This window comes from Capricornis sumatraensis, chromosome 3, assembly GCF_032405125.1.
Source record: "Capricornis sumatraensis isolate serow.1 chromosome 3, serow.2, whole genome shotgun sequence".
NCBI classification, from domain to species: Eukaryota; Metazoa; Chordata; class Mammalia; order Artiodactyla; family Bovidae; genus Capricornis; species Capricornis sumatraensis.
Genome location: NC_091071.1, coordinates 140,134,602 through 140,278,780, shown reverse-complemented (window position 1 = coordinate 140,278,780; position 144,179 = coordinate 140,134,602). Strand labels below are relative to the sequence as shown.

At 41.4% G+C, this 144,179-nt stretch overlaps 1 non-coding gene across 1 annotated transcript; it reads right to left on the bottom strand.

Annotated features, from left to right (window-relative positions):
* Positions 1–16,919: 16,919 nt before the first annotated feature.
* Positions 16,920–16,991, bottom strand: TRNAC-ACA (transfer RNA cysteine (anticodon ACA)). Its single transcript has one exon. It is a non-coding gene; the product is annotated as a tRNA-Cys (tRNA).
* Between the last annotated feature and the right edge of the window lie 127,188 nt (positions 16,992–144,179).

Below are 144,179 nucleotides of genomic sequence, written 5' to 3'. Positions count from 1 at the left end.
AGAGTCCCTTGGACTGCAGAGAGATCAATCCAGTCAATCCTTAAGGAAATCAGTACTGAATATTCATTGGAAGGACTGATGCTGAAACTGAAGCTTCAATACTTTGACCACCTGATGTGAAGAGCTGATTCATTGGAAAAGACCTGATGCTGGGAAAGACTGAAGGCAAAGGGAGAAAGAGGGTGGCAGAGGATGATATGGTTTGATAGCATCACCGACTCAATGGACATATGTTTGTGTAAACTTTACTCTGGGATATAGTGAAGGACAAGGAAGCCTGGCATGCTGCAATCCATGGGACTGCAAAGAGCTGGACATGGCTTAGCAACTGAACAACAACAGTCTGGAGAAACATTTGGCTATATGTTATCGTCTAAAAACCCTCTAGGTAATTCTTTTCCTTATTTTAGAGAAGGAGATAAACATAGTAACACAAAAACAAAACAGGCCAAAGAAATTTCAACAAGTTAAGCATTTGCTACCAAATAGGTGGAATCATGCTGGATGATTACAATGTAATACAATTATAAGTTAACAATAACAACAATAAAAGAGAGGTACCTGGGAATTCCTTGGCAGTCCAGTGGTTAGGACATGGCACTTTCACTGCAGTGGCCCAGGTTCAATCCCTAGTTAGGGAACTAAGATCCTATAAGCAGTAAGGAGAGAAAATCTATACATTTGGAAATTAGCAAGACATTTTCCTAAATAGTTAATTTTCTGGATGAAGAGATAGAATAAAATTGTATAGTATTCAGAATGAAACCACAATGAAAGTAGTACTATAAGAATTATGAAAAGTAGGCAAAGTGTCATTTGGAGGGAAATTTATAACAAGTTTTTATTAGAAAATAAATCAGATTGAACATAAAATACCCAGCTCAAGAAAATACAAAAAGAACAAAAAGAAATCCCAAAGAGTAGAAAGATTTATGTTGGGTTAAAGATCAAATAAATAAATAAATAAATGAAGCAAAATAACCTCAGTGGAATTGACTAATAAAAATGAAAAGTTTGTTTCTTGATAAAGATAAATAAAAAACCAAACTTTAGTTGTGATACATGTATGGTTTTATTATTAGTTGTAGTGTTAGTATTAATAGTAGTGGCAGTAGCAGTATTAAGAAAGCATGAATACAGTGCCCTATATCAGAGACATTCATTATCTACCAAGTATGCACATACTTGCTACTTTTCCAAGCCCTCTTAGTCATGAGCCTGTAAGCAGAATGGCCACTGAATTGTAAGTAGAATGACACGTAGGATTTCTCAACCAAAGCATTTCAGACCTGCATATGATCCTTCGGGCTTCCCTGGTGGCTCAGACGGTAAAGTGTCTGCAGCTTCCCTCTCCCTCTCTCCCACTGTGATCTTGAAGGCCATGTCCTGAGATAGCAAAGCCATTCAGTGGAAGCAGCTTAGATTACTGAGTCCCCAGATAAAGGATAGATGCCCTGGGGAGTTGCCTAATTGACAGAGCACCCTGTGTGAGCAAGAGATTAAACTTTCCTGAGTCACTGGCTCATGTTTTAATCTAGCATAGTCTGTTATCCTGACTAATGCATGTTTTATAACATGTGTTTTTCTAGTGTACTTCTCAGTTGTTAGATAAATACCTATAACTTAACCAATGTACTATGAAAGTTAAAGTGTAGGAAGAGAGTGGAAGAGGAGAGGAGGAGAGATTAGCTGAACTCTTCAAAGTTCATTGTTTGTTGCCAGAAAATATACCTATTAGTTTTCAGGACCTAATAGCCCTGGTATGCATCTACAAATATGCATATACCTGAAAGCCTGTAGAAGAAAACAGTTTCCAGTCACATCCTTTAATGTTCAGAATATTTTTCTTAATTTGTTAATTCACTGTTGCTTTAGAAAGATAGTAAGACTAAGCATCAATTCTTTTGTTTCTAACTCCAATAAACTATTAATGTGATTTATTACAGTTAACTCATTACAGCATATTTCCATCAAAATGAGAAAACAAAAATAACACACAATCAACAGGTCTCTGCATTAAATGACCTATAACTGAATTTGACCTGATTTTCATGCTAATTCTCACATTCAGAATGCAGAGCCAGCCTTTTACTAACATTTATTGTAAAAGTAGTTCTGTATTATTTGTAGAGGAGTGTTTTCATTTGTTAGTCATATTTCTGAAATGCATAGAACATTGAAGCACGCTCTAGTTTAATATATGGAGTTAGCTTGTTTGCATTTCTATTTCAATTTCACCCCCTTACTAGCTAGGTGTGTGCTGTGCTTACTCGCTCAGTCATGTCTGACTCTTTCTGACCCCATGGACTGTAGCCTGTCAGGCTCCTATGCCCATGTGGATTCTTCAGGCAAAAATACTGGAGTGGATTGCCATGCTCTCCTCCAGGGAACTTTCCCAACCCAGGGATTGAACCTAGGTCTACTGCATTGTAGGTGGATTCTTTACCATCTGAGCCATCAGGGAAACCTAAGAATACTGGAGTGGGTAGACTGTCCCTTCTCCAGGGGATCTTCCTGACCCAGAAATTGAACCAGGGTCTCCTGCATTGCAGGCAGATTCTTTACCAGCTGAGTTACCAGGGAAGCCCACTAGCTAGGTAGCCTTGGGTATTATTTAACCTCTTTGAGCCGCAGTTTCTCCTCCTGTAAACTGGGAGTAACGGTAATTGCAGTGGGGATGCAAACTGGTACTCTGTGTAAATTGCTCAGAAGTGTTGCTGTTGGCAGTGATGACGATGCCTACGATGGAGCAGTTTTGAGAGCGGTGCTAGTTGCATGGAACGGGCACTGACGAGCAGCTCTGCCTCTTCCTGTGTATCTTTGAGCAACTTGTTCTTCAGCCGCTCAGTTGTGTCTGACTCTGTGACCCCATGGACTGCAGCACGCTAGGCTTCCCTGTCCTTCACCATCTCCTGGAACTTTCTCAAACTCATGTCCACTGAGGCAGTGATGCTGTCCAACCATCTCATCCTCTGTCGTCTCTTTCTCCCACCTTCAATCTTTCCCAGCATCAGGGTATTTTCCAGTGAATCAGCTCTTCACGTCAGGTGCCCCAAGTATTGGAGTTTCTGCTTCAGCATCAGTCTTTCCAGTGAATATTCAGGATTGATTTCCTTTGGGACTGACTGGTTTGAACTCTTTATGGCCCAAGGGATCTCAAGAGTCTTCTCCAACACCACAGTTCAAAAGCATCAATTATTTGGTGCTCAGCCTTCTTTATGGTCCAGCTCTCACATCCATACATGACTACTGAAAAAAACCTGTAGTTTTGACTAGATGGACCTTTGTCAGCAAAGTAATGTCTCTGCTTTTTAATACACTATCTAGGTTTGTCATTGCTTTTCTTCCAAGGAGCAAGTGTCTTTTAATTTCAGCTGCTGTCATCATCTACAGTGATTTTGGAGCCCAAGAAAATAAAGTCTGTCACTGTTTTCATTGTTTCCCCATCTATTTGCCATGAAGTGATAAGACCGGATACTATGATCTTAGTTTTTTGAATGTTGAGTTTTAAGTCAGCTTTTTCATTCCTCTTTTGCACTTCTCAAGAGACTCTTTATTTCCTCTTTGCTTTCTGCCATAAGGGTGGTGTTATCTGCATATTTGAGACCATCGATATTTCTCCTGGCAATCTTGATTCCAGCTTGTGCTTCATCCAGCCCAGCATTTTACATGATTTACTCTGCATATACCCCTGGAGAAAGAAATAGCAAACCATTCTAGTATTGCTGCCTGGGAAATCCCATGGACAGAGGAGCCTGGTGGGCTACAGTTCATGGAGTTGTAAGAGTTAGACACGACTTAGCGACTAAACCACCAACACTCTGCATATAAGTTAAATGAGCAGGATGACAATATACAGCCTTGACATACTCCTTTCTCAATTTTGAACCAGTCTGTTGTTCCATGTCCAGTTCTAACTGTTGCTTCTTGACCTGCATACAGATTTCTTAGGAGGCAGGTAAGGTGGTCTGGTATTCCCATCTCTTGAAGAATTTTCCACAGCTTTTTGTGATCTACAGAGTTAAAGGCTTTGGCATAATCAATAAAGCAGAAATAGATGTTTTCATGGAATTCTCTTGCTTTTTCTATGATCCAACAGATGTTGACAATTTGCTCTCTGGTTCCTCTGCCTTTTCTAAATCCAGCTTGAACATCTGGAAGTTCTTGGTTCACATACTGTTGAAACCTGGCTTGGAGAATTTTGAGTATTACTTCGCTAGCGTGTGAGATGAGTGCAATTGTGTGGTAGTCTGAACATTCTTTGGCATTGCCTTTCTTTGGGTTTTAAATGAAAACAGACCTTTCTAGTCCTGTAGCCACTGCTGAGGTTTCCAAATTTGCTGGTATATTGAGTGCAGCACTTTCACAGCATCATCTTTCAGGATTTGAAATTGCTCAGCTGGCATTCCATCACCTCCACTAGCTTTATTCATAATGATGCTTTCAAAAGGCCCACTTCACTTTGCACTCCAAGACATCTGGCTCTAGGTGAGTGATCACACCATCGTGGTTATATGGGTCATTAAGATCTTTTTTATATGGTTCTTCTGTGTATTCTTGCCACTTCTTAATAACTTCTGCTTCTGTTAGGTCCATACCATTTCTGTTCTTTATTGAGCCCATCTTTGCATGAAATGTTCCCTTGGTATCTCTAATTTTCTTGAAGAGATCTCTAGTCTTTCCTGCTCTTTTGTTTTCCTCTATTTATTTGCATTGTTCACTTAAATAGGCTTTCTTATCTCTCCTTGCTATTCTCTGGAACTCTGCATTCAGATGAATATGTCTTTCCTTTTCTCCTTTTCCTTTCACTTCTCTTGTTTTCTCAGCTATTTGTAAGGCCTCTTCAGACAATCATTTTGCCTTTTTGTATTTCTTTTTCTTGGGGATGATTTTGATCACTGCCTCCTATACAAAATTATGAACCTCTGTCCATAGTTCCTCAGGCACTCTGTCTATCAGATCTAATGCCTTGAATCTATTTGTCACTCCCACTGAATAATCATGATTTGATTTAGGTCATACCTGAATGACCTAGAGGTTTCCCCCTACTTTCTTCAGTTTAAGTATGAATTTGGCAATAAGGAGTTCAAGATCTGAGACACAGTCAGCACCCAGTCTTGTTTTTGCTGACTGTATAGAGTTTCTCCATCTTCAGCTGCAAAGAACATAATCAATCTGATTTTGGTATTGACCATCTGGTGATGTCCATGTGTAGAGTATTCTCTTGTGTTGTTGGAAGAAGGTGTTTGCTATGATGAGTGCGTTCTCTTGGCAAAACTCTATTAGTCTTTTTTGCCTTGCTTCATTTTGTGCTCCAAGGCCAAATTTGCCTGTTACTCCAGGTATCTCTTGACTTCCTACTTTTGCATTCTAGTCCCCTATGATGAAAAAGACAAAAGGACATCTGTTTTTGGCATTGGTTCTAGAAGGTCTTGTAGGTCTTCACAGAACCATTCAACTTCAGCTTCTTTGGTATTAGTGGCTGGGGCATAGACTTGGATTACTGTGATATTGAATGGTTTACTTTGGAAACAAACCAAGCTCAGTCTGTCATTTTTTGAGACTGTACCAAGTACTGCAGTTCGGACTCTTTTGTCTCAAACGCAGCACCGTTTTTGCTCCTTTTTGAGCAAATTACCCTCTCTCATTTTCAGTTTTCTCATGTACAAATGAGGGTAATTATAGTTATCTGGTAGACCTGTTAGGAATATCAAATGAAATAGAGTATTACAAATAGTGTTTAGCACAGAGTTGGGTACACAAGGCACTCAGTAAATAATAGCTCTTATTATGAAAACCCCAAATTGGAAAACTTCTACATGGTTTACTTATATAGTACAAATATCAAAAATAATATTCTGTTACCATGTTCTTCTACTCCTTCCTGTGGCCCTAAACACTGCTATTTTCTGAACTACAGGCCAAGTTCTGATACCAAGAATTTCAATATAAAAATAACATTTTTTTTTTTTTTGCCATGTGGCTTGTGGCATTTCAGTTCCCTGACCAGGGATTGAACCTGGGCCATGGCAGTGAAAGCCTGGAGTCCTAACCACCAGGCCACCAGGGAATTCCCTGCTTTGCATTTTTTAACATGCAGATTTCATGAGGCTTTACATCTGGAAACTTGAAAATCTTTCTGTGGCTATATGCTGATTTTATTTGCCCACGTTGGATTTAACTCAGAATCCGCATTTTTGTTTTAATCTTTTTTCTCCTTTCTTCACCTCCTCTTATTCTACTCTTCTGATTTGCCTTCTTCCCTTCCTTCTTTATAACTAAGTATACCTCCAAACTGCCTTCCATGCAGCTCTACAGCATGAAGGATTAGATCTGTTTAATGGAAGAGCGGCTCTGAGAACGTGACACAGAAGCCAGCACTAACATTTCTTGGCTCCTGTGTGTCCTTCTAAATGATCACCTCTTCTGCCACACAGAAGCTGCTGCTGCTGCTGTTGCTGCTAAGTCGCTTCAGTCGTGTCCGACTCTGTGCGACCCCATAGACAGCCTCCCACCAGGTTCCCCCGTCCCTGGGATTCTCCAGGCAAGAACACTGGAGTGGGTTGCCAGTTCCTTCTCCAATGCATGAAAGTGAAAAGTGAAAGTGAAGCCATGTCTGACTCTTCGTGACCCCATGGACTGCAGCCCACCAGGCTCCTCCGTCCATGGGATTTTCCAGGCAAGAGTACTGGAGTGGGGTTACTGAGCTAGCATTGCTCAAATTATTGCTTTCACTCTCATTTCTGCTTAAACTTTACATTCTCTCAGTGCACTGAATATTAATTTCAGGTTGCAAACATTTGATCATTTTTAACCCATGCTTTTTTCTTCAAGGCTACTGTAAACATAATTAGCTTACAGTAAAACATTACATAAAACATTCTTTATTGCTTACAAATTTAAAATATTAATACAATTGATATTTTATTTCTAGAGAAGGAAAAATACCAATGATGTTGATGCTTGAGATTAATAGCTCTTCTGTGGGCTTATTATCTCTTCTCTAAGAGGGAAGGGTCATTGTAAATCCCTCCTTCAGGCATGTTTGGTGAACTTGAAAAACATTTAGCACAGTGCCAGGTACAGCATATAGGCAGTAAATGTTTGTATTGTTATGGCTGTTTTATTATTATTATTAATTTCTATAATTTAATGATTTAGTTTAGTTCTAGAAGGAAACTTTCACTCCTCCAATCAGTCATGTCGTCCTTGACTTCAACCCTTGGCTTTAAAATGAGGTGTTATTAGAATTTTTTTTTTTTTTTTATGTTTGTTAGACTAGAAGGAGGATAAATCATCTTCTTCCTTTTCTCCTCACTTTTTTTCTAGTCCATTTAAATCTAATAAAACTCTGCCTGGTGCAGATTTCACTCTAAGCCATGTAGACATCGAAAGAAGGTGGATGCTTGCTCCTCCCATTTGGAATATGGATCCGGAGGCAACGGAGCCCTGCTGGATGAGACAGAGTGTTAGAACTCTCAGGGGCTTGACTGCTTGGGTTTGAAGGACTGAGCAGTCTCAGTCTCACTAAGAGTGGTTTCGTTTTTGGAGCCTGGGGAGTTCGATGGGGCTGTTTTAGCTCTGGTGTGGGGAGACTCCCCAGACATCTGTGTGACCTTCCTGGAGGCATCTTCCTCGTTAATCACGTTGGGATGTCAGAGGACTGTCGTCTCAGTCCCTCCCTGGCCCTCGTTGGGCGCATAGGAGCTGGGACAAGAGAATGTCAGCCTCTGGCTGAAACTGAGAGGTGGTAAGGAAAGGGAAGCCTGACAGCAGACTTGGGCAAGATCACTGCTGAAGCTGCAGGCCTGAAATCAGAATGCGTGCACCAGAATCTTTTTGGCTTAAATCATCTGTGATTACTTCATCACTTCAATCTATTTTTGTGAATATATTTTTTACTTCCAGAGTGCTTTCACTTTAAGTAGAAAAGCCCAGTCTTTCTCTCCTTATGTTTTTCCTTTACTCTCACGAGACTATCCAGAGAAGGCAATGGCACCCCACTCCAGTACTTTTGCCTGGAAAATCCCATGGACGGAGGAGCCTGGTAGGCTGCAGTCCATGGGGTCACTAAGAGTCAGACACGACTGAGTGGCTTCACTTTCACTTTTCACTTTCATGCATTGGAGAGGGAACTGGCAACCCACTCCAGTGTTCTTGCTTGGAGAATCCCAGGGACGGCAGAGCCTGGTGGGCTGCCATCGATGGGGTTCCACAGAGTCGGACACGACTGAAGCGACTTGGCAGCAGCGGGGCGAGACTATCACAGTCACAACACTTCTGACACTTCTGGTCACCAAATGTGCGGATTTTTCCCCTGTACCGAGCAGTGCTCAGATACTACCTGAGTGTTCTACAGTTTAACTCGTTCTGATAGTGACTACCTGGAGATAGTGTCAGATCCCACAGGTTAAGAGCTCAGTCCCAGAAGATTGCCCCACCCTTAGATGCCGATCACAAGTAGTGTGTCCCTAGGTCACCCACAGCTTCTGTCTGGGACATTTGGCTGTAACCAGAGTTTCCCACAACCCCTTCTTTTGGTTCCTCTGATTTGCTAGAGCTGCCCACAGAAGTCAAGGAATCACTTATAATTACTAGGTTATTAAAAGATACGATAAAGCCTGCAGATGGACAGCCAGATGAAGAGATATGTAGAATGAGATTCTAGTGGGTCCCAAGCACAGGGACTTCTGGCTCGTGGAGCTGGGGTATGTCACCAGCTTGGAAGCTCTCTGAACGCCATACAATTTTGGTTTTGGTGGAGGCTTCATTACACAGGCATGATCAATTATTAACTGCATTTCCTCCCCTTCATTCTTCTCAAGAGAATGAGGGGCGGGGCTGAAAATTCCAAGCTTCTAATCATGGCTTGTTCATTCCAGTGGCCAGCGCTCATCCAGAGGACCAGCCAGAGTCACCTCATAAGAACAAAAGATACTCCTATCACCCAGGAAATTACGAGGGTTTCAGGAACTCTGTCCCAGTAACTGGTGGTAGAGACATATATATTTCCTATGAGCTCACACACATATGCCAACTGGCATAATCCTTGCAATAGTCTCTTGAGGCAGGCAGGGTAGGTCTCACCACTGTTTGACAGAAAAGAAAAGTAAAGCTTTCTCCAATAAATCTTTCTAATAAGTGACAATGCAGTTTTTGGCTCCTGGTCCCATTGTTTAGAGTGTTTTTGGCTGGGCTGATTGCAATCTGAGGTAAGCACTATGGTATGCCTTGAGGCCCACTGGGACAATCTCCAGGCACCAAATGGCTCCTACTTTTCTGCATCATTTTCTGTAATTCTATCATTTTGAATCAATCATATACTTGATTTAGCTAGTACCTTTCTAAGCCCTCTTTTAAGAAATGCTAAGGGGTAGGGAAGTAATAAATGGTAAATCAGTTTGCCAGGTTACTTTCTCTCTTGACAGTCAGGTGAGATCAGAGCCATTAGGGGTAGAAATGTTGATGGCAGAGGGAGTTTGAAAGGCTCTCTGAGAAGGGCAGGCCTAGAAGGGTATGTTGGTTTTCTGTTGCTGTATAAGAAATGACCACAATTGTAGTAGCTTAAAACAGCTCATCTCACAGTTTCTGTAGGTCAGGAACCTGGGCTTGGCTTAGCTGGGTCCTCGAGTCAAGGTCACAAATCTGCGATAAAAATGCTGTTGGGGCTGCATTCCTTTCCAGAACTTGGTATCTTCTTCTAAGCTCCCATGTTTTCTGGCAGAATTCAGTTCCTTGTGGTTGTAGGACTGAAGCCCTCTGCACCCCGAGGCTGTCTTAGCTCTCTGACATGTAGCCCTCTTCACAGGCAGTTCATTTCATAGCACCTTGCTTCTTCAAGGGCAGCCATAGATTTGCTCTCTGAGATCTCTAAGTGAAAGTGTTAGTTGCTCAGTCATGTCCAACTCTTCATGATCCCATGGACTGTAGCCCATCAGGCTCCCCTGTCTTTGGAATTCTCCAAGCAAGAATACTAGAGTGGGTTGCTATTCCCTTTTTGAGGGGATCTTCCCACCATGGAGTGTTACAGAGTGTAGTATGATTATGTGGTTGACAGTGTGAGATTTCTCCTTAAAAAAATCTAGATCTTTCAGTGAATCAGGGCCCACATTCTGACTGGCAAATAGCTGGTGGGAGCTGAGTAGTACCAGTGTGAATAGCTTGGACATGAAAGAACTCAAGTTTTCTTTAGGGTACCCTCCTTCCATGCATGCTGCACTGTCACGGCCTGCTTCAGTCATTCCCTGTACCCTTCTGTCTATTGGGAGTGTTGATTTCTGTGACATGAGATTACAGTTTTTGAAGAAACTGAGAAAGGGTATGACTCCAGGAAATGGAGTAAGGAGGCTGTGATTGAAGAAAGGGGATGGGGCTGAAGCAATACTCTCTCACATGTCTCACTGTAACACAAAAAAAGGTGAGACTGAATAGATCTGGGTTTGCTGTGGCTCCACCCTTGCATGTGTAGATTTGAGCCTATACTTTCACCTCTCTGAGCCTCAGTTTCCTCATCTAGAAAACCTCTCTTCCCCCAGAGTTTCTGATTCAAACAGATTGGGGTCAGGGACTAGGAATCTATAGTTTTGACAAATGCTCAAGGTGACTCTTCATGGTCAGGCAAGATGACAAGTCCATTCACAACTGGGCATTGGCCAGCAGCTCTGGCTCAGGAAGTAAGAGCTACTTCTTGGTATTGACGACTGTGGCTCATCTAAGCAGGCTAGAATTCGCGGAAATATTTTAGCTCCAGAAGGGATAGGAAACTGAGTCAGAAACCAAACGATACAGCCTGAGCCATCATGGTGGAGTGGGAGAAGCAAAGATGTAGTACATGGGGCCCCCCAACCACTACCTCCTCCTTCTCACTCCCCAGCAGCTGGTTTCCTTCCATAAATGCAGCTGCCTGTTGGGTCAGTGCAGGGGCTGAACATTTGTGTCTTACATTTCAAAATAGTTTGGAAACTGCTGATGGGGCAAAGCTCTGTAGTCCAGTAAAAATTAGGGGCTTAGTAAATGTTGGTTGAATATGGGAATCAATAAAAATAAATGTTTTCTGGGGTCTGGTGCTTGGTACCACGTTGATGCACTCTTTCACTCTGAATCTCTCTGAGAACATGGAGAGAAGTTCTTCTCTGTCTCTCCATTCACTGTTTCTACTGAACTGAATGCAATCTGTAGCAAGATTGTAGATAATGAGAGACTTAATTTAGAAAAACTCTTTTTTTTTCTAGCTCAAAGCAAGTGCCCACAGTATCCTGGTTTAAAAAATGCAAAGTTATCATTTTCACTGAAAAAGAAATTCTTCTAGTTTGTAGTACACATTTTTCCCAAGCAAGGAAAATTTCTATTAACTTACAGGTGTGGAAAGCCCTGTAGGCAAACTTGATTTTATCATTACACTGTCATGTTTGAAAATAAAAGAAAATTTTAAGTAACCTAACACAAGAGCTGACTCCTATAAAGCTTCGTGGTTAAAAAGACATGAGATTTATCAATGTTGTACAGTCTTTTCTTTCGAATCACATGTCAGACAGAAGACACGAAGCATGGAAGGACACGTGCTTTATGAACTCCTGCTTAGGATAAGACTTTGCTTGCCCTAAAATATATTTTGGTCAATTTGTTCATATATTTTTGGTCTTATCTCTTTTTAACATACAACATTGGTTTGGTTTAACAACCCATGGGAGCCTTTAAATATTTCATAGCTGATAGTCCTGATGAAAACTTAACTTGCACCAAAGTTATTTTTTATTTATGGGCTTCTGGGGGCATCCATAGTGCTCCACAAAGCATGGGAAGGACAAGTTTATGCTTTGGGCCTTCTGTGAGTGCTTAGCATTTAGATAGCAGTGACAGGCAGGAGCCTGAGTGGCTGTGTGAGTTATTTGGAATGATAGCCTTCTGGTTGGAGTGACATGCTGTCCTGCTTGGGGGAAAATGATTATACAGGATATGGTTGCTGGTCACTGCATTTGGAGTAATTTTTCTGGAAGTGGTGATGAGCATTTAAGGGACAGAGGATTGGGAGGATAGATGGGAAAAAGAAAGGCATTTGAAATGAGGGAAACAGCATGACCAAGGCACAGAGGTGCTGTATCTGGTGTATTTGGTGAATATATTTGGGGGAATAGCATTAGATAAGGCTTAGTGGTGTGGTGGGCCTGGATTATGAAGGATCTGGAGAGGCAGGCTTCAGTATTCCAGCAAATGAAAGTAGAATACTTTCTATGGAAGGCTTCTTTTTTTTAAGTTAAAATACAGTTGATTTACAATGTTATTTTAGTTTCAGGTGCATAGCATAGTGATTCAATATTTTTATAGATTATACTTCATTAAAAGTTATTACAAAATAGAGGCCATCATTCCCTGTGCTGTTCAACATATTTTTGCTGCTTGTCTACTTTACACATAGTAGTTTATATCTCCTAATCCCATATCCCTATTTTGCCTCCTCTACTATGAAAGGTTTCTGAGTAGGGGAATGTCATAATGGTAATTCATTTTTTATTGAAGGATTACCATACACAGGTGGGCTTCCCTTGTGGATCAGCTGGTAAAGACTCTGTCTGCAATGTAGGAGACCCAGTTTCCATTCCTGGGTCAGGAAGATCCCCTGGAGAAGGAAATGGCAACCCACTCCAGTGTTCTTGCCTAGGAAATCCCATGGACAGAGGAGCCTGGCAGGCTACAGTCCTTGAGAACACAAGAGTCCGACATGACTTATTGACAACAGATCAGACCAGACACAAGTAATGATACAAGTTCTTTCATATATATTGACTCACCTCAACCCTGGGAAATAAACACCATTTCTAGGATCTCATTTTTCAGATGAGGAAACTGGACATAGTGAGGTTGAGGTAGAATGTGAACCCAAGCTGTTTGGCTGTGCTGCCAATGCACTTAAGAAGTAGACTCTGCTGCTGCTGCTGCTGCTAAGTCGCTTCAGTTGTGTCCGACTCTGTGCAGCCTACCAGGCTCCCCCGTTCCTGGGATTCTCCAGGCAAGAACACTGGAGTGGGTTGCCATTTCCTTCTTCAATGCACGAAAGTGAAAAGTGAAAGTGAAGTCGCTCAGTCGTGTCCGACCCTCAGCGACCCCATGGACTGCAGCCCACCAGGCTCCTCCGTCCATGGGATTTTCCAGGCAAGAGTACTGGAGTGGGGTGCCATTGCCTTCTCCGAAGCAGTAGACTCTAGAACTTCTCAATGGGATAAGTGGTATCTGCATGTGTGCTAAGTCACTTCAGTTGTGTCCAGCTCTTTGTGACCCTACAGACTGCGGCCCACCAAGCTCCTCTGTCCATGGTATTCTCCAGGCAAGAATACTGGAGTGGGTAGCTATTTCCTCCTCCAAGGGATCTTCCCCGATCAAACCTGTCTCCTGCAACTCCTGCATTTCAGCCAGATTATTTACCACTGAGCCACCAGGGAAGCCCAAGTGGTATCTAAGGAAGGTTAATCTCAGGGTTGATTGGAAGGGGGAGAAAAAGCCTGATGATGAGAAACCCTGTTAGGTGGCTACAGTAGTAATTCTAGGCATATGAGAAATAGTTCCCATCTTTGCCTCCTGCCTCTTCATCACTGATTTCTTCCATCCCTACTAGTCTGATGCTAAGTTCCAGGCCCCACTGTTTTCTGCCTCCTGTCTTGTTCCCCAGGAATCCATTCTCTACTCTGCAGCCAGAGGATCTTTGTAAAAGCAAATCTAAGCGTGTCGCTCCCTTTATTAAACTGGCCATGTTAAATCCAACTCTTCACGAGCTGGGTCTCCTTTCTCTCCACAGTCCCATTTCTAGGCACCTGTATAATTCAAACCAATAAATATCAGCTGTTATTATCAACCCAGTAAACCCACTTATCACACTATTGTATGTTTGCTGAATGAAGAAAACCAGTGAGTGGGAACAGAGCATGAGAGAGAGATGGACACAGTTAATAGGCAGATGTCTGACTTTAATAATTTCTCTCCACCTGTGAGCCTGAGGCAAAGAAACACAGAGGAAAAGAGATTTACCTTTCTATTTTAGGGCCTGCAATCTCTCCTAGTATCTATGTAGCAAATATTTTCCCGCTTAGTGCAGCCCTTTTGGAAGTTCTGTTTCCAGGTCTCCATCCTGCGTATCTGCTGCCTGGAAGCCTCGGGCTTGGCCATGTTTTACTGCTTCTCCACCTTCAGGAAGCTGGCCTCAGAGTCTCTTACCGCTCTGCTGCTTTGGGAAGGGGATTTGGACCATTTCAAAGGAAACAGAGGATGATTCAAAGATGAGTCGATAGTTTCAAGATGGCTGACTCAGAGAATGACTAAGAAGAAAGTGGGAGGGAGTAAGGAGAGAAGACAGAGTTGTGAAGGTTAAGGGCAAGGAGGCCTGTGGAAGCAGCAAGCCTGGACTCCAGTCCCATTCCTGACCTCAGGGATATCCCCCACCAGGCCCAAGTCTCAGCTTCCTCCCCCTCAAGTGGGGCCAATCTGCTTTACAAGAGTATCTTGAAGGTTAAAGGGCAAGGGACCCTCAGGCCCTCAGCATGATGGTCCATCACAGGAAGTACCCTCTAAAAGTCAACCGTCATCACTTTAAGTGGGAAGTGACAGTTAAACTGTATGGCCTAAAACAGCGACTTTCAAACCTTTTGGTATATGAGGGCCCCCTAAGCTTGTAAATATTATTGAGGACCTCAAAGAGCTATTGTTTACCTTTTATCTAGTAATACTTACCACATTCAAAATTAAAAGTAAAATATTTAAAAGCATTTATTAATTATATGAGAGCTAGAATAAACCCGTTATCTGTTAACACATTGTAAAAAAGTGGGAGATAGTAAGTTTTTCCAAGACAAATAGAAGAGCAGCATTGCTTTACATTTGTGTAAATCTCCTTAATGTTGTTTGGGCTTAATAGAAGACAGCTGGATGATCATATGGTTTGGGGCAGCACCACATCCAGATAGCTCTGGATAACTCCACTATACTCCTGCGAAAGAATGAGCCTCAAAAAGGCAAATAGCATTTGATGCTGTTATGAAATAGTTGTGACCTCAGTGTCTGCCTGAAGGAGTTTCAGGCTTCTTCCAGGGGTCCCCAGACCAAACTCTGAGAACCACTGACCTATAAGATCATTCTGAAAAAATATTTTTCAATCTGTGAATAAAGATAATGCCAGAAATGAGGTCATATATCACCTCCATCATGTGGACAAAAATTAAAGAGTCTGCCAATGTCAAGTGTTTCTGAGGATGTGAAATAGAAGAAGCTCTCAACCTGGGTAGCATGGGTATGTATTGGCTTGATTGCTTTATTAAGCGTTACCAAACTTCTCTTTAATGGTAAAAATGCTCATACTCTACTATCCAGCTATTCTACTCTTCAATAGAATTAAGAAACAAATGATGGTGTCTTTACAGAACAGAATACTAAAATGAAATACTATAATGAACACTAATGGTAATAGAATAATAATAGTAATATGATATATTCACATAATATAATGCTGCAATTAGAAGTGAATTCCTCAGATCCATGTTAATGTGAGTAAATCTCAAAAGCAATATTGAGCAAAAACCAAGTGAAAGAAATGCCAGTCCAGAGTAGCATATATGTAAAGACTGAAAGTATGCCAAACAAAAGTACATGTTGCTGATGGACACGTACATACCCAGTGAAAATATACCATTATGCATGCAATGAGAAACACCAAATTCAAGACAATGGTTGCCCCTGAAGAGTGACATGCAATGAAATCAGAGAGGAGTTTGGGGAGGCTTTAAAGATATCTGTAACATTTTATTTATCTATTTAAAAAATCTGAATTTAAAAAGTTTTAAGTGTTGATTTAGCTGGGAAAGAGAATATGACAAGGAAACAAAGCCACGAGAATAAAAAGTGAAATCTCTCTGTAAAGAGCCTGTGGGCAATGACCTCCCCTGCAACTCCTTCAGTCACGTTGACTGTGTGGTTGGGGTCACACACGAGCAGCGGGGTTTCAAAGATTCTTTTGTAATTGATTCTTTGGTGTTTGCCACAGATTTTCCCATAGATACAGTCAAGGCAGTTGCCTAGACTAGGTTCATCTGCCCAACCCACAGAAACCTATTAACTTTACTGACTGCCTGACCAAAGAAAGGCATCAGCAGGGTTGAGAGAGTTTCCTGGTCAAGTTTGTTCTGACTGTGAGAGCCAGGAACAGATCCTCTCCTGGGCATTCTCACTTGATCTACCCTCTACCTCCCTTCCCAGCCAGGTTTTGGGAGAGGGGATTCTCATATTTCTGAGTCAGTCAAGCTTGGTAGCGGCAGGACAGTCTGGGGTTTGTGGTTCTGTGGGTGGATGGTCTGGGAATCTGGGGCCAAGAGATGGAGGGGGGCCAACTTGTCAGCCCCGATCTCTGAGTTGGAATAACTCTCGATCTTTGGTCAGCTTTAGAGTTATTTCTCCCTGATTTTCCGCTAGGACCTCTTTTACTTTCTCTTTTGCTGACAATCTGGTTGTTTACTTACTGATCCTGTCCAGTCCTGGGCAAGGATCCTACCTAGACCTCACCCTGTTTCTCCAGTGTTACTGAGATGTAATTGATACATAGCTTTCTATAAGCTTGCTATGTGCAGCATAATGGTTTGATATATGTGCATACTGAGAAATGATTACCACAGTAAGTCTAGTTAACTATCACTACACAGTTACAATTTTTTGTGTGTGATGAGAATTTTTAAGACCTACTCTCTTAACAGCTTTCAAATACACAATGCTGTGTATATATATGTGTGTATGTGTGCGTATGTATATACATGTGTATATACAGTCGCTCAGTCATGTCCAACTCTTTGCGACCCCATGGACTATAGCCTACCAGGCTCTTCTGTACATGGGATTTTCCAGGCAAGAATACTGGAGTGGGTTGCCATTTCCTTTTCCAGGAGATCTTCCCGACCCAGGGATTGAACCTGGGTCTCCTGCATTGTAGGCAGATGCTTTACCATCTGAGCCACCAGGGAAGTCTGTATATATGTATAAAATATATATATGTAGATACATCTATCTATATATAGATATGTATATATACATCTAGTCTATACATACACACATCCACAACTAGTCCAAGTTGTACATTACATCTCTAGGACTTCAGTTCAGTTCAGTTCAGTCACTCAGTCGTGTCTGACTCTTTGAGACTCCATGAACCGCAGCACGCCAGGCCTCCCTGTCCATCACCAACTCCCGGAGTCCATGCAAACCCATGTCCATCGAGTCAGTGATGCCATCCAACCATCTCAGCCTCTGTCGTCCCCTTCTCATCCTGCCCTCAATCTTTCCGAGCATCAGGGTCTTTTTCAATGAGTCAGCTCTTCGCATCAGGTGGCCAAAGTATTGGAGTTACAGCTTCAACATCAGTTCTTCCAATGAACACCCAGGACTGATCTCCTTGAGGATGCACTGGTTGGATCTCCTTGCAGTCCAAGGGACTCTCAAGAGTCTTCTCCAATACCACAGTTCAAAAGCATCAGTTCTTCAGCACTCAGCTTTCTTTACAGTACAACTCTCACATCCATACATGACCACTGGAAAAACCAAAGCCTTGACTAAATGGACCTTTGTTGACAAAGTAATGTCTCTGCTTTTTAATATGCTGTCTAGGTTGGTTCCAAATAGGAAAACAACAGACTGGTTCCAAATAGGAAAAGGAGTACGTCAAGGCTGTATATTGTCACCCTGCTTATTTAACTTATTTAACTTATATGCAGAGTACATCATGAGAAACGCTGGACTGGACGAAACACAAGCTGGAATCAAGTTTGCTGGGAGAAATATCAATAACCTCAGATATGTAGATGACACCACCCTTATGGCAGAAAGTGAAGAGGAGCTAAAAAGCCTCTTGATGAAAGTGAAAGAGGAGAGTGAAAAAGTTGGCTTAAAGCTCAACATTCAGAAAACGAAGATCATGGCATCCGGTCCCATCACTTCATGGGAAATAGATGGGGAAACAGTAGAAACAGTGTTAGACTTTATTTTTGGGGGATCCAAAATCACTGCAGATGATGATTGCAGCCATGAAATTAAAAGACGCTTACTCCTAGAAAGAAAAGTTATGACCAACTTAGTATATTCAAAAGCAGAGACATTACTTTGCCGACTAAGGTCTGTCTAGTCAAGGTTATGGTTTTTCCTGTGGTCGTGTATGGATGTGAGAGTTGGACTGTGAAAGAAGGCTGAGCGCTGAAGAATTGATGCTTTTGAACTGTGGTGTTGGAGAAGACTCTTGAGAGTCCCTTAGACTGCAAGGAGATCCAACCAGTCCATTCTGAAGGAGATCAACCCTGGGATTTCTTTGGAAGGAATAATGCTAAAGCTGAAGCTCCAGTACTTTGGCCACCTCACGCGAAGAGTTGACTCATTGGAAAAGACTCTGATGCTGGGAGGGATTGAGGGCAGGAGGAGAAGGGGATATACAGAGGATGAGATGGCTGGATGGCATCACGGACTCGATGGAAGTGAGTCTGAGTGAACTCTGGGAGTTGGTGATGGACAGGGAGGCCTGGCGTGCTGCAATTCCTGGGATCGCAAAGAGTCGGACATGACTGAGTGACTGAACTGAACTGAACTAGGTTGGTCATAACTTTCCTTCCAAGGAGTAAGCATCTTTTAACTTCATGGCTGCAATCACCATCTGCAATGATTTTGGAGCCCAGAAAAAGAAAGTCAGCCACTGTTTTGATGGGACTGAATGCCATGATCTTAGTTTTCTGAATGTTGAGCTTTAGGCCAACTTTTTCACTCTCCTCTTTCACTTTCATCAAGAGGCTTTTTAGTTCCTCTTCACTTTCTGCCATAAGGGTGGTGTCATCTGCATGTCTGATGTTATTGATATTTCTCCCGGCAATCTTGATTCCAGCTTGTGCTTCATCCAGTCCAGCATTTCTCATGATGTACTCTGAATATAAGTTAAATAAGCAGGGTGACAATATACAGCCTTGATGTACTCCTTTTCCTATTTGGAACCAGTCTGTTGTTCCATGTCCAGTTCTAACTGTTGCTTCCTGACCTGCATAAAGGTTTCTCAAGAGGCAGGTCAGGTGGTCTGGTATTCCCATCTCTTTCAGAATTTTCCATGGTTTATTGTGATCCATACAGTCAAAGGCTTTGGCATAGTCAAGAAAGCAGAAATAGATGTTTTTCTGGAACTCTCTTGCTTTTTCCATGATCCAGCGGATGTTGGCTATTTGATCTCTGGTTCCTCTGCCTTTTCTAAAACCAGCTTGAACATCTGGAAGTTTGTGGTTCATGTATTGCTGAAGCCTGGCTTGGAGAATTTTAAGCATCACTTTACAAGCGTGTGAGATGAGTGCAATTGTGCAGTAGTTTGAGCATTCTTTGGCATTGCCTTTCTTTGGGATTGGAATGAAAACTGACCTTTTCCAGTCCTGTGGCCACTGCTGAGTTTTCCAAATTTGCTGGCATATTGAGTGTAGCCCTTTCACAGCATCATCTTTCAGGATTTGAAATAGCTCCACTGGCATTCCATCACCTCCACTAGTTTTGTTTGTAGTGATGCTTCCTAAGGCCCATTTGACTTCACATTCCAGGATGTCTGACTCTAGGTGAGTGGAAGTTGGTATCTTTTGACTCCTTTCACCCTTTTTGCCCACCACCCCAATTCTTGCCTATTCTCCGTTTCGATGAGTTTGGATTTTTCAGATTCCACATATATATATATATATATATATATATATATATATATATATACACTTAAAGGCCTGGTAATATCCTGTTGAATGGATATTAATGGATTAGAGAAACTTTCTGCATCCTAACTCAGGGAGAACAAGACCTCCTGGGGCTGATTCAAGAATGAAAGATTACAGTAGATGTAGTATATTTACAATAGTATCTAGACAGAATAAAGGGTGAGTAAATGTTGGCCATTATAACGTATAACCATATCTTCACCTTTGTTCTTTTATAAAGCCCCACCCATTTAATGAAAGTGTGGGCCTCTTCAGTGACAACCTTCCACTCTATTTATTTTTTCCATTTACAGACAAAGCTACATGTAGTTGATACTGCTGGATCTCAGGGTAGCAAAGAGACCTAAGTAGCATTGTTTCCACTTCAGGAGAGCAGCTCAGTTAATTTAAAATATTTTTAAATTTTATATTGGAGCATAGTTGATAAGCTCAGTTAAGTTTATCTTCCTTCTTAATCAAGGAAGAGTAACTTCTGGTGGGAGAAGGTAGAGCAGGGTCTCTGGGATGAAGCATTTGGAAAAGTTCTGGGGCCACTCATACATACTCCAACAAATATTTTTTGAGCACCATTGATGTTTTGAACCAGTCACTGAAGAAGGCTGCTAAGCCCTGAAAATACAAATGAAAGACATTTTCTGCTCCCAAGTTGCTCACTGTGTAGAGAAGAGGATGTTAAATGGGAAAGGGTACACAGGAAGAATGAACATCCTGAGAGTTCAGGAAGGAGCCTAACCCACAGCAGTCTGATACTGAAACTGAGCTGGGTAGTGTTCCTCCTGGGAATGAGTCTACTGAAGTCATTACATTACATTAAAATAAAAAGGAAAATGCCAGATCATAAAGGATCTTTTGTGTGGTCACAGAAGGGTTCCACAAACCCCTTGCTCCCAGAAGGCAATGTAAGATGTCCCAGGGTGCAGAAGGGACAGAAGGAATGGGAGATGAAGTCGCACTCTTTCTTCCACCCTCAGATTTTCCTTTGCTTCCTCCGCTGTCACTCCAGATTTGTGCTGCAATATCAAAGGGTTATAGTTGGGAAGGAGGTGGGGTGGGGGGTGGGTGGAGAGGAGAGACAGAGGGAGAAAGAAATCCCAAATAATGGCAGCGTAGAGGAAAGGAAGTGTTGGAGCCACCTGGCTGGTGCAGTCATTTGTATTGAAGAGATGTACCTAATTCAGGCATCTGAAACCTAGAGACTGTCCCAGAAAATAAATTTCCCAGGCTATGCAGCGATTCATCAGCCCCAAACTTCATCTCCTTGTTATTTATGAGTTTTTAGAACTTGAATAAATGCCAGGCAAAGTTTTCTAAGTTGGGTTCTTCATTCAGTATGTTTATTTTGAAATAATTTTTTCCTGTGACCAAGTTAAAAGTTAGGTTCACACACTAAAAGGTGAAGAATAGTGATATTGAGGATAAATAAAGCATGCATCCTGATGGCTCTTAATCCCAAATCAACTTTTCTCTCAATATTGAGGGAATGAAAGAAAACGAAATCGTGTTTTTACTTGAGATGTATGAATAACTGTAGGTTTAGCAGAATATGTATTGACATATCAACTTTTCCTAAGTTTTTTTTTTTTAAACTTGTTTAAACTTCTAATTTTTTAAACCTCTGTGAAGTTAAAAAAATATATAAAGTTTTAAAAAATATTGGGCTGGATTTAACTATTTTTGTTTCTGCTATATGAGTCTAAGGCTAACAAAGTGATGCCTAAGATACTATTTGAGCATCTCAAAGAATGTGTTGATTCCTTTAACGATAATTTTTAAGCAGTAATTTCAGTGAACTCCTTAAAAGTTATATGAAAACTTTTTAGTGGATTTAGCTATGGTTTAGAAGTGAAAAAGATTTCAGCTCTAAGAAAATTTATATAACGTTTCAGATCTATTATAGTCTTGAGGATCCTAGATACCATGGTAGTTTAGTGTTGGAACAAGAAATAGTTATTAAAATCGACTGGAAAAGTCTAGTGGGAGATCTTTCAAAAGCCTCATATTGAAAAAACTTGAAGAGGAAAATAACATCTTGATTTCATCAAGATGAGGTGTAAAAATTAAACAGATGGGAGGACATTGCAGAAAAAAAATGTAATAACAAATCTACTGCTTTCCTTCCAAATAATTTCCCAAAATAATCAAACCTGTAAAAATTACATAATATGCAATTAGTGATGTTTTATTGTATCTCTTTTAGTTTTTCATTTTTTTTCCCTCTCCTAGCTCTGTCTGTGGCCAAATAGGCAGAAATGAGAAGACATGTGCTCCTCAAAACCAGTGAGGGGAGAGGACAAAGGGACACAATGAGCAGTTACCATCGGCCGGGATAATGTTCAGCTGCATGGAAGAAAGCCCTGGCTTCCCTGGCTTAGACAAGAATGCATGTGATAAGGAATCTGGGTGGGGCAGTCCAGCACAGATGCTAAGGAAGTCACTGAGGACCCGGGCTCCTTCCCAGGCCCTACGATCACCTTTCCTCCACCACGAGGCACTGTGCTCATGCTCCAGACAAGATAAAGGGGCAGGATGAGAACTGTGAAGATGTACAGCAGAAGGTTCACCCTTGAGTTTAGCACTTGTTTGCAATCAGCCAGCACTGATTTATTCCCATGGCTACCTCTAACCATAAGGCAATCTGGAAGAGGGGAGGATTTCTACCTGGCTATTTTGCCACCTCAAACAGAGATAAGGTCTTTCAAAAAGGAAGAAGGGAGAATGTTTTCATTTTTGATCTTTAAAGTATTTAGTTTATCCCATTTGCCATTAAATGAAGACAGGTTTTATCTATTTCTCTTATTACTTGTTGTCTTCTGCTGCACCTAATAATACACATTCAACAAACGCAAGTTGATTGACAAACTGATGACTCCTCAAGCTGTCAAGCATACTTCATGTCAATATACTAGGGATTGTTGCAGTTTCAGACATTCATACACGCAGAATAATTAGAGAACAACCCAACTGACATAAAGGCAGATTATCTCCATTTGCATTTTGTTTTCTATTAATTCATAATGCTAATGTACTTGTTGAACTGGACTTGGTTCCAAGCATCTTTTTGTCAAATTATTTGGTTAAATGTGGTCAGAGGGGCAGAAAAATATAATGGGGGCAAATGATGGGGACAATAGATTCTCATTGCATCATGGTTTGTGGGATGATATATCACATAACCTTTCTGTTTCTTAGTTTCTCTCTATAAAATACAGGCTGTGGCAATGACCAGCCCTCATAGATACTGGGAAGGTGAGATAACGTAAGATAGTAAAGAGCATGCATGGGCTCTGTACCTCAGTTTCTCTATCTATAAAATGGGGTGATAGAGGTAAAAATGACAGAGGGCTGATGTAGAGATTAAGTGGGTCGATACATGCAAAGGGTTTAGAAAGAACTTGGGACATAGCAAACACTCAAAAAAAATTAGCCATGTTTATAGTGTTTCCAATGGTTTCTTTAGAAGTAAAGAAGCATGGGTTTGTTTTTCTCCCATGTGTCTTTTCCTGAGTGCGTCCCTCCCCTTCTCTCTCTCTTCCCTTCCCCCTTCCTCTGCTTCCCCCTTCTCCTCCTCACATATCTTGCCTGTGTCTGCTTGGACATCTTTGGGGCCAGAGGGGACAAAGGGAGCAGCTAAGATGTCTTCAGAGACAGGGAGAAGCAGCCCTGTGGACCAGCTGCCATAAACCAGTGTGATGGGCTCTCGGGCTGATGCCAGTCAAAGCACAGCAGCCAGACCTGTCAGGAGAGATGCTGATTTCAGCTGTCACATGCGTCCCGTTTGGACCCTCCCCAGGACTCTTGACCCTCCTCTGCATGGTTTGAAATGGACTTTATGAGGCGTTCATTAGTCCTTGTATCTATTTTTTTCTCCTGGTATCTGGTATCTCAGCTCCATGAGAGCCAGGGCCACATACTTGGCCAGCACTCTGTGCAGACCTCTCCTGCATGTCCAGCCCTCTCTCTGCCACACCAAATCTAGAGAGTGAGTTCAGGGGTTCAGAGGACCAACTCAGCTTGTTAATCAGTGGAGCAAAGAGATTGTATTGTGTTCTTTCCCTTTCCCAGTTTCCTCCTGGACTAGAATTATAAATAGGTTGCTCTGTGACCTTGGGGTCAAAAAGGGAATAATCAGGCTAATGAATCTCCTTTATAATGACTATCATGAACAAAACATATTGATAATGAGTGTCAAGGATTCAGCTCAAAGACAGTAGAGGCAAAGCCTCCAGGAGTCCTTTCTCTCTCTCTTTTCCCAGTTATTTCATAATTTATCTCTGGGTAGAGTGGTGATAGGATTTTCAAATGTTAGTAAAAATTTTCACCCCCCCAAAATAACTTGCTAAGTATTATCCTGAATAATTCTTTGACTGATGAAGCCCTATTGTTTTGCAAACACAAAAGGAACGATAATCCACACTAATAAACAAATCTGAGGAGTATAAAACCCTTTTATTTGCCTAATTAGAGAAATTTCTAAAGAGTGATTTTCAAAGGAAAACAGTTATAGCGTTTGTGTCTAAATATATCTTTTTGCTTTTGTTCTACTTTAACCTGAGTGTTTTAAAAATTCTTGCAGAGTTGATTTTCCTTTGTTAAAGATACTGTTTCTCAGAATAAGTTAAAACAAATTATATAACCCTGAGCTTCCACATTTCTTGTTGAGAGTATTTTTCTTTCTGAATTTGAAAAGAGTGATGTCCTGTCAGCATATTTGATGTTGAGGGTGTAGGTTTCATTTACTCCAGAAAAGCATTGAGTTCACACTTTCTCTCATCTTCCTGGGTAGAGAGAAATGTAGATAGTGATGAACCGAGCTCTTCACAACTCTTTTCCTGGTTTTTCTTTGTGATATCACCTTTCATAGAGTTCAAATATGTGGAATTTTAAGAAGAAATAATCTCATTCAACAGTAAGCAATGGCTATTATGAAAAGGACTAGCAAATATTTTTTGAAATATCCAATTATCAGATAATTTAAATCTGCTAGATGGTGCCCCTCCTCCTCCTGTTTTGATTATTAGGTACAAAGTTGATAACCTTCATCCCAGTGACTCCAGAAATACCCTTATGATACTGTATCTGAACTCAGGGCATTTTTCATTTAATCACGACTTCTCAACCTATTACTGCTGATTCTTCCTGGTAAGGGCTGTTCTGTGCATTTGAGGACATGGAGTAGCATCCCTGGATCCTAGATCCAGGATCCTGGTAGCATCCTTCTCCAGTGCGGCAATTAAAAATTTGTCCAGACATGGGCAGATGTCCCCTGGGGAGATATATCACCCTCAGTTAAGAAGCATGGGTTTACAGTGGTATTTGAATTGGGATACAGTAACAGTGTCTCTACAAAGGGCAAAATGGCTAGAGGATGTTAAGAATTAGAAACTTCTACATTCTGATGTGGGGACACGGGCACAGAAATTTACATGTGCCTTGTGTGTAAGGAAAGAGGGGATCCGAAAGTTAAAGTTCCTGCAGTGCTTGGAAGGGGAAGGTACAAAATGGTTAATCAGCAGTTTCACCTTGACTAGTCCAGTTTGTTTGCAATATATTAAAAAATATTTTCAGGAGATTTCTAATTTTCAGGTTTCTAACATAAGATATATAAGGCGATTTTATATATGGTTGCAATAGAAATCAGTGACTATTTAAGCCTAGTAAAATGGGAAATATAGAGTTTTATTTTCTTTCTCCCAATCTCTCTCTCTCTCTCTTTTTTTTTTTTTACTATTGTTATATTTTTTATTATACATCTTCATTATAGGGGAAGAAAAAATAGCTGTAAGCTAAAGGGGGAAAAATCCCCCCAAATCCTATTACCTAGATATAACTACTATTAACATGTTGATGTATATTCTCCAAAGAAATCATTATATACCAACAGCTTCTGTTTTCAAGACAGCTTCTTTTTTTCCTTTGAACAACATTTTACCTTACTGCTGGCTCATGGTAATGCTATCTTGGTCTTTATAAAATATTCTTCTGTAGACTCAGATGTCTTCTGATTTATGGTTATTGTTACAAAATCCCAGTGAGGTAGAAGGAACAACTATTATTATCTCTTATTTATGGAGTATTAAAAGGTAAAGAGGGTTTAAGTGAATTACTTAATGTTACAGAGTTTATCAGGGGAAAAGGTTGAAATAGGATCCCAGGTTTTCTGCTTCCTAATTCAATGTGCTTTCCATTAGTCTGATTTAGTTATTTTAAATATAGATTTATATTAAAATTTTCTTTACTAAAACTTAAGGTGCTTTAGAGATACCTTTTAACTAAAACTCTTACGGGAATTTGTAATCATGAAGGAAGACAATGGAGGAAAAGTGTAGGCGAAATGAAAAGAGATAAATCAGGATTAGTGCTTGTAATTTTGCCTTCCCCTCCCTCAAGTTAGAGTGCTGTTTAAATTTGCTGAGCTCTGTGGCTGCTAAAGAATAAATGTGGGCATCACAATTCTCAGAGTTAGAGCAAAAAGGTAAATAACTTAAAGAACTGCAAGGCACGACAAGTATTGTAAATCAATGAAACGGGATGTGTATGTGTCAGGGTGTGGTGGGGATGGTGGGAAACCCACAGTGGGCATACCCCATCCAATGGGGCAGCCAGTCCTCAGCTCTAGTGGAAAAATAGGACCAGTGGTGCCATGTCTTCTGCTTTTACTGAAAAACCCAACATTAGATTGTTGTGTAAAATATTTTGACTAAAGAACAAACAGGCTACAATAGTACAATAGCAAGTGAGGTGTGCCTTGCGGGTCTCAGTCTGCTCCTGGCATTTTTGAGTCTTGGCTTTCATATCTTTTCAGATTTAGACTTCCCCTAAGAATAATAGTTGATTGGGTGAGTGAAAAAATTCTCTGTACACTTGCATATATTCATCAAGAGGGACCTTGATGGTGACTATGTTTATTCCTCTAATAATGCTCCCCAACCGTGTTTCCATAAAAGGTATTTTCTCTCCTTAGGGTTGCTGTCTACCCAACATCTGCATCCTGACTTCCATGGAGGTGTGACTCTCACAGGACAGGTGCTCATGGAACAAGCTGTGAGGCAACCGGCTTCTGTTAGAGGTTCTGAGACCTGTCACTCGGCTCTAAGAAAATTGCTTTGCGGTGTCTGCCTTGGTATGGTAACTCTTATCTGACAGTCTCTTCCTGGTCTGTGATTTCTCTAAGTATAAATGACCTGTTGGTACAGGAAACCAGAAGGTGATTTTCTATTAACGTGAGCATGCACAGTTGCTTTTACCCAAAAATATATTTATGAACTGATCTGTTGTTTCCTCAAATATAATAACCCCTTTTCCTTCAAATGGAAGGGCACAGTCATTTCTGTTCGATAGTGTTCAGATTAGAGACATTCAAATATTTTCTGCTCTGGAGCTCTTCTAAGTTTCCTGTCATGAGGAAAAAACTTCTTCCTGGAGGAACTGAATTCTGAAAGTTCAGGAGCCCCATAGCAACGTGATTTATTTTCCATTTATGCCTTCTAGTGCTCTATAAAGGGCTTCCCTGGTGGTGCAGAGGGTAAAGCAACTGCCCACAATGCGGGAAACCCGGGTTTGATCCCTGGGTCGGGAAGATCCCCTGGAGAAGGAACTGGCAACCCACTCCAGTACTCTTGCCTTGGAAATCTCATGGACGGAGAAGCCTGGTAGGCTACCGTCCATGGGGTTGCAAGGAGTCGGACACAACTGAGCGACTTCACTAGTGCTCTATAAAATACATGTAAAAATGATACAAACCCAATCCCGTTATATAAAAAAATTTGAGAGTGTATTGTTCTTTGTAAATAATATGCATATATGTGATGTTAAGTGGACGCCAATTTCTTCAAAATACATCGAGAAAATATAAAAATGTTTCAATTTAAACAATGACTCACGTTATTAAAATGTTGGCCAGGAGAGGGCAGCATTGTCTACATAAATCCCAGAATGAAGCCTAAATCTGAACCTCGCAGATAACTATGAGGGTCTTCCATCATTTGGTTTCAAGCACAAGGACTGATAATAGAAGCAGAATTATTTATGTCTGAAAATTTGCAGTATTTTTCAATAATACATCTTTACCTCTTGGTCTAGGCAGCCGTTAGGATGAGGCTGTTATCATCCAGTGATGGCACTTCTCTTTTTTATATTGCATTCTTTCTCTGTTTTGTCCCAGCATGTCTCCTTCGCATTCTCCTCTCAGTTTCTGTAGTTTGATGATTTATTTTTTAAAACGTCAGCCTGGCTCTTTCATGATCCTGGTCACGTTAGTTAACCCTGGGGAGGGGGCCTCCGTTTCTCTATCTATGAAACTTCTAGGCAGTTCAGTGGATGAAATGTGGCCGAAGCTGTGGGTAGGTACTGGTTTTGCCACTTAAGAGACTTGCTCTTCCCCATCGGTGAACAGAAGGTAATAACAGCATGGACGTATAAGGAAAAGAACAGAAGGTAATAACAGCATGGATGTATAAGAAAGTGCTCAATAACCACCGAAGGAGCTGTGGTGGATTTTTCTGTTTTTAATGGAATGGATTGCTAACATTTAAAAATCTGGAGTGGTCACATGAAATTTCTCACTGATCCAGCTTCATTCACACATATTACTGGCTTGGCTTTTGGATGCTCTGGTTGATGTCCTTCCCTTGGTCCTCCCATCTCCCACTGTCTATTCATTATCGTTCAATGATATTAAAAACTGCCAGCAAGAACAGATGAAGGGAAGGAAACTCTGTTTTCCCCCACGTTGCAGAAGATGATTTTGCTTAGTCCTAACAGCACTGTCTGAGTCTGTTATCTGAGCAATCTGAAACCCTTAGCGCTGCAATCTAATCTAATTTGTTTCTTTTGTCAGATTTCATTTTGAGGTGGAAGCCTTTGAGAGACTAGGAAAGGGCATTTCCTATGGGAAATTTGGTTTCATTCATTCCTAGGTGGCAGGTTGGGAGGGGGATGGGGTCAGAACTGTCAAACAGGGGAGGACATCTGGGGTCTGATGGTAGAACAAAAAGTCCCGAGGGACAGACAGAGGACAGTCACGCTGTGGCATCCTTTCTTTTTCCTCCCTCCACCCCTACATGCCAGGGTTTTCTTATTTTTAGTTTTAATCTTGGGAAAAACGACTGATTTCTAAAATGAGGTTTAAAAGGTTATTTCTTCACAGCAGGAGGCTAGGGTGAAGTTTTGCTCTCCCCAGGAACCCATGGGGGAATTTAGCCATCCTCTCCTCTGATTTCTAAAACTGTGCTAAGTTATCAAAGGAAGCCACAGCTCATTTATCCAGCCCTTTGCAGTACAGGGACGGGTGCGTATGTTGGAATAACTCTCGGGGTGGCAGCAGACACTCAGAATGGTGTTTCCACTGAACAATGCATTTCAGCTCATTGAAAAACACAGCACATCGAAGGGCTGCGGCGAGAACACTTTTCAGACTATAAATCGGGGCTGGAGGAGTTGCTTAATTAAATCAGTCCTGAGGTTACAGGAAGGAAAAGCAAACCTCTCCCTCCCAGAGTTGACCCGTTTCAGGTTACATGGCAGCTGGAGAACTTGGAAATGTGTTAGTAGGACTAACATCAATATACCAGAACGAAGCACTTCCCTGTCCAGCTGACGGGCGAGAAATCGCATGTAGAGACAGATGACGGCTCTGACTTTCCAACTTCATTCTGTGGGCAGGAAACACACATGAAGATGGCCAGAGAGGCTGAATCGCTGTTTCAGATTACAGTGCCAAGGACAGACTCTTTTTTTCAAACAGGACTTATTTCTGCAGAATCCTGTTACCCACCAGCAGGCACTTGGAAAACCTCAAAGTCGATCCTGTCTCAGAACTCTGTTTCAAAAGGGTAAATCTTTCATTAAAACCTACCAGTTTATGAATTAGGAAACCTGGTCAGAATTTGAGATCCTAGACCCATGGAGTTTGCCACAAAGGAGAGCCCATCCACACAGAAGGGACAATGAGCAGATGGTTAGTGGGGCTGTGGTACTGAGGATGTAACCAGCTCAGCAGGGCGCCCGCAAGCCCAGTGGGTCCCTGGTTTCTCACTAAACTCTCTCTGAGGTTCATGGGCTAAGTGATCATTGTTCTTCTTCCATGGCCTCCTCTCTCCACATCTCCCCAAACTTAAGACAGGCTCACAAGTCTAAAAAGAAAAAGAGCAGGATGTAAACGTGAAGCCACAGCATTTCGTTTTAGCCAGCAGACAAGAAGGCAGAAGACATAACTAATTCAGTCTAGGCAATCAGTGCAGGCCTCAGTGGTATGCCCAGTCTGGAGCACACGGGCTCTGGTGATGAGTGTCATGCGTGAGGGGAATAAAGCTTTTTTCCACCCTCATAGTGTTCCTGCTGGGTCTGAAAATTAAACTGATGCAAAGACTGATGAACAGGAGAAAAGCGTACACATTTATTTGTTTTCTGTGACACGAGAGTCTCCATAAGGAAGTGCTACTGCTAAGTCGCTTCAGTCGTGTCTAACTCTGTGCGACCCCATAGACGGCAGCCCACCAGGCTCCACGGTCCCTGGGATTCTCCAGGCAAGAACACTGGAGTGCGTTGCCATTTCCTTCTCCAGTGCATGAAAGTGAAAAGTGAAAGGGAAGTCGCTCAGTCGTGTCTGACTCTTAGCGACCCCATGGACTGCAGCCCACCAGACTCCTCCATCCATGGGATTTTCTAGGCAAGTGTACTGGAGTGGGGTGCCATTGCCTTCTCCAATAAGGAAGTGAGGACCCCCCAAAATGGTTAAAACTGAGCATTTCTTAAAAATAATTTATTCTTTATTTATTTTTGGTGGCACTGGGTCTTTGTTGCTGCTTGTGGGCTTTCTTTAGTTGCAGTGAGCAGGGGTTCCTCTCTAGTTGCGGTATGTGAGGTTTTCATTGGGGTGGTTTCTCTTGTGGTGGGAAGCAGGCTCTAGGGCTCGTGGGCTTGTGGGCTTCAGTAGTGGGGTTCAGTAGAGCACAGGCTCTGTATTTGTGGTGCCAGGGCTTAATTGCTCAGTGGCATGTGGAATCTTCCCGGACCAGGGATGGAACGGGTGCCCCTGAATTGGTAGATGGATTCTTAACCGTTGCACCACCAGGGAAGTCCCAAACCGAGTGCTTTTATAGCAGATTGGATGAAGAGAGATATGACGGAGAGATATGATGAGGTGAGGGCTTCCTAGGTGACGCTGGTAGTAAAGAACCGCCTGCCAATGCAGGAGACATAAGAGACAGGGGTTTGATCCTGGGGTCAGGAAGATCCCCTGGAGTAGGGCGTGGCAACCCACTCCAGTATTCTTGCTGGAGAATCCCATGGACAGAGGAGCCTGGCAAGCTATAGCCCATAGGGTTGCAAAGAATCAGACACGACTGACTTAGCAGAGCACACATGATTAGGTGAAGAGAATGAGCTGAATGTAGTAACTGGGGCATTTGGCCAGGCCTGTTGGGTGGGATGCTTTCCATCTCAGGTGATAAGGATGCTCCTCTCCTCACTCCAGGTACAGGGAGGGCACCTGCCACATGACGGTGTGACCTCCTTCAGTGAGATGCGCAAGGGAAGGAGGCCAGAGAGTCTTCCCTGCACCTACTGTTTGCTCACACTCCATCAGCTGGACACTCAGTATATCAAGGTGCTGGTCTGGGAGCAGCGTGTCCGAAACTCCATCAGTCATGATGTGAACTTGCACGCGTTACCGCCCTCCCCTCACATCTATTGTCATATATTGATTTCACTTGTTTTTCATTCATAATTTTCCATGACTCATTATTTCCCAGGATACATCCACATCAACCCTGTTAGCCCCTTTGGATCTATTTGTTAACAGATCAATTCTTGTTAGGACTTTAGGTTAAGTTAATAGTCAGAGGAGGAGGGAAGGCGAGCTTTGGAAGGGAGGCGTTTATTCGCAACTGCTATGTCTGAGTAGATGGACACAAACCACTCCCCTCCCCTCCTTTTTTAATCTGAGCCTTTCCTCTCTGGCACTTCCTGGTTTTCTTCTCCTTTACAAATAACAAACAGGGTCTGAACGACCCTCGGAGTGTGATAGAGGTCAAGTGCTTGCCTCTCCCCAAGCAGCTCTCTCTTGTTCCCAAGCCCTCTCTCTGTGATGGAAAAGAAGCAACCAGCTGAGGGATGGGAAGTGGAGAAATGAGGACTGTCAAGTGGAAAGGTGTGCAGGAGGCCTTCTGAGCAGGGTGGCTAAAGGCGGGAAGTTGAGATCTGGGCTGTCATTCAGCTGTAAACTCAGGGGGCCAGGCTTCACATGCCCTGTGGTTGGCTCTGGGGCTCCATGAGTCCATGAACTAGGAAGCGGCAGCTTACCATTTGAAAACCCTGTAGCACCCTCTTAAAGTTATCAAAATTTATTAAAAAAAAAAAACCTTCTGTGATCTATAAATTTATACCCCATTACCAATGCAGTTATATATGAATAACTTATTATCACCAATCAAAACAGGGAAAAAAAAAAGCCCCCGAAGGCAGAATGATGAAGTGGGTGATGAATACTACCAGGCTCGTTCTGGTAAGTGAGTAATTTGTTTATTCCTTCTGTACTTGGGGTTGCCACTAAATCTGGACTGGAGAAACCAGTAAATATTTTTAATGTGACAAGAAAATCAAAGCATTCTGTGCCTTGCACACTGTTGTTACTACAAGTTTTATTTCTCTTTTTATGATGAGCCGTAACCTCTTGGGCCTGATCTTGTACTAGAGCCCTATGCAGTCCTGAGAGGGGTGAGAGGCCAGCTGGAGCCGTCTTCACGTGCTGCGCCGTCTGCTAGTACTCCTCATCACACAATGGCTGGGGCCCTTCTGATGTGGTGCATAGGGCTGATTTGTGGCACAATTCAAGAACAGTTACTTTTATTCTATTCACTTTATGGTGTTACCACATCTATCTTAGGCTATTCATGGGCTCAAGACTTGTTTACCCCAATGCCCACTTTCCAACCAGTTAATTCCCATTTGCATTGTACATCTTGATCCACACACTAGCTAGTTGATTTTTTTTTTTCTCCAGTGCAGTAAGTAAAGGAAACACACATGTAAAACCATCTGCCTATCCTAATGAAAACCTAAGAAAAAATAATAGCAAAGAGAGGCAGGGTTTATTCAATTTGGTTTAGACCTGGACAACTTTAACTTCCTTGTCTCAAGACAGCCTATGTCTTGAGGGGTTCAGTGAAACTCAGCAAAGGCGGAAGTAGAGCTGGGAAGGTTCAGTTGGTGACTTCTTCAAGCTGGCGCAGAGAGAGTTAAACTTGAAAGAAAAAAAAATTGAAATGCAATCCTGGCTCATGTTACCCATTAGCTGGGTATATTGACCAAACTTATAGTCAGATAATGCAAACAATAACAAAGTTATTGATTGAGGAGATGTCAGGCAAATAGGTACTTATCATGATGCTACTGATAAGCTTGGGGTCTCCCTCATGTGGCAGCGATAGAGGCCTATTGATCTTGCAGTTGGTCATCTGTGGCTTCCAGCTGACACGGGATCTGTGTGCTGACTGTATAAGCAGGAGCTAGACGTCCGTTGTGTAGCAGAGCAATACAGAAATCAACTGAAAGAATGCCACCAAACTCTGGCTGCGGAGAAAGGAAGGGTTGACACCATATTGAAAACAAGAGCCTGTGAACAAAGCCTGGCAATGCCATGAGGGCACAGATCGCTCCTGGGCTGCCTTCTCCTTTGGGCACGCTTCTGTCCCTGTGACTGGAGGATTCACACAGGAGCAGGGTCTTAAGCAGCTGGCTTTAGGGCTGAGCGCTGAGCTGACCAGTAGGGGTGCAGAAGACAGATGAGACCCACAGACCCTCCCCACTGAAGACCAAATGCGTCACCTCCACGGCACATCTGCTCCCCAACCTGGGCCTTCCAGTTGGCAGGGAGATCTGGCCAGACGTATTATTATTGCTTCTCCCAGCATGCGATCAGCCTGAGGCATTCATGGTTGATTGTCTACATTTTAGATGTGAACCAGAAAAAAGCCATCTCTCTTAGCACTTTTAGTATTAGCTGATTACACGGCTGTGGAGGAGATGTCATAATACTCATTATATTTTGGATGGCCTTGCAAGAAAAGGATGCTTGAAGTCTGCCAAACAGAACTGGTGATTCTTTTGACACCTGAGTGTGTGAGGAAGCAAGAGTGTGGTGCAGAGGATGAGAGGAGGAGGGGGTTATTTATTTTCTTACTTTCCCATTGGTAATTCTATAGGTGATTTCCTGGCTTCATAAGTGGTGGAAACAAAATGCTTTGTATTCATTATTATTGTCCATTCTTCTTGCAGAATGACACCAAAGGGTATGAAATGTTTACACAAAGGTCATGCTCTAGGAGGGTTTCACAGGTGGCTCAGTGGTAAAGAATCTGCCTGCCAATGCAGAGATGCAGGAGGTGCAGGTTCCATCCCTGGGTCGAGATGATCCCCTGGAGTAGAAAATGGCAACCTGCTCCAGTATTCTTACCCGGGAAATTCCTTGGACAGAGGAGCCTGATAGGCTATAGTCCATGGAGTCACAAAGAGTCAAACACACACATATGCTCTAGTTAAGGAAGAGGAATTCTATCCATTCATTCATTCAACAGATATCTGAGGATCTACCATGCCCAGGCTCCATACATAGAGCTGGGTGGAGCCGGTGGGCAAGGCAGCCAGTTCCTATCCCTGTGCTGATTTCCATGTGAGGAAGGGTAGGGTGGGGTGGAGGCAGGTAGTACACAACATGTTTGCTTTTAAAGATTTGGGTTGTTTCCAATTCCCAGCTCCTATAAACAAGCAACTCTCTTGGAGGCCTGAGATTATTCAGTGAGAGAACCGCTGTCAGTTTTAAAGGTGCCACCTTCTCCATTGAGATGTCCGGCATTACAGATGTTCTTGAGACTTTTCTTTTGGAGTTGTCATTCAGAGCTTACTTTTAATCTCCTCAGTCTCTGGAGAGAGAAGCTAATTTGACTTTTGGAAATACTCGAGCATCATCTGGCCTTACATCTGGTGAACGTGATGAGGATGAATCATCTCCATCTTCTTTGGCTGTTGTTAAAAATGTGTGCCTATAAAGTAATGCGACTGATTTGGGGGAAAGGGAGAGGCTCCTAAAAGCACTGTAAAAGCAAGCAGAGGAGGGCTTCTAACTTGTTCTGAACAATGGCAGCATCTCTGTTGTAGGGAAGAAGGACAGAGGAGACCCCGTGGACTATGGTATCAGTGAGTTCTTGGGTCTCATCCCTGCTCCTTCCTCTTCTTGCAATGGAATGTGAAGCCAGTTCCTTAGCTCATTTAGGCTTCCCGTTGATCATTTATAAAACAAAGCTATTTCACCCATTACACAGTTATTATGAGGGTGATATAACATAAAATATCTAGCAGATGTTATTATAAATGATACATGAAGCGCTTCCCACAAGGAATAAATTGAAGAAACTACCCTCCCCCGCTTTTTAAACTATAACTTCTAACCTGTTTACAAAAGGTATCAGCTGCATGCTTGGAATAGTGGGGTACCATGCCGGATATTATCTGTCTGCTGCCTGTGTCCACTCTCCACTCTTCCTCAGCCCGCTGCAGACTGCATGGGGCAGACCCTTTTCCCCTGGCTTCCAGATGGATTCAAATGAGAGTGGATTGACAGGGGATCAGGAGGTAGGAGAAGTGAGTGACTGGAGTATTTATTCACCCTGCTTGCTTTCCCAGGGGTGCAGTCCCCACCGCCATCTGGAGGCCACAGCTCTCAGGTCGCAGCCCTTCTTTGACGTTCCGCTCCCCTCCCTCCCTCCTCCCCACCCCCTGGGACTGGATCCCTATCACATAGTTAGCTTTCTAGTAGTCTACTGACCTAAGGTTGAGATGAAAATGGTTTGATGGTGGTAATTGTGTCTGGAAAAGAGAATAGGATTTTATAAATTTTGAGCTATGCAAACAGCAGAATTCAAGCGAGACCCTGAGAACAGGCTTCAGAAATGCTTGACACTCAGGGTTTGCTTTCTAGGCAAACTGTCAGATTTTGCTTTTTGCTCTCTCCTCCTGTAACGTTACACATGTCTTCATGTTAAGAGCTTGCATTGTCAGAGGAGCACTCAGAATAAGTAATGCTACTCAGTGAGTCACAAATGGAATCCATGTCAGCCAGTGTCGTGAAATGGATCTATAACTGGCTTTTTGTCCCTCAATTTGAGATGATCTAATTCAATTTCTATGATTTATGGTTTGAGAGAAGACACTTTCTATCCCCCTCCCGAATTTTATTCTGTTTCTCCCTTACTCCCTAAATTTTCTGAGATCTGAAGGAAATTCTTTTCTGAAGGCAAACTTGAGCCTATTGCCATTGCCTAGCACAAATTATAAGCCCTTTGTTTTTATTACTGCTACTAACACAAGGGAAGGCAGTGGCACCCCACTCCAGTACTCTTGCCTGGAAAATCCCACGGACGGAGGAGCCTGGTAGGCTGCAGTCCATGGGGTCGCTAAGAGTCGGACATGACTGAGCGACTTCACTTTCACTTTTCACTTTCATGCATTGGAGAAGGAAATGGCAACCCACTCCAGTGTACTTGCCTAGAGAATCCCAGGGACGGCGGAGCCTGGTGGGCTGCCGTCTATGGGGTTGCACAGAGTTGGACACGACTGAAGTGACTTAAGCAGCAACACAAGAGATCTGAACTATCACTGAAACTAATCTACATCTTTAATATTGAGATGCTATTTCGTTTATAGGAAAACCCAATGTTTTTTTTTTAAGGTTATGCAAATTGTAAGGATGATGTGAAAGTGATGGGCTGGTCTGATTGCCAACATAAACTGTTAACTTAAAGATGATGGATGTGCTGCTTGAGGGGGCTTCCCAGGTGGCGCTAGTGGTAAAGAATTCACCTGTGAGTGCAGGAGATGGAACAGATGTGAGTTCAATCCCTGGGTTGGGAAGATCCTCTGAAGGAGGGCAAGGCAACCCACTCCAATATTCTTGCCTGGAGAATTTCATGGACAGACGAGGCTGGTGGGCCACTGTCCACAGGGTCACAAAGAGTCGGACATGACTGAAGTGACTTAGCACAGCACCGCACAACAGGAGCCTTCTTGTGGGAGGTTACTGTCTTTCTCACCCAGCCCGTAGTAAATGATTGACAGGATGGTTGCAAAAGGCAAAACTCCTTACCTAAAGGGGTGCACCTCTGCAGGGGCATCCCCTTTGGCATTCTTCATTCGCTCCTCTACTCCAGGCTGCCCCCCTCACCTCCTGACACCTCTTGCCTCTCAAGTAGATCCTTGGTAAACCATGTATCCCCGAATTCCAATCTCAGGCTCTGCTTCAGGGATCCCAGCCCTTCTGATAGCCAACCTGAACTGCTAACTGGAAGTTAGCAATCTTATTATCGAAGACATGGGAAGAGTGAGATGTGGTAGAGAAAGTTTGCTTGTCCTCTTACACGTGTGCAGTTGATGTGTGCGTGGTTGCTTCTCGGAATGCTCTCGGAGTAAATAGATGCCATTCTGATGACTGCATCCAACACGTCTGTGGACATACAGTTGTTTGAGTTCCAACTTTCTCCAGCTGTGAGAAGACTTTAAATATTCTGACCTTAAATCTTGGATTTATTCTCTCGGGATAGCTTATGTCACCAAAACTTTTGAGTTATAGGACTGTTCTCTGTTTGTTCAGCTGAGAGCATTTTGCCAGATCTTTCATCTTGGAGCCTTCCAATGCAGTCATAGGTCCATGCTATTTTGGATGACTTGGAAGCATGGTTTGGACTATGTGGTAATCTCTTGCTATTCCTCTCTGGTAAATGCTCTTTCCCTTCCTCCATGCTAAATCATGTTCCTCATCACGTGGAAACCACACTGCTAAAAACATTGTCTGAGGGACCCTGCCCTTCTCTGCTGCTCCAGCCAGCCCCGCATCCCTCTGACTTTCATCATCATAACTATTGATATGGCAAATTGAACTATGCTGTCAAATATAAAGCACCTATAGCTTTTCTTTATTTAAAAATTAAAAAAATTTGTGGTATAATGTACATAAAAGGCATACATTTTAAGTATGTAGGTAGATGAATTTTTACATATGATCTTTCCCAGGAAACCACCACCTGGATCAAGATTTAGAGCACTTCCAGCACCCCGTGTGCTTTCTCATACACCACCAGGGAGAGCAACCACTATTTGACTTCTAACAATAGATTAGTTGTGTCCAGTCTTGAGGCTTCCCAGGTGGCACTAGTGGTAAAGAACCTGCCTGCCAGTGCAGGAGATGTAAGAGGCGTGAGTTCAATCCCTGGGTCAGGAAGATCCCCTGGAGGAGCACATGGCAACCAGCTCCAGTATTTTGCCTGGAGAATTCCATGGACAGAGGAGCATGGTGGGCTACAGTGCATAGGGTCGCAAAGAGTCAGATGTGACCTAAGCGACTTAGCACACACATACATGCCCAGTCGTGAACTTCATGTAAATGGAATCATATATTACATATCTGGCCTCTTTCACTTGTTAAATACATATGAGATCCATCTACATTATTTGTTATTTTAAAATAGCGTTTCTTGTTTTTTTTTTTTTTTTAATGTCTGATTTTTCTTTATGTTTTGCCCTGTCTTCCCTTTTACCTTGGATACTTCTTTAAGTACAGGCTGTGTCTTTTACATATTTATCAGATTAGCACATTTCGGACATTTAAAAATCTCGCATGGGTGAATGCTGACTAGATTCTGGTTTGTACAGTTAAGGAATGAAGGCAAGCTTTTGTCTTCTCTCCCTGGTTGCATGGCATGTATAGTTGAAATAGTTGTGTCTGGGGCTGAAGCCTGTTTTACTGTAATAATAACAGCAGTAATAAATATTTATAGGGTCTTTATCTGAGGGATTCAGAGAGACTTGCAGTTTCTAGTTCATCTTTTCACTTTCTTTTAGAGCTTGATAGGAAAGCCATCAAGGTTGTTGTGCCGATGGATAATCTAACATGCTCTGAGGGGAAGCCACTGACTCCAAGTCTGAGAGAACATAAGTGGCAAAACTGAAGGTATAATTTAGTTCTAGCTTACTCTTTCTGTTGGATTCAATCCAGGGCAGCTCTCATCCCTGCAAGTGCTTTAGGATTATTCCCATGGAAAGAGATATGTTAGTATAACCACAATTATCAGGGGAGGTTTAAAGTTTTTGGAATTCTATTATTATGTGAGTTCTTATCATAATGTTGTCTCATTCTATGTGTGTAAGTGCTGTTGGCCTGTCTTGAAATTTATTTTTGTTCTCTACCTTTTGTGATAGTTGTTATAGGTATTGCTTCTACATAAATCAGATACAGGACATTAAAAACTTACATTCACAAATAGCATGCATTTGGAACTTTTCCATGAAAATAACATACAGTAGTCACTTTTCAGTTTGAAGACATAGGCGCTAAAAAAGAGTGTGTACAGGTTTTGAGAGAATTTATAAAACAGTTTAGAGTCAAATCCATCTCTTCTTTTCTTGTCCTAGGGTTGGATTTTGTTTTGATTCATGTTTGACCTGTGGTTTGTGTTGCAGGGGAGGAAAAATATCTTTTCTTTCTACCTTTTGGGGTTTTTGACCAGGGCCCCTATAACAAAAGACAGATAAAGAGAAAAGTATGCATACTTAATTCATGTGAATTTTATGTGACATGGGGACCTGCATAAAGGAATAAAGACCTGAAAAAACTGCTCATCCTGAGTGTTATACTAGGCTTGATGAAGAGTGGAAAGTTGTCAGATGTAGGACAAAGGGGTATGAGCTACACGTGGTAAATGGGGAGACTTATAAGGTTCGGATGATCACCATTGTCCCTCCGTCTTTGGAGGTAAATGTGCTCCTTTCCTCGGGGTATTGGGAGGGTACCTCCCACATGAAGGCTTTATGGTTGGCTTCAGGAGAAGGTCAGAAAGTTCGGCCTGAGCCAGCTGTTCTCAGATGCCTTCAGCTTGAGCTTTTCCATATGCCAAGGTGCCATATTTAGGGGCACCATGTTCTGAACCCCATCGTTTGGTATATTGAAAGCTTTTTATATCGACATTTCATTGCTTCTACATAAATGGACTGAAATGGGATTGTCACCCAATTTTTAGCTTCCTTCCATTTTTCTGAATCAATCGAAATTCATGACTGGGATAGTTGTAATTCTTAACTTCTATGGGAAATTAACCAGAAGCTTGAATAATAACAATAAATACTGACAACTGATCCCCTGACTTTGAGATCTGTTTAAACGTTTCTGATTCCTCAAGCTCAAATCATGAAAGTACTGAACTAATAAATAAATAACTATTCTTGAAAACACACACAGGATAGTAAATATTAACAAGGCTCTGGTGTAGCATGCATTAAAATTCAGGTAATTATGCTATTTCTCTGCTTTGAAAAGAGCTCAAAATGCCACATAGGTGCTCAGTACAGGAAGGAAAAGGCATTACAATCTACTTTGTTCATGAGATGCTGTAACAATAAACAGAACTGCTATCCTGGAAGCATCTGTTAAACCAATTACATGGCAAATTTTCAAGTTCTAGAATGGGTGGGTTTGTAATTGGTGGAAAATTTGGTAACTGAGAGAAGGATCTAGAGAAGAGGGCAGGTGGTGAACAGAAAATGTGTGAGCATGATCTTGATGGCGTCTATGTTTTATTGAAACCTGGAAATTAGACACTTTTACACGCAATATTTTTTTTTCTTCACATAACAGTTCCCAAATAAACAGTTAAAGTGGTTTTAGGTGATTAAAGCAATATAGAAGATTAGTTTTGTTATGTATAATCACCTTTGCTTCTCCTTTATTGATGAAAAGAGCTTTTCTCAGCGGGTTGTGTTATCTATTTTAGATGTTGCCTGATCTTGTTTTTTAAATGGAAATCAGCTTTTTAATCTTTTTTTATGTAAATTTGATAGCCTGTACCAGCAATTATTCTGCTTTGTTGCAGCTCCCTCTTTAGAACTGTCTCTGTTTTATGTTTAATTGTCCTAATTGTCCAAATTTGAATAAACCTGGAGACCAGCAATGGAGATCATTACTTGATTTTAAATTTACAAAAAGGTTTAAGCACTCCTTCCTGAACTTCCCTTTAATTCTTTACACTGTTAATTATGATCTAGGAGATTGGAAAACCTTGTTATTGTCCCCAGAGCTGCTACTCCAAATTATAGGTTTGTTTATTTTTGTTTTACTACTTTATATCAGACTTCTCCTTCTTAGGAAAATGATAAAAATCTCATCAGAGAAAATTTACATTCACTTTTTAATCAGTGCAAAATTTTAACAGGCAGATAGCTACATGAAGAGGTACATTCTGAACTCTTAGGGTTTGGAACCAGTAACTATAATCTAGGAAAAGGAATTTCATTAATCCATTTCATTTATCTGTCTATCATCCATCCATCATCTGTCCATGCATCCACCCATCCCTCCTTCTACCTTTCAGTCTATCCACCTTCCAATCTATCCACCTATTCATCTACCTGGCCATCAATTTTGGGAGGGCTTGAACTGGTCAAAGTGAAAATTGCTCCGTTGTGTCCAGCTCTATACAGTCCATGGAATTCTCTGGGCCAGAATACTGGAGTGGGTAGCCTTTCCCTTCTCCAGGGGATCTTCCCAACCCAGGGATCGAACCATCCACCTGCTCATCAATTCTGGGAGGACTTGAACTGGATGACACATCAATTCAATAAGATTATGTTCTGATTTAATAATTTTTAGAAAATGAGTAGATTAGATTCTAGGTCAAATCTGACTGAATATTAAAGTTGATTTAGTGCATAATTTAATTGGAGAAAACAGAAACAAAAGAAGCTAACCACAGGAAGTGTTATCTCTGTTTATGGAGGTTCTTGCAGTTTGTGCTTTTATGCTCTGGTTCAGATCAAGGCCATGGTCAGGAGACAAGTCACTTGCTTTAGAAGTTGAACATGAGACTCATCTATGTCTGGTACCCCTGTGTCTGTACATGTATGTTCTATATAGTGCCTCTAGCAAGACATTTCTTCTCTATTACCATGCTAAAGAGAAGCTACCTTCATAGGCTCACTCAGCACCTAGAGACACTTGCAATGCTAATTTCTGGTCAATCTGCTGGTTAGGTGGGATCAGATACCAATAAGAGAAATCCTTTATGTAATATAGACAGTCACATATAGATACATAAATAACTAGCTTGACTGACTTTTGTGGCCAGATCTGTCCAGAATTGCCTATAGAGACAGAGCCTGGGGATGACCTTGGACAAGACACTAAAACCCTCTGAGGTTAATTTCTACCCCATGAGACCAGAGGAAGGAATAATTCTCAGGGGTGTAATATATGGAGAACAGACAAGTGTCACAGTATTTTAAAGAAGCTCCATTATCATACACAAGGTCAGATCAAACGAGAAAGAAATGTTTTCTCGTAGCATCTCCGAGTTTCAGCAAGTGAATTCTAGTCATGCTTTGTATTCACAGACAGGAAATGTCTATTCAGAAGGAATGAATAATAGATAACTACTTTCTTTGCTTTACACCTAGTTATAATTCTACAACTAACATAATTTTAAATGAGTTCCCTTCCTCCCAGCGATGTTTCATATATGAGTTACGTACTATAACCTCAAAACTCAACAGCATGAAAAATCAAACAGCTGGGGAAAATGTATCTTTAATTTTCCCACCAATTTACCACCCTCTGCCCTCTTCCTCCAGATTATCTGTCCAGTTCTCAGGCAAATGGTATATTCTAACTCCCTCTACTCTCGTAAAGATGATGGATCCCAGCCAATCTTAGCTCCAGTTTTTCAGATCCAGTTTTTATTTGCTGGGATTTAAAACCAAGGTTTACTCTCACAGCAGTATGTTAAATACCTCATTTGCTGAATCATACCTGAAATAAATGTAACAAAATTGTTTTTTAAATTGCGTGTAGTGTTCATTTTTAGTATTATATAGCTCCTGAATAGTAATTTATGTTTGGAAGGAAGCAGTAATAAAAACTTAGTCTGGTTTATAAGAATTGTCAATTTTGTTGTTATATATAGTACATTAATTGTGAGAAGAGCAATCAGGGTCAAAGAATAACATAACATTGACTGGGAAGAAATCATAGGCATAATTTTATTAACTGTTCATTAAAGAGGCAAGGGAACAACGGTTCTGAGACATGAAGTGACTTGTGCAAGGTCACACAGCTGGTTAGCTCTAGAGTTGGCCCTAAACCACACAGTTTTTGGCGTCTGGTCCAGCATGCTTTCTATCACAACATGCAGCCTCTTAGTTTGTTGGGTTTGGGTCAGAAATATAATTAACACAGGGCAGGAAGCCTAGATTATGAAAAAGTTGGAGGGGAAATCTAATGAAAATCAAGCTTTTATGAAAGTCATAGGCAGTCAACCTGTTCTGTGATATATTCTTGGTGTCCAGCTGCAAGTGGAGTTTGGCGAATGACTCTTCTTTCCCCTTTGACCCCTTGGTTCTCTTCCTAAACTAGTGATTTAAGAGTCTACAGTTAGTGCAGAAGTTCTAGCAGAGTGAAAGAAGTAATACAGCAATAAATAACTGTAAACAAAAAAGTACAAAAATAGTAAAAAAAAAAATACAGAAGAAAGTAGTATAGTTATAAAAGTAGCACAATTCCAAGAATTCTCATGTGATGTGATGAAGCAGTGGATTGGGAGCGCACATTTCAGAAGTTTAGCCATGACAAATTAGGAAAAGTAGTGTTTGTTGTCAAATGATAATATAAAAGTATGGCAGCTTGAAAACCAACATGGCAAAAATACAACAAGAGCAAGATTTAGGACTCTGATGCAGATCCATTGGCCACACAGATAGCACGAGGCATGGGATGCAACAGAGCCCAGAGGGATTGGAAATGAGCACTGAGCCCATGCAGAATCCTATCTAAATATATGTACATGGATTGAATATAATGTGTGTATACATATACGTGCATACAGATATGTACATGAGTTTGTTCCCATTCCACAGTGTTGGATTCATTGGTTATTTTTATAATATCCATTGATAGATAATATCCCCAGGAATTGCTTGGGGTGCCAAGTGGATCTCATTAAAAATTTCAGTCAAGATGCTAGGAGAGGCAGGCTAAATTGTACCTCTTACAGAACAGCTCATTCTTCCTGGGTTGGGATATCTATTATACTTTTCTTTATCTCTACCTACTAATAACCAGTGTCTTCCCATGAGATCCTGGCCTACTGACTCTTCTGTCTTGATGGACAGGTCCTCTGCTTCCATTTTGCCAATTAGCATCTGTATAAAAATTATTTTCCAATGTCTTTCTTCAATGGTGATTTGTGGGGAGGGGGACCATGATGAGGCTGATGTGTGGCTCTACTGACACACAGGGGATCAACTCATCTGAGCCACCATATTAGAGTGAGGACACTGGATATTTTAAGTACTCCTTGGTTCAGTTCAGTTCAGTTCAGTTCAGTCGATCAGTCATGTCTGACTCTTTGCGACCCCATGAATCACAGCACACCAGGCCTCCCTGTCCATCACCAACTCCCAGAGTTCACTCAAACTCATGTCCATTGAGTCAGTGATGCCATCCAGCCATCTCATCCTCGGTCGTCCCCTTCTCCTCCTGCCCCCAATCCCTCCCAGCATCAGAGCCTTTTCCAATGAGTCAACTCTTCTCATGAGGTGGCCAAAGTACTGGATTTTCAGCTTTAGCATCATTCCTTCCAAAGAACACCTAGGGCTGATCTCTTTAGAATGGACTGGTTGGATCTCCTTGCAGTCCAAGGGACTCTCAAGAGTCTTCTCTAGCACCACAGTTCATAACTATTAATTCTTTGGTGCTCAGCTTTCTTCACAGTCCAACTTCACATCCATACATGACCACTGGAAAAAACATAGCCTGACTAGACGGACCTTTGTTGGCAAAGTAACGTCTCTGCTTTTCAATATGCTATCTAGGTTGGTCATAACTTTCCTTCCAAGGAGTAAGCATCTTTTAATTTCATGGCTGCAGTCACCATCTGCAGTGATTTTGGGGCCCAGAAAAACAAAGTCAGCCACTGTTTCCTCATCTATTTCCCATGAAGTGATGGGAACAGATGCCATGATCTTTGTTTTCTGAATGTTGAGCTTTAAGCCAACTTTTTCACTCTCCTCCTTCACTTTCATCAAGAGGCATTTTAGTTCCTCTTCACTTTCTGCCATAAGGGTGGTGTCATCTGTATATCAGAGGTTATTAATATTTCTCCTGGCAATCTTGATTCCAGCTTGTGCTTCTTCCAGCCCAGTGTTTCTCATGATGTACTCTGCATATAAGTTAAATAAGCAGAGTGACAACATACAGCCTTGACGTACTCCTTTTCCTATTTGGAACCAGTCTGTTGTTCCATGTCCAGTTCTAACTGTTGCTTCCTGACCTGCATATAGGTTTCTCAGGAGGCAGGTCAGGTGCTCTGGTATTCCCAACTCTTTCACAATTTTCCACGGTTTATTGTGATCCACACAGTCAAAGGCTTTGGCATAGTCAAGAAAGCAGAAATAGATGTTTTTCTGGAACTCTCTTGCTTCTTCCATGATCCAGCGGATGTTGGCAATTTGATCTCTGGTTCCTCTGCCTTTTCTAAAACCAGCTTGAACACCTGGAAGTTCACGGTTCACGTATTGCTGAAGCCTGGCTTGGAGAATTTTGAGCATTACTTTACTAGTGTGTGAGATGAGTGCAATTGTGCGGTAGTTTGAGCATTCTTTGGCATTGCCTTTCTTTGGAATTGGAATGAAAACTGACCTTTTCCAGTTCTGTGGCCACTGAGACCTGGTCATTCTTTTGATTATCAACTCACATGATCAATTCCAGTTGACAGCAGAGTGTCATCATTTTAATTTATATTTATATTAATGTATATTTATAATTTATGTTAATATATTAATTTGTAGTTATATTTTAATTTCTGTTGAATTATTTGCATTCTCTATCCTGAAATGTCCCTTCCTAATATCATTACCTAGAGGTGAGTTTAATCAGAATGCTAATTGATGAGCATAGATGAAAATTGCTTTGGGAAGAAGTTTTATGTAAACTTTAGAAAAGCTCAATGAACTATCCGTATTTCAACACTGAAAAGATGATTTGATGACCAGATCATGGCATCTCCAAATTTAGTACTCTTTCACCGTCGAAAGTATGAGTTCCCTCAGTGGAGCAGAGACAGTGGTAAGGAACAAAATTGATAAGCTATATATAGCTTATCAGAATAGTCCCCCCAAAGACATGCAAGCTGTGATCCCTGGAGCCTGTACATATGCTTTCTCATATGACAAAAAGGACTTTGCATCTGTAGCTAAGATTATGGACATGGACTTATCCAAGTGGGCGGGATGAAATCACACAGGCCCTTCAAAGCAGAGAAGTTAATTTAGTTGGAGTCAGAGACATGTGGTAGAACTGAGGCAGGAAAGGGAGTCAGAGCAAGTTGGAATGTAAGGAGAGTTTGAAGTGCTGCTGCTTGTTCCGAGTGTAGAAGCCACTTGCAAGGTCTGGAGAGAGGTCTTTAGGAGTGAAGGGCAGCCCTTGTCTGATAGCCGTTAAGCAAATGGGGCCTCAGTCCTGCAACCCCAAGGAACAAGATTATGACAACAACTTGAATAATCTTGGAAGCAGGTTCTTCCCTGGAGCCTCCCAAAAGGAAAGCAGCTCTGCTCACACCTTGATTTGATCTGTGAACCTGGAGCAGAGGAACCAGCCACCATACTTCTGATGCATAAAGTTGTGAGATAATAAATGTTTTGAGTGTGGTTTTAGGCCTTAAAATTTGTGGTCATTTGTTGCTTTAGCAGTAGAAAACCAAAACACTATGTTGGCATGTTCAAATTCAATCTAAGAAAAACTATCTGAGAAAAATTATGCAGCTGTGCATGTGAACATACACCCCAAAAGAGAATTCAAAGGACAAGGGCAGGGAAACATGAGGTAGGTCATTCAAACACCAACTGTTATCTGTAAGATAATGGAAGGAAAACATCTGTTTCTCTGCATAATTGTGACCAAAGGAGCATAATGTGTTTTGCACATATTTGGAAGAAAACAAACTACATCAGGATTTTCATCAGGGGAGGACTGTACAGGTGTCGAACTGTGGTCCAGGACACTCCGCCTGTGTTATAATGACAAGAAGGTAGAGGTACAGATGCAGGTGAGTAAGTGAGCAGCCGTAGAGTGCCAGGGGAAGGTACGTACCCCCTCAAGCAACATCCCGGGTGGGAACCATGGTGAAGGCAAAAGAAAGGGGAAGGAAAGCCTTTTCTCTGGACCCTCTTTTGATGCTGATCTCTCATCTTCTGTTGACACCCTTTCACTGGCCTTTCCTCCTGGTTCCAAGGTTAAGCATATGATCCAGGGAAGGCCCATGTGTGTATTTTTCTCTCTCTTGCACAGGGACTGGTTCAAGATGTGGCCAAAAAGCAGTCTGAAGAGCACCAGAACTTTTTTTGGGAACAGTTGCAAAAGTGGTGCTCTCTTGCTGCTAGTGCCACTGAAATGGTAAGATGAATGCTCAGACTGTTGGTGGGGGCGAAGAGGGGAATCCCCTCACCATCTCGTGGGAAGAGCATACGCAGTAATCAAGTCAGCCCAGACAAAGCAGAACTGAGAAGATAGAGCAAGACAGATACCTGGCACCATTTACTGAGCATCTAGACCCAGATAAACCTCTGGATTTTACTCTGGACTTTTCCAGTTCCTTGGTTTAAAGTAATAGGAGGTGGATTTTTGTCCCTTGAAATACAAAGGGTTCTGATAAAACTGTATAAGTTACCATGTCACTGCAGATGACTCACAAAGTTTATTGAGGCAGAAGCCTGGTATATCTCCCTTTGGCTGGCAAGGCAATAAATCTTCCCTTGTGGCTCAGACAGTAAAGTGTCTGCCTGCAATGCGGGAGACCTGGGTTCAATCCCTGGGTGGGGAAGAGCCTCTGGAGAAGGAAATGGCAGCCCACTCTAGTACTCTTGCCTGGAAAATTCCGTGGATGGAGGAACCTGGTAGGCTACAGTCCATGGGGTCGCAAAGAGTCAGACACGACGGAGCGACTCCACTTTTTTTATTATGCATTCAAGTTACCTTTAAAGTGTCTACACTGGAGGCAACTTTTAACACCAGCACTTGAATATGTTCAAAACCGAGCTCGTCATGATCTTTACTCTCTCTGATCATTCTTTTTGTCTCCTTTGCTGTGCCTCGTTTTTTCTGTTAGGGTTAGAGACATGGGAAGGGAGACTGTTTTGACTAGTAAGAATTTCTTTATTCCTTCTTCTGTTAATTGCCCCTTTGTTTTTCTGCCTGTTCCACACTCCAGATGAATTTGGTGACAATTCTACCCAGATTTGGTGCACTACTCTTCTGAAAACTGTAACTGACCCAAGGGTGGGCACCGTGACCCAAGCTAGTTTTTGTTACGTGCACCTAAATAGTCCTGACAAATAAAATGTCTGCTATCTCCTCCGCCTGCCTCCAATCAACCTGCTCCATTCTCAGATTTCCCTTTTTTTCTTCTCATATAAATGGGGAATACTTTTTTCTTAATTATATCAGTATAAGAAATACACTTCAGTATTCTTGCCTGGAGGAGTCCAAGGACAGAGGAGTCTGGCAATCACAAAGAGTAAGACATGAATAAGTAACTAACACTTTCACTTTTTTTTCAGGGTGCTGAATTGGGAAAACCATTATCTGGTCATCAAGGCAGTGTATTTAGTTATGGAGTAAGGATACTTCACTGGGTTTTTCTTGAGTTTGCATAAGACATTCTTCCAAAGCAATTATCACTGTTCAGTTCAGTTTTCCAGTGTGTCCAACTGTTTGTGACCCTATGGACTGCTGCATGTCAGGCTTCCCTGTCCGTCACCAACCCCTGGAGCTTGCTCAAACTCATGTCCATAACGTCGGTGATGCCATCCAAACATCTCATTCTCTGTCATTCCCTTCTCCTTCTGCCTTCAATCTTTCCCAGCATCAGGGTTTTTTCCAATGAGTCCGTTCTTCAATCTGGTGGCCAAAGTATTGGAGTTTCAGCTTTAGCATCAGTCCTTCCAATGAATATTCAGAACTGATTTCCTTTAGGATGGACCAGTTGGATCTCCTTGCAGTCCAAGGGACTCTCAAGAGTCTTCTCCAACACCACAGTTCAAAAGCATCAATCCTTCAGTGCTCAGTTTTCTTTACATTCCAACTCTCACATCCATGCATGACTACTGAAAAATCATAGCTTTGACTAGACAGACCTTTGTCGGCAAAGTAAGGTCTCTGTTTTTTGATATGTTGTCTAGGTTGGTCATAGCTTTTCTTCCAAGGAGTAAGCATCTTTTAATTTCATGGCTGCAATCACCATCTGCAGTGATTTTGGAGCCCCCAAAATTAAAGTCTCTCACTGTTTCCATTGTTTCCCCATCTATTAGCCATGAACCAATGGGACCGGATGCTATGACCTTAGTTTTTTGAATGTTGAGTTTTAAGCCAGCTTTTCCACTTTCCTCAAGAGGCTCTTTAGTTCCTCTTCACTTTCTGCCATAAGGGTGATGTCATCTGCATATCTGAGACTATTGATATTTCTCCTGGCAATCTTGAGTCCAGTTTGCACTTCATCCAGCCCAGCATTTTGCATGATGTACACTGCATATAAGTTAAATAAGCAGGGTGACAATATACAGCCTCGAGGTACTGCTTTCCCAATTTGGAACCAGTCTGTTGTTCCATATCCAGTTCTAACTGTTGCTTCTTGACCCACATACAGATTTCTTAGGAGGCAGGTCAAGTGGTCTGGTATTCCCATCTCTTGAGGAATTGTCCACAGTTTGTTGTGTTCTACACAGTCAAAGGCTTTGGCATAGTCAATAAAGCAGAAATAGATGTTTTTCTGGAACTCTCTTGCTTTTTCTATGATCCAGTGGATGTTGACAATTTGATCTCTGGTTCCTCTGCTTTTTCTAAATCTATCTTGGATATCTTGAATTTCATGGCTGGAGAATTTTGAGCATTACTTTACTTGAATGTGAGATGAGTGCAATTGTGCAGTAGTTTGAATATTCTTTGGCATTGCCGTTCTGTGGGATTGGAATGGAAACTGACCTTTTCCAGTCCTGTGGCCATTGCTGAGTTTTCCAAATTTGCTGGCATATTGAGTGCAGCACTTTCACAGCATCATCTTTTAGGATTTGAAGTAGCTCAACTGGAATTCCATTACCTCCACTAGCTTTGCTCGTAGTGATGCTTCCTAAGGCCCACTTGACTTCACATTCCAGAATGTCTGGCTCTAGGTGAGTGATCACACCATTGTGGTTATCTGCGTCATGAAGGTCTTTTTTGTATAGTTTTTCTGTGTATTCTTGCCACCTCTCTTAGTATCGTCTGCTTCTGTTAGGTCCATACCATTTCTGTCCTTTATTGTGTCCATATTTGCATGAAAATTTCCCTTTGTATCTCTAATTTTCTTGAAGAGATCTCTAGTCTTTCGCATTCTATTGTTTTCCTCTATTTCTTTGCATTAATCACTGAGGAAAGCTTTCTTATCTCTCCTTGCTATTCTTTGGAACTCTGCATTATCACTATATGCCCACCAATGAGCATCCTGATTAAATTCACTTCCCAGATAACTTGGTATCAGAAGGAATTTTCCAGGATAGAAACTGTAAGGTAAGGAACTGTGTCAGTAGAAATTAAAATGTATGTTAAATACAAGTGTAAAATAATAAAGAAATTAAAATATAAGTATAAAATATAAATAATTACTATAACTATAATAACCTTATATAAAATTATAATCTACCATTAGGCCATTGGCCTAATATGCTGGCATTTTGGTTTATTTCCTTTAAGTTAGTTTGCTTATGTATTCATTTATTTATTCAATTTGGTTTATTTGTATCTGATGCAGTCAGACCCCATGGTTGGTCAGTTCATTAAAATATCCTATTGATGTAATGCAAAGTAAATTAGATTTACAACAGGAAGATCTCAGTTACTTTGAGCAAATTATTAAGTGTTTTATATGGCAGAAAGATCCTGGGACTTGAAGCCAGAAGATTCTGTGTTTATATCCAGCTCTGGCACTTTCTGTATAGACTTAAGTCAAGTATCGACCTAACTGAGCTACTGAGCGTCAAATTCTTTGTCTTTGAAATGGGACTAAGGATACTACCTGGCAGGGTTGCCACCTAAGTCAGTGATGATGTGAGCAGAGAAGGTAATATTATACTTGAGAAATAGTAGGTACTCAACACACGGTAACAGTAAGTAACCTTATAGTCATCTATCTTCTGATGTAGGACTAAGGCCTTTTCTTTGAGCCTAAGTTGGCTGTGTGAAGTCTGCAAAGTCTTTCTTGATTTGAAAACATTCGTAATAGACTACAATTTACAATTTTAGTGTGTTTAAAGTGAAGTGAGGACTTAGAATCACTTGCAAAGCAATCTGAGTCAAGAATTTTAGAATTCTATTTATTTTCCCCTATTCTTTTGTGATGTTTTCCACATCTAATTGATAATATTTTCCCTAATAATCTTCCATTATGGACTCTTTCCAATGATTCAACCAAGTTTTATAAAAACTTTCTTCATATACACACTTCATTGGTTTCCATAGTTGAATAGATTCTATAATTACAATAACTAATACAAATGACATTAACAGGTTTGGGAAAGTTACTCACTTTAGATAAGGATGTATATGTGCTCAGTTGTGTCCAACTCTTTGTGGCTCCATGGACTGTAGCCCGCCAGTCTCCTCTGTCCACAGAATTTCCCAGGCAAGAATACTGAAATGGGTTTCCTTTTCCTACGCCAGGGGATCTTCCCAACCCAGGGATCAAACCCAAGTCTCCTGCATTGCAGGTGGATTATTTACATTAGTGCCACCTGGGCTTCCCTGCTGGCTCAGTGGTAAAGAATACACCAGCCAGTGCAGGAGATGAGGGTTTGATCTCTCATCAGTATTCTTGCCTGGAAAATCCTCATGGACAGAGGAGCCTGGTGGGCTACAGTCCATGGGGTCACAGAGAGTCGGACACAGCAGAGAAACTAAGCACAGCACAGCATAGAAGGCCCTTAGATCAGGATAAAAGTGTTCGATTTAGAATCACAAAGTCTCTTAGGGAGGAGTATCTCAACACAGGCTCATTCATCCATTCATCTAATCTTTGTTTAGTAACTACTACATGCTAGGCACTGTATGTCAGACACTATTATATGCTGGGACCCTGAGTATATAGAAAGGAACCAAACTGACAAAAACCTTTGTCCATCTGGGGTTTCTATCTGGGATTTCCATCTTTTGTTGTTTTCATTTAGTCACTAAGTCCTGTCTGATTCTTTTGTGATCCCATGGACCGTAGCCCACCAGTCTCCTCTGTCCACTGGATTTCCCAGGAAAGAATACTGGAGTGAGTTGCTATTTCCTTCTCCAGGGGATCTTCCCAGCCCAGGGGTTGAACCCTTGCCTCCTGTAATGGCTAGTGGATTCTTTACCACTGAGCCAGCAGGGAAGCCTGATTTCCAGAGTCCTGGGATATCAGTCAGCACGTTTTACAGAGGGATTAATACCATCAGTTAAGGAAACAAGTTGGTCATTTAAAATTATTCTTACTGTATTTCTCCTTTTTAAAATCTCTTTTGAGGGAACTTTTAAATCTCCCTCTTAACTTGAGGTGATTTCAAGCCCTCATTCTCCTTTATGCCTTACATCTTTCCTACTGTCAACTTCTCATATTTTTTCAGCAATGTTTCTTGGCCAATCACAGTAAAGAGTCACCCCATGAGTCTCTCTTTCCAAAATGTTTTCCTTTTCCCATGTATCCCATGAGTAGTCTTTAGGAAGTATTTTCATTGTCACACTCTGACAGACAGGGCTGGTTTCATGGGCATGTGACCCGTGTATTTTCACAGGGCTCAGACTCAGAAGAGCTCCATGCTTGTTTAATGCTCTCCTGTCAGTCTTGAAATTTTTAATAATTTTTGAACAAGGGGATCCATGGTTTTGTTTTGCTCTGGGCTCTGAGAATTATGTGGTTGGCCTGCTTCAAGATCCTTATTTTCTGACTCTATTAAATCATACTCCTTTACCTAGGCACTAAGGTGATTGCCTACCTTCTGGTCTCAATAACCTCTTATTTTAACCTTTTTTCGATGGAATCTTTGTTTGAGATTAGCCAGACCTGCTGCCCTTGAATGAAATAAACTCACTTCTGTGACTGTGCTGGGGCTGACACAGCTTTCTCTGATGGGAAGGAGCCTCGTGTTTTCTCTGCTCCAATTTGAACTTCCAGAGCTTTTTATTCTGACTCAGAACTCAGCCCCCTCCGACCTGAGTTTGTTTCCTCTCAGTATTTATGTAATTATGAGTTGAGCTTTCTAATAAAATGACCGTAATAACTACTCCTCCTTTAGTGTTTACCATGGGCCTCCCTGGCACAGAACTAAGTGCTTCGCATTCATTATCTCATCTTTACCCAGACTTCTGTATCCTTTCTTTGGTTTGGGGGTGTGCTTATTCAGTAACCTCTGAATCTCTATGTAAAACTCTCTGAGTTTTCTGAGCCCACGGGTCGTATCTTCCATATTCGTTTGCACTCTTGGCACCATGCTTGTGGTGTTGGTGTAGTGCCAGGCCTCTGTGCCTGTTGCCAATTGACAAAATATTAATAAAAGCTGAAAGAACAAAGTATGGCACTTCTTCCATCTATGGATTTTTTTTTGCAGCTAGCTGTATCCTAGGAAGACTTTGCTGGCCTGAGGCCTTTAAAAACTGGTCTATACTATAACTTGAAGTAATTGTTCTTGTGATTGAAACTAACAACTATATAATGCTTGCTAGGCATAATGCCAAGACATGATTTGATTTCAGGTTAAATTTGCAGCTAAGTTGATTTTTGCAAAATATGCCCACATGTGCTCAGGCAGTGAGAATGCCCTCCCTACTTCCATTCACCCTCAAAAGTGCACTTGTCTGTAGAGCTGGATGTCCTTCACTTGTTGGAATATTTGACCCTGTGCATTGCTTCCGAGACTCATTAGAAAAGATTGTTGTTGATCGGCGTCTGCCAAATGTAAAATGCCATATTCAGATGCCTTTAGGATGTCCATAAAAACAGTCAGAAATGGGGCTGTGGTATTTATCAAGTCAAGGGAGACTCATGCCTAATAACAGTGAGTTGTTTTATGCTGTTGAAAAACGAGCAGACCTGTCAGGAAAATGTTCAACATAAGCTAATGTCAAACTTGCTGGAATAACTTACTCACTGCGGGGTTCCCATCTGTGAAGTCGCTGGGGAGGTGGCTGCCTCCATGTGATTCTTCAGATTTGTCAGTTAAATTAGATACCCAAGGGCAAAACCAACTGACAGGGGCATCATGATGCTCCTGGAAGATTCAGAATCCATAAGTCAGGAGCAGGTCCCATTCACAATTTTGTTCATGCTGATACTGGGGGTCATACCAGTTTTATAGGAAAGCAAGGGATAAGAGAGTAAGCAGCAGGTTAGTCCTCTAGAGACTGTTGGAGGCAATATGCCCAATGCACATTTTGCATGATTGGAGAAAAGGGAATGACTTAATTTTGTTTTGCAGCAGCAAGGTCCCAGAATATTATCTTGAGAAACAAGTTTGCAGGTTTTTAGGAATTAGATGTCTTGTCCTGCACCAAGCCAGGCTGCTGTCAGGGAAATTATATTTATGAGATGTTGATCAAAGTTTTACTAATGTTTCCCCATGACACACTGATCCGAGGATACAATAACAAAAGGCAGAACAAGTTTCTGTTTTGATCTCCTTTAGCAACTGTAAGGAGAATAGGCATTTCATTTATTCTAGTTTCTTTTTCTCCCTCTTTTCCATTGCCTTCCCTCCCCTTGCCCACACCATTCTCCAGTAGAGGGTCTTCAGAAGATCATGGGTATGGAGTAAGGATATACTGCCTATGAGAACGCAGAAGGTATTATTAACATACTACTCAATACTGTCTCAATCCACCTCCTCTCCTCCCACCAATACTGATCTAAAATCTTTAGACCAATTTGGTAAGTCTCAACTGTCTCTTCTTTTAGGTAAGTTATTTCCCAGGAAGTTCCTTGAACCTTAAGGAGAAAAGGCTTCAAGTGGGTTTAGTCTATTAGCCCCCAGATTCAACCAGATATGTCTGGACTGTAGTATGAACATTGAGTCAACAGAGAAAGTACCAGTGCACTGCAGCAGGATAACATTTCAATGACCTTGAGATTTAAATGCCAGATGGTAGAAGTCAAATATTGATAGAACAATCCCAAGTATTTTTTTAGGAGTCTCAGGATATCAGAGAAGAGAGAATGAGTTTATTTTGTTTTCCAGAAGAAAAGTCTCAGAAGTGGAGGTGATATTTTTGGGAGATGACCCTGGGATACACTGGCAGTGGAGTCAGGAAGCGGGACAAGAATGGAAAGAGGCCAGTAGTTATCGGACTGGTCAGGGCTTTGAGTAACTGTAGGGTGTTCTGCCCAGGAACCCTGGGAACATGTAGACCATATCTTAGAACTATCCCAGCTGAGAGGTGAGGAAGCTGGGATGTATATCCACCAAACACTCTGTCATTGGCCAATGTCCCCCTCCCTGGGTTGGGAAAATCCCTTGGAGAAGGAGAAGACTACCCACTCCAGTGTTCTGGCCTGGAGAATTCCATGGACTGTGAAGTCCATGGGGTTGCAAAGAGTTGGACACGCCTGAGCAACTTTCACTTTCACTTTCATAAGAGGGCCAACTCATCTCCTGGAGCCCAAAACTAGAGAATTGCGGATATTCATAGTGTCCTTTGATGTGCAGAGGTGAGTGGATATGGATAGGCAGTCACCCAGACTATTATTGCAAGAGTGGGAAGCAGAGTAATTAACAAGATCAGCAGAAAAACAGTTTTTGTTGGTTTTCCTATCAGTGTATTAACAAAGTTCATCTCAGACAAAAGAAAACTGGGAGACTGGCTAACGAAAGCTTTAAAATACTTGTAGATTATATCATTTCTTCAAGGTAACCAACACTCAACTTGCTATTTGGTAGGTGTGCAGGAAGTTTTAGCAAGAGAAGAGAAATTTGATTGACAGATAGGCTCAAAGAAATCTGATTGTACAATACACTTTGAAATTACCCATTGTGGGCTTAATCTCTTTGCACAAACCCAAGAGTCCTTCAGCTAATTCCTTTCCCAATGAAGGAGGCAATCAATGTTCTTTCAGGGGAGAAAATTACTAGAGAGCCTAGTATGTGTTTTGATGCCCTAATGAGGCGCTATGAATTACCCAACCCAAACCAATTAAGTCTTAGCCCAGATAGAGGGCTACTGAGGAGATGAGGACACAGCGTGCATTTAGGACAGAATTAACGGCTTCCATACCCTGGAAACATGCTTGGGGGAAAGCCAAACCTTGTAGGCTCTCTGCCGTCCTTAAAACTGGCAGTCAAAATGTGATCCCGCCCAATGTTAGCTTTCGGTGCTTTTGCTTCTTTGGCCTTAAATTTTAAAAATGTCTGTAAAACATAAAATATGTTTTGAACATTACATAAGGCTATTAAGAGAGGGTGAATCATGAAAACATGGTATGTCAGAGACAATAAAGTAAGTGAAATGAACTGCCACTGACTAGCTATTTGACCTTGGGCCAGTTGCTCAGTCCTTTCTTGTCAATCAAATAGGAAATTATAGCCCAATAATGTGGTTTTGGATTGCAGCTCAATAAGCAAACTCTAATCTCTTGGTTACGCCTTACTGTACCATGGGAAACCAAGCACTTATTTTCATTTTAATGTGATCTCTTCCAGTGGACTGTGACTTCCTAAAGCACCCAGCACAATACCTGGCTTGGCTCAGGGACTCAGGAGATATGTGTTGAATAAATGTGAAATGAATAGTGGAAAAAGTTATTTCAACTACTATGGTGTACCTAGAAATGTGTGAATAAACATACCATCAACACAAAGAACCGTTTTAAAAAGGATGATGAAAATTGATACCTTTTTGCAGACCATGTGCATTAATGGGGAAGAGGAAACAGCAGGAGTGCTGCCATTTGTGAGAAGTGTGTTGTGTGGCGAGTGAGAAGTGTCTTCTGTGGTGACTGAGACACAACCTGCAAAGTCAGGCAGACCTGGGGTGGAGTCCTGAGTCCACTACTTGCTAGCTGTGTGTCCTTGTGCAAGTTACTTGATTTCTCTGGGTCTGTTTCTACTTCTGGGCCTTGTAGTCTATAATAAGGATCTTGTAACTTTGCAACATCTCGAAGGGCTTGAAGGACAATATATGATTTAAAAGAGCTCAGTCCAGGGTGATCATCATGAATACACACAAAGTCCAAAGTAAGGTGGAAAACTTCTTCCACTGGGTTGCATTTTAGGCCTACTGAATTTGTTTAAATGGGTATCAGAGCAGATTTTCTTCCCCAAGTCTTTCTCTCTTTCTTTTTGCTTCGAATTCCCCCTGCCTCCCAGGGTCCTAGCCCCATTTTCCTAACACTCAGTTCAGTTAAGTCGCTCAGTTGTATCCGACTCTTTGTGATGCCATGAGTCTCAGTACGCCAGGCCTCCCTGTCCATCACCAACTCTTGGAGTTCACCCAAACTCATGTCCATCGAGTCGGTGATGCCATCCAGACATCTCATCTTCTGTTGTCCCCTTCTCCTCCTGCCCCCAATCCCTCCCAGCGTCAGAGTCTTTTCCAATGAGTCAACTCTTTGCAAGAGGTGGCCAAAGTATTGGAGTTTCAGCTTTAGCATCTGTCCTTCCAGTGAACACCCAGGACTGATCTCCTTTAGAATGGACTGGCTGGATCTCCTTGCAGTCCAAGGGACTCTCAAGAGTCTTCTCCAACACCACAGTTCAAAAGCATCAATTCTTCAGCACTCAGCTTTCTTCACAGTCCAGCTCTCACATCTATACATGACCACAGGAAAAACCATAGCCTTGACTAGACGGACCTTTGTTGGCAAAGTAATATCTCTGCTTTTCAATATGCTATCTAGGTTGGTCATAACTTTCCTTCCAAGGAGTAAGCATCTTTTAATTTCATGGCTGCAATCACCATCTGCAATGATTTTGGAGCCCCAAAAAATAAAGTCTGACACTGTTTCCACTGTTTCCCCATCTATTTCCCATGAAGTGATGGGACGAGATGTCATAATCTTTTTCTGAATGTTGAGCTTTAAGCCAACTTTTTCACTCTCCTCTTTCACTTTCATCAAGAGGCTTTCGAGTTCCTCTTCACTTTCTGCCATAAGGGTGGTGTCATCTGTATATCTGGGGTTATTGATATTTCTCTCGGCAATCTTGATTCCAGCTTGTGCTTCTTCCAGCCCAGCGTTTCTCATGATGTACTCTGAATATAAGTTAAATAAGCAGGGTGACAATATACAGCCTAGACGTACTTCTTTTCCTATTTGGAACAAATCTGTTGTTCCATGTCCAGTTCTAACTGTTGCTTCCTGACCTGCATAAAGGTTTCTCAAGAGGCAGGTCAGGTGGTCTGGTATTCATCTCTTTCAGAATTTTCCACAGTTTGTTGTGATCCACATAGTCAAAGGCTTTGGCATAGTCAATGAAGCAGAAATAGATGTTTTTCTGGAACTCTCTTGCTTTTTCGATGATCCAGCGGATGTTGGCAATTTGATCTCTGGTTCCTCTGCCTTTTCTAAAACCAGCTTGAACATCTGGAAGTTCACAGTTCACGTATTGCTGAAGCCTGGCTTGGAGAATGTCGAGCATTACTTTACTAGTGTGTGAGATGAGTGCAATTGTGCGGGTGTTTGAGCATTCTTTGGCATTGCCTTTCTTTGGGATTGGAATGAAAACTGACCTTTTCCCATCCTGTGACCACTGCTGAGTTTTCCAAATTTGCTGGCATATTGAGTGCAGCACTTTCACAGCATCATCTTTCAGGATTTGAAATAGCTCCACTGGAATTCCATCACCTCCACTAGCTTTGCTCGTAGTGATGCTTTCTAAGGCCCACTTGACTTCACATTCTAGGATGTCTGGCTTTAGATGAGTGATCACACCATCGTGATTATCTTGGTCATGATCTTTTCTGTATAGTTCTTCTGTGTACTTCTTGCCACCTCTTCTTAATATCTTCTGTTGGGTCCACACCATTTCTGTCCTTTATTGAGCCTATGTTTGCATGAAATGTTCCCTTGGTATCTCTAATTTTCTTGAAGAGATCTCTAGTGATTCCCATTCTGTTGTTTTCCTCTATTTCTTTGCATTGATTGCTGAGGAAGGCTTTCTTTTTTCTCCTTAGGATAAGCCAAAGCTGGTGAAACTCTTGCTCCAGCCTCTACCTTCAGAGGGTTATCAGAGAGTGATGATGGTGGCTCACTGGGATAGATGATAGTTTCTCAAGGTCCTCCATATTATAGGCATCAGTGTTCTGCATGCTATAATTTTTCAGAATATTCTTTTGTGCATATTGATCACTTCTTACAACACACTGAATAACTATGCTGAAGTCAGCACCTGAGGTGAAAGTGGAAAGGCACGGAGGGCATGGAGAGAACAGAGAACCATTTCCATCCATCCTGGACTAAGCAATGCATACAGCTTTCTAGTCCTTCCCACGTGGTTGGTGGTTGACACATAATGGCTATGCTCAAACTTCATTGTGTTTCATAGTGGGCAAGGGACGTTTTATTACCCCTACTTGCTTTACCTCTTTAAACTTGTTTTGAGTGAACAAATGTGTCAAGGAACAAAGAGGGTGGTTGAAAATCACACAGTTTGGGTCAGCATGAACCCTTAGGCAAAGATCCCTGATTGGGATCCAAATAGATTGGATCCTACTTCATTGGTCTCCAAGTGAGGTTTGATTTCTTGTCTACCTTCCTGAAATGAATGTCCATTTCAGGGCCACTGGTGTGTGAGCACCTTCAGGTTCCTCTGGGGGAATTCCACAACCCTCCCTCCCAGCTTGTGACTGTGGAAATGATCAACAACCACTTCTTCCAGAAATCCTGGGAACCATTCTCTTAGGTCACTTTACATAGAGGCTGGCTCAAACAGTAAAGAATCTGCCTGCGATTCTTTGGAGGAGATCCAGGAGACCTAGGTTTGATCCCTCGGTCAGGAAGATCCCCTGGAGAAGGGAATACCCACTTTAGTATTCTTGCCTGGAGAATGCCATGGATGGAGGAACCTGGAGGGCTACAGTCCATGGAGTCACAACGGTTCAGACACAACTGAGCAACTAACAACCATGGAAAGGCTTTTGAAAAATACCTGTTTAAGCTACTATGAAATAACTGACTATTCAGTCTTCCCTGTTTATATATTTCAAGAATTTAAGCAGTGCAAGAATCTTAAAGCAAATATATCCCAACTCCTCTTTACTTTAAAGAAGAGAAAATATAAATTTTGGTTTTCTACAAATCCTTCATGTCTTTTTTTTTTTTTCTCCTTCCAATATTTCTGGATGCCAAGAGCTTTGTTTTTTGGGGAAAAAAAAATCTAAAAATTTTATGCCTGTAGACTATTTTGTGCAGACTGATGTTTAAAAATATTCCTTAAGATAAAACAAAATTCACAGCTAAAGTTATGTAGCTGCTTGGTGAAGTAGTGACATGGCATAATGCTTAATATAGCTTATTTTTATTTATTTTTTTACACCCATGTAATAGCAAAAAGACACAATGACATGGAGAGCCATAAAGCCAAACAACTCTCGCATTTCATTTTATCGCACAAGGCAGGGAAAGGCACAATTTGGTATCCTGACCATTTTTATAGGGGTTTGGAGACAGGTTAGACATGTCTGAAATATGTCCTTCAATTCTTAGAACTCTTTCAGGCATTCCTGCTGAAGGATGTTCCTTGGAGAAATACTCCTATAAATACAGGATGTTTTCATTACTGCATGTGGTTGATTCAGCCTGTTGGCTACATGACAGTGAGAAGAAGTGCCTGAGAAACGACTTCATATAGTCCGCGCTCAAACAGTCCCTAGAGCTCCCCAGATTAGAATGACTCTAGTGGGAGCGCTTGGAAATGAATGTTCATATATCACTGGGGTCTTTAAAAAAAGGTTTAAGGTTCCGTAGGCTGTCTCCCTTAGTGCAGCGAGATGATGGAATGATAGCATGTATGGAGATGAATTTCTGCCTATGAAAATTTTCACTTCATATGGAGGAAAGCTACAAAATCAATAGCTCAGCTAGCAAGATAGCAAAACAAATGTCCCACCCCCAAACCAAAACAAAATCCATGAGACAAACCCATGCAAGGAGATGGCAGGATGATTTATTCGAGAACAAATAGTAAATATGGGATCATATGTTGTAGGTTCAATTTGGGTGTTTTCTTCAGGACTGTAGAGCTACCTGCCAATGGAGTGGAAGCTGGGCCTTTAAAGACTTGTATGTTATTTTAAATTATAAAATAATATTTCCTGTTTATGTAGCTCTTTCCAGTTTTCAAATATTTTTACTTCTTTTTTTGAGCCCCCAAATAACCATAGAAGATGGGTGATACTTTTATAGGTGATGAACCTGAAGCTCAGAAAGATGAAGGGGCTCACACAAGTTTGCACAGCGAACAGGTCTCGAGATCTTCTGACTCCCAGTCTGAAGATTTTTCTACCGCCTCACACTGACAAATAAAATACTGCTTCTCTGTTTCTGTAATATTGCTGGTGTTGTAAAACTATTATAACCCCCACTTCCCTGATCAAAAGTTAACTTTTCTTTATTGAATAGAGATTTTATGGTGTGAAAGACTAGGGAATACAGTGCTCTTGATGCTGGGTGAGAAAGAAATGAGTGAGGCATGCATCGCTTCTGGAGAGATGCTGAATTGGTAATGAAACGTGCAATTTCATAGTAGCTTATTGCAAAACTATAGAACATAATGGGTAGGTTGGAGAAAAGCAGAATTGTGAATTGAGAAAATTATTTACTATAATTAGATTGGTCCGTGGGCAAGATAAAATTTATGAAGAAGGCTAACCTTTGCCTGCTAAGACAAGGGTAATACAATCTCATGTGTGGAATAAAACGAATTACCATCAGGAAGAACTTTTTTTCCCCCTCTCTCTTTGCTTGTTGTTGCCCTGGGTATTATAAAAATTTCTATCTGACCATCTATCTTAATTTTTTTTTTCCTTGCAACAACCTAAACAGTTTAGGAACTGTTGTCAGAGAAGTTTAAGAAAACACAAATAGAAATAAGGCAGTAGAAGAATTGGATTCTAGCTTGATATTGAAAGCTCATCACTTATGAGCATGTCTGTTCTTTTAAAGAGAATGTATTTAAGACTGAGTTGAAGGGTGATTTCTGAGTATTTAGCAGATATAAAAAAGCCACCCGACCATAGAACAAAACAAAACACCAATCCTTCAAATGAAAAACACTACCAACTCATCATGACATGCAGCTAAAAGATGGGGCCAATGGTGGCCTTCACAGCGCTAGATCCCTCACCCACATATTTCACCGACTTCCTTTCTGGATGTGTGACCTACTCATGCTTTTCTTTCCTGCCTACTGCCAGATCTTCCTGTTCAGCTCAGGACAGCATCTTCACTCAGCACCCTTCATGGTAGCTTCCTAATATTTGTGCAGGAAATACAGAAGATATTCTAACAAACATCTGTGTACTTCCCACCCCAAATAAGTGCTAATGTTGGTTCTAAAGCAAATGTAACCAACAGTTTGTTTATATTTACTTCCACCTCACAAACTTTCATGGATCATGATGATCAATCCAGGGGTGAATATATGAAGGATGAGAGGTCTTGATCTAAAAATATGCAAATTTCAATCCAAAATTGAAAACAGAAATACTGGTTTGGCAGAGTGATGCTTCACTTGTTCAGATTATTTTTAGGGAGGACTGAGTTAGGGAAAATTGAAATTATACCACATTGTGTAAAGAAGTCTGGATGTGAAGCTTAAGAACTTATAGAAATGTATAACTTGAAGAAAGTTAGCAGAAATTTTCCTAATAAAGTTGTTTTTACAAAGGAAATAAAAAAGAATAATTTTGATGTACATACTTATTATTTTTAGGTAAATGGAGTCAGAGGTATTCAGAATGTGGTACTTTGAAACAGCAAGCCTTTAGTAAATATTTATTGAATGAAGGTATACTATTTGCTCTTTCCTGGTAGCTCAGATGGTAAAGTGTCTGCCTGCAGTGAGGGAGACCTGGGTTTGATCCCTGGGTTGCGAAGATCCCCTGGAGAAGGAACTGGCAACCCACTCCAGTATTCTTGTCTGGAAAATCCCATGGATGGAGGAGCCTGGTGGGCTACAGTCAACGGGGTAGCAAAGACTTGGATTGAGTGAGTAACAGTTTCACTTTCACACTATTTGCTAGGCACTGCACCAGGCACTGGAAATGTAAAAATAAAGAAGATCTGAGTTCTTTATAAATGAGATTTTGTCTAATAAAAGAGACATATGGATAAGCAGTTACAATGCACCCTGGTAAGTAAAACTATTATAAATGCAAAAAAGTTGCATTTTTTAAAAGTACAATGAGTTTTCTTAAACATTTTTCATAAAACTTTATGCTTACACAATTCATTTGCATTATAAGTCTTTTGCATCAGATAATGTCCTGCCAAATTTATTATAGATTTCAAATGAATAGAATTCAATTTAAAGATGGTTTATTATATAATAAGAAAGAATGTGTCTGTCCATCTTATATTTAAAATGCAACAACTCAGTATTTTTAAGTGTATTTTCAGTATTGTGAAACATCACTTTTTTTTAGAACATTTCTTCGCCTCATAAGAAACCCTGTACTCAGTAGCAATCATTTCCCATAAGTACCCACAATCTCCCTATCCTTAGGCAACCTCTAATCTAGTCTACTTTTGATCGTCATAGATTTGCCTATTCTGAATATTTCACATGCATGCAATCATAAATTTTGTGACAATTTTATTCCACTTAGTATGTTTTCAAAGTTCATCTACGTTGTAGCGTATGTCAGTACTTCATTCTTTTTTATGGAGGAGTAATATTCCATGGTATGACTATAACATTTTGTTTATTCATTCATCACCTGTTGGACATTTGGGTTATTTCCACTTTTTGGCTATCATGAATAATGCTGCTTTGAACATTTACATACAAGTTTTGTGTGGACATACATTTATTTTCACTTCTCTTGGGTATATACCCAAGAGTGAAATTGCTGGGTTGTATGGCAACTTTGTGTTTAACCTCTGGATTAACTGCTCCTGCTAGACTGTTCTTCAAAGTGGCATTTCTGAAAAAACACGTAGCTGTATCATTTCATATTTCTATCAGCAGTGTATGAGGGTTCTAATTTCTCCACATCCTTGACAACACTTATTTTTATCTATCGTTTTGGTTCTAACCATCTTAATGGTTATGAAGTAGTATTTTACTGTAGTCTTGATTTGTACCTCCCTGATGGTTTGAGTACATTTTCATGTGTTTATTGGCTACTTGTACATCTTCTTTGGGGAAATTTCTATTCAAATTCTTTGCCCATTTTAAATTGTCTTTTAATTATTGAATTGCATGTGTTCTTTTTATATTCTAGGTACAAGTCTCTTAGCAACTATATGGTTTGAAACTATTTTCTCTTATTCTGCTAGCTATCTCTTCACTTTCTTGATGATGTCCTTTGCAGCATAAATTTTAAAAATTTTGACAAAGTCCAATTTATTTACTTTTTCTTCTATTACTTTCGCTTTCAGTGTTTGTATGTCAGAAACCACCACCAAATCTAAGATCATGATTGATTCCTATATATTCTGGTTTTAGAGTTTTATAATTTTACATCTTACATTTAGACTTTTACTCCACTTTGAGTTAATTTTTGCATATGGTGTGAGGTAGAGGTTTCACTTTATTCTTTTGCATGCTTATTTATTTGTCCTAGTATAATTTTCAAAGAGACTATTTTTCCTTATTAATAATCATCTCGGCACTCTTACTGAAAATCAGTTGATCAAGATATGGGAGTTTATTTTTGGACTCTCAAGATTTATTCCAGTGATTTACTGATCTATCCCTACACCAACATCACATTGTCTTATTTACTGTAGCCTTGTCATGAGTTTTGAAATCAGGAAGTGTGAATCCTTCTACTCATTTTTCTTTTCAACATTGTTTTGACTACTCTGAATTTCTTGAATTTTCATAAAATTTTAGAATCAGCTTGCCAATTTCTGCAAATAAACCAACCACAATTTTGAAACACCACATTAAATTTTTAAAAATTTATTATTTAAAAAATAAAATCTCTAAATGCCTAAGGAAACATTTAGAAATACCCTGCAATTTTATAGCTCTGAAAACTCCCTTTGAACCATTAATACACTTTGGTAATGTGGACACTTGTTTGAGCAAGAGCATTTCCCTCTGATTAGACACACATTCTGGAAAAGTCAGAGGGCTTCTCCAAACCTATTTACTAATTTATTAGAAAGATAGATAAATTAGACTAAACTAAATTTAGAGCTGGGCACAATTAGAGAAGTAAGGCAAGCCACAAAGTGAGAAAAGAATTTGCAAAGCATCTGACAAAGAATTTGTATTCAGGAAAATAAAGAAGACCTAATAAATCAATAAGAAAAAGGCAGATCTCCCAGTAGAAAAGACTTGATCAGGAACTTCACAAAACAGGAGATACAATTTAAAGGGTGCCTACTTATAAGCAGAAAAGTGTCCCCCCGCCTCGAGATATACTCACTTTCTAATCCTTGGAATATGTGAATATTATCTTCTATGGCAAAAGTTATCTGGGTAAGCCGTATATGAAATTATCAGTACATGTGTTCTTATGAGAGAGACAGAGAGAGTTTCAACACAGACATACACAGAAAAACACACAGAGATGGGAGGTGAGAGTGATGTAGCTACAGTTCAGAGGGTGCCACCAGATGCTGGAAGAATCAAGGACTAGATTTTCCCCTGAAACCTTCAGATGGGGTATAGCCCTGCTGATACCTTCATCTCAGTCTTCTGGCCTCTTGAATAATAACTGAATACATTTATGTTATGTTCAGCCACCGCATGTGTGGTAATTTGTTACAACAGCCACAGCAGACTAATAAACTGTCTTTATCAATTATCAAGGATAAGCAGATTAAAAGCACAGTATGATACCTCTATCTACCTCCAGAAAGCTAAAATGAAAAAGACGGATAATTTTAAGTGTTAGTGAGAATGTGGAACCACTTAAACACCCACATGTTGCTGGTGAAGTGTACATTACAACCACTAGGCTAAATAGTTTAGCAGTATCTTCCAAGGTTCAGTAGATGATTCACCATTTCACTTATACGTGAAAATGCACACCCAAAATCAAGAACGTAAATGTTCAGAATAACATTGTTACAATAGCTCCAACTTGGAAACAACTCCACGATCCATGAACAATAGGATAGATAGTTATATGAATCCATAATACGTACTGTGGGACCCTGTACAATAATGAGAATGAATAACTACAGCTTCATACAGCAACACAAATTAATCTCACAAATACAGTGTTGACAAAAGAAGCCAGGCATAGAAAAGTACATATGTATACTGTATGATTCTGTGTTTATAACATTTCAGAAACAGATGAAACTAGTTCATAGTGTTAGAAATCAGCGTAGTAAATACTCTTTAAGATGGGTAATAACTGGAGGGGCATAAGGAGTTGACTTTAATAAAAGGAGTTGAAATTTATAAAATCTGTCAGTTCATACGATGTCTTATCCATTGATTCACTTATTTAAACATATTTATTTAATAAACATTTGTACTTATTGAGCTTCTGTTGTTTCCCTGGAGCTCCTCAATGCTAGGACTATAGCAGGATGCATGACAATGTTGCTATGCTCATGCCGTTGACATTCTAGGAGTCCCTCTCTAAATGCTAGTGTACACTGTTACTGTGTTGACGCCCATGTCCCACACGAAGCTCACATCTTTAAGTAGTTCTTTCTCACATTGCTTTGGATTTGGCCACGTGAACTGCTTTAGCCATAAGACATTAGCAGAATACAAGCAGACACTTTGAAAAGTGCTTGCTCATTGGGGCTTTAGCTCTTGGAATGCTCTTTCTGGAAATCAGCTGCTACGTCGTTAGAAGCTTGGGACTCCATGGCTAAATGTTGAAAGGCCTCACACAGGAAGTGCCTGGAGGATGAGAGCCCATCTTCGATGTTTCAGCCCCAGCCAAGCTCCTGGCTCAATGAAACTACGTAAGTGACCTCAGCTACGTCATGTTAGGCAGAAAAGCCACCCAACCTGTGCCTGGTCAATCATGGACTTGTGAGAAATAATGAATTGTAGGGTTTTTTTTTTTTTAAGTTTTTGGAGTAGTTTGTTACACAGTATTTAATAATAAAAACATTAAAAAATGGGTGAGTAAATAAATAAATACAATTGTAGAGTGTGATTTGAACTATAAAAAATTAAACAAGGCAATGCTATAAAGAATGAGGGGAAATTCAGAGAGACTGGTGTGACTGTTTTAAAAAAGACTTTAAGATTTAAAGACTTTAAAGATTTTTAAGACTTTAAAGTCATATATATTTGTGAGGAATTACTAGGGTGGTCTATACAGAAACTGAGGAATCAACTGTTTCTAGTTAGGAGTGTCAGATACTGTGTGGGATCAACAATAGAGGAAAAACAATGGAATTTATCAGAGCTGGATTGCAGTTAAGATTCTGCTTTTGACCTTGGGCAAAGCACTGGTTCCTTGTGCGTCTCAGTTTCTTCCTCTCTTATATCGGGGTAATAACACTCATCTTGTCTAAATTCCAAGATAGCTGGGAAGGTTATACTTGATAATGTTTGCAAAAGGACTCCAATGTCTTAAAACATTATTTAAGTGAAAGCATTTCTAGGAAAAAAGACATTTTGATCATCCACTTACATTCTGAAGTCTCTGCTCTGTCCGCAAGATGATACATTCAAAGTCAATGAAATAAATTTTATGTGCCAAACCCACAGGCTGTCGGTACACTCTACTGGCATGGTCTTTGTTATACATTAGCCTTTTTTATTTATTCAACATCCACTGGGACCAAGGCTCTGCAGTTTTGAATAATCCACGAAGTTGTCACTAAAAGCTGATATTCTCTATGTTGATAATGAAGAAAAACACCAATGAACAGCCTTATTAGTGTAAAAAGTCACACACTCCAAAGCCTCTATCCCATTAGGAAAAAACTCAACATATGTCATGTCACATTAATAAATACTGCATGTGCAAAGTGTGCCTTATTTTAACAGTAAATTCCCCCTTGGAAAATTGATTCGCTTTTAAATTTTAATTGACTTCTTTTCTCTTCTATGGACCCTAGTTAGTTCCCTCCCCCTCCTTTTCTTTCACAAATAATGTAAGTTTGCATGAAAAATACATCATTCTCTAAACCCAACAGCAAAACAAGAGAAACAAAATGCAGAAAAAAAGAGTTAAGGAGAAATAAAAGGGGAAAAATAACAAATTGGTCATTAAAAGCGAAAAGATGCATGAGATAAAAGAGAGGGAGGCAAGACGAACACCTACTATATTGGGCTTCGGTGCAGATGTAAGTATAAAATGCTCCACAAGTCCTGTAATTGAGAAAATCTATCAAATGTCCTGACAGCTGCTCGGGCATTTCCAGAAGCGATAAAACTTGAATTTATTTCACTCCTAGAAAAGGGGCAGTATCACCTTCTGGCGGCTTTAATGAAATGCCATAAAATTCGAGGAAAAACTGTGTTGTAAAGTCATAAAAAGGTAGTCGGAAGTGGATTGTTGGAAATGGGGCGGGAGGGGTTGCCGTGTCTGAAGAGTTACCGAAGGGGACCAGAGGGCTCTCAGCTTGGCCCATGGTCACCAGCCAGGCGTTCAGTTTCCCACCGACCCTGACCCCTGCAGCCCCTCCTCCAGGGCCGGGTGGGGGGAGTACTAAGAGGAGGACCCAGTTCCTGCACTGCTCCACCCGCCCACCCACTCTCAGAACTTGGCTTCATGCTCTTTGACTTCTCACCTCTGACCGCAGGACTAGGTGTCACCGCTGAACATGTGACACCTCCTCCATTTGTATTTTGTGAGGGTGGCCACAGGAGTACTCCTACCTGCGTTTCTCCAGATGGGAATATTACAGTAATTGGAGTGGATGTTCCCCAGCCATAGTGTCAGGCATCCTAGCTGCTGACCTGGAGAGGAGGGCACTAGTTCGTAGGGCAGGATTTAGAGCAAACGTAATCAGACACACATTCTGCTTTAGAATCTGGTTATTCAGGGCTTGGCTCGCCCAGCCTTCTTCTAGTTCTTTCTGGCCTTGGTTTACTGTCAAAGTAGATACTGTTATCTGCTTTTCCTCTTAGATGATGAGTGACCCGGAGGGTAAGAATTATCTCCAAGTTCCTGTTTTCACCCCTTTGGCACCTTGCCTCACATTGTGCACATAGTATGAGCTCACTGGGGCTTCCCTTGTGACTCGGGGGTAAAGAATCCACTTGCAATGCAGGAGACCCAGGAGGCATGGGTTCGATCCCTGGGTTGGGAAGATCCGCTGGAGGAGGGCATGGCAACTCATTTCAGTATTCTTGCCTGGTGAATCCCATGGACAGAGGAGTCTGGGGGGCTACAGTCCCTAGGGTTGCGAGGAGTCAGACAGGACCAAAGTGATGGAGCACACAGGCGGGCATGAGCTCATTAGATGATTCCAAAGGGATAGAATTTTTGAAAGTCTCAGATTGTCAAGTAATGTCTTTTGTTATTCAGTCAGTTGTGTGGCTGAATAACTATCCTTGGTATTTTCTATAGATGTATGAGCTAAGTTCCTTTATTGAAGATTATCATACAAGGAGCAGTTACATAGTATTTTACTTTATATTTTAAGTTTGATATGTTAATACAGTCACATTAGATCCATATAAGAATTCTATTTCAAAAATAAATAAACAGAGGCCCTGAGTCTTACACTGAATTTCTTTGGTCCACCAAACTCTGTGCAAACATGGAGAATAAAGGGCCTGAAATGAGGGGCTGATACGTGAAGATCAAGACATACCTATGAAATAATGTTATTCAAAAAAGAGAAGGTGAAGAGAATGTTATTCTAACTGGAAGCTATTCTAAGAAAATTTTTACCAGAGATATTGTGAGGCCATCCTAAAAAAAAAATACCCCAAACAAAACTTAATAAATAAAATAAATGATGATTTTGGGACAGTGCAAGGAAGTGAGAGAATCAACAAGGTTAATGAAGACAAAGAAAATAAAAATGGATTGTGAAGTCTGAAATTAGGAATGGGTTGTTTTTCTTTAGTGAACTGATGACCTCACGCCCTTGGCCTAAAGGGGAATTTCCACAGTATAGGTCTGACCCAACCCACAGGTTGAAGGAATATCAGTAAGAATGTCAATCTTTGGAAAACCTTGTGAGCACCGTTATTGAGTTATGACTGTCCCTTGAGCAGTGTCTTCAGTGGAATAGGATATAAATTTCCCCAAGGCAAGAGCGAGGGCTTGGAAGCCAACAAAGCTTAGTGGTCCTCCTTTCATTTTTCTATGCTCAAGTCCTTTGTCAGCTTCAGAACCGGGAAGGCAGCTATTAAATCAGAGATGAAGTAATGCCAGCCTCCAGATGTGGCTGCCTCACACTCCTGTCTGTAGCCAGATGTGCCCACACCATCACATTCATCATGATTAGAGTGAAGGTGGTGGGAAGCAGCATACCACACACGCAAGTGATTCCCAGCTCATTCACACAGGAGACTCCTCCGAGCAGTTGGAGAGTCGCTGCTCAGAGGCAGGGAGGAACGGTGAAGGCTTTTCTAAGGTCCAGTAAAAGGGCTTTTCTAAGGTCCAGTAAAAAGAGGGATACATTTTCTTTTTAAGGATAATTAACCCTTGCTCCAAGTTCCAGTGATCTCCACTGGGTCATTTACAAGTGGCTCAGACAGTAAAGTATCCGCCTGCAATGCCAGAGACCTGGATTTGATCCCTGGGTTGGGAAGATCCCCTGGAGGAGGCAATGGCAACCCACTCCAGTATTCTTGTCTGGAGAATCCCCATGGACAGAGGAGCTTGGCAGGCTACAGTCCATGGGGTCGCAAAGAGTTGGACACGACTGAGCGACTAAAACATTGCATGGCCATATTTAAGCAACCACCTCTGGTCTCAGAACTGTCCTGCCTTGGTACAGATCTGTCCTTGCTTAATCGCTTTCTGTTTTGGGATAAAGCCTTCCACTTTCTTTTCATTCCCCTTCACCCACTTTTGATTGGTGAAAAGCTTACCTCAGGACTAAATGGTGTGGGAAGAACACTGAGGGCAATAGGGAAGGAGCTTGGATCTCAAAGAGATTTTAGAGGACACTGAAGCTCCAAGCTGGTTTTAGAAAAGGCAGAGGAACCAGAGATCCAATTGCCAACATCTGCTGGATCATGGAAAAAGCAAGAGAGTTCCAGAAAAACATCTATTTCTGCTTTATTGACTATGCCAAAGCCTTTGACTGTGTGGATCACAATAAACTCTGGAAAATTCCGAAAGAGATGGGAATGCCAGACCACCTGACTTGCCTCTTGAGAAACCTATATGCAGGTCAGGAAGCAACAGTTAGAGCTGGACATGGAACAACAGACTGGTTCCAAGTAGGAAAAGGAGTACGTCAAGGCTGTATATTGTCACCCTGCTTATTTAACTTATATGCAGAGTACATCATGAGAAATGCTGGTCTGGAAGAAGCACAAGCTGGAATCAAGATTGCCGGGAGAAGTATCAATCACCTCAGATATGCAGATGACACCACCCTTATGGCAGAAAGTGAAGAGGAACTAAAAAGCCTCTTGATGAAACTGAAAATGGAGAGTGAAAAAGCTGGCTTAAAGTTCAACATCATGGCATCTGGTCCCATCACTTCATGGGAAATAGATGGGGAAACAGTGGACACAGTGTCAGAGGTTTTTTTTGGCTCCAAAATCACTGTAGATGGTGACTGCAGCCATGAAATTGAAAGACGCTTACTCCTTGGAAGGAAAGTTATGACCAATCTAGATAGCATATTCAAAAGCAGAGACATTACTTTGCTAACAAAGGTCCGTCTAGTCAAGGCTATGGTTTTTCCTGTGGTCATGTATGGATGTGAGAGTTGGACTGTGAAGAAGGCTGAGTGCCAAAGAATTGATGCTTTTGAACTGTGGTGTTGGAGAAGACTCTTGAGAGTCCCTTGGACTGCAAGGAGATCCAACCAGTCCCTTCTGAAGGAGATCGGCCCTGGGATTTCTTTGGAAGGACTGATGCTAAAGCTGAAACTCCAGTTCTTTGGCCACCTCATGCGAAGAGTTGACTCACTGGAAAAGACTCTGATGCTGGGAGGGATTGGGGGCAGGAGGAGAAGCGGATGACAGAGGATGAGATGGCTGGATGGCATCACTGACTCAATGGACGTGAGTTTGAGTGAACTCTGGGAGTTGGTGATGGATAGGGAGGCCTGGCGTGCTGTGATTCATGGGGTCGCAAAGAGTCAGTCACGACTGAGGGACTGAACTGAACTGAACTGAAGCTCCTGGTGGTGGCGATGGGGGCTGGACAGGCCAGAATAAAAAGTCCTACCAGGGCTCAAGGGCGCTTGGGCAAAGTCATCCTGGTCTAGGCATGAGCTGGTCTCCAGGGTGATGCGAAGAGTTCACAGATTATCACTGTCCCTCGGATAAGAATCTATAAATCATGTGTCTTTCACAAGTGGGGATGAAACTGGGGAAACTGCAGGGTGTGAGAGCATGGAAGTCACTGTTCAGAACTGTGTAGAAATGAGCGTGTGCTCTGTCCTTTCCTCCACAGCCTGCGGCCCACACACAACTTGGAAGGAGTGAGCTGTGTCTTATTTGTCGTTTAAGAAGCATGTTTATCAGGAATGATTTTACTTAGAGCCCTGAGCTATCCTCTGAGAACCCTTTGCTCAAAGAGAGGCGTCTCTGCTGAATAAAACAGTGGTAACTACTTGGATTGACTGGTTGCTTCTCACATGAGCTAAAACAAAATGGACAACGGTAATAAAAATGCTCACAAGCAGGTTCTAGGCACTGTGTGCTCGCTGACCAAGCATGATACGTCTGTGCGAGTGCTCAGCCGCTTCAGTCGTGTCTGACTCCTTGTAACACTATGGACTGTAGCCCACCAGGCTCCTCTGTCCATGGGATTCTCCAGGCAAGAATACTGGAGTGGGTTGCCGTGCCCTCCTCCAGGGGATCTTCCTGACTGAGGAATTGAACCTGCATCTCCTGTCTCTCCAGCATTGCAGAGTTCTTTACTAATGCTGAGCCACCAGGGAAGCCCCCAACGGAGCACAATAGATCACTTCTAAAAATTCCCAGATAACATGGTGCTTTTCATTAGGCAAGGGTATCAGGATTCTTCGAAGAAAATCTTTAAGATAGTCTAACATTTCTAATTGGCATTCCACTACTGGTAGAAAAGCATGCATTATTCTCTGAAATGTTTTCTAATAATATTCTCCATCTTGGCAAAAAGTGGAATAATTTCAATCTTTTCTCATTCCTTCTACAAGCAGAGAGAGAAAGAGAGAGCGAGAGAGGGAGAAAGGCAGTAGAAATCATGAACAATTTTAGTTCATTCGGAAGTTGAAGAGACTTATTTTTCAAATGTATTCTTTCAAATCCAGATTCCTATAACAGATGCTCTCAGCTCCCAGGATCCTTCCATCTGTAATTCAATTTCCTTCCAAACGTGATGCTGACATCTGTTGCAGTGCGGATACACACTCAAGTACCTGCAGTTTCTCTGTCAAGCTCAGTGTCATGTTAAAGAAGTGTGAACTTTGCAGGGCTGGGGAGCAGACCCTGGAATCCTCAGGGCTGCAGGCAGAAAGAAATGTCTCTTTCATGATTCTGATGTCTCAGCATCTTTTCCTCTCTGACACTTGGGCTTTTGTTAAAGATTTTTCAGGGAACATAAAGTGTTTGTTTAATAGTGCAATTAATTGTTTCAGCTTCACTTCTGGAGCCACCTGAAATCAGCACATGCTAAGATTTAGTGAGGACGCAGAGATTGCGTCTTCAGCTTCTTCCTGACAGAGTGAATTAGATAAATTACCACCCAATTCTCTAAAGTATTTTAAAAACAAAGCACCGCATATTGCATTTAAAGATGCTGATCTTTGCCCTGTTTCTTTTCTATCCCCTCCCCCAGTGCCTTTCTATAAAGCAAGACCATTTGAAGCATGGGTTAAGTTCAATCATTCCATCATTAATTAATTCATTAAATAAACATTTATCAAGTTTGTATTCTGTGACTGGTATTGTGCTAGGTGCTGGGGAAAGAAATGATATAGGATCCATCAGGAATCCTTCAGTAGTGCTTTATTTTAGAAAAAAGTACTTAATCTTACTGAGGTTCCCTGTGGTAGATGAAGTCAGAGTTTTATGCCAAAGGAAAATTTTTATATTCTAACAAGACTACAAACCTATTATTGAGCTAAATACTTTTCCGTTAGAAAGAACTTGTTTTTGAGCTTCATAGGAAGGTAGAAATCTTTGCTATTTATCGTCTAATTTGGAGCTGATGAGAATAGGGGAGAATGGACTGTTCCTTCTGATCCTTCCTGCCTTTCTGATGCAGAGAATCCACTGACATCTGAAGAGTGACACTTGATTAGCCATGTCATTTCTTCAGGTGGCTTTGCTGGGGCTGTGTTAAAATCATGAACATTCATCCAGGCCTTTAAAAAGGGTTGTCACAATATTTAACCTGGACACCTTCTCTACCAATTACCATCTTTTCAGTTTTGTACAACACTGTCAAAAGGCTCAGTGGGCTGTGTGAATGTGGTTTGTTTTGTTCGGTAGTGACACAAGGATGGGTCTTGCTGTGAGAGCCAGGCCAGTTGTGACTGGCAATAGGCAGAGACAGAGGATAGGACTGTAGGCTGGGGTCACCAAGCTGCTGGCAGGTGGATCTGGTGTCAAGGATAGATAGGCAGAGTCTGACTTACTCAATGTAACTTCTCAGGCATTTCCTTTAACTTAAGATATTACCAATTGCTGGGCCTGGGCTGAACCTGGTGCACAGATGTGTGATATTGGGCCCCCACTGTATTATTATTTTTATTTTTTAAATTGGTTGCTCTTATGTAAAACTCGGGGGATTTTATCATCTGTCTAAAAATTGTAATATCTAGCAACACAGGTTCTACATGGCTCCATGCCAAGCATCACTCAGCGTCACTGATGTAGAGCTGAATCCCAGTTATCCCCTTAGATGGGTCCTGCCTGTTTCCTATAGCCCCAGTCCCCACCACACCATATTGTCACATACCTAGCCCGCTTCAATATTCGGTTACCTGCCCGGGTCCCTGATCTACATGAATTAATTAAACAAAAAGTATTTCCAGTCAATCAGAACGTTTTTGTTGGATCAGTTCTCTACTTTCAGATGCTTGTTAGGTAGTGTAGGAGAAGCAAATGACGAAAAAGGTGAAAGTGTTAGTCGCTCAGCTCTGTCCATGGGATTCTCCAGGCAAGAATACTGGAGTGGGTTGCCATTCCCTTCTCCAGGGGGTCTTCCTGACCCAGGGATCGAACAGCACTGCAGGCAGATTCTTTACAACCTGAGCCACCAGGGAAGCCGAAAGATATTCCTGCCCAAATGAGGAAGAAAACAGTAACAAGTGCAACAGTTAGAGGCATGGCCTTGAATAGACCACAAATCAACACAGGAATTTGGAGAAAGGAATATTGATATAAAGTCATTAGGCTTTTGTATTTTATTACTTCTATTTTCCAGAAAAGGAACAAAACAAAACACTTCTTGTTCATGAAAAGGAAGTTCTTAGCAAGTTTAGAATGTAGCTATTTAACACATCTAAGTGTGTAAGGCGTTTGTATTCTAATCACATTTTTAAGAAAATCTTTTTGTATATGCAGAAAAAGAACTCAATCCCAGGCAAACAAGTGTTACTTACACCTGAGAGAATATAAAAAGCATGATGCTGAATAGACTACAGAGATTTAGAAGAAGAAATAGCAATACCAGGTCTATTCTGCAGCTCTTTGGGAGCCTGCACAGAAAATCTAATGCTTAAAACGGATTGTAATTGTTGAGAAAGACCTGGGCAATGTTTTAAAATTCTAGGTTTAATTTAATATCAACTCTCTGGCTAGACTTGTGGTCTGGATTTGCTTTGTGAGAGGACGGCTGACATAGAAAGCAGGAAAGGTCAAGGTCTTATTGGCATTAAATAGGAAACAGTTGGCTACCTTCCCTAGGAGCAAACTCATCATCCATTACCCCACTACTTTGTTTATATCTGAAAACAAGAACTAGTCAGCACAGCTGGACAGTTTAAAGCCACCACTGATGGCTTGGAGATTCTAGTCTCTCACATGACAGTGCTCACATGTATATGCATGAGATGCCATGCTTCTAGTAGTGAATGCTGATCAGCGAGGATGCTAAGCAGCTAGGAGCATCAGTGAAATCCTTGTTTGCGCCTTAATAAAAGTTAACGTTTATTGACCACTTATTATGTCTCAGACGTTGTGCTAAGTGCTTTATATAATACAACAACCTTACGAAGTATGCTCAAGTAATACCTCCTTTTACAGGTTAAAAAAAAAAAAACCAAAACACAACAACAACAGACACAGAGAGGCTCAGGAACTTATCCAAGGTCACCGGCTAGCAAGAGGCACTGATGGGAACTGAACCCACGCTTGATGCCTGTGTCTCTATGGTGAACCACAGGCTGCACTTTAGGTACAGGACACCTTGGCCTTTCCCAGTATGGGTTATCAGCCCTCAACCTTTCCCTCTTTGGAGGAAGCTGCATAATTTTTTAACACCCTGGGACCTCTATGGGTTTGCAAGCAGTCCCTAATAGTAAGGACAGAACTTCAGTCATTTTCTTTACTGCTACTCCTGCACTTTCAGCCCTTGCTAGAGAAAATTACAAAATCAGGGCAAATTGGTTTCACTATGAAGTCCACAGAAACGCAGAAAGGGCCCCAGAGCTGCTGAGCCTGGCTTGCATTCACTCTCAGGGGAGCCCAGCCCAGCAGCTGTTTCAGACAGGCCAGAGTCTTAAGCTGTAGCTCCCACTACCCCTCCAGGGTTAGAGACCTCGGCAGATACCTTTGTTCTAATTCCACAAGAAAATGAGACCTAGGGGACACAAGCTAGCCTCCCTTGTCTTGCTAGAACACTCTGTGTGCTCCCTCCATTTCTATTCTGTCCCTCTGATCTCGGTAGAAGAAAAACTCAAATCTTTCTAAGATTCACCTGCTACTGTGCCCACCAACCCTTCCCCTGGTGCTGCCTCCAAGCCCTGCTTCCCTAGTTGCTCCTGGTATTTCTTGCATCTATAATCTGTCTTCTCCCCATTGCTCCTTCCAGGGCAGCAGGGAGGCAGTGGCCTGGTGACTGGAGCTCAGCCTCTGGGTCAGGCTGCCCGCCACATGCCTATGTCTTAGGCACTGCCACTGACCTCTGTGTGACCTTGGGTAATTTACTTCATTTTCTTATGACTACACTTCTTCTAAGCACTTTGCTCATATAATTCATCTTAAACTTCTGAACCACCCTAAAGGGAGATGTGAAACAGACACAGATAAGTTAATGAAAATTGGGAATATAATAAGGGCTTATTTCTTCAAGGGGATGACAGAAGATGAGTTGGTTGGATGGCATCACCGATTCAATGGACATGAGTTTGAGCAAGCTCCAGGAGATGGTGAAGGACAGGAATGCCTGGCATGCAGCTGTCCCTGGGGTTGCAGAGTTGGACATGACTGAGCGACTGAACAATAAATTTCTTTAAGAAACCTCTTTTTCTTAGAGTAAGTAGTACCAGAGGGCCTAGGTAGAACAGGAGAATCATGCCCACGGGCTCTGGGATCTTCCTGCACGTGTCCATGCTCAGCTGCTTAGTCACATCCAATTCTGGGCGACTCCATGGACATTTTCCAGGCAATGGTACTGGAGTGGGTTGCCATTTCCTTCTCCACTGGGATCATATTGCTGCTGCTGCTAAGTCGCTTCAGTCGTGTCCGACTCTGTGCGACCCATAAACGGCAGTCCACCAGGCTCTGCCATCCCTGGGATTCTCCAGGCAAGAACACTGGAGTGGGTTGCCATTTCCTTCTCCAATGCATGAAAGTGAAAAGTGAAAGTGAAGTCGCTCAGTCATGTCCGACTCTTAGCGACCCCATGGACTGCAGCCTACCAGACTCCTCCATCCATGGGATTTTCCAGGCGAGAGTACTGGAGTGGGTCATATTAGCTATGTTCAAATCCCAATGTTGCTTCTTTTTCTCTGTGTGGCTTTTGGCAAGTTCATTAATCTCTCTGTGTCTCAATTTCTCGTCTCCCTATAGAGTTGTTGAGAAGTTTAAGTTTTTATAAGCCAAGTGCTTAGAAGAGTGCTGGTTATGATTAAACTTTTGGGTAAATGTTACTTATTATTATTAGAATTGACGCTTGGAGACCTCTCATGTCCCGGATCAGTAGATCAAGTAAATACACAGAATTACAGGGATCTTAACATCACATGCAGAGGCAGAGGAAGCGTATGTTATCACCAAGAAGCTCTGTTTAATAGATAAGGAAGTATGGGGCTACTGTAATGTTCAGTCCAGAATAATAAAGGGCTGGAACCTAGCCTCATTCCTGAAAAGATGGCCTGGGAATCTTGATAAAGTCCAGAATTCCTTTTACGTAGGTTTAAAGTCCTCCTGCCATACCAACCTCATTGGTTCTGATATTACTTTAATGAGGACAGTCTGCCTCTTAAAGGAAGCTGGGAGCACAAGCACAGCACATGGCAAAGCTTAAAGGGATTTTGGGATCCTGGTCCAGCTTTCAGTCTCTACAAGCTGGGAGAGTGTGCTGTGCTGCTCACAGACTGACCCTATCATTTGGAAAACGGTGGGCTTCTAGACCCAGGGAGCCCCTCTTCCAGACGGTGAGAGGCGGACCTCAGAGAGACATGTGCTGACTGTTGACTCATTTTGTGCATTTCCTGTGTGGTTCTTGCATCTTACATCTAAGTTACTGACTCAGCTTAACCCTGCTTAGCTTGCAAGACCTTTCAGGGAAATCAGAGAACGAGATGCAGTCACTGCAAGTTGTCACACATGATTAAGGAGCAGGAGGGAGTGATTTATGTGGAAAGATTAAAATCCCTAAATATGGATGCCAGTGCTGCCCTGACTGAGTGGGGCTCTAGGTATTTGCAAACTGCCCCCGGGAAGGCTGCAGACTTCAGCGGAGGTAGGACTGCTTTAAAGGAGTTGAAGGGTGATATAGATAGCAGAAATGTGATGATATGAAAACAGGATACTACTTCCTGATGAAGCTGAAAAGACTTGATTCAGACAGGAAATTCTTCTGTGGCTTTTATTTTATCAGGCAACTGGCTGTCTCTGGAATTTTCTACATGAGCTTCAAGCTCTGTGCTTTCAGATAGCCCTCAGCAGCTCTTACTTCGTCCTCTGCAGTGTCCCCATTCTTGGGGTGCCTTTGCTTCCTCCCACTGTCCTTGCACTAAAGCTCCTCCCTCAGTGTCTCTCCTGTTACTTTGTTGCCCCCCGCCTCCCCAGTACCCCTCATCCACACTCCCAGTCAACTGGCACTTCCTGGCGTTCTGACTTTAAGTTAGGACTATGATGCTAGAGTTAATTGGATAAACTACTTCCTGTTAAACTTAAGCCACATAATTAATTATCTGGCTTTCCCAGATAACACTGACCAAGCCCTTAGCAAGTGTGAAACTTTTCAACACTTGGTGTATGGGCGAGTAGTGTGTGTGTGTGTGTGTGTGTGTGTGTGTGTGTGTGTGTGTGCGTGTGTGTGTGTGCGCCTCTGTGTGTGTGTATAAAGAAGGGAGGAAAGGGCAGGGTGCTTTTTAGCAGTCTGTACATGATCCTGTGCAAACCAGACTACTCTCAAAACGGCTAAGTGCGGATGTGGTCATTGACCAATCAGAGTGATCAAGGAGGACTTTTAAGGAAGTGATGCTGAAGCTAAAGACTGAAGGCTGAGTCTGAGTTATCAAGGTAAGGGAGGTAGGTAAGAAGGGGGATATATATTAAATTTCTGAGGACAGTCTTATTTTTCAATACTCTGCTCCATGCAATTATTTGAACAATTTGGTTACTATACCGTTAACTGCAACAAACTAATTTAAAGAAATGGTGCCCTAGCTGCATAGATATTCTTTTTCTACAGAGTAAGTCAAAGACAATCTGTCTGTGCTTCTTTCCTACCCTAATGGCCATATTCTGGCATAACAAGCCCTCAGCAGTCTTCACCTGACCTTTCTCTAATGTTCCTTATGCTCTATCCCAGATCACGCTGTTCTTTTCAGACCTCTGTACCCTTGAGCAGTCTTTTTTCTTTTTTCCTCTGAGTTATTCCCCTACTGTTTGGATTTGTCTGCCAGGCTCTTGACTTTTTTGCCAAAAGCCAACCTAAAAATCATCTCCTCTAGGAAGCCCTCCATGATTAAGGACATCTTCCTCTGTAGCGTTCTAGTGTCTTATACTTCTCTGTATTTGGCACATATATCAGTATCATGTTTCTTTGAATATAAGTTACCCCTCTGGCCTGTCAGTAGTGCTTACCATAGTGTTGGGCATGGGCTAAGTGCCTAGTAAATATCTCTTGAATGAACAAATAAACAGTGGCATACCCTTCTATATTCCATAATTGTAGTGTGCATGTATAAACATTCACCCAGTAGCAATAAATAGGAGCTCAGATAGTGAACATTTGGACTTTCTGTTTTGTTGGGTAATTGAAAAAAGGTACGTACTCAGGCATTTCATGAAGTATAATTCTATGTTTTAGTGGGTAAATTGCAGATATCTCTCTTTAAAAATAATTTCCTTAAATGTGATAAAATTTATTTTTTAGTTCATATTTGTTAGGTTGTCATAGTGTTTTAAAATATCTGGCTTAGATCACTTAAATTTTTAAAATTATACTTCAAGCAGCTATTAGCATAATGATATTATCTATTAATAGAAATTCCTACAAGAGTAAAAGTACCTGCAATTTACATGAAATCAGAAAACTTGGTGTGATTCGTAGCATCACAACAAACCCAGCATGACTATTGTAATGACTACATTTCCCATCACTGTAATTATCTCCTAAAACTTTTATTGGGAACATTGATTGCCATTTGCTCACTCATTCACTTTGAGAAAGTGGACTGATGAACACGTGCCAGGAGTGAAACAGTGGCTGTGCAGGTCCTCTGGAAAATACATGCTGGATGATTACAAAATGAATCGTTTTTATCAGCCAAGAGAACTGTCTGATCTTTCTGGGTTCAAAATAAATGATAGATTTCTTATTTCTTTCAATTACTAAGAATTTAAGTGAAGAAGATGAGCGGGAGATGGTATTCTAAGAGAAAATGTGAGATGATTATTCCTGCTTGAAGGACGTTAGACACAATGTCACATCCCCTCCCCGCTGTAGGGTATCATTCCCCTTCATGAGACTGAGGGAGGGTGGAGATTTGGCTCCTTGAATCTGTCCACTTCTCTCCATTTTCGCTGTCGAGTCTGTAAGCCGAGCTGCCGTTGGCTCTTGTCTGGACTACTGCAACTGCCTTCTAACCGCTCTTCCCACCTTTCACTATGCTGCTTTCCAATTCATTCTCTCTACTGCAGACAAAGTGCTCTTTCTAAACAGCAAATCTCATCATGTCACTCCCCTGCTTAAAGTACTCTGACTCCCTGAGTCTTTATTCTGGCTTATAAGGCCTTTCACTATCTGACCCTCTCTATCTGTGCAGTCTTATAACTCACCATACCCTGGTCACACAGAAGCAGAAGGGCTCTTCTTCTTACCACCCCACTCCCACCCTGTCTTTGATCTAGCTTCTGATCACCTTCCAGGGTTAGATATTCCCCTCTGCACTCCAAGGGCATCCTTAGCTGACTTTTCTTTTTGCACTTATCACACTGTCCTGAAATTGCCTCTTGTCTGTTTCTGCCCCTGTTCTGTAAATTTGATGAGAGCAGAATTTGGGTCTGTCTGGTTCATCTTTCACTAAGCATGGAGAGAAGACAGCCAGACATGGCTAAGAGAGGGAATGATTCTGTTTTCCAGTTTTGCTTGTTGCTGCTTTTAAGTCAGGTCCAAGGCAAAATGTTAATTTATCCTCAGTGTCTATTTCTAGGCATTGCTCCACACCTTTCCTGTACTAGTGGATTTACTTTGTGGAAGATGGCTCAAAGAACAGAATGAAAAGTGAGATCGTGGTTCTCATTGGTTGTTCTGAGTGTAGGAAATATCAAATGTGGGTGACCATGTTTAGTCTTTCCCTCCCACACCCAGGCAGTGAAGACTAGAGGCTGATTAAACCGAATTTCAGGGTGTGTGTGCACGTGTGTGTGTGTGTGTGTGTGTGTATGTGCACATACATGCCTGTGTGTGTATTTAGGTGTATTGTGTTGCTGGGCACAGGGATGGGTTGGCTTTGTTAGAAAGTGAGTTCTAGCCCAGTTTTAATGACCAGAAAAGTTTTCTTTTAGTCTTTTTGGATATGGCTATGTATGTGTGTATATGTGATTAGCACCGGATAAAACCAATTTAGAAGAATGTAGCTTTTATCAAGAAAATGAAATTGCAGAATATGAAAAAGGTAACCGGCATATCTAGTTACAGATAGGCTGTAGAGATCTTGATTTGATTTTTTGGCATTTGTTAAAGTTATTTTGAATGCTCATCTTTTGTAAAAAAAGCATTTTTTTTTTTTCCTCAACGTCTCCCTGTAGCTCCCATTGAGCCCTCTTGGGAGGTATGCTACACAAACCTTGCTGGAGCGCTTCTTTCTGTCCCAGACTAACAGAGAATTGTGGCAACCTTCTGACATCACTTAACTGTGTGGCTGCAACGAGCACCTTCGAGCTGCATGGAGCCCTTTGTCTCATGAATTTAGTGCAAATTGGGTAACATGTTTGAACAAGCCTGATGGATTCCAACCAGGATAAAGACAGAGTAAAGAGTGAGGGAAATCTAAAAGATGCCTGTTTCACTCCCTCCCTACCCTTCCCAATGCTGGATCCACAGAATCCAATGCAAGCACCGAGCAAGTTGGCTTACAGAGATATCACAGAGCAAGGCTATGTGTCATTTGCATTTCCTGAAAAACAGTCAGGTGGTGAGAGCCTGCCGTGGGCTGCTGGCAAGAACTTCAGTGATTATATAGCCACCCAAACAATTTCTTCTTCCCCCATTTTTCCGTTTGGGGCTTTAATTTGTATCTTGTTTCTTTAAGCAAAACAGCTGACTTGACTTGTGTCTGACTTCTGGGAATAACTGAATTCTTCTGGCAGGGGCTAAGTAACCAGAGAGTAGCAAATGAAAATTTCACTCTGAAACACACCCACACTCACCCACACACAGACTTGTGGGCTTGTCCATAGCACTCTCTGTGGTTTGGAGAGAGAGATTCGGAGAATATTTGTGTATTATTTGCCTTTTTAATTTACCAGCCCGTTTTAAGGGGTCAGAGCTATAAATCTCAACATGAGATGTGGGAAAGAGAATTTTTGTATGATCAAGAGGCATGTGGATTCTTAAAAGTTGAGAAAAATTGTGATGGCGAGAAGTTGGGTTACTTTGTGATCTCTCTCAGCCCTGCTTTTATGGAAAAACCTTGTTAGGGAAGGAGGTCAGAAAGGCAAATAAACTATCAATAGTTGAAGGTTCAGTTCCTGTTCATGCACTTTGGGTGAATTAGCGTAATTTTCACAGCAAATCTGCTGTTCCACCTATTTACAGATGATAAAAATGAGGGTTGGAGGGATTCAGTAATGTGCTCAAGTATACCCATCCTGTAAGAGATGGAGTCAGAACTCAACCCGGACTTCTCTGATGCCAGAGATAGAGCCAATTATATCACTTCAAATCACTGGGGGCAAAATAGCTAAACCCACATATCTGTGATTGTGGAGTTGCTTCTCCACTTGTCACAGCCCTGTCTTTTCTCTTGCTCCCTTGCTTGCCTGCCTCCCTGCTTTGGAACACCTCATTAATGCTGGGTAGCTCCAGGGAACAACCTGAATATGGCAGCCCTTCCTTCCTTTTGAAGTTGTTTGTGGCTCCAGCTTGCATGTTTTTACGCAGACTTGGGAAGGAACATTTTTTTCTTGTTTTTAATTTATTTTAATTTGAAGGATAATGGCTTGACGATATTCTATTGGTTTCTGCCACACAACGTGAATCAGCCCTAAGTATACATATGTCCTCTCCCTCTTGAATCTCCCTCCCACCCCCTACCCAATTCCACCCCTCTGATTGTTGCAGAGCACCAGGTTGAGCTCCCTGTGTTATACAGCAACTTCCTACTAGCTAGCTGTTTTACATATGGTAACGTATATGTTTCCGTTCTCCTCTCAGTGCATCCCACCCTCTCCTCCTCCTGCTGTGTCCTTGAGTCTGTTCTCTATGTCTGCATTTCTATTCCTACCCTGCAAATAGGTTCATCAGTACTATTTTTCTAGTTTCCATAAAATATCTTAATTTATATTTATTTTTCTCTTTCTGACTTACTTCACATTGTATAATGAGCTCTAGGTTCAGTTTACTGAACTAAAATGAAATTTATTCCTTTTTATGACTGAGTAATGTTCCATTGGGGCTTCCCTGGTGCTCAGCTGGTAAAGAATCTGCCCACAATGCAGGAGACCTGGGTTCAATCCCTGGGTTGGGAAGATCCCCTGGAGAAAGGAAAGACTACCCACTCCAGTATTCTGGCTTGGAGAATTCCATGGATGGTATAGTCCATGGGGTCACAAAGAGTAGGACACAACTGAGTGACTTTCACAATATTCCATTGTATATACGTACCACAACTTCTTTATCCATTCATCTGTCAATGAACATTTAGGTTGCTTTCATGTCCTGGCTTTTGTAAATAGTGGCATGCACGTCTTTACACCCAATTAGGAAAGAGCATTTTTTTTTAAAGATTTCTTTTTTTTTTTTGAGCAGCTTTAGGTTCGTAGCAAAATTGAGAGGGAATCACAAAGATTTTCTGTCTACCGCCTACCCCCACACATTCACAGCCTCCCCTGTTATCAACGTCCCATGCCAGAGTGATATATTTGTTACAACTAATGAACCTACATTGACACATCATTATCACTCAAAGTTTACATTATCATCCAGAGTTTACATTAGAGTTCACTTTTGGAGGTGTACATTCCATGGTTTTAGACAAATGTGTAATGACATACATCTGTCATTATAGTATCATACAGAGTATTTTCACTGCCCTAAAAATCTTTTATGTTCCACCTATTCGTAATTCCTCCCATGTCCCCCTAGTCCCTGGAAGCCACTGACCTTTTCACAGTCTCTGTAGAAGTAGTGTTAGTCACTCAGGTGTGTCTGACTCTTTGTGACTCCACCTACTGTAGCCTGCCAGGCTCCTCTGTCCTTGGGATTTCCTAGGCAAGAATACTGGAGTGGATTGCCATTCCCTTCTCCAGAGGATTTTCCCAACCCAGGGATCAAACCTGAATCTCCTGTACTGCAGGCAGATTTCTTTACCATTTGAGCTACAGGGAAGACCTACAGCCTCTATAGTTTTAATTTTTTTTTTTTTTTTAACAGCTGGAAAGGTAAAGCTATGGGATGATTTGTTGAGCTCACCATTACTGTTCCATCCATTCAGAACTGGCTTGTATATTTACATTGCGTCAACAATCAACACACATTTATAAAGGCCTGTCATGAGTAAACTGTAGTAGTCATCTACCTGGGACATACAAGAGAACTCAGTTAGGGCTTGTGAGCAGTTTAACAATCTGGTTAGTGGGATGGACAAAATATATCCATTTCCATATCTGTTTAGATCTCTGTATCTATGTCATTGACTATAAAATTAAAGCAGAGAGAAAAATTTTCAGGGCTTTCAACACCTGCTAATTGAGAAAGTGAGTAAATGTAACCAGAAAGTTTTGAAAAGACTTGAAATTGAACATGTTATTTTTTAGAACCTGGTAATGCCCCCTACTCCAGTACTCTTGCTTGGAAAATCCTAAGGACGGAGGAGCCTGGAAGGCTGCAGTCCATGTGGTCGCTGAGGGTCGGACACAACTGAGCAACTTCACTTTCACTTTTCACTTTCATGCATTGAAGAAGGAAATGGCAACCCACTCCAGTGTTCTTGCCTGGAGAATCCCAGGGATGGGAGAGCCTGGTGGGCTGCCGCCTCTGGGGTCGCACAGAGTCGGACACGACTGAAGCGACGCAGCAGCAGCAGCAGCAGCAGCAGCAGCAGCAGCAATGCCTGCTTATTAGCCTTTCATGAGGATAGATAAGTGTTATTTTTTAAAAAAGCTCCTCTTTTGTACAACAGTAGCCTGAATAGTCAAGAGTTGGCAAAGCCTTTTCTGATGTTTATTGGAGCAGCTGTGAAAATAATTTTATACCATTAGGAATAAATTTGGGAATGGGATTTATTTTAAGGCTTTCAAAAACTGGAAGTGCTCTGGTCTCAGAATTATTTTTTATTAAACATTGTCTCCCTGGCTACGTTTTAGGTGCTGGCTGAATTCCTCACAGTGGATTGTGTTAGCATTAGAAATGCTGTTGAATGATAGTAATGACAATAAATTTCACTGGAAAAGACCCTGATGCTGGGAAAGATTGAGGGCAAGAGGATAAGGGGGTGACAGGGGATGAGATGGTTGGATAGCATCACTGACTCAATGGACATGAGTTTTAGCAAACTCCAGGAGACAGTGAAGGACAGGGAAGCCTGGCAGTGCTGTAGTTCATGGGGTCGCAGAGTCAGACACAACTGAGCGACTGAACAACAATCATGACAATAAATACATGTATTAAAGGATGGAGTTGGGTTCCAATTCTATTTGGCTAAACTTGATATTTGACTTTGCTGACTCAGTTTGGGGATCCTTAAATATAATTTATATGTACTCTTATCTGGGCACAATCATGCTTGAAAAAAAATGTGAACCCTTGAATACAGGTGCTTAGAATGCAAATTGTTATATATTTCCATCAGTACGTTTTACACAGTGACATCTTAGTCCAGAAGGAAACCTTCCCTGTACCGTCAATTCAAGACTGACTTCCAAATGAGGACTGAGTAAACACGGTGGACAAGGAGGCTGGGAAGATGTGACTCTGCAGGGGCCGCATTGCCACCTTGCTGCCACCATGGATGAGGACTGCCATCTTTTTCTCACGGTATCTGATTCTGGAAAGACAAGTTGCACATTTTGCTCCCAATACATAGCCAGGTACCCCAGCCTCTTTCTCACTCCATTCTGACTCTCTCTTCCCTCAAGCTCACTCATTCTCTGTTTCCATGGGAGCTTCCAAGAGAAATGGAGTGAATCATTCAGCAAGGAGAAAACACCAACCAAACATCAACCATCAAACACCTAGAATCCTCAACACTGATTTAGAATCCACTTTCTGATGGTTTCTCGGTAAGACTATATAACAAGGTACAGAAAAGAGGAACGTGGTTCATCTAATGAGGGCCAAGGGGACAAACTGAAATGTACTGCATATACTCTGAATCAGGGCCCAAAGGAAATATACAAAATATGAAACTTGTTTTTGGTCTCTGGGAACATAAAATCAAATAAGGGAGAAAAGCATGCTGACAGTTTGTGAGACAGGATGAGACAAGTTATAGCTGTTACCACAGCATCACTTTGCTTCCATCTCCAAAATACAAAGCCCTCTTTCCTGGCTCTCAGGGCCCCTGGAAATCTGTATGCCATCTCATTGACTGTTCAGAAAAGTCTGCTGGTAGCAGATGGACACCTTGTCTGGGTGAGGGAGACACAATCAAGATTGTCTCCTATAGTAGACTCTCTCCCAGTTCAATTCACAGCCACTCCCAGTACCATAAACGGATCGCCCAAGGCTTGGACATGAGAGGTTCAGATTCTTGGTCTCAGAGTCCTGACCTCTTTTCTTTCTCTGTAGCCCTAGCAGATTCATCCCCAAGGTCTGGAAATGTCTTTTCATATATCTTTCTTTTGTAAAAAAATTGATTTTGTTTTTGGCCTCACTGTGCAGCATCAGTTCAGTTCAGTAGCTTAATCGTGTCCGACTCTTTGCAGCCCCATGAATTGCAGCACGTCAGGCCTCCCTGTCCATCACCAACTCCCAGAGTTCACTCAGACTCACATCCACTGAGTCAGTGATGCCATCCAGCCATCTCATCCTCTGTCATCCCCTTCTCCTCCTGCCCCCAATCCCTCCCAGCATCAGAGTCTTTTCCAATGAGTCAACTCTTCGCATGAGGTGGCCAAAGTATTGGAGTTTCAGCTTTAGCATCATTCTCTCCAAAGAAATCCCAGGGCTGATCTCCTTCAGAATGGACTGGTTGGATCTCCTTGCAGTCCAAGGGACTCTCAAGAGTCTTCTCCAACACCACAGTTCAAAAGCATCAATTCTTCGGTGCTCAACTTGCCTCACAGTCCAACTCTCACATCCATACATGACCACAGGAAAAACCATAGCCTTGACTAGATGGACCTTTGTTAGCAAAGCAATGTCTCTGCTTTTGAATATGCTATTTAGGTTGCTCATAACTTTCCTTCCAAGGAGTAAGCATCTTTTAATTTCATGGCTGCAGTCACCATCTGCAGTGATTTTGGAGCCCCCAAAATAAAGTCTGACACTGTTTCCACTGTTTCCCCATCTATTTCCCATGAAGTTATGGGACCAGATGCCATGATCTTCATTTTCTGAATGTTGAGCTTTAAGCCAACTTTTTCACTCTCTTCTTTCACTTTCATCAAGAGGCTCTTTAGTTCCTCTTCACTTTCTGCCATAAGGGTGGTGTCATGTGCATATCTGAGGTTATTGATATTTCTCCGGGCAATCTTGATTCCAGCTTGTGCTTCTTCCAGCCCAGTATTTCTCATGATGTACTCTGCATATAAGTTAGATAAGCAGGGTGACAAATATACTGTGCAGCATATGGGATCTCAGTTCCCGGAACAGAGATTGAACTCATGTTCCCTGCAGTGAAAACACAGACTCTTAACCACTGGACCAACCAGGAAAGTCCTTAGATCTTTAAAGCACATAATTTACAAATTTGGAAAAATGGAACCACCTTCCTATTCTCATTAGGTAGATCCTCTGATGATGATTACTATCTTAGGGACTGCTAAGATGATATTCCTTCTCATCTTCCTGTTAAAGGGGAGAAAAATAAAGAAAGAAAATGAAAGCACAAGAATAGTCAATTATCAAGTAAGCAAAAAAAAAAAAGTGCTGAGCAGCAGCCAAATAACAAACATTTTGATACACCTTATTCTATTTAATCTCCATAATAAAGACCACAAAATGGTTGTTATTCTTCCCATTTTATTGAAAAAATGTTGAGTCTCATAATAGTTAAACAACTTGCTCAAAGTCACACGGTTAACAGAGACAATATTACATATATTTCTGTTGCCCAGGACAGTGTTCCTTCTATTACAGCTTCTCCTAGGTCAAAAAAGGAAGGTCTTCCTGTGGGTTGGAATGTTCTCAGGGCAGGTTTATGATGGGGAGGTATCTGAAGTGGCTCTTGACTGAATTACAGGCTTTGGCTAGACAGTGGAAGAAGGCAAACGTATTCCTGGACTGGGAGGATTTGCATGACTAAAACCACAGACTGGGAAAGTGGAAGGTGTATTTGGAAGACTATGTGTAGTCTGCCTTGGCTGGAGAGAAGGGTTCTTTCATAGGATGAAATGGCATCCAGCCAAAGAGAGGAGAACAATGAGGACGGTTCTGCCATTGTTGCGATTCGGGAGTTTCAGGCACCTCTGTTAAATGAGGATAAACAGGGCTGACCTTCCCTCACAGGCAGTCTGGGATTCTGAATCACCAGTGACTGGGAAGAGGCATGCTCCATTATTTGAGGCATGATATTATATCCACCAGCTATTTTGTGCAGTTGAATTTTTGTTCCATTGAAATGATTCTCTCAGTGTGAGCTCAATAGCAACGGGCATGTTGGTGGTTTTCCTGTGTTGCCAGAAACTAGGTCTGAATTTCTTCCAGCGCCTCCTGCTCTAAAGCACCTCTTATGATTAATTAACCTTTTGTGGAGTAACTAGGACATCTGTGTGGGATGAGATGTACTTTGGTCAGACTTCAGTTTTCAGTTGTTCAGCAAGAGGGTAATTAATTATAAGAGCTGAATCTGAACAGAAGATTGTTGGAGGAAATCCAAATGAAGCAAAACATCTAATTATCAATGAACAGGAAGGTTTTTTTTTTTTTTTTAATTGTTGTTGTTGTAGGAGTGAATAAAATACTTAATGTGATGTAAATAAGAGATAGTAACAACTTAAGATGTCTTCTTGTAGTGTACACATAATGCAAAAAATGTGAGATATTTGTATTTTTGGAGATACAATACAATAAACTAATCATAACTAGACAAACAGGAAACAGAGGCCAAGTTAGTGTCTGAAATAAATATGTATTCCCCTTTGAGATAATTGTTATGTTGACTTTAACAAGGATATATCTAGAATCATCTGGCTATTATTACCCCTGACAAATGACAGTAAACACCTCTTGTCTAGAGAAGCATGTTGGATTAAGATGCAAAATAAGAGATAAAATTCAGAAGCTAAAAACAGTTTAAAATCAATTTCTTTAACATCAGTGGTTACTGTGATAGAGAGGTAGCTAGCTTTTTGAGGTGAGTCACCTCTAGCATTTAACTCGCATCCACTTGATACAATCTCCCCAACTCCCCGCTAAGCCTGACACAGCCAGAGATTCTAGCTTGACTTACTTAACTGATGAACGGGTACCTTAGTGGACATGTGAGAAATATCCACTCTCAAACAAAATGATTCTCAAGGTGTTTGTTGTGCACATTCACCGATAACTTCTATACAAATGTTGCATGATTCAATTTCAATAGGGGAATGTGATTCTGTTACCAAGAATGGACTCTTTTCTAACACTAGGAAATGAATTGTCTAAGGAGACACACATACTGACAAAGCAAAAGACTTTCTTGGAAAGGGAAAGTGGAGAACAACAGGGTAAGGGAAGCTAAGAGAACTGCTCTGCCACATGCCCCACAGTCTCAGGGTTTATGGTGGTGGGGTTCCCCTTCCAGGTAACCTCTGGCCAGCCCTCTTGCCTATGTCCATCTTTGGTCCAATTCAAGGCCATTCCTGGCAGTGTGTGCATCTCTCAGTCAAGATGGATTCCAGTTCAAGGGTTTCTCCTAGATTGGTAGGACATATTAAAGGTTGGGGTCTCCTCCCTCTTCTTCAGTTCAGTTCAGTTCAGTTGCTCAGTCATGTCCGACTCTTTGTGACCCCATGAACCGCAGCACACCAGGGCTCCCTGTCCATCACCAATTCCTGGAGTCCACCCAAACCCATGTCCATTGAGTCAGTGATGCTATCCAACCATCTCATCCTCTGTTGTCCCCTTCTCCTCCTGCCCTCAATCTTTCCCAGCATCAGGGTCTTTTCAAATGAGTCAGCTCTTCGCATCAGGTGGCCAAAGTATTGGAGTTTCAGCTTCAACATCAGTTCTTCCAATGAACATCCAGGACTGATTTCCTTTAGGATGGATTGGTTAGATCTCTTGCAGTCCAAGGGACTCTCAAGAGTCTTCTCCAAGACCACTGTTCAAAAGCATCAGTTCTTTGGTGCTCAGCTTTCTTTGTAGTAAAACTCTCACATCCATAGATGACCACTGGAAAAACCATAGCCTTGACGAGATGGACCTTTGTTGACAAAGTCATGTCTCTGCTTTTTAATATGCTGTCTAGGTTGGTCATAACTTTCCTTCCAAGGAGTAAGCATTTTTTAATTTCATGGCTACAGTCACCATCTACAGTGATTTGGAGCCCAGAACAATAAAGTCAGCCACTGTTTCCCTATCTATTTGCCATGAAGTGATGGGACCGGATGCCATGATCTTCATTTTCTGAATATTGAGCTTTAAGCCAACGTTTTTACTCTCCTCTTTCACTTTCATCTCTTCCCAAATTCTTCTGGCTGGCAGTAGCTTGTCAGTTCTGAGTTCCTTATCAGGACCTCCTGTTGTGAGATAACTCACAAAAGTGGTTATTATCATGCCTGGCCAAGGCTGGCAGTTTTGGTGAATGGTTCCCTAACAACACTAGTTCGTGTTCATAAATACTACTAGGCTCCTACTGGTATGAAGATACTGTGTCCTCTCTTACCTATTTCTTCTGCTGCTGTCAAATAGTTTCAATTACTATTTTTCTTTTCTCTCTACTTCTGCTGTCTTGTGTTAGAACTTGCTGCCTACTCTTTGTGCCACTTAGTTATCGTAACTTTCCACTGTATGTTGTTGTTGGGGGACAGTTCTTTGTGGGTCTCTTGCATTTCTGCACGTCTTTCAAGCAGAGGCACTGACAACTTATTCGAGATCGTTGTTTCATGAGTGTTTATATGGTGAGCAGACTTGGAAGATGGAGACAGTGTTTCCCTTTGGAGCAGAGGGCAGCTTCCTTACCATTCAGTATAATAATCTCTCTCTTACGGGGGCAAAGATAGGAAGGTTTGCTAGTAACTCATTATGAAAGATCTGGGTTTCCTAAGTTTGAATTTTCTCAGTGTTAATCCCTTAGTTGTCTCTGACTCTGCAACCCCATGGACTGGGGCCCACTCAGGCTCCTCTGTCCATGAAATTCTCCAGGCAAGAATACTGGCTGCTGCTGCTGCTAAGTCGCTTCAGTCATGTCCGACTCTATGCGACCCCATAGACGGCAGCCCACCAGGCTCCTCTGTCCCTGGGATTCTCCAGGCAAGAATACTGGAATGGGTTGCCATTTCCTTCTCCAATGCATGCATGCATGCTAAGTAGTGTCCAACTCTGTGCAACCCTGTGGACAGCAGCCCACCAGGCTCCTCTGTCCCCAGGATTCTCTAGGCAAGAATCCTGGAGTGGGTTACTATTTCCTTCTCCAGGGGATCTTCCTGACCCATCGATGGAACCCAGACTTCCTGCACTGCAGGCAGATTCTTTACCATCTGAGCCACCAGGGAAGCCCTGAGTTTCCTCAGTTGTGATGCAAACCCACTGCATCACCTGGCTGCTCTGTGTCACCCTTTTGGTGACTAAAGGGGTGAGTGACAAGGGGAACCAAGGCAAATATGAAGTTTACGCTGCCTGCTGTGCTGTAATAAGTCCCTTGTCTCTGAATCAGGTGTCTGTGTCTCCTGCCACTATCCACAAAAGTGTGGCAGGATAAATTGCTAGCTTGCAAGAGAAGTCAGATTTCTTCATACTTCTTGACATGTATGTCTTACGTCCAAACTCCCCCAGAGAATCTGACTGGGTCAGGTAATCACCATCTGGTACAGAAGACTCCTGTAATATTGACTTCCTTTTTTCCCTTCTAGTTTTACTGAGATATGATGGCATACAGTTAAGATGTATAAGTTTAAGATGTACAGTGTAAGTATTTGACTTGCCTGCATCATGGAATGATTATCAAAATGGATTTAGTGAATATCTATCATCTCATATCGATACCAATTAAAGGAATAAAAAAGTTCATTTTCCTTGTGATGAGAACTCTCAGGATTCACAATCTTAACAACCCTCATATACAACATATGGTAGTGTTAATTCTATTTTTCACATTGTATATTCCATCCCCAGGACTTTATCTTATAACTGAAAGTTTGTATTCAGTACATTCGACTGCCTTCATCCAGCTGCCTCTCCCACCACTGAGCTCCCGGATGAGACCCTCTTATAGGCCCGTCAGTAGATTGCTGCTTTTGGATCAGGTACCTGTGCTTCGACCAGTCATCTGTGGCCAATTTTTCAAGGTCACTTTGTTCAAATATTGGAAATGGTGAATGAGAGACAGGAACTCATTGAAAGAGGATGTGAGCTTGGCAAACCCTGTGAAGTTCTCAGAAGCAGACATTGTACTTTGCACTTTTCATAGACCATATAGGAAAACTTACTGAGAAATAGCAAATTCACCGTAACTCTCCTTCATAATCTGGGGTTTGCAACCTTATATTAGTTTCAGGTGGACAACATAGTGATTTGTTATTTTAGATTATAGTCCATTGAGAGTTGTTATAAAATATTGGTTATGCTTCCTGTGCTGTGTATTATATCCTCTATCTTATTTATTTTATACTTTGTGGATCTTTTCAAAAAATACTATACTATTACATGATCCATGGTTGGTTGAATCCATGGATACAGGACCATCACTATGAAGGGTCAACTGCCAAGGTACACATTAATTTTTGATTGTTTGGGGGTTCATGCCCTTGACTCTGCATTGTTCAAGCATCAGTTGAACACAACTTTATGTGTGGAGATTGTATATTAATATATCACATACATTCTATATCTATACATACGTGTTGTTGTTGTTCAGTTGCCCAGTCATGTCCAAGTCTTTGCGACCCCATGGACTGCAGCACACCAGGCCTCCCTGTCCTTCACCATCTCCTGGAGTTTGCCCAAGTTCCTGTTCATTGCATTGGTGATGTTGTCCAGCCATCTCATCTTCTGACAACCTCTTCTCCCTCTGCCCTCAATCTTACCCAGCATCAGGGACTTTGCCAATGAGTCACTTGTTTGCAACAGATGGCCTAAATACTGGAGCTTCAGCTTCAGCATCAGTCCTTCCAGTGAATAGTCAGGGTTGATCTCCCTTAAGATTGACTAGTTTGATCTCCTTGCTGTCCAAGGGACTTTCAGAAGTTTTCTCCAGCATGACAGTTCAAAAGCATCAATTCTTTAGCGTTCTGCCTTCTTATGGTCCAGCTCTCACAACTGTACGTGACCACTGGGAAGACCACAGCCTTGACTATATGGACCTTTGTTGGCAGAGTTATGTCTCTGCTTTTCAACACACTGTGTATACATATAAAATTTATATATTATATGTATAGACAGCATGTATATAAAATATAAATTTTATGCATATATACATATAAACATCAGAGAAGGCAATGGCACCCCACTCCAGTACTCTTGCCTGGAAAATGCCATGGATGGAGGAGCCTGGTAGGCTGCAGTCCATGGGGTCGCTGAGGGTCGGACACGACTGAGCGACTTCACTTTCACTTTTCATTTTCATGCATTGGAGAAGGAAATGGCAACCCATTCCAGTGTTCTTCGCTGGAGAATCCCAGGGATGGGGGAGCCTGGTAGGCTGCTGTTTATGGGGTCGCACAGAGTTGGACACAACTGAAGTGACTTAGCAGCAGTAGCACATATAAACATACATATAAAACATATAAAATTTCCATACACACATACATATTTCTATCTATCCACACATATACATATAATCCACACATCTCTATCTACCCGTATACCTGCCTACATATATCTATATTTATCTATCTATCTTTCTGTTGAGAGATATTTGTTATGAGGAATTGGCTCATGAGATTTTAGAGGCTGAAAAGTTTCACAGTCTGCCATTGTCAAGCTGGAGATTCAGGAAAGCCAGAGGTCTAATTCAATCTGTGTCTGAAGACCTGAGAGCCAGGGAGCTTGATGGTACAAATACCAGTCTGAAGGTAGGAGATGAAATGTTACAGCTCATGCAATGAGGCAGGAAAGAAAGGTAAGTTTTTTTTCACCTTTTGTTCTATGCAGGCCCTCAACTGATAGGATGATGTCCACTCACACTGGTGAGAGTAATCTTCTTTACTGAGACCACCAATTCAAATACTAATCTCATCCAGAATATCCTCACAGCCCACCCAGGAATAGTGCTTAATCTGGGCATCCTATGGCCAGTTTAGTTGACACAAAAAATTAACTATCACAGTCACCAGGAGGGAAGTTAGCTTGAAAATAAAGGTGATACTTGGAGGAAGAAAGAGCCAAAACAATAGCAAAAATTGGAGCCAGAGCCCTAGTCAAATTATCCCCAAAGTCTATATAGTTTTTGGGCATGTCACTTATGTAAGCCAATAAATTAACTTTACTATTAATATCAGTTTGAGCTGGGTTTTCTATTACCTACCAACAAAAACATTCCAAATGATTCATGTAGTAGCTTTCATAACATCTAAAGTCACTCAAGGATAATGTTGGAGGTTACACAGATCATACAAACACCTTTCTGAAGTTGGGAGAGTGTACTTTAGGCCTGGAAAAGTCAGATGCAACAGTCTCATAGGTGTAATTCTCTGTTCTTTCAAGTGCCAGAGATGATATTACCCATAAACTGCTGTGGAATAAATCCATGAATACTGCCTGTTGCTTCTCATAACTTACCTGTTATTTCCTGACTCTGATCACACCTGCTTCATCATTGTTACTGGGCTTTTGCTGCAGAATTTGGAGGATGAGATTAGTTACTAAAGAGTTACATGAAAAGACAAAAAAATCATGTTGTTTCTACAAACAGCAGTGACCCATGTCATCTTGGCCTCCACATTCTTTAGGGGTGGGTTTCCATACTGGTGATTCAGCAGGCCAGGCCATACTACTTAATCAGAAGTTATAATTTTGGTTTGAACTGTTCAGTGGTCCATTATAGTCTACAGTTTACATCTTGTGGCAAATGGAGAGACTAATCATTTTGCTGGAGTACAATCTTATTTTCTTCAGAAAATAATTAGACCTAGAGCTGTGTTTTAGATCTCAGCCCTGCCCTTTGATATTTAAAAGAATATCCTCTTTCCTAACTGAAAACTGATAGATTAAAAAAAAAAGTCAAGACAGAGATGGCCCTACCCCATGTACAGGAATCACTACCATCTGTTATAAGTGGAAGTACCAACAAGAACCACACCCAAAATGAGAGAATAATACAGCCTAGCTAACCACGGCTGAACCATGTTAACATGATGAAGAATCCTGATGGGAATGCAGGTTAATACTCCCAGCTTGCCAGGCCACATGCTTGCTGATATCAGGATTTTTTAGTAGATGTGGAAAACTGTTGAAGTCAGAATATCTGGGTCAGCATAACTGAATGTGCACTAACTGACAAAAATCTAACATGAACAGCCTTCCCCAGTGTGTTCTTTTCTTCTCTTTCAAATGCTCTGTGATACTCGAAGAACGGAATAACTTCTCAGAATGTGGCCTGTGGATGGCAAAGCCAAGTTCCAAGTTGGTAACAGGGTTCTTATGCAATGGTGGACTGTCTGGGAATAAGGAACAAAGACTTCTCCCCAGACGTGCATCATTTATACCACCAAACACACCCACAACCCTTAAAATGTCTTTCTGGAATCTCAACAGTGGTTCAAAGGAAAACCCAGGCCAAGTAATTGTCCTATGCTGCTGCTGCTGCTAAGTCGGGTCCGTTGTGTCTGACTCTGTGCGACCCCATAGATGGCATCCCACCAGGCTCCCCTGTCCGTGGGATTCTCCAGACAAGAACACTGGAGTGGGTTGCCATTTCCTTCTCCAATGCATGAAAGTGAAAAGTGAAAGTGAAGTCGCTCAGTTGTGTCCGACTCTTCGAGATCCCATGGACTGCAGCCTACCAGGCTCCTCCATCCATGGGATTTTCCAGGCAAGAGTGCTGGAGTGGGTTGCCATTGCCTTCTCTGAATTGTCTTACAAGTAGAGCTAAATTCAAGGCCATGCATCACTGTGGAGAGCAAAAAGCTTGTTGAAATTTTAAGCGGAAAATGGCTCTTTGTCCTGGCCAAACTTGAATTCAAAGAAATCCTTTGGTTAAATTCTCCATGGTTTCTCCAATTGAGTTTCATTTCAATGTTCATTATTTCATTAATATAGCTTCATATACATTTATTTTCTTAAAGTAAGTCTATCGCCATTCATTTTCTTTAGTATTTAGAAGTCCAAAATACTATCATGCTATCATCACTTTGCTTTCAATGTCAAGAAGCATCTTGACAGGTTTAGTTTGTGCCAACTGACTTTTCTCTTCTAATCAGAAAAAAAAATCCTGTTAACCATTTCCCCATAGTATTCTCAGTAGTAAAAGTCACAGCAAGGCTACTTAATTTCTTAGGTGCTCGTTTTTTCTTTCCATAAATGAGACTGCCAACAGATGGCCATATAATGGAAATCACCATTGACTCTCATGGATTATCTCTACCTGAGCTTTGTAATCTGCATCAGGAAAGCATTTTCAGCATTTTCGTCTTCCTGGATGGTCTGTTTCTACAAATTCTCTTCACTATGCTTCTGTCTTCTTGTGTGTACATTTCTGTACAGTATTATATCCCTTTATTCTTATTACAACTCTTGATTGTACTTACTTTGCACTATTATTTTCTTCTCTAGTGTCTTTTTTCTTTCAAGCATGGATTTATTCCATCCAGATGGTTCCAAGAATAAGAAGCATATCTTCTAATTCTTCTCATGCCTCTAAACACCACTTAAGATGTTGAAGATGGAGAATAAATATGCTTCCCCAGTAACATCAGTTTCCTGGTCCTAGCTTCATTTGCATTGGTTTCCTTTCCCTTAAAGACATCCCTCAAATTGATTTTTTAATTAATATTTAAATTGTTTAAAAGCCATTTGCAGCCTTCTTATAAACTAATTTCACCTGGTTGCAAATATATTGAAACTGGATCTGATTAGAAAGGAATCTTAAGTTGTATGGACTGTGACTGGATATATTCTTTGTTTATCTTAGCTCTAACTGGTTTATTAAATGTGCTTAACTCAGTAGGGTTTAACCAAAAAACAGTATTTATCTTTCTTTCTTGACAGCCATTAATTATACTTGTTCAGTTTTCTCTGCCTCCTTGATGACAACTTGAACAGATCGCATAGCTTTTCAGTCAATTTCTAGGTGTTAATAAATAGGTTCACTCTCAAGTATTAAATGGCAACTTTAGAATCTCATCTAACTGAGGCTCCCTCCCCTCCTGTGTCCTCCCGTCCCCCTCCACTGCCCACCCAACGCTCAGAGAAGACAAGAGCCCTGGGCTGGCAGGCTTCCCAGGTGGTGCTAGCAGTAAAGAACATGTTTGCTAACGCAGGAGACATGAGACCTGGGTTCCATCCCTGGGTCAGGAAGATTCCCTGGAAGAGGGCACAGCAACCCACTCCAGTATTGCTGCCTGGAGAATCCCATAGACAGAGGAGACTGGTGGGCTACAGTCCATGGGGTCACAAAGAGTTGGACACGACTGAGGTGACTTAGCTCGCACACACACTTGGCTGGTGGCCAGGCTGCAAGGCAGGTCCTAGCTTCCCTTTGCTTCTCCACTTTGCTCTTTCCCTCCAGGTGTCTGCTCAGAAGGCTGTTGCTTCCATCCTCTTCAGAGTCAGGCTGGCAAGTGGGGAGGACAACAGATGATGACAGTTTCGGACTAGCCTGGTACTGGTATAATGATCCCCATGTTCTCTCCGGCATATGCCTCAATGCTAGGATTCTCTCAGGAGTGTGTTTCATGATGTCTTTGTCCTGCACAAGGGGCTTCCCTGGTGGCTCAGACAGGAAAGCATCTGCCTGCAATGTGGGAGGCCCGGGTTTGATCCCTGGGTTGGGAAGATCCCCAGGAGAAGGAAATGGCAACTGGAGTCAGTACTCTTGCCTGGAAAATTCCACAGACAGAGGAGTCTTGTAGGCTACAGTCCATGGGATAAAGAGTTGGACACAACTGAGCGACTTCAGTTCACTTCTTGTCCTGCACAGATCACATTTCTCTGGCTAACCTCTGTGATGCCCTCTGAGTTTCTTTGCTCTGGCTGTGTACCCTACTGAGTGTTTTTCGGGGTCCCAGTGCCCTGCTAGCTGAGCCCTTTCAAGACAGGGCTAGCCTAGCTCCTCTCTGTGGCATTCAGATGGTCCAGAGTGCCTTTATCCTACTGGGACGTGCAGAAGCTCAGCATGCACACTCTGACGTCATCTCTGTTTGCTGCTAAGTCACTTCAGTTGTGTCCGACTCTGTGCGACCCCACAGACGGCAGCTCACCAGGCTCCCCCATCCCTGGGATTCTCCAGGCAAGAACACTGGAGTGGGTTGCCATTTCCTTCTCCAATGCATGAAAGTGAAAAGTGAAAGTGAAGTCGCTCAGTCATGTCCGACTCTTTGTGACCCCATGGACTGCAGCCCACCAGGCTCCTCCGTCCATGGGATTTTCCAGGCAAGAGTACTGGAGTGGGGTGCCATTGCCTTCTCTGAGAGCACTCCCTCCACCCCCAATTCCCTTCTCCATGGAAAAGGCATTGGGAAATCCACTCCCACGAATTTTTCTAAAGAATCTTTTATTTTTCCTGCCAGGCTATGGGCTCAAGTTCTCAGGACAGGTTTTTGGCAACATCTAAGCTAGTCCTATAGGGAGGGTTTTTGAATTATAGGGTGTGTAGTTCCTTGTTCTCAGCTTTGGTTCATCAGATGAAATTCCAATTAACACTATGTCATGATGCAAAACAGCTTTGAGACTAAAAGTTTTATGTTTCTCTAGTGAAGACTAAAGTATGAATGCACATTCTTTCAATGTTTATTCCAGATCCTTCTATAGGGTTCTTATAAATGAAACAAGGCACTTTGAAAGCTTAGATGTTTCCTTTCTAAGTTTAGTATCACACTGTATTACCAAAGTCAGTGCATATGATTAAAGAAACACGAATTAGATGCATAAAAATTAGATTGTAAATTTGTTGAGTGATATTTGAATTTGGATGTCTTTTACTCCTCTTTTAGTTGGTCAGTTATTTTCACTGAAATATTATTTGGTTGAGAAGCCTACTCTAAAGTGGGCTTCCCTGGTAGCTCAGTTGGTAAAGAATCTGCCTGCAATGCAGGAGACTAGGGTTCGATCCTTGAGTCAGGAAGATGCCGTGGAGAAGGAAATGGCAACCCACCCCAATGTTCTTGCCTGGAAAATCCCATGGACAGAGGAGCCTGGCGGGCTATAGTCCACAGAGTCTCAAGAGTTAGACATGACTCAGAGACTAAATCACCACCACTATAGAGTAAAACATATTGTCTGTGATTCTTGACTTTAGAGTCTAGTTTCTGATATGGTTTAGAGGTGTCTTAATGCTGAGAATTGGATTCGCACCAGTGGGTTTCAAGTCAGGTAAACCACTTAGCTTTATGATTTAGGGCAAGGCATTTTTATGGGACTAAGTAGTACTATTTTTAAATTGAGAAACATATTAGTGGGTAATTTTTAAAGTCTTTCAGAGCTCTAACAGTTTGTAACATTTGGATAATATACATTTGTGTTGGTGTAAATTAAAAAAGACCAGCTAAAAAATAACTTTAAAAAAATATCTGATTCAACATTCGCATTATCAATAGTGTTATTAGACAGAATTTCATCATTCACTATAATTCATATAGTCTTTAATTTTATTATTTAGTTTTGCTATACTTTCAATAATGGAAAGCTTAATGATCAGTGACTTTGATTAAACATTTAATGTGGCACTAGCATTTTCCCTTTGCTAGTTGTGAAACAAGTTACTGTTTCCTTCAGAATATATACTAAAGATAAATGTTATTTATTTATTTTGTAGACTTCTTAATACTAAATATATTTAGTTTTCCTATCTGGACAATGGGTACAATAACAGCCAAAAAAAAGCTAAGCATGTCCTCAGGGAAAGCATTCCGCAGACCTTCCTGCCAGAGAATGTTTCACCAAGTCACAAGACAGGGAAATCCCATGACTCTTCTTTCCCCTCAAACTGACATCTAATCAGCTAGAAAATCCTTGGCTCAACTCCAAAGAGGGTCATGCATGCTGTTACCACCGATTCTATAAATTCTTGCCCAGATTAAGCAGCCACAGTGGTCATTAAATCCATAAACCAGGTCACCTCCATCCTCTCCTTGGAACCTTCCAGTGGCATTTGTATGCAGTTTGAATAAAATCCAAGTTCCTTGTCAGGGTATATTAGTTAAGGTGGTGATAAATAAAACTCAAAACATCCATGGCTTAACACGTGAAATTTTACCCCTGGCTCATGTAGCAGTTCGGTGTAGGTGATCCTGGTTTTGAGCAGTTCTCCACTGATGATTCAGGGACTCAGGTTTGTCATCTTGTGGTCCTGTGTTTTGCTAGCTGCCTCAGAATCTTCTGCATCTTGCGGGCCAGTGAGGGACAATGGGTGGAAAAGGTACACCCGCTTAGTTGCAGTGGCACTAATATGGCTGCATTGCAACACTCACATTCCATTGGTCATATGACCCCCACTAGAAGCTACGGGGGCTGGGAGATGTAGTCTCTGGCAGGAACCACACCCCAGGCACCTCTCTTCCCTCTGGAAAAGGTGTGTGAATTTTTAGGGAACAGCTAGCCATTCTGCCGTACACAGTCTTGAAGGTTCCCCTAATTGTCCCATCTACTTCTCTGGCCCCCTCTCATACACTTTCCCCTGGTTGTGTTCCAGCTACACTGGCCTTCTCCTCTTCTCATCTTAAGCTCATCCTTGCTTTAGGACTTTTGTGTTTTCTTCCTTCTGCCTGGAAGGGTTTATCCCCAGACCTTTTTCTGGGTCATTCTCTTTAACTCTCGAGTCTCCATTCAAATATTGATACCATCCTCTCAGGAGTTCCCTGCCTGACTACCAGTGTAGTCCTCTGCTATGTCACCAGGTTCAGTTATCTTCACAGCATGAGTCAACTCTCTGGAATTGTCTATGCTTGATTACTTAGTTATTGCCCACTTTCCTCCCTGCTCTCACTCCTTCTACCCTACTCCCCACCCTTACCGTGTGCAATATCAACTCCGTGCCTGGCCTTCTTGCTTACTGCCCTATGTATTCCAGCATACAGAACTTCACTGGTAAATATAAGTCACTCAATACATATTTATTGAATGAATCCTGAGTCAAAATCCATAAAGAAGAGTTTATATGGGAAAGCTGGCATCACTCCACATTTTCAATCACTAGGATTCAGTACAGCTAATCAGTCATTCAACCAATACAATCACCTATCTCTGTTGCATTAAATCCTCATTGTAGTATCCCAGAAGAATCTGGTAGGGTATGTTAATCCAACAACAAATCTAGAGCCTGTTAGAAGTCCATTTTTGCAAGATTTTTATAACTGTACTTATGTCTCTTGGAATTTTAAAGCAGTCCTTTTCTGGCTAAATGTGAATATGCATTATAGGTGGTATACTTTGCTTGCGAATGACTCCCATTGCTACTAATAATACAACCGGGGAATGTCAATGAACCAACACAAAATAATTCTAATGGCTGCTCCACCAGTCAGTTTCAAAACTGCTAATGGAACCTGAGACTTTTGAGTTTTTCATATACTCACAATATTAGAATGATTATTTACTTCCATTTCCCTACTATTTCCAGAGTGGAAATTCAAAGCCCTTTTGAATTTTCTTGATGAAAGTATTCACACAATTGTGTTTTAAGAAGATATATTTCACTTATATATCTTGAGTAGAAAAATATTTATTTCAGAGCCCCAAACCCTGAATTTGAATACTTTGGGTCTGCCATTTACCAATTGTGTGACCTTATGTAGGTATTACACAAGGGCTCCAAAATCACTGCAGATGGTGACTGCAGCCATGAAATTAAAAGATACTTGCTCCTTGGAAGAAAAGCTATGACCAACCTAGACAGCATATTAAAAAGCAGAGAAATTACATTGCTGACAAAGGTCCATCTAGTCAAAGCTATGGTTTTTCCAGTAATCATGTATGGATGTGAGAGTTAGACCATAAAGAAAGCTGAGCACCGAAGAATGATGCTTTTGAACTGTGGTGTTGGAGAAGACTCTTGAGAGTCCCTGGGACTGCAAAGAGATCCAACCAGTCAATCCTAAAGGAAATGAGTCCTTGATATTCATTGGAAGGACTGATGCTGAAGTTGAAGCTCCAATACTTTGGCCACTTTGATGTGAAGAACTGACTCACTGGAAAAGATCCTGATGTTGGGAAAGGTTGAAGGTAGCGGGAGACGGGGACGACAGAGGATGAGATGGTTGTATGGTATCACTGACTTGATGATGAGTTTGAGCAAGCTCCAGGAGTTGGTGATGGACAGGGAAGCTGACTGCATGCTGCAGTCCCTGGGGTTGCAAAGAGTCAGACACGACTGAGCAACTGGACTGACTGTGTAATTGTTTTTCTGTGCCTCAATCTGTAAATAGAGAAAAAAATATCTGTCTCATTGGACTTCTGTAAGGACTAAAGATGACTGGTTAGTCTAAAGCCAGCACTTAGTAGGTACTTAAAGAATGTTAGTTTTTTTTCCTTTATAGTATGTGACCATTTCTTTACTCAACTTAGCTCAAAGTTCTTTAGAAGACAAAGCCTGATGGGACAATTATTCAAAAAAAAAAATGGAACAATTTTACACAAAATTTTTCACACACACCCAGGAGCAGATTAGAAATGTTAGAGTCACCTCTTTTCCAATTGATTATACATTTAATAAGTTATAAGTGTTATTGATTCTACTCCTGAATTATCCATAGAGGCCATCCACTCCTCCCTGGACTTCACTTCTGACTTTCCCACTAAGGTAATTCCCAACTGGTCTTTTCAGCTCCTTTCTCTTTCAACTCTTATCTTCTACATTGTGTCAGCACCATTTTTCTAAAGTTCAGATATAATCATACTACTTTTCTTCTTAAGTCTCTGTGATGGTTTTATGTGTCAACATAAAATTATGTAATTATGATGTTTAATTTTATGATTGTGGGTTACCCAGATTTTTGGTTAAACATTATTCTGGTGTGTCTGTGAGGGTGTTACTGGAAGAGATTTGAATTGGTAGACTGAGTAAAGCAGGGTGAACATTGGTGAAAATCATCCAATCCACTGGGATCTTGAATAGAACAAAAATATGGAAGTAGGGAAAAATTCTCTGTCTCTGCCTGACTGCTGAGCTGGGACACAGGTCTTCTCGGGCCCTGGAATTGGGACTTACACTCAGTCAGCTCCAGTTCTCAGACCTCTGGACCTGGGCTGGAATTGCCCTGGGATGGACACTGACTTTCCTGGAACTCTAGCTTACAGATGGCAGACTCTGAGACTTCTCCGCTTCTGTAATTTTGTGAATCAGTTCTTCATAATACATCTCTTTATGTATCATATTGGTTCTATTTCTCTGGAGTTGCCCATAGGTAAAAATTTGTCTTTACAAATACTTAGCATGGTATCACTCTAACAACTTTACTAGCCAATATTTCTTTCTTTCTACCCTCTTACATGCAACATTCTCATCATAGTGACCTTTTTATCATTGCCCAAACACTCAGTCTTCTATAAGACTTTCTGCTTGAAAAGTAGTTTTCTCTGTTTAGGATACCCTACCCTCTATTCCCTACCTGGTGAACACCTACTCATCCTTCAGGACCCATTATGTCTTCAGATCACTTGACCATGTAGCATTGGTGAGAGTCTAGAGTTGCATCTACTGCTGAAGTATAGGCTTGTCTAGTAGAATAACAACTGGGGTGGGTAGGTGGTCCTTTCTGCTGACAGCCCAGTGATGACGTATAAACATTTTATAAAATTCAAAACATTATGCCATTAACTTAATTATATTACTTGACAAGGTAAATCCTATGTTTAAAAAGTTGAAGGTAGAATTTAAACAAAACATATAATATTTTTAAAAATGCTGTAAGAAACCACATTTTGCAATAAGAGGTCTACAAATTTAGTTAAGGAAGAATAACATAAACCAGCTTTAAAAGCAACTTACTCAACAATAAAGCTTGATCACGGGTACAACATTAAAATCATGTACTGCTGTGTGTGCTAATTATAAAGTATATGAAATTTTAGTTCGCAATGAAAACCTCTAGTGAAAGTGAATAAAAGAATAATGCTTAAGTTGGTGATATTGCATTTTCTGATAATAAAAATATGGCATCTTTTACAAATGCGATCTGCACACTTTAAATAAAGTAGTTATTGGTTAATCTACATGCAGACTCTGGGAGATAGGGAAGGACAGGGAAGCCTGACATACTGCAGTCCATGGGGTCGCAAAGAGTTGCACATGACGTAGCAACTGAACAACAACTACAGCAATGTGCAGAGAATATTGCTCCTCATTGCTTTAGTCAACCCACCAGGAACCAGTCAGCACACTTTTTCAGAGTGTCCTCTATGCTCTGGACACTGCCAGGCATTGTGGGGATTATCAAGAAGTGTAAAGAGGTGGTGCTTGTCCTCAGGGGGCTTTCAATCTGTTCTCTTGCTCAGCCTTGCTTCATCTCTCATTTTGTCTCCTAACCCTGTGCTCAAAACTTTGATTAATGAGCACTGTCTGTATCCATACCACTCTTCTGCATTGCAACACCAGCCCATCAAGTCCCTTGCTTCAGTTAGGACCACCCTGGTCTGTATCTGTGCCTCTTAACAAAAGTGGATTTGAAACTGGTTAATGTAACTCCCATCTTACCCCAGAGGTCTCACCACTGTTTATAAGAATTAGTGCCCCTTATTTACATTTAATTGTATTTACTTCTGTCCCTCTGATTCTTTGTGTCTACACTCTCATTTCCAGATCCTCAGCTTACTGTTAGTTCTTTACGTTAAGAAAGCTTTTTGTTTTCTTCCTTTTTTCTGCTGCTGCTAAGTCGCTTCAGTTGTGTCCTACTCTGTGTGACCCCATAGATGGCAGCCCACCAGGCTCCCCCGTCCCTGGGATTCTCCAGGCAAGAACACTGGAGTGGGTTGCCATTTCCTTCTCCAGTGCATGAAAGTGAAAAGTGAAAGTGAAGTCGCTCAGTCATGTCTGACTCTTAGCGACCCCATGGACTGCAGCCCACCAGGCTCCTCCGTCCATGGGATTTTCCAGGCAAGAGTACTGGAGTGGGGTGCCATTGCCTTCTCTTTTTTTCTAGAAGACTCTTAAAGTCCAAAATGACCCAGGGTAGGTATTATGTCCCAACTTAAGCTCTTTCACCTGAGTTTTCACTAATGTCTTATCAGGAGAGAGGAAGAGTGAAACTAAGGGTAGGTGGAGGGATCGGTTTGAAGAACCTGGAGTGGGGTGAGGACTCCTGAAAAAAAAAGAGAAACTCGCAGGAGAGGTGGGAGACAGAGTTAATGACATGCTGTCTAGTCTATGCTTTCCTCTAACAACTGGCCCTGAGTAATTAAAATAGCTTCTCTACTCAGGGTCTAGTTTCGTGAACTCTGCTGCTCGACACTTTTTTTCTAGTGAATATTTATTACCCCAACTGTAATCCTTCATTTAACATAATATAAAAATTGTAGAAAAAGAGAGTAATTAGTAATAAATCATCATCTCATCCATTAGCAGCAAATAATGCCACTTTGTCAAAGTCATAATCATCAAGCAGTCAGTTAGAGGTGATCATGTGTGCTCCCCAGCTGGAATCAATCCAAAAACAAACCACAGCTCCCGTTTATTATCCTAATTATGCCTTAATACGATGCTGTCTTTTTCTCCCATAAACTTGATAACAATAAAAGAGTAACAGTGAAAACTGACAGGATAAATGAGCAGGAAAGGTGGCCTGAGAAACTTCCCAGACCTGCTGCCCTGCCACCTCTCTAATTTCTGATGCTGTAAAGACTGAGGAGGGAGCCGGACAGAACAGGTAACTCTTCGCGTGTTGGGTTCATGACTCTATGGGATAATCTTTTGTCCATTGGTCCCTTAATCCAGTTAGAATACAGGCAGTCCTCACTTTACACCATACCATGTTAACTGAAATGTGTGCACACCGGAACCATGTCATTGTTTTACATGGCTCAGTGATACAGAGATTGTTACTGTGGAATTGCACAGAAGAGAGGACATGGTTCTGATATGCACACAATCGAGTTAGCGTGGTACCATGCAATGCGAGAACTGCCCGTGTAGTCTACTGCAAACAAATCTTTGTTAACTTGAGATTTATCAGACTGTTTGAAAGTGGTGAAGTTGATGGAAAATGAATGCAAGAGATATAAATGAGGCTTTCTGACATCCTAACCTATTACCTGGAATGAAAGGTATACATCCTCTGAGTTAGGTGGATAAAACACCCTGATGCTGGGAGGGATTGGGGGCAGGAGGAGAAGGGGACAACCGAGGATGAGATGGCTGGATGGCATCACCGACTCGATGGACGTGAGTCTGAGTGAACTCCGGGAGATGGTGATGGACAGGGAGGGCTGGCGTGCTGCGATTCATGGGGTCGCAAAGAGTCGGACGCGACTGAGCGACTGGACTGAACTGGTAGCAGAAGGATGAGACTTCTGGAGAGGGTAAGTGAAGAGTAGGGCAGGGGCTAAGAGAGCTAGTAGTCTGAAGATCAGAGTTAGGTGGAGGAAGCAGATTGAAATCCAGAGCAAGAATGCAGGTATGGTGACTGCTGTGGTTATGGGAGGTACAGCTCAAGAAAACTGGACACTTCCCAGAACCAGGAGAAAGTCAGAAAAGGACCCGTGGAGAAAGGTTAGGGAATCTTCTTTGAATTTGCTACTTAGGTGACTGTTATGATAGGATTTCTGACCTTTTGTGGAAACTCCCTAGAGGATTTGCCCAACTCAAATGAACACCTGACTGCTCCAACTGGCCACAAACTCAACTCTCTGGTTTAAATTAGTCTGAGAAGGTTTCTGTTCTTGCAATCAAGCAATCCTAATATACGATAGAATTTAAACCCTAAATGGTTTAGGATAGAGAGAATGAGGACGAATGCGATCTTGATTGGGAGGAAAACCAGGTTCAGTTCAGTTCAGTTCAGTCGCTCAGTCGTGTCCGACTCTTTGAGACCCCATGAATCGCAGCACGGCAGGCCTCCCTGTCCATCACCATCTCCCGGAGTTCACTCAGACTCACGTCCATTGAGTCAGTGATGCCATCCAGCCATCTCATCCTCGGTCGTCCCCTTCTCCTCCTGCCCCCAATCCCTCCCAGCATCAGAGTCTTTTCCAATGAGTCAACTCTTTGCATGAGGTGGCCAAAGTACTGGAGCTTCAGCTTTAGCATCATTCCTTCCAAAGAAATCCCAGGTTAGATGAGTAAAAATAGTCTTGGTGACCAAAGATTGAGTCCGGGGCAGTGGCTTGTGGCCAGAAAGTTCACAAAAATCTCTAATGATTGGAAATAGTTTATACCCTGTTAGGTGATATGAGATTTACTTGCGATGGGCCTCAGCTATAGAAGACTGGTGCTCTGCAATTTAAAAATGTTACCAAACAAGATCTATCATTTTCTGGTCCTTATCCTTAAGTCTCACTTTTAGCCATTTGTTATTTCATCCTATTCAGTCACCTTCCAGCTGAATCTCTTTCAGTTCCTTTAATGGACCGTGTGGCTCCTAGGCCCTGTTCCCCCATATAATCTTGCCTGGAAAGCCCTGTTTCTTCTTACCTTCTCTACCCACTAGATGTCTCCTAGGTGTTCTTTTAGGCACCTTTTTAGAAATAAACCCTCCTTAAACCCTATAAGCAGAGTAAATCTCTTCATCCTTTACCCCACATACTGTCATTGCTTACTTGTTTTTATGTCTTCCTCACAGACTCATAGTTTGTTTAGGGCAGACAGTAGGTCTTCATCATCTTTATTTCCTCAGTGTGAACACAGTTCATGAACCATCTTATACGCTCAATAAATATTTACTGGCTCCACTTAATGACTCTTTTCAAGCCTGAATACAGATGGAGGAGATTGTCCATGAATGGTGTAAATATGCTGACGTAGGTTTGCTGGGGAAGGTATACCTCTAGTGAACAGGGGATGAAAAGCAGTGGTAACTGAAGAGCGGTGATTGCTTTGAAGACGGTATCTACTCCCTCCCTGATTTTTACCTATTCCAGGTTCTGGAGGTAGAAAGTTACTCAGGTGAAAATCAGAAGAACTGAGGCTGAAGGCACCTTCTCTTCGGGGGATGCTCTGAGGATGACCCATCTAAACACACAGACACACAGCCCAGGACTTGAAGGAAATTGGATTTTGCTGATGCCCATTATGCTGCAGTGTCCAAATCTGAATCTCTAGTCAAGTTCTGAGTGTTATTACATTATCAGCTGCCTAATGGACGTTGTGGATGGATGTTATTGGAACTTCAAACTTAATGAGTGTAAAACAAACTCATTATAATACCCCTCACCCCAGCTCCTTCTCCAGCCTTGTTAAGGTATCATCATTTTCTCATTCACCAGCCTCAAAGGTTGTGATTTTCTCCCTGCAGCCACTGATTAGCCTTAATCTCCTCTACTCTTCCCTTGTTCTATCTTTTAAATACTTTCTCCCTTCCCAGTTTCACTGTCACTGTCCTCTTGCAGCCTTGTTGTTCAGTGGCTCAGTCATGTCTGACTCTTTGTGACCCCTGGACTGCAGCAAGCCAGGCTTCCCTGTCCTTCACTATCTCCCAGACTTTGCTTACACTCACGTCCATTGAGTCAGTGATACCACCCCACCATCTTATCCTCTGCAGAGCAAAAGTGAATCTGCCTTCTTTCAAATAAAAATAGTATTCCATGGAAGAGATAGATCAATTGGCAACTCAAACAATTCAGTTCAGTTCAGTCGCTCAGTTGTGTCTAATTCTTTGTGACCCCATGGACTGCAGTATGTCAGTTCATCACCAACTCCCGGAGCTTACTCAGAATCATGTCCATTGAGTCGGTGATGCCATCCAACTATCTCATCCTCTGTCATCCCCTTATCCTTCCAGCTTCAATCATTCCCAGCATCAGGGTCTTTTCAAATGAGTCAGTTTTTCATATCACGTGGCCAAAGTATTGGAGTTTCAGTTTCAGCATCAGTCCTTCCAATGAATATTCAGGACTGATTTCCTTTAGGATTGACTGGTTTGATCTTGCAGTCCAAGGAACTCTCAAGAGTCTTCTCCAACACCACAGTTCAAAAGCATCAATTCTTTGGCACTGAGATTTCTTTATAGTCCAACTCTTATGTCCATACACGAATACTGGGAAAACCAAAGCTTTGACTAGATGGACCTTTGTTGGTAAATAATGTCTCTGCATTTTGATATGCTGTCTAGGTTGGTCATAACTTTTCTTCCTAAGAGCAAGCATCTTTTAATTTCAGGGCTGCAGTCACCACCGGCAGTGATTTTGGAGCCCCCCAAAATAAAGTCAGCCACTGTTTCCACTGTTTCCCCATCTATCTGCCATGAAGTGATGGGACCAGATGCCATGATCCTAGTATCCTGAATGTTGAGTTTTAAGCCAACTTTTTCACTCTCCTCTTTCACTTTCATCAAGAGGCTTTTTAGTTCTTCACTTTCTGCCATGAGGGTGGTGTCACTGGCATATCTGAGGTTATTGATATTTCTCCTGGCAATCTTGATTCCAGCTTGTGCTTCATCTAGTCCAGCATTTCTAATGATATACTCTGCATATAAGTTAACTAAGCAGGGTGACAATATACAGCCCTGATGTATTCCTTTTCCTATTTGGAACCAGTCTGTTGTTCCATGTCTGGTTCTAACTGTTGCTTCTTGACCTGCATACAGATTTCTCAGGAGGCAGGTCAGGTGGTCTGGTATTCCCATCTCTTGAAGAATTTTCCACAATTTGTGATCCACACAATCAAAGGCTTTGGCAAAATCAATAAAGCAGAAGTAGATGTTGTTCTGGCACTCTCTTGCTTTTTCTATGATCCAGTGGATGTTGACAATTTGATCTCTGGTTCCTTTGCCTTTTCTAAATCCAGCTTGAATATCTGGAATTTCATGGTTCACGTACTGTTGAAGCCTGGCTTGGAGAATTTTGAGCATTACTTTGCTAGCATGTGAGATGAGTGCAATTGTGTGGAAGTTTGAACATTCTTTGGCATTGCCTTTTTTTGGAATTGGAATGAAAACTGACCTTTTCCAGTCCTGTGGCCACTGTTGAGTTTTCCAAATTTGCTGGCATATTGAGTGCAGCACTTTGACAGCATCATCTTTTAGGATTTGAAATAGGTCAGCTGGAATTCCATCACTTCCACTAGCTTTATTCATAGTAATGCTGCCTAAGGCCTACTTGACTTCACATTCCAGGATGTCTGGCTCTAGGTGAGTGATCATACCATCATGGTTATCTGAGTGGTAAAGATCTTTTTTGTACAGTTCTTCTGTGTATTCTCGTCACCTCTTCTTAATATCTTCTGCTTCTGTTAGGTCCCTACCATTTTTGTCCTTTATTGTGCCCATCTTTGCATGAAAAGTTCCTTGGTATCTAATTTTCTTGATGAGACCTCTAGTCTTTACCATTCTATTGTTTTCCTCTATCTCTTTGCACTGATCAAAGAGGAAGGCTTTCTTATCTCTCCGTGCTATTCTTTGGAACTCTGCATTCAAATAGGTATATTTTTCCTTTTTTCCTTTGTGTTTAGTTTCTCTTCTTTTCACAGCTATTTGTAAGGCCTCCTCAGACAACCATTTTGCCTTTTGGCATTTCTTTTTCTTGAGGATGGTCTTGATCACTGCCTCCTGTACAATGTCATGAACCTCCATTCATAGTTCTTCAGGAACTCTGTCTATCAGACCTAATCTCTTGAATCTGTTTGTCACTTCCACTGTTTAATCATAAGGGATTTGATTTAGATCATACCTGAATAGTCTAGTGATTTCCCCTACTTTCTTCAATTTAAATCTGATTTTGGCAATAAGGAGTTCATGAAACTGAGCCATAGTCAGCTTCCAGTCTTATTTTTCCTAACTGTGTAGAGCTTCTCCATCTTTGGCTGCAAAGAATATAATCAATCTGATTTTGGTGTTGACCATCTGGTGATGTCCATGTGTAGAGTCTTCCTTTGTGTTGTTGGAAGAGGGTGTTTGCTATAACCAGTGCATTCTCTTGGCAAAATTTTGTTAGCCTTTGACCTGCTTCATTTTTACTCCAAGGCCAAATTTGCCTATTACTCCAGATTCCTACTTTTGCATTCCAGTCCTCTATAATGAAAAGGACATCTATTTTTGGGTGTTCGTTCTAGAAGGTCATATAGGTCTTCATAGAACCGTCCAACTTCAGCTTCTTCAGCATTACTTGTTGGGGCATAGACTTGGATTACTATAATATTAAATGGTTTGCCTTGGAAACGAACAGAGATCATTCTGCCATTTTTTAGATTGCATCCAAGTACTGCATTTCAGACTCTTTTGTTGACTATGATGGCTATTCCATTTCTTCTAAGGGATTCTTGCCCATAATAATAGATATAATGATTATCTGAGTTAAATTCACCCATTCTAGCCCATTTTAGTTTGCTGAGTCCTTAAATGTTGATGTTCACTCTTGCCATCTCCTGTTTGACCACTTCCAATTTGCTTTGATTCATGGACCTAACATTCCAGCTTCAACCTTGGACTATTTTAATAATCCTAAATTCTCTTGGCCTTAACACATCTCATTCTACAATTTATCCTGTATGCTATTATAACTGAATTAATCTTCCCATCTCATCATGCTACTCTCCTAATAAAAATATTCAGAAGTACGCAGCACAGTGCCATACAAAAAGTTTGTAAGTTCATTAAAATTACAAATTTTATTGCCCTTTGGAATTCTGACCATAATATTAAATATTTGAATTGCTGTAATACCTTCACTATTATAAATAGATAATTTATATAGATTGCTAGATGTTTCATACTGTTAAAAGTATTTTTTCTGTATTATTTACTCGATGTGGTGGAAACTGTATAAAGAGAAAAGTAGCAGTCCTTCATGTTCAGTAGAGCAAGTGAGACACTTAGAGTGCACTTTGTTCCTTTATCTATTCAACGCATATTTATTAAGTACTCACTGTGCATGGTGTTAGGGGTTTGGGTGTGTCAGGGAGAGAAGAATTGAGTGAGGAGAGATAAAGAGAATGTGATCCTGTTATGAACCAAATGTTTGTGTCCCTCCAAATTCACATGTTGAAATCCTAACCCCCCAGCGTGATGGTATTAGGACGTGGGGCTTTTGACAGGCAATTAGGTCTTGGGTGTGGAGCTTTCAGGTATAGGATTAATATCCTTTTAAGATGAGATAACCAAGAGCTCGCTCTGTCTGCTATCTGCCATGGAAGGACCCAGCAGGTAGATGGCCACCTACATGTCAAGCAGTGGGCCTTCACTAGACTTTGGTCTATACATATGTGAATATGCAGGAGGCACAGGAGATGTGGTTTCCATCCCTGGGTTGGGAAGATCCCCTGGAGGAGGAAATGGCAATCTAGTCCAGTATTCTTGCCTGTAAGAATCCATGGACAGAGGAGCCTGGAGGGCTACAGTCCACATGGTCACAAAGGGTTGGATATGACTGAGCAGCTGAGCACACACTCACATACACAGATGTCATCTTTTCATCTCCTGGATGGAGTTATGTGCCCCAAATTGCTCAGTTACATGTCCCAGGAAAATCACCCCACCTCTTCTCTAGCTAGTATTGTTGCAGATGGTTTGACCTGTATTTTCTGACACTAGCAACTGGATTTTGATTAACAAAGGGATTGCACAGGGACCTAGTGAAGAAGTGTAAAATGTTACAATTATAGAGAGGGCTGAAACAAAGCAAAAACTATCGTGTCTGGTGACATAAGGAAGACATTGCAGCATGAAATGCAGGGCACTGAAATAATGCCTCAGTAGGGTGACGTTTTTGCCACTGGTTGAGGTGGGGCTATATTATAAGATAGCAGCTTTCCAAAGCTTCAACTGTAATGTAAAGAATGTATGTAAGAAAATTAATATGATTTAAAAATTTAAAACTATAATAACTTTTACATATGAATAATTTAATTGAGTAGTGTGAATTATTATTAGCCCTGCACCATATGATAAATCACCTAGTTAATTAAAAAATTCTGTTATCGGGGATATTAATAAATACGACATCAATTCTTGATTGGCTGTTCTCATTTTAGATACAAGGCAGTCCCAATAGCCACCTCTTTAACACAGACTTGGTTGGCAAAAAGTTATGCTTTCCTTGAATAGTGAAAGAAGAAGCTGTGAACTAGTATGGCAGACAGGTAACTGAATTAGCATTTACACCTGACAGTGTCACAAGTACAACTTTAAAGGGAAGCAAAAGGCAACTGAGAGAAAAGAACAGAGATACCTAGATAAGAGTGGGGGTGCCAAAGAATTCTTGAGGAATAAGCTTGAACTGATATTGGAGGATGAGTAAGAGTTACTAGATGATGGAGGGGCTGAGGGCAACCCAGGCATCACAATTACAGATGCATGCAGGACACAAACAGCTCAGGACGGCAGAAATGAAATGTACACGTGGGAGAGGTGGGAGATGATGGTAGAAAGGTAAGCAGGGACTAGGGACTTTGTGTGTTAAGCTTCAGAATTTGAACTCTGGCTGTAATTTATGGATCACCACTGAAGGACTTTAAAACATAACAATGACCATTTCTTTAAATCTCTCAAGACATTTTTTAAAAGCCTTGAGTGCATTTGGGGCTAGTCATAATTGCATGGCAAATCAGGAAATGAGCAATTACTCCTATCTATAGGGTGTTATAGGAAAAACCTTGGCTATCTATGAGGCTTTGATCAACAGAACTTCCAAGGAGTGACTGGGTCATTGTTCTCATGGGGCTTAACCAAAGGCCTTAGGGAGAAAGACAGTACTTTGAGAGAAGGAGGCTTTGTACCAGAGGGTGGGTACTGATTCAAATTCATGTGTGTTGAGTCCCAGCTGGGGCCTTGACATTGATCTTCTGTACTCCTGGATCTGAAATAAATTCAGAAATATCATCCTTTGGAATGAAAGCAAAAATGAGGGTGGGAGAGAAATGGGAAAAACAGAAAAGAATTAGCCTTACTTGAGTGAGAAATTCCCAGCAGGGTATTCTTTTAAGTAGCATGTATTCTGTTCTGTTCCATTAATTTTAAAAGGAGAACCACTAGAAATGACTTATCTGAGTAACCCAAAAGATTCAGATCAGCTAGTCAACTAATGGGACCCAGGTCACCTTTTACATGAATGATGCATGAGTGGATGATAGATACAAAGAGCTTTGCGAAGTCTGCTGATGTTCAGTGTCTAAGAAATTGAAGGGTTTCAGTCAGATGAATAAAGATTCTTCCAGTGTAGTGATTTCCTGTGTTTTAGAAGATTAACTAGTGTATGCTTTCGCTAACAGTTTATTTTTCTGCTTTGACAAAGAGAAAAATGAAAGAAAAAGAGTGATATGTACATGTATTAGGAAGATAGGGAATTTACAGAACTGTACTGTTTTACTGTTTCTGAACGACCCATTTTTAATGGAAAAGAGACCTGTGACCTTATTTGCATTTCAAATATTCTTGAAGTGGAATGGTGAAGATCAATGAATTGATTGTCAGAGAAACAGCATGAGTGACAAATTTCTTAGTAAAGAGAAAAGAAATATAAAGCAGGAGGATAGCAAGGTCTTCTCAATTCAGAAATAATGGAACAAAAAGTTCTCCATTCTATTCCTGGTCTCATTGTTTTTGGAAAATTCAAATAATCTGTGAGGATAAGAAGAAAAATGCTGACCTGAAAAGTGCAGTTTAATATTTTCTCAGTGCATAATTATGTGACATTTGATTACGGCCTGACATGTATTTTAGTGGTGGGCTGCATTTATCTTGTCCGGGATATTTTGAGAGGCAATACAGTGTAATAGACAATGGGTTGTATTTGGAAGCTGAAGGCCACCTTTCCAGAAACTCAGTCCTCAACCATTCAGGGCCAGAGGGTGGGCTTCTTTTCAGAATGAAAATTCTTCTCGGAGTAGTGGAAACATTTGTATATTCAGAGGAAATCTCATTCTATAGAGCAGGGTGTATATTAATACTAGTCCTGTGTCTCTAATAAAATAATCACATGTCATTGTTCCATATCTGAATGGCTTGCAAGTACTTATCTTTACTGATTACTGACTGGGTTAGGCATCTTTAATAGCATCACCTGCAGGATATCAGGTGTCCTATCTGTGTGGAGATGCAGCAAGTTCAGGGCAGCTCCTTTCCACGTCCCTCCTCCACTGAGGGGTACGGAGCTGGTCTGTAGACTTTCCATATTGTTCATTACATCTCATTTCCCACCTTGTCTGAATGGAGGGAGGCTGGATAAGGACTTACCCTGATTCAAGAACAGGTTGTGTAGGGACATGGCAAGAAGAATGAGATTGCTAACTTAGGGGTTTGGGTAATGGAAATATGATTAGAAATCTTAGCCTGAGCCCAGAGTTAGATAATTTGTATGTCCTATGTGGATACTCATTGTAGAATTGAGTTGTGTCCCCTCAAAAGAGATGTCTAAAACCTGACTTTTAACAAGTGTAAATATGACCTATTTGGAAATAGGGTCTTTGCGTGTGTGCTAAGGCTGTGCGGCTTCCAGCTCTGTTCAACCCCATGGTTTGAAGCCCACCAGGCTTCTCTGCCCATGGGATTCTCAGGCAAGACTACTGGAGTGGGTTGCCATGCTCTCCTCCAGGGGAACTTTCTGACCCAGGGATTGAACTTGCGTATCTTAAGTCTCCTGCATTGGCAGGTGGGTTCTTTACCACTAGTGACACCTGGGAGGCCCTAGGGCCTCTGCAGATGTATTTAAGTTAAGAATCTCAAGATGAAATTATCCTGAATTTAAGGGGTGGGCCCTAAATACAATGACTGATGTCCTTATAAGAGAAAAGGAGATTTGAGATACAGAAGCCTCTCACATGGGGAGAGGCCATGTGCAGACAGGGGCAGAGATTAGAGCTATGCTGCCATAAGCCAAGCAATATCTGGAACCACCAGAAGCTAAAGTGTCAAACAGCCTTTGGAGAGAGAATGACCCTGCTGACATCCTGATTTTGTATGTCACTAGAAAAGGTCTCCATAGTCTGGAACTAAGTGAGAATAAATTCCTGTTGTTTTAAGCCACCAAATTTGTGGTAAGCTGTTACAGCAGCCCAAGAAACCTAATACACTTCTGAAAACATCACTACTTTGGGGACTCCAGTAAGAACCCCACACCATTGGGAGAAAAGGTCCAACAGCGGGTTATGGTTTGGCTGGCTTGACTGACCCTAACACTGGAAGCGAAATGGGGTCACTACTACAGTGCGAGAGGGGGGAGTGGACACCCAGTGGCGGAAATTAATGGAACACTCTCAGTCATCCTGTATAAATGGGACTGCCATCGACTCAGATCCTGCAGGAAGAAAACTCTGGGTCACTCTTTGAGGCCAAGAATACCCAGTTGAGGTTCTGAATGAAGGCAGAGGAACCTTTAGAATGGGAGGAAATCCGTCAGTTCAGTTTAGTTGCTCAGTTGTGTCCGACTCTTTGTGACCCCATGGACTCTAGCACGCCAGGCTTCCCTATTCATCACCAACCCCCACAACTTGCTTAAACTCATGTCCATCGAGTCAGTGATGCCATCCAACCATCTTGTCCTCTGTCATCCCCATCTCCTCCTGCCTTCAATCTTTCCCAGCATCAGGGTCCTTTCCAGTGAGTCAGTTCTTTGCATCAGGTGGCTATTGGAGTTTCAGCTTCAGCATCAGTTCTTCCAATGAATATTCAGGACTGACTTCCTTTAGGATTGACTGGTTGGGTCTCTTTGCAATGCAAAGGACTCTCAAGTGTCTTTTCCAGCACCATAATACAAAAGCATCATTCTTTGGTGCTCAGCTTTCTTTATGGTCTAACTGTCACATCCATACATGACTGCTGGAAAAACGATAGCTCTGACTAGACGGATGTTTGTCAGCAAAGTAGTATCTCTGCTTTTTAATATGCTGTCTAGGTTGGTCATAGCTTTTCTTCAAGGAGCAAGCATCTTTTAATTCCATGGCTGCAATCACCATCTGCAGTGATTTTGGAACCCCCTCAAATAAAGTCTGTCACTGTTTCCCTATCTATTTGCCATGAAGTGATGGGACCAGATGCCATGATCTTGGTTTTTTGAATGTTGAGTTTTAAGCCAACTTTTTCACTCTCCTCTTTCACTGTCATCAAGAGTCTCTTTAGTTCCTCTTCACTTTCTGCCATAAGGGTGGTATCATCTGCATATCTGATGTTTCTGATTGATGTTTCTCCTGGCAGTCTTGATTCCAGTTTGTGCTTCATCCAGCCCAGTGTTTCTCATGATGTACTCTGCATATAAATTAAATAAGCAGGGTGATGATTTACGGCCTTGAAGTACTGCTTTCTCAGTTTGGAACCAGTCTGCTATTCCGTGTCCGGTTCTAACTATTGCTTCTTGATCTGCATACAGATTTCTCAGAAGGCAGGTTAGGTGGTCTGGTATTCCCATCTCTTGAAGAATTTTCCACAATTTGTTGTGATCTACATAGTCAAAGGCTTTGGCATAATCAATAAAGCAGGGATAGATGTTGTTCTGGAACTCTCTTGCTTTTTCTATGATCCAATGGTTGTTGACAATTTGATCTCTGGTTCCTCTGCCTTTTCTAAATCCAGCTTGAATATCTGGAATTTCATGGTTCACGTACTGTTGAAGCCTGGCTTGGAGAATTTTGAGCATTATTTTACTAGTGTGTGAGATGAGTGCAATTGTGCAGTAGTTTGAGCATTCTTTGGCATTGCTCTTCTTTGGGATTGGAAGGAAACTGACCTTTTCCAGTCCTATGGCCACTGCTGAGTTTTCCAAATTTGTTGGCATGTTGAGTGTAGTACTTTGACAGCATCATCTTTTAGGATTTGAAATAGGTCAGCTGGAATTCCATCACCTCCAGTAGCATTGTTTGTAGTGATGCTGACCTAAATCAAATCTCTTATGATAATATAGTAGAAGTTAAAAATAGATTCAAGAGATTTGATCTAATAGACAGAGTGCCTGAGGAACTATGGACAGAGGTTGATGACACTGTACAGAAGGCAGTGATCAAGACCATCCCCAAGAAAGAGGGAATCTGTAATTACCACTTATTGACTCCTGACCAGCTAGAGTCTTTTTGATTGGGTTAAATATATTTTTATACTTTAATCTTCTTTCTCTTCCCTCTTCCTTCCTTTCTGTTTCCTCCATTATGTTCATATGGTGAATTTATGTCACCACTTTGTTTGGTTTAGAGGGTACAGAATACCAGAAGACCAGGATAGAACTAATGTAAGAATGGACACTCAGAGATCTTGGAACTGGGTACAGGACCCGGTGAGACCCTGGGTCTTTGGTTACTGTGGGCATAAGGTGATATGTCATTGATTAAATGAGGGATATTATTTTAAGCAGAAATATTTTAAAAAGCAGAAGCTTGGGAATAAGGATGCAAGTTGATATTTAAAAGCTAAAATGTGGACATTTATCAACTGTTTTGACACCCAACATCTGAAGTCACTATCTCTGTGTGGGAGATTCACTACCTTATGAGTGTTGGGGGAGGCAGACCCTGATTTTTACAGGAAAAGCTAAACAGGTTCCTAGCCTTCCTTGCAGATAAGGCACACACATGTGACCTCGGCCCCACCAATCAGACTTACCCACCTAGAGCTGGAAACTAGAGATAGCAGGTGAGATGAAGCAAGGGTCACAGGGCACCTGTTGGTTGCAGCTATCCCCGGTCCAGTTTTGAGAGGCTGTGTGGTAAGGTTCTAGTGCCCTCGTCAGAGTCCCATGCTGTTGGCCTGGCAATATAAGCTGTAGTGTCTATGTTCAGTGGTGACTTCCCAGGGCTGGCTCTGCTGCCTGAGTTCTTGGTTGACCCCCAGACTGGCCTTCCAGTCCTTCCGGCTATTCTGTGATCTGCCCAGTATCTTATTAATAAGATCTTTTTCTGTCCAAATAACCCAAGGTTGGTTTCTTTGCCTGGAGGAATCTGACTGATAAAATACACTAATAGAGCTTGAATTATCTTTTGAAAATACATCTTTTTATTTTCCACACACCAGAGAACACACACACATACATATATGTATGTTACAAAATACAATATTCAAGATAAGACCTAGAATATTACTTTCTTTCATAGGAGATAACCACTATCCTGAAATTTGCATTTATTGCTCCTTTGTTTCTTAAAATAATTAATTTTATCACCTATTCAGATTTGTCTAAACAATGTAATCTTTAGCTTTGCTTATTTTTGAGCTTTATTAAATAGTATGAATTTTGCATATAGTCTTCTGGGACTACCTTTTTTTTAAAAAAAAACTCAACACTATTTCATGTATCTACACTATTTCATGTATCTAGGTAGTAAGATAATTAAATTAGTGGCATCTTTACTTTTTGACTTTAAAAATATTTATCATATATTGAGGTAGACAATTTTTTTTGTTACACATTCTCCACTAGAATTGCTTGTAAGAAAATCTGACAGACCTGGAGAAGAATTGCACTTTCTAGGGAATGCCTTATGCTTTTCTTTCATGAACAACAGGAAAGAACAGGTACATGGGATAGGTACTGTTTAGGTACTGTATCATCCAAGTTTCTAGAGAGGCTGTGACTGGCTGGACAGCAGAGAAGTCTTTTCTTTTAGTGTGGCGTGCAGGATCTTAGTTCCCTGACCAGGGATCAGACCTGCGCCCCCTGCATCGGAAGCTTGGAGTCTTAACCTCTGGACCACCAGGGAAGTCCTATGAAACAGAAGTCTTGATGGTGACACATTCAGGAAGGGCTTGTAGGTGAGGAATGGTAACAAGGGAGATTGCATTTTCTCAGCAAGGGATGATGAGAGACAAAAAAAAGCCATGGTTCCTGGGTTGTGTGTGTGCAGGTGTGTGGGTGCATATGTGTGTAGGGATTTAAAAGAGCAAGAGGCTCTGGAGAAATTTTAGGTTGTATAATATCTATAGAGAATAAAGAACTGTTTTTGTAAGACAAAAATATAATTTCCTCTAATACTCTTCAAAAGATGAGAACAAAATTTGGATTGCCTTTAAAAAATTTTTAATGAACTTAATTTTTTTTTTACAATAGTTTTAGATTTACAGAGAAACTGAGACCATAGTACAGAGAGTTTCCATATAGCTGTATGCAGTTTTCCCTATTATTAGCATCTTACATTAGCACAGTACATTTGTTATAGTTACTGAACCAATACTGATACATCATTAGTAACTAAAGTTCACAGTTTATTCATATTTCATTTAGTTTCTACCTCATGTCCCTTTTCTGTTCCAGAATCCTATTCAGGATACTATGTTACATCTAACTGCTATGCATTCTTAGACTCCTTTGGGTTGGTGGTTTCTCAGGCTTCCCTTGTTTTTGGTGACCTTGCCAGTTTTGAGAGGTACTGGGAAGGTATTCTGTAGGATGTCTCTCCATTTGTCTCCTATTTTTCTTATGATTAGACCAGGTTATATGGAGGAAGACCATGGAGGCGAAGTGCCAATTTCATGGTATCATATCAGGGGCACATACTGTCTATGGATTGTCTTGTGCAGTCATTTTGTTCCTTGAACTTAACAAAAATGTGCAGCTTCATGTAATAGCTGAAACTGAAGAACTATAGCATTTATTCTGGTCGCAGTTGAATATAGAAGAAACACCTGCTTGTTAAAACAACAGCATGAGAATATTAGATATGGCTTCTAAAGAAGACTGTTACAGTACAGAAGCTGCCCTTGAGTGTTGCGCATCATATTCCTTAACTCCAGCTGTGTCTCCTTCCCTGGGCCTCTGTGCTCCTCGGGGATAGATGTGTCTTGGGCTTGGCTGAAGCCTATTTGGTAGGTTATTTACCTTGCTTTGCTCTTGTTTGCACTTGGAGTGTAATATTAGGAAGAGGTAACTTTAGATCTGGCCTCTCCCTTTTTTCCTCAATAGGCTCCCTGTTTCTTATTCAAATCTATCTTGCCTGTTATAGACAAAATGGTTAGGAAGAGGGAGTTTTGGGTTTGCTTATTTTCTGAATATCATTGGAATTATCTTTATAGAATTCTGGAGACCCTAGTTTGTACATACCTTTTGGGATGTACTACTATACAGAATGTCATACTAGACACTTTCTTGTCACATACAGCGCACATGTGTTCTGTTAGAGTTTGCAAAGTGCTTTTGCATACATAAAGATTTGACTCCCAACAACAGATTTGTGAGGTAGGTAGACCATGTATTATTGTCTTGCCTTTGTAGGAATTAGAGGGCTAAAGAAGTAACTTGCCCAAGACGAATGACAAGTAAATGATGACAGAACTCCATACCAGGCCTGTTGATTGCAAGTTATTAACCAGTATATTAGTTTGTTAGTGCTGCTATAACAAAGTTCCACAAACTAAGTGGCTTAAATAACAGAAATTTACTGTCTCACGGGTCTGGATGCTAAAAGTCCAAGATGACGATGTCAGCAAGGCCATACTTGCCAAGGAAGGATCTGTTCCAGGCCTTTCTCCCAGCTTCTGATGGTTCCTTACCTTGTGGCAGCCTAATGCCAGTCTCTACACGGCATTCTGTCTGTGTGGGCCTCTTGTCTCTTGCACTCCTCCTTTAACCATTAAGCCACCTGGCCTCTCTCATCATTCCTCATTTCTTTCAACGGCACCTGACTGGTTTCTATCAGAGATCCTTCACAAAGTTTGGAAGCATCTCTAATTTCAGGATCTTAAGCCTGTCCCTCCTGTGAGTAGGGAGAGGTTGATCTCTGTGTCCAGTGGTGCACCCCCGCCCCTCAAAGGTGCAGGCAGGCTTAACAGCCCTGACTGACTTCCTTTTAAAATGCCAGAACCATTAAGTACAGCGAATTTGTTCTACTAGAGCGGGTGGGGTGTTGTCAGCGGGAGTAAAAGCCATGCCACTTACTTGTCTAAAAAGGTATTTAGCAGCTACAAATAACCTCCTGGATTAATGGAATCAACAGCCTTTAGGTCTCCAGATGTAAAGGGACCATTTATTCGACATGCATTCATTTATTCAACAAGCCGTGGTGCTGGTTTGGGTTGAGCTAACTCAAAATCCAGGCTGCTGTCCTTCCTCTTAAGGCTCTTAAGGCTTTCTTCAGTAATTATTCTGTTATTGACACATCAGTGACCCAGGCATGACTAATGGGTTAGTATTACTGAGAGATGCAGCTAAAGGTCACCTCAGGGTGGGGGGCGCCGGGGGAGAGTTGAGCTGACATTTCCATGGTGCAATGGTGGAGCAAATGGAGATTTTTAAGGGGGCAGACCCCATTCAGTCTTTACAGGAGACTACAATGCCATTATAATGCTGCGTAATCAGATTTCTTCCTTTTCTGTAATCTTTGTCCCACTTATTAATTAAGTGAAATGACACAAGAGGGTGAATGCTGGCGGTCTGTGACACACTTCGGTGTGTTTTTAGGACTGTCGCACAGGCTTGATTACAGTCAGTGTGAACAGTAGCAGGTTACTTATTGGGTAATAAGACTGACCCAGGAGTGTCTTTATGGGAGTTGAAAGAGAAATTTTCAGATAAAAGAGAAAAAAAATGTTTTTAATGAAATTTAGAAAATGGGGACAGAGTATAATTTATGGACTACATCTTGCCCTCTGGCATCTGCAAAAATAGCTAGAAGCCAGGGAGGAGGAAAGAGTCCAGAGCTTAGGAAATTTCTCATTAGCTCCCTGTCCTGTTCTTGCCCATCTATGACTCCATGTCAATGGACTGCCTACATTGGCAGGCAAGATTCGCCATCATCTCCTCAAGATGCGTTTTTTCTTTTAAATACTGGATGGTTGACCTGTAAAAGAGTTGAGCTGATTGCTTTTCTTCATCATCAGTTTTCTTATGTATAAAATGGGCAGGTGAGTCCTTGATACAGTATTGCCTCACAGAGACTTCTGGGGACATGATGAGTATAAAGCTCTTTGTGTTCTCTGTGGGAAGACCTGCTGGAAACGCTCATCAGTCATTGTAGATGGGAGCCATGCCCACTGAAATGATCCAACAAATGTTTGCTGAAAGGACGTGCGTGCGTGCTCAGTCATTCAGTCATGTCGGACTCTGCGACCCTACAGACTACATAGCCCGCCAGGCTCCTCTGTCTGGGGAATTTTCCAGGCAAGAGTACTGGAGTGGGTTGCCATTTCCACCTCCAGGGCCGTGCCCATTGAAATGATGCACCAGATGTTTTCTGAATGAACAGATGAACCCCAAAAGGCCTGTTCTACTTGCTTACTGTGGTGCTGATCAGATCCCTTCTCTGTCCTATGGGTTTGATACCTCCAACTGCTGGGGTGCTGCAGGCGGCCAACCTCTCTGAGTTCTCTCTGGTGAGGAGAGCTGCTTTGAACAAGGCCATACTCCCTCCCTGGGACAGCTGCATCCAAAGACTGCCTGAGCAAGGGGTAGGGAGCCCTGGCCCTCTCATCCAAATGGGACAGCATTGAGAAGCCAGCCTCCAGAATGTTGGATGAGATGTCCGCTGAAACTGCATTACAGGGACTTCCCTTGTGGTCCAGTGGTTAAGAATCCACCTGGCAATGCTGGGGACATGTGTTCGATCCCTGGTCTGGGAACTAGGATCCCACATGCTGCAGAGCAACTAGCCTGCACACCATACCAAGACCTGACCCAGCCAAGATTAGAGAAAAGAAAAAAAAAAAAGAAAAAGAAAGAAACTGCATTGCAGCCCGACTTCTTTCTCTGTCCAGTCTTCCTTCCTTCTCTTCCCTTCCCTCCTACAGGTGCTGGTACTGCAAGAGCAGCCCCCTAAAAATGTCCTGCACTCTAATCTCTGTCTCAGAGTCTGCTTCCTGGGACACCCAGGCTGCCCACATTCATGAAATTCTGTAGGTGTCATGTGCTGTACTACAAATGCAAAAAGACTGGGGGGCTGACAGGGTAGGGAAGACATGTGCTGCTCATTGACAGCTGAGACAACTATTGTTTGTAATGAGAACTTTAATGTGGCATTTGCAGGCTAGAACACGGCAAATTGTGCCAGCAACCTCACCCCACCCTGTCCCTGTTTTAAGCTGTGTCTCATGGCTGTGGCTCCCTTGGAGCCAGCCTCTTTTTGATTCTCTCCCTTTTAAGGCTGTAACATGTAGGACCTGGTTTACTGGAAATGTGACTATATTATACAGCAGATGTTCATGAGGAATGGGCACATGAGTTTAATAGTACTTTTTGATTGGCTTATTGCATTGTGAAGAGAACACCGAAGCTATTAAAATGTGCAGTTGGAAAACAGAGCCTATGATGCCATCGACATATTCCTGTGACTCATGTTTAAGGGTTTCATTCAGTTCTCTAATAAGTGAAGGGAATAGTGCTGACAGTGCCTGCTCTTTGTTGTCTTCCTCTGTTTTTCTGTTTTTCCAGGGCTGAGGACACGCAGACCTTCTGTGCATCCTGGATCTATGTTTATTTGCTCCTGCCACTGACTTGGCTCTATTGTTTAGGGAAGAGAATATGAGAGAAGAAAAGTTATGCTCCTTAGAGGCTTTTCTAATTAACTGTTTGAAAGAGACTTTTAAAAAATGCCTAAGTGTGAGGTTATTTGTATGCCTAATTTCGTTTTTATGTTACACTTACTTTTAAGTGTAATTTACCAAGGCTTAACACTTGTATTCTTTCAGGGGCATTACAAAGAGCATTGAACATTTATTACAGCCCTTTAAATGGCTGTGTTTTATTTCCATATGCTTTTAAATGGTTATTGAGTGGATTTGGTGCTCTTCCTGTAGTTAAAGTGCATTTTTTTTATTGTGCATAAATGGTAAATAATTGATACCTGCCATATGCTTCGCTCTCCCTTTTTGAGCTCCCCTTTCCCTTTCCCTCTTCATTCTCTTCCCTTCTCTGTTCCAATTGGTTTCTGCCCTTATCCTTTCCTCTGCTCTCTCTGCAGGTCTCCATTGCTTTCAACATCATTTCCCTTGCCTCTAAATATGCTCATTTGAGAGGGGGCTTTTACTTGAATTCTTGAGACCATTGCATTACTCCATGGGGGTGAAGAGGGTGGGTAAGGGCATCAGCTTTTTATTAGGTGATGCCAATATCAAGAATTTAAAATAAGAGAATGGTTTAGGAGAACATTTCTTAAATATATTTTCGTCAGATTGCAAATTGATGCAGGGCTAATTATTGTTGCCTCCTCTGACTAACCAGTGAGAACCTCTAAAGCTTGGAATTAAGAAAGATGTGGCCAAGCATCTGAGATTGTTCTTAGCAGGCAAAGTTTCTCAAGCTGAACAGTTTTAAAGAATCTCTCATTAGGGAAAGAAGAGGATAAATAGTGCAAGGGAAAATTTAAAGAATGTTAAATTGGATGAATTTGTTTGGGGGAAATTCCTACTATACTGAAGCCACAAGACTAGGAAAATGTTGATTTCTTTGTTCTTATATCCCCAGAAAGCAAAAAAAAACGACAAAAAAATTTATATATGTGACAGCTCACCAACACTGGAAGAACTTTTCTTTTTGAAGTTTTAGAAAGGAGTTGAAAATTAGAAAATTTAGAAAGGAGTTGAAAGATGCAAATGTAAGGAACCCAGAAAAACCAAAATAATCTTGGCAAAAAAGACCAAAGTTGGAGGACTCATATTCTCGATTTCGAAAGTTACTACAAAACAACAGTAATTGAGAGAGTATGGTAGTAGAGTATGGATGGCTGTACTGATCAATGGAATAGAAACGAGAGCCCAGAAATAAACCTACATATCTACAGTCAACTGGTTTTTGGAAAAAAAAAAATGCCAACATCATTCAGTGGAAAAAGAATAGACCCAACAAATGTACAGCCATTCTTCATGCAAAAGAATGAAGTTGAATCTCTACCTTATACCACTACAAAATTAAGTCAAAATGGATCAAAGGCCTAAAAGTAAAGCTAAAACTGTAAGACTCTTAGAAGGAAGCATAGGAGTAAATCTTTGTGACTTTGGACTTGGTGATGGATTCTTAGATATGACACCAAAAGGATAAACAACAAAATGAAAAAAGAATAGATAAATTGGACTTCTCTAAAAAGTCGGAGAAGGCAATGGCACCCCACTCCAGTACTCTTGCCTGGAAAATCCCTTGGACGAAGGAGCCTGATAGGCTGCAGTCCATGGGGTCGCTGAGTCTGACACAACTGAGCGACTTCACTTTCACTTTTCACTTTCATGCATTGGAGAAGGAAATGGCAACCCACTCCAGTGTTCTTGCCTGGAGAATCCCAGGGACGGGGGAGCCTGGTGGGCTGCTGTCTCTGGTGTCACACAGAGTCGGACATGACTGAAGCAACTTAGCAGTAGCAGCAGCAGCAGTGTTAAAAACTATTTTTTCCTTCAAAAGGTACACTATCAAGAAAGTGAAAAGACAACCTGCAGAATGGGTGAAAATATTTACAAATCACAGATCTTCTAAGAATACTTAGAATATATATTTACAATATGTAAAGAATTCTTACAGTTCAATAATAGCCAGATTTTAAAATGGGCAAATGATTTGAGTAAACATCTTTCCAAAGATGGTAACACTTGGAAGGAAACAGGAGTAAATCTTTCTCACTCTGGATTTAGCAATGGATTCTTAGATATGACACCAAAAGAACAAGCAACAAAATGAAGGAGAAAAAGAACAACAAACTTAAGAAAAGATGCTAAATGTCATTGGCTATCAGGGAAATGCAAACCAAAACCATCATGTGACACCACTTTTTATCTGCTGTGATAAAGAACACAGACAATGGCAAGTGCTGTCAGGATGTGGAGAGATTGGAATCCTTATACCGGGATGGCAGGAATGCAAAATGTTGCAGTCATTTTGGAAAACAGTCTGGTGGTTCCTCAAAAGAGTAAACATAGAGAGACCATATGGAGTTCAGTTCAGTTCAGTCGCTCAGTCGTGTCCGACTCTTTGTGACCCCATGAATTGCAGCACGCCAGGCTTCCCTGTCCATCACCAGCTCCGGGAGTTCACTCAGATTCACGTCCATCGAGTCAGTGATGATGGAGTAGAACCCAGCAATTTCACTTTTAGGTATATACTTAAGACAAATGGAAACATATGTCCACACAGAAACTTGTACATGAAATGTTCATAGTAGCATTACCCATAATAATTTAAAGGTGGGAATAAACCAAATGTCTGTCAACTGATAAATGAATGAAAAAAAGTGTTATATCTACACAGTTGGAATATTATTTAACCATAGAAAAGAATAAGCACTAATACATGTTACAGCATGGACAAACTTTGAAAACATTATGCTAACTGAAAGAATCCAGACACAGAAGTCCATTTACAGTATGATTTCATTTATATGAAACATCCATCATAGACAGAACATAGAAACAGATGGCTGATAGGCAGAAATTAGAGACAGAAGGTTGATTGTGGTTACCTGATACTGGAAGAGAATGGATGGAGAGATTGAGGTGTGATAGCTAAGGGATATGGGGCTTCTTTTGGGGGTGATAAAATGTTCTAAAATTGATTGTGATGAAGATTACATAACTCTATGAATATACTAAAAAAACCCACTGAATTGTATACTTTAAATATTTGAATTGTGTAGTATTTGAATTTTATCTCAATAAAGCTGCTATACACAGAAGAACTATACAAAAAAGATCTTCGTGACCCAAATAACCATGGTGGCATGATCATTCACCTAGAGCCACAATTCTGGAATGTGAAGTCATGTGGCCTTAGGAAGCATCACTGCAAAAAAGCTAGTGAAGGTGGTGGAATTCCAGCTGAGTGATTTCAAATCCTAAAAGATGATGCTGTTTTAATATATTGAGTGTTACATTCAATATGCCAACAAATTTGGAAAACTCAGCAGTGGCCACAGGACTGGAAAAGGTCTGTTTTCATTCCAATCCCAAAGAAAGGCAATGCCAAAGAATGTTCAAACTACCGCACAATTACACTCATCTCACACGACTGAGTGACTGAATTGAACTGAACTGAACTGAAAGCCTTTGACTGTGTTCAGTTCAGTTCATTTCAGTCGCTCAGTTGTGTCTGACTCTTTGCGACCCCATGAATCACAGCACACCAGGCCTCCCTGTCTATCACCAACTCCCGGAGTTCACTCAGACTCACATCCATCGAGTCAGTGATGCCATCCAGCCATCTCATCCTTGGTTGTCCCCTTCTCCTCCTGCCCCCAATCCCTCCCAGCATCAGAGTCTTTTCCAATGAGTCAACTCTTCGCATGAGGTGGCCAAAGTACTGGAGTTTCAGCTTTAGCATCATTCCTTCCAAAGAAATCCCAGGGTTGATCTCCTTCAGAATGGACTGGTTGGATGTAGATCAGAGCAAACTGTGGACAATTCCTCAAGAAATGGGAATACCAGACCACCATACCTGTCTCCTGAGAAATCTGTATGCAAGTCAAGAAGCAACAGTTAGAACTGGACATGGAACAACAGACTGCTTCCAAATTGGAAAAGGAGTTCCTCAAGCCTGTATATATTGTCACCCTGCTTATGTAACTTATATACAGAGTTCAGTCAGTTCAGTTCAGTCGCTCGGTTGTGTCCAATTCTTTGCGACCCTATGGACTGCAGCATGCCAGGCTTCCTGTCCATCACCAACTCTTGGACTTTACTCAAACTCATGTCCATTGAGTCAGTGATGCCATCCAATCATCTCATCCTCTGTTGTCCCCTTCTCCTCCTGCCTTCAATCATTCCCAGCATCAGGGTCTTTTCCAATGAGTCAGTTCTTTGAATCAGGTGGCCAAAGTATTGGAGTTTCAGCTTCAACATCAGATCTTCTAATGAATATTCAGGACTGATTTCCTTTAGGATGGACTGGTTGGATCTCCTTGCAGACCAAGGGACTCTCAGGAGTCTTCTCCAACACCACAGTTCAAAAGCATCAATTCTCTGGTGCTCACCTTTCTTTACAGTCCAACTCTCACATCCATACATGACTACTGGAAAAAACATAGCTTTGACTAGATGGACATTTGTTGGCAAAATAATATCTCTGTGTTTTAGTATGCTGTCTAGGTTGGTCATAACTTTTTTCCAAGGAGTAAGTGTCTTTTAATTTCATGGCTGCAATCACCATCTGCAGTGATTTTGGAGCCCCCTCAAATAAAGTTTGTCACTGTTTCCCCATCTATTTGCCATGAAGTGATGGGACCAGATGACATAATCTTAGTTTTCTGAATGTTGGGTTTTAAGCCAACTTTTTCACTCTCCTCTTTCACTTTCATCAAGAAGCTCTTTAGTTCTTCGTTTTCTGCCATAAGGGTGGTGTTATCTGTATATCTGAGGTCATCTGCATATTTGAGGTGGTGTCATCTGCCTGTCTGCATATGCAGAGTATATCATGCAAAATACTGGGCTGGTTGAAGTACAAGCTAGAATCTAGATTGCAGGGAAAGATGTCAATAACCTCAGATATGCAGATGATACCACTCTTATGGCAGAAAGTGAAGAGGAACTAAAGAGCCTCTTGATGAAAGTTAAAGAGGAGAGTGAAAAAGCTGGTTTAACACTCAACATTCAAATAATTAAGATCATGGCATCTGGTCCTATCAGTTCATGGCAAATAGATGGGGAAACAATGGAAACAGAGAGACTTTATTTTCTTGGGCTCTAAAATCACTGCAGATGGTGACTGCAGCCCTGAAATTAAGAGATGCTTGCTCCTTGGGAGAAAAGCTGTGACCAACCTAGACAGCATATTAAAAAGCGGAGATATTATTTTGTGACAAAGGTTCATCTAGTCAAATCTATGGTTTTTCCAGTAGTCGTGTATGGATGTGAGAGTTGGACTCTAAAGAAAGCTAAGCACTGAAGAATCAATGCTTTTGAACTATGGTGTTGGAGAAGACTCTTGAGAGTCCTTTGGACTGCAAGGAGAGCCAACCAGTCAATCCTCAAGGAAATCAAGTCCTGAATATTCACTGGAAGGACTAATGCTGAAGCTGAAGCTCCAATACTTTGGCCACCTGATGTGAAGAACTGACTCACTGGAAAGGACCCTGATGCTGGGAAAGATTGAAGGCAGGAGGAGACGGGGACGACAGAGAATGAGATGGTTGGATGGCCCCACTTACTCGATGGACATGAGTTTGAGCAAGTTCTGGGAGTTGGTGGTGAACAGAGAAGCCTGGCGTTCTGCAGTCCATGGGGTCACAAAGAATCAGACACTGAGTGACTGAACTGAACTGAAAGCTGCTATCCTCAGAAACTATAATCTCCAATGATTTAAATAAAAGGGAGTCAAAGCATTTTAAAGTTGTGAAAGGTGACCCCTCCCCCAAAGCAAGGCTGCAACTTCTTTGAATAATAGCTTGTAAAACTCAAGACACACTGGGTGTAAGTAAGCAATTATTCCTGTTTTTACAGATGCAGCAATTGAGACTCAGAGGATTAAACGACTTGCGCAAAGTCATACAGGTAATTGGTGGGATAGATGGGGAACCTAGATCTCTCACAGCCTCTTAGTGCATGATTCTGTCATTCCACTAACTCCTCTCAGACTTTTCTTTTCACAGGCCTTTGGAAGCAGCAAAAATACGAAACAAAGCTCCCTTTGCTTATTTCCTTACATTGTGGTTAACAGTGTATTAGTCGCTTAGTCGTGTCCGACTCTTTGCAATCCCGTGGACTGTAACCTCTCTCCATGGGATTCTCCAGGCAAGAATACTGGAGTGGATTGCCATTCCCTTCTCCAGGGGAACTTCCCAACCCAGGGATCGAACTCAGGTCTCCCAAACTGCAGGCAGATTCTTTACCGTAACTAACCCAAGGCTATTTTTAATGCCCAAATCTCAAGTTCTTTGGGGGATATAGCAGAGCCTTGAAGAAACTTGAGGTGGGTGAATTAGTTATTTCCTCACAACCTTTCAATCAGGTGAAGGTGGTTCTCAAGACAAATTCTGCCCCATATATGAATATGAGCAGGTTGGTGCAAAGGAGCACATACAACCTGCTCTGCCAACCTGATGACATCTCAGGGCTCTCACCTTTTGGTTGTGTTTATCTTCACTTGTATGAAAGGTCCACTGGGGAAGACATGGTGATATTGTAGAGGTAGGCTCTGCAACTGTTCAGATCAGTTTAGGCTACAGACGTCCTGGGTAATGACTGGATGTAAGACCATTGAGACATCAAGTCTGCGGCATCATCTTAAAGAGACAGGCTACAGGTCCAGCTCGATTCTGATACCCAAGCAAGGATGCAGAGGGCCTTATAAAGATTTTGTTCAGTCTATACATTGTGAATACATCTAATTTTTACCAATAAAGCACATTTTTAACCTTTTGAACCTCAAGTTTCACTTCTGTAAAATAAGATATTTAAGGAGTGATGTTACAAATATGTGGAAACTTCTGTGATACTCTAAAAAGCCATTCATTTATTTAATAAATAACCATTTTAAATATTTCTAAAATTCACTTCACTAATTAGAAAACCCTGGGTACTGATTGAGACTACAGAAGACAAAATCATTTGCAGTAGCTGCTTCTAGAGCAGTCCTCTCAAATGTGATACCAACTGGGCACCCCAGGAGTATAGATTTTCCATTAAGTCAGCTGACTGCGCCTGGAGTGGGAGCTTAAACTAAGCAGCATATTCAGAATATCTCAGTCTAGGCTAAAATATTTCAAATTAAATTATAATTAATAAATAAATTAATAAATATGCAAAAAACTCCAAGCAATGTACTAGGGCTGCCACTTGCTTTACATATTTTAATTACATAATTGTGATGCTTATGTCCTCAGGCTTGTTAGCAAAGGACACAATTCTTCTTTTTTTGAAAAAATTAATTTTTATATAATTTTTAAATGTTGCTTTCCATTTGCAGTTATTACAAAATATTTACATATTCCCCATGTTGTACAATACATCCTTGAGATTATCTTACACCCAGTGGTTTGTACCTCCTAATTCTCCCCCATCCCACTGGAACCGTAGTTAATTCTCTGTATCTGTGAGTTTACTTCTTTTTTGGTAATTCACTAGTTTGTTTTCCTTAAAAAAAAATCCATTTTTTTAAGATTCCACATATAAATGATACCATGCAGTATTTGTCTTTATCTGACTTATTTCACTTAACAATGCCTTCTAAGTCCATCTATGTTTTTGCTAATGGCAATATTTCATTCTTTTTTATGAATGAGTAGTATTCCATTCTATATTTATAACACATCTTCTGTATCCATTCATCTGTTGATGGACACTTGGGTTGTTGCCATGTCTTGGGAATTGTAAATAATGTTGCTATGAATGTTGGGATGTATCTTTCCAAGTTGATGTTTTTCTCAGGTATATAACTAGTAGTGGAATTGGTAGGTAATATGGTAATTTGATTTTTTTGAAAATTCTCTGTATTGTTTTCCACAGTGGCTGTGCCAGTTTCCGTTACCACTGACAATGTAGGAGTATTCCCTTTTCTCTACATCTTTGCCAATGTTTGTTATTTGTAGACTTTTTGATGACAGCCATTCAGACAGGTGTGAGGTGATATATTAGTATGGTTTTGATTTGCATTTCCCTGATGATTAGCAGTGTTAAACATCTTTTCTTGTATGTGTTGTCGACTGTAGGTCTTCTTTGGAAAAAATGTCTACTCAGAACTGCTTATTTTTTAAATTTTTTTTTTTTTATATTGAGTTGTATGAGCTGTTTATATATTCTGGGAATATATAAATTTAACTCCTTATTGGAAATATAATTTGCAAATTTTTTTTTCCCATTCAGTATGTTGTCTTTTCATTTTATTGATGGTTTCCTTTTCTGGCCAAAAGCCTTTAAGTTTAATTAGGTATCATTTGTTGATATTTGCTTTTATTTCCTTTACTTTAGGAGATGGATCCAAAAAAATATGGTTTTGATTTATGTCAAAGAGTGTTCTTCCTATTATTTCCTCTGGGAGTTTAATAGTATCCAGTCTTACATTTAGGTCTTCAAGCAAATGATGCAATTTTTTCAAATCAAATAAAGAGAAAAATGGATAGAAGAGGAAGACATAGAGAATGGATAGAAAGAAAAAAAAAGTCAGAGGCAGAGAAAAAATGGAAACTGAGGAAGGAACAGTTTTAGAGACTCAGAGAGAAGAACCAAAATAGTCAGGCATCCTCAGCTTGGTCATTTTTAAATTTTCATGTGATTCCTTCAAAGACCTCTTTTTCACTGCCAAGCATAGCAAGTCTGTCTCATCAAAACTATCCCTGGCTTGGCTGGAGGGATACATAGAGGACAACAGAAATATCTTCTGAGAACCCCTGTGTTCATTGCAGCCGTATTTACAATAGCCAGGACATGGATTGAATCTGTGTCCATCAGTGGATGAATGAGTAAAACTATGTAATATATATAAATTTTGGCCATAAAAAGAAGGAAATTCTGCCATTTGGAACAACGTGGGGGGACCTTGAGGGCATTATGCTAAATGAAATGTGACACAGAGAAAGACAAAGGTTGTATGATCTTACTTTTATGTAGAATCTACAAAATCTGAATTCATAGAAACAGAATACATTGATGGTCACCAGAGGTGGAGAATAGGACATGGAGGAAATGGGAGAAGATGGTCAAAAGGAACAAACTTCTAGTTACAAGATAAACAAGTTCTGGGGATAAAACACAGCATAGTGATTAGAGTTAACAATACTGTATCATATATTTGAAAGTTGTTTAAGAGAGTAGATCTTAAAAAATCATCATGAGAAAAAAATTGTTACTGTGTGAGGTGATGGATGTTAATTAAACTTACTGTAATAAGCATTTTGAAAAAAACACATATATCAAATATCATATTGTACACTAATGCGTGTGTGTGTATCTGCTCAGTTGCTAAGTTGTGTCTGACTCTTTGGAATCCCATGGACTGTAGCCTGCCAAGCTCCTCTGTCCATGGGATTTTTTCAGGCAAGAATACTGGAGTGAATTGCCATTTCCTCCTCTAGGGGATCTTCCTGACTCAGGGTTTGAACCCATGTCTCCTGCATCTCCTGCATTGGCAGAAGGATTCTTTACCACTGAGCCACCTGGGAAGTCCCATGGTATGATTAACTAATACTGGTATAATTAACTAATTATTAACTAATAATTAACTAATATGATTAACTAATGCAATGTTGTTCATTGTTCAGTTGCTAAGCCATGTCTGACTCTTTGCGACCCCATGAACTGCAGCACGCTAGGCTTCCCTGTCCAACACTATCTCCCAGTTTGCTCAGGTTCATGTCCATTGAGTTAGTGATGCTATCTAACCATCTTATCCTCTGTTGCCCTCTTCTGCCTTCAATCTTTCCCAGCATCAGCTTCTTTTCCAATGAGTTGGCTCTTCACATCAGGTGACCAAAGTATTGGAGTTTCAGCTTCAGCATCAGTCCTTCCAATGAATATTCAGGGTTTATTTCCCTGAATATATGTTTTATGTCAATTTTACCTCGATAAAATCGGGAAAAAATGAGAAATATCTCCTGAGGAAATAAACATAAGCTCACTCTCTTTGACAGGGTGTTGCAGTGCTGGTAGGCACGTGGGTAGAATCCTTCCTAGAGCAAGATGGCCGTGCTACAGCTATACACCAGGGCTCTTTCACAGAGGTGGAGTGAATGACTGCCCATGGGCAATGATATAGGGGTTTCAGGAAAGGATCTCCTTACTCACAATCTATATTCATTGCTTGCCTTGGCTTTGCCACTCAATATGGCATCAGATGAATTATTCAGCCTTTCTAAATCTCAGATTCCATCTTCATACAATGAGGACTAGTGCCATAAGTATATGCTATATGTACTGTGAATACTTTTTTTCTTTTTCCTTAATTCATTCTCTGTCTCTCTCTTTTTTTTTTTTGGTAACAGATTTTATTTTTCATTACGAGTATCTTTTAAAAATATCAGTGACTCTAGGAGAGGTGCCTTAAGACAATTTTTCTCAAATACCCATCAAAATGCCCCTAATGGAGGAGAAAGATAAACATTTAGACCCCGGATATCTGGGGAAGGATTTGGAAGCTCTTGCTTCAGGCTAAAAATTTATTTATAATTTTGATTCATTTTATTTTAAAAGTCCATGAATTTTGCATTTTACTCCATGTTTGTATAGTACTCTAGTTTGCAATGTTCTTAAAAAAAAAGGAATTTCCCCTATTATTGGCACTTCAGGAAAATGTCCCATGTTTATCCTACAGCTTCTTGTTCTCCTGGCATGTGGCCATGTGCTCCTTAGGGTCTGTAATCCCTGGCTTGAGCAGAGTGGCCTTATGTATCAGTTAACATGCTGGCAAATAAAGCTACAGAGGAAATAGGCCACCCAAAGATGATTCCAGTTTTGTCTTGAGGCCATTGAGCCTGGTATTCTCCCGTCTGTGCTGTAGGCTGTGATGTGCTTAGTTGCTCAGTCGTGTCTGACTGTTTGCGACCCCGTAGACTGTAGCCTGCCAGGCTCCTCTGTCTATGGGGATTCTCCAGGCAAGAATCCTGGAGCGGGTTGCCATGCTCTCCTCCAGGGGATCTTCCCAACTCAGGGATCGAACCCAGGTCTCCTGCATTGCAGGAGGATTCTTTACCATCTGAGCTGCCAGGGAAGCCTGGTATTCATGTCTAGGCTACTCTAAATTGCTAGCTAGAAACTATGGTGATTTTATTTCATACTGAGACCAAAAGGTGATAGGAGGAGTGAGTTTAAGAAGGGGTTTTCTGATTTTATCAGCATCCTAAGAATTTGGCTTTAGATTTGAGGACTTTTTGGCCATGTACAAGGGTTTCTAGTCTCTCAAAGATCTTTATTAGGCTCATTCATCTGGGGCCCCAAGAGAGAGGGTGAGAATTTGAAATGGGATATGACCCTGAAATATCCTTCCAGGTAATATTTATAGTCCTGGGAGCCTTGAAGTTCTCAAGGTCCTCTTGGTTTCACAGTGCAAGTGTTCCTTTAAGACGGCCATGCTAGTGAGAAGACATCATCTAGTCTTCTGCAGCCACTAAATTAATGATCCCACTTTCATGAAAAGGTACTAAGAGGTTAAATGTTCCTTGGAAGAGGATCTTTTTACAGTCATCTCTCAACAAGTTGTCTTAGGCCGTACAGATTGTCTCAACCAGTACTAACAGATGCATCTGCCGTGAGACAATTTTGCAAGCCCAGGCGGAAAAGAACTCATGCTTTTCTGAAATCTTTCCCTTGGCTCATATTAAAACTAGCCAGGAGAGGAGTCATAGCAAAGTTTATTAGGGACAGTTCCCTGGAGGGGAAAATAATGGGGATAATGAGACAAATATTCTTAAGGCATCCTGGGGCTTCTGGAATAAGAAGGCTCTGGTCCACCGGAATAGCTGGTGGAAAAATGGCTTTGTCATACATAATTTTAGAAAATGTGTACTGTTTTTATATTCCAAATACATTTGAAATTTCCTAAAGAAGTTCTTTCTTTGTTGTTTGTTGTTGTTCCATCGCTAAGTCGTGTCTGAATCTTTTGTGACCCCATGGACTGTAGCCCTTCAGGCTCCTCTGTCCATAGGATTCCCCAGGCCAAAATAGTGGAGTGGGTTGCCATGCCCTCCTCTAGGGGATCTTCCTGACCCAGGGATCAAACCCGCATTTCTTATGTCTCCTGCATTGGCAGGTGGGTTCTTTAACACTAGTGCCGCCTGGCAAGCCTGGTGTAGTATAACCTTAACCAGGAAGGAGGCAGATAAAGTGTATGTGTGTGTGTGTGTATGTGTGTGTGTGTGTGTGTGTGTGAGAGAGAGAGAGAGAGAGAGAACGAGGAAGAGGGAGTGAAAGCTAGAGATGGACTTTCTGGTTAAGGTGGGACAAGCCATCCATTTAATGGCCTAAAAGCTACTGGAACCATCGTGTTCAGTTCAGTTCAGTTGCTCTGTCGTGTTCGACTCTTTGCGACCCCATGAATCACAGCATGCCAGGCCTCCCTGTCCATCACCAACTCCTGGAGTTCACTCAGACTCACGTCCATCGAGTCAGTGATGCCATCCAGCCATCTCATCCTGTTGTGCCCTTCTCCTCCTGCCCTCAATCCCTCCCAGCATCAGAGTCTTTTCCAATGAGTCAACTCTTCGCATGAGGTGGCCAAAGTACTGGAGTTTCAGCTTTAGCATCATTCCTTCCAAAGAAATCCCAGGGCTGATCTCCTTCAGAATGGACTGGTTGGATCTCCTTGCAATCCAAGGGACTCTCAAGAGTCTTCTCCAACACCACAGTTCAAAAGCATCAGTTCTTTGGTGCTCAGCCTTCTTTACAGTCCAACTCACATCCATACATGACCACTGGGAAAACCATAGCCTTGACTAGACCTTTGTTGGCAAAGTAATATCTCTGCTTTTGAATATGCTATCTAGGTTGGTCATAACTTTCCTTCCAAGGAGTAAGCGTCTTTTAATTTCATGGCTGCAATCACCATCTGCAGTGATTTTGGAGCCCCCCAAAATGAAGTCTGACACTGTTTCCCATCATGTTAGGTCCAGGTAAATGCTACCAAAGTCTCCACAAGTCAGTATAAGGTCCAAATATGAAGAAAGGAACTTTTATGTATTCCAAAATCACATTACAAAGCCTTATTTAGTGCATCTTTCCAATGGCATTGTAGATAGCTGTGACCCTAGATATATAATGGGGAGGTGAGGAGGGTGTTTTGTGTGCAAACCAGGGAAGCTCCTCCATGCATTACTTCCAAAGTTGACCATTTTCTTATAGGCCTGGCCTGGACACTGAGAATATGAAATCAAGCAAATCTGGAGATAGTTGAGTGTGAGGAGCTTCTGGTCTACTGTAAAGGATTCATGCAGAGGTGTTATACCATGGCTAGAGGCACATACAGCGGCATCGTAGTGTAGTGGAAGCTCACAGGCTTCTGAAGTCAGGCTGCCTGGGCTCATGTGCTACCATTGCCACTAATTAGTAGTTCAAGATCACTGAATTTCAATTTTATCATTTGTAAAATGGGATAGGTCTTACTCTATATATGTATGCTACTGCTACTGCTGCTAAGTCGCTTCAGTCGTGTCGAACCCTGTGCGACCCCAGAGATGGCAGCCCACCAGGCTCCGCCGTCCCTGGGATTCTCCAGGCAAGAACACTGGAGTGGGTTGCCATTTCCTTCTCCAATGCATAGGATGTATTTATTTATATATATATATAGGTCCTCCTATAGGACTATTTTATCTATAAATGAGCTGATACACACACACACACATATATATATGAAGTGTCTGATTCATAATAAACATTCAGTAAATGGAGATATATTGTGATTATATATATAAATACATTTTTTATTATTGATATTTAGGGAGGAAATTATGTTAGGAGACCTTTGGTAATCCTCAGATTTGGGAATAATGCCATAACTGCTTTGGAGGTAATTTTTTTTTTACTTCTTTAAGTTAATACTTTGGGGAGGAAGAGGCCAACAGACCTCAATGAGATATTCTAGTCTCACAAACTAACTCTCTACCCTATGCAGTAAAACTGAAGTAGTGCTCAGCAAATGAGAAACTGCCTCTTGCCATGGACTTTTGGAGTTAGACAGGAATAGTCTATTAGGACTATTCAGTTTCAGAGACTGTTGAAGGTCTTTAAGAGAGCAAAACCAGCATGAGAATGCTGATTTGCTCAAGGAACAAGAGATGGAGGAATCAAAACAATGGTCCAGTTATGAGCTTGGAAATTCTGGCTCTGCCCGGGTTGTAGAGTCTGACACAACTGCAGTGACTTAGCACACACACACACCCACCCACCTCTACCAGGTGAGACAGGAACAGTAGAATTTTAGGAGCTGACCTGGGGTTGGGAGTTGTTGGCTGGCCCAAACCTGAGACACAGGCTATGACTGCCTTGAATTCTTGTAGATTCTTCCCATTTTTCTGAGATAGGTGTCTATTTTCTGTTTGATTTTAAATGACTATACCTGGACTCTTTCACACATATGTGAAGGATCGAGCAAGTTCAAGGTAAAATAGAGGCACAGACACAGATAACCTTCAGAAAAGGTCTTTTTCTGCTTATTTTTCTCCCCTCTGCTGAAGGCTTCCTTCTGAAAGGGTTCCTCATCCTTTCCTATCTCTGCCCTCCCCTTCATCAATTTCTGCTTCTGAAAAGGATTTGACATTGGTCATTTATATTTCATAATGAATTTCAGCCAACATATTACTTCTTTCAGGAGTAATTTTCCCTTAGCCTCAGATACATGTGACTGTTGAACTCAGCTTGTATTGGCTTTGCCTCGGCTCCTATGTTCGTTGCAGCATGATGACAGCTTTGGGGGCTCTGCTGAAGATTTTACTGTGATACAACATGGAAGAACTTTTGGTTTCAGAAGGAGTTTTAATTCACTGATTTTCTTTGATCAAGCAAAATGTTATCCATACCAGGAAAAGGAGCCATGTTTGCAGGCAAATCAGGAAGCACACTATCAGAAACTGAATGTAAAAGCAGAGGAAGAATGAAGAGAAGAGAGAGGAGAATGGAGGGGAGAGGGAGGAAAAAGGAAGGAAAAGGAAGAGAAATAGAGAGCATCATTATCTCCTCCTGGCTGAGAACAAAGAATCTGAAGGACAATATGGACACATGGCGCCCGGAAGCATCAGCTTGATGGTATAAACAGGTGCCACAAAGAACCACACTGATTTTTTACAATTCTTTTCTCCTTTTCTTTGCTTTACAAATCTGCCTATGAAAAAGCAGCTTACCATCTTTCTCATTTCTTACTTTTTTTTTTAACTCAAAATTTCCTTGCTTAAAACATACATACACAAAAGAAAACAACACACACACACACTCCATTTTAGGATTTTTCTGTCTTCCTGTCCTTGTTAGATATTTTTTTTCCCATTCTGCTCGTGACCTAGTCTTTTTCTCTTTCTAATTGATTTCTTTGTAGATTTTAAAGGTCAAAGTTTATTACATTATTACCTTTAAAAATGTACATTAAAAAATAGAGCAAAGAGTATTCTGAAGAATGAGCCAGGTGATGTAGAAAACCCCAAAATTGTTTCTGTTTCTAATTACAGGGTCTAAAAGTTTGGTTTTGAACAGAGATAAAACTAACGGGAGAAAAGAAGATCATTGAAGCAAAGGGAAAGAAGTCTGAAGTATCCAAAAAGTATTATGTTTTCTTTTTTCTCTTTTTAACAGACTAAAATAATCTCTATAGCCCCTGAAACATAGTCATTTTATATGTAGTTTATATATAGGATGTGTTGGAAATGATATATTAGCTTAAAACTGCTTTTCTTAAAAAATGGCTCCCCCGCTCCCAACTTCCAATGTCAAACTGATGATGTTGTAGTTGTAGGGGGAGTATGTAGCCTGAGGAAACTTAGTATCTGAGTTACAGGTTAAAATTAAAATTATGAAATAATGGCTTTCATTCAGCCTGATAGAGTATAAACTGTGATGGCAAAGATCCTATGAATACAAGTCACATGTCCTAATGCATTTGTCCAGTGAATAATTTCACCTTTCTGCTGTGTGCCACTGCTTTACAGGCTGAAAGAATTGGGGTCTCTTCCAGCAAACTGTGGATCCCCAGGGCTCCATCTGACTGTCACTCTCAGACTGAATTAGGGGTAACCTTTCCCTCTCCCCAGCACTGGAATCCAACACAGATTTTTTAAGATGCATGACTCAGTCCTGTTATAGAGAGCACAAGGGTAAAAACTGTGTAACAACAATAGCCATTTGCTGCTTGTTTCCTATGTGCCAAGCGCAGTACGTGGTTCTTACTTCATTCTTCACTGTCTTCAAGTCAGGTAAAACCAACATCTTTAGCCCCACTTCCGATCTGTGGAAGAGAAAGGTTCTTTCTTGTTTAAGCTCCAGGTTGATTTTTTCCTATTAGCGGGGCCTTTCCATGCTTTGGCAAAAATGGTTCTCATGATCAAGCTCACAGTGGGTACCTAGGGTTGGGGACTGTCATTTACTTGCCACAGTTGGTCCCCAGCAAGGGTCCTCCTGCTTGGTGTCCTTTGGGCCAACAGAATCAGGCCAAGCTGGGATCAGAAGCCAAGGAAAATTTTTATTTTTGGATCAGAAAATGGACAGATGCGAGATTGTGCTGTATAGCAGGGATCCCCAACCTTTTTTTGGCCCCAGGGACTGGATTTTAGAAAGACGATGTTTCCTTGGCCTGGGGGTGGGGGTGGGTGGGATGGTTTCAGGATGATTCAAGCACATTTCATTTATTATACACTCTATTTCTATTATTATTCTTTCAGCTCCACTAGATCATCAGGCATTAGATCCCAGAAGTTGGGGAACTTTGCTCCTTAGCACACGTTCTCCCCAACAAGCCATTAGCAGGGCTGCTTTATTGAGGTCTTACTATGGAGGAAAGAGGGCGGAGCTTTCATGAGTCTGGCGCAGGCATGTTGCGCAGGGTTTTGGGGCACAGTGCCAGAGCAGCGACTCTGTGCACACAGCCTGCTAAGGCCATCTTGAATTGTAGTGCCATTCACAGCGCTCCTGCATATGCCCTGAGCTGAGCTGTGGGCATGGCCATTTTGTACTAGGAACTGGTCTGAATGGCCAGTGTGAGGCCTCTGCACATGGCCCACTATGAGCAAATGAAACTATTTCCTTTGTCCAAGCACAAAGGGAAAAAAGGTTAGACTTTATTTTATTACCCAGATTCTATTTCTAATTCTTGGAAATTTTTCATGGGCTTTGCTGGTGACAGGAGGAGGGATGCTAGCTTGATCAGAGCTGAGTGGTAGAATCCTGGAAAGCAGGGGCAGGTGGCTGGCTTGAATCACGTATTTCCCCACCAATGTGGTCGACTTGCAGACAGTACCGTACAGTTTCTGTCTTATAGCAGTTGAGATTTCGACCTGGAAAACAAATGGAGAGCAGAACAGTTATACCGTTTTGTCATGCTGTGAGGTAACTTGTGCATGAGTGGTCCCATTCACGGTCTCATTCTGAGCCACTCATTGACAGGTGCAGTGCCTGGAATGGTGGTAAGTGTGGGGTCTGAAGTGAGACACTTGGATTTGGACCTCTGCTTGACCACTTATGAAACACGTGACCTTGGGCAGATCACTTCTCTGGGTCTGAGGAGTTTCCTCTACAAAATGAGGGTTAAACAAGACACATAATATATGCAAAGTGCTTAATGTAGTGCCTGGCACTTGGTAAGCATTCAGGAAAAGTTGTTCATGATTATTATTCTGATCATCAGTCCAAGAGCCTTAAGTAGCATGTGCTACATGGACTAATGCTTCTGAATACAGATTATTAGCCTTGTTAATCATGTTGAAAATACACAATGTGCTGCATATTTTCTTTTTATAGATACGCAGTTTGTGATGGTTTTACTCTTTGTTTGTCTTTTCTTTCTTATACATGTTAATGATTGCTTAAAGTGTTAGTTGCTCAGTCCTGTCCGACTCTGTGCAACACCATAGACCATAGCCCACCATGCTCCTCTGTCCATGGAATTCTGTAAGCAAAAATACTGGCGAGGGTAGCCATTCACTTTTCCAGGGGATCTTCCAAACCCAGGAATCGAACCTGCATCTCCTGCTTTGCAGGCAGATTCTTTACCATCTGAGCCAATGTTCAGTTCAGTTCAGTTCAGTTGCTCAGTCATGTCCGACTCTTTGTGACCCCATGAATTGCAGCATGCCAGGCCTCCCTGTCCATCACCAACTCCCAGAGTTCACTCAAACTCAACATCCATCGAGTCGGTGATGCCATCCAGCCATCTCATCCTCTTTGCCCCCTTCTCCTCCTGCCCCCAGTCCTTCCCAGCATCAGAGTCTTTTCCAATGAGTCAACTCTTCGCATGAGGTGGCCAAAGTACTGGAGTTTCAGCTTTAGCAT